Source organism: Zonotrichia leucophrys, chromosome Z, assembly GCF_028769735.1.
Source record: "Zonotrichia leucophrys gambelii isolate GWCS_2022_RI chromosome Z, RI_Zleu_2.0, whole genome shotgun sequence".
NCBI lineage: Eukaryota > Metazoa > Chordata > Aves > Passeriformes > Passerellidae > Zonotrichia > Zonotrichia leucophrys.
Window position 1 is genome coordinate 13,721,073 of NC_088200.1, and position 122,391 is coordinate 13,843,463.

At 45.0% G+C, this 122,391-nt stretch overlaps 3 protein-coding genes and 2 pseudogenes across 4 annotated transcripts; 2 read left to right on the top strand and 3 right to left on the bottom strand.

Moving 5' to 3' along the window:
• Positions 1-35,715: 35,715 nt before the first annotated feature.
• RIOK2 (RIO kinase 2) lies at positions 35,716-46,017 on the bottom strand. The gene is made up of 10 exons (XM_064736571.1): positions 45,813-46,017; positions 45,184-45,322; positions 44,501-44,617; positions 43,498-43,673; positions 41,874-41,962; positions 40,551-40,742; positions 40,081-40,173; positions 38,589-39,125; positions 37,593-37,689; positions 35,716-36,014 (listed from the first exon to the last, which is right to left on the bottom strand). Exons 1-10 carry the CDS (start codon positions 45,876-45,878, stop codon positions 35,853-35,855), a joined length of 1,668 nt encoding a protein of 555 aa, XP_064592641.1. The 5' UTR covers positions 45,879-46,017; the 3' UTR covers positions 35,716-35,852.
• Positions 46,018-49,126: 3,109 nt separating this feature from the next.
• Positions 49,127-50,539, bottom strand: LOC135459700 (large ribosomal subunit protein mL50-like). 2 transcript variants are annotated; one of them, XM_064735979.1, is made up of 2 exons: positions 50,395-50,539; positions 49,127-49,636 (listed from the first exon to the last, which is right to left on the bottom strand). In XM_064735979.1, exons 1-2 carry the CDS (start codon positions 50,481-50,483, stop codon positions 49,237-49,239), a joined length of 489 nt encoding a protein of 162 aa, XP_064592049.1. In that variant the 5' UTR covers positions 50,484-50,539; the 3' UTR covers positions 49,127-49,236. The 2 variants fall into 2 exon arrangements, with proteins under 2 accessions (XP_064592049.1, XP_064592050.1); XM_064735980.1 differs by having other exon boundaries at positions 49,127-49,633; positions 50,395-50,532.
• A 7,357-nt stretch (positions 50,540-57,896) lies between these two features.
• Positions 57,897-59,064, bottom strand: LOC135460172 (post-GPI attachment to proteins factor 4-like; annotated as a pseudogene).
• Positions 59,065-74,098: 15,034 nt separating this feature from the next.
• On the top strand, positions 74,099-116,283 carry LOC135459738 (E3 ubiquitin-protein ligase BRE1A-like; annotated as a pseudogene).
• Positions 95,772-108,469, top strand: LOC135459644 (TOG array regulator of axonemal microtubules protein 2-like). The gene is made up of 7 exons (XM_064735876.1): positions 95,772-95,926; positions 97,547-97,652; positions 98,393-98,628; positions 100,175-100,190; positions 102,543-102,668; positions 104,680-104,896; positions 108,237-108,469. The coding sequence occupies exons 1-7, from the start codon at positions 95,772-95,774 to the stop codon at positions 108,467-108,469; spliced, it is 1,089 nt and encodes a 362-aa protein (XP_064591946.1).
• Positions 116,284-122,391: the final 6,108 nt, after the last annotated feature.

Consider the following 122,391-nt stretch of genomic DNA (forward strand, 5'->3'; position numbering starts at 1 on the left):
AGACGGCCAATGCCTCCAGGCCGGGCGGTGCCCAGCATGGCTGCGCTTCCCCTCGGGAGCAGCCAGCTGCCACCTGGGCTCTGAGAGCGGAGGATTCGCCCGCTCCCAGGAACAGGCACCCAGGGCCCGCCTGCTGCCTCTTGCAGCTCCAAGGGCCTCCTTCCAGCCTGCCTCTGCCGGGGCTCTGCTGGGGCTCTACCCGCTCTCACCTCACAGGCACTGACAGCTCTGCACCACATGGCCCTGCTGCCGGGGGTCATCCCAGCACCGTGAGCAGGTGCGGCCAAAGCCAGGAGTGAATAATTTTTTTGTGGGTTCTCTGACCTGTGGCCAGCATTAACCCCCAATGTCAGTGCATGAGCCCACAAAGTGCAGTGGAGGGAGCAGCTGGCCAAACTCAGGCTGTGGAATCTGGGAGACTGCACATTGGCCTAATGCAAATCCTCTATGGTGTCAGACTGAAAGGCAGAACTGTTCACAAGAAATGCTTGACTAGATGCCTGAAACGATAAATTTCTTTGAAATTACAGGCTTTATTTTCCGGCTTATTAATATCATCAGCTCCAAAATTTAACTTTTCAGAGGGTGGCCATGTTTTTTTCTAGATCATGGATCAGGAATCAGTTTCAAACACAAAAACCACTCCCCAAAGCCCTGCTAAACACATTTCATCCTCCATTCAGAAAATGAAGATATTTCTTCAAAAGAACAGAACTGAAAACTCTAGCATCCAGTTCCCAGCAAAGAGTTTCCAAGCCATTTTTATTCTCTGCTTTCTATGTCCTACTTCACAGCAAAAGTGGGTGCTCCAAGCACAGTGACATGGAGAGAGAACAGTCAGTCAAGAGGAACAACACAGTTTGGCGCTCAAACTGAACTTGGAGCCCACAAAACCCTGCTTTGACGTGCAACTGACAGCAACCAGGGAATGCAGCCAGGAGTGACTGCTGGTTTCAGAAAAGGACCCAACGCATTACACAGAACCAGGAGAGAAGCCACTGTTGGCATCACAGCTGAAATAATTCCTAAAAATCCTCCCACATTTTTGCATATTTATTGGACATGCCCAGGGCTCCAGTGCATGTACATCTCTGCCTTTCTTCCCCTTTGGAAGCAGTCCAACTGGCAGCATCTGCCCGCCAGCAGCAGCTGCTCCAAGCTGGGAAGGCCACTGGCGGTGCTGATTTCCAGAGGCTTCTGTGTGCCAGGGGAAGCCAAGGCAGGAGTGGGTTGAACGGTGCTGGTGCTGCTGCTGCCCTGTGCCAGAGAGCCCCGGCTGGGCAGGGCACGGTGCCCACTGCGCTGTGGGCTCCTTCTCCTGCCAGAGCTGGGCACACCTGGGAACAAGGCACGACAACTTGTGGGCAGCCCAAGGGGTTTCTGGGGCTGCTCTGCTCGGCACACACCCAGGACACCAGCAGCACAGAGGTTTGTTGCCTAAAAAGATAAAGCAGAGGAAAACAGCTGGAAAATGTTTCATTTTGACCTGTCTTACCTGGTCAACAGAAGTGGCCAAAATGAAAGTTACCAAGCAGGGCCCAATCCCTTCTCCTGCAGGAGGGGCCCTGCACTGGCTTCTGCCCAGGGCTGATACTCTTGTCCTGACATTCAGCTGATTGGGAGTACTTTGTAGTGTAGAAAGTTATAGTAATAGTTTGAGTGATTATGTTTGCTTAGGCAAAATTGGCTTGGGTCTGTAAAGGAATGAGAATTTTGCAAGAAGAGAACATTTTCCTTATGTTTTTTAAAATATTTGAGAAACACTTCTTGTTTGAAGTAATATGTTGCAAACAACTTCTTATTTAAAAGCCTGAGGAAGGTTCTTACTTTTGAGAGCAGTACAATTTTACATTTTAAGAACAGAAAAATGTAGGCAGCTGATGAACTTCAGAATTATTGCACACCAAATTTAGTCTTTCAGAAAGTATTAGTGATATATATCTGATGCAATGCATCTTTTAGCCAGGTTTATTTCTTACATATATTTTCTTTTTATTGGCTATTGAATTTATCCAGTATGCATCAGGTAAATTGGGCAGATGCTAAATCCAAAGTTGCAGCTTCGAGCAGATTTTAACAGTACTAAGACACATGGTTTCCTGTGTAATGTGAAAAGTAGCTGAAGCCTTTGACTGTGATTAACTTTGATATAACTTAATTGAAGGTGATTTTTTTTCTGAGAGCTGTTAAGTAGGTAAGTGGTTAACTGGTTATTGAGATGGTTAGATATGGAAATAATTTATTTGGTGGCATTAAAGAAGTATTTTTTTTAAGACACTGGAAATCGGAGACTGGATGGTGTAATCAAAGCCTCATTAATAGAAACCAATGTGACCATTTTCACAGGGCTCCAAGGATGAGGGAAGAGACAAGGATCTGACTCCATGTTTCAGAAGGCTTGATTTATTATTTTATGATATATTAAAACTATACTAAAATAATAGAAGAAAGGATTTCATCAGAAGGCTGATGTCACCCTGGTTTTTAAGATTTTCTAAGCCTTCTGTTCACATTCTTGTAGTGAACTTTCTCACACACTTTCTGTAAATAACTCATTATTTTGCTTTCCTTTATGGAGGAGGAGTGTCCTGGGTTGACTATATGATGCTTTTATCTCCAGTCGTCTCATTCTGTTTATGTTGAATAATAAGTTTTGCACCTTTAAGAGTGTTCCAGAGAGTGAAATGGGGGGAGAGAAGAAGCAGCAGTTTTTTTCAGACACTGCACTCACCCCTCCACATTCCTGCTCCTGGACTATTGTTGTCTGTGGATGAACACACAGTGGGACAGAGCTCTCTTTTGCTTTTAGTTAGTTTTAGCTAGCTGAGGCAAAGAAGTTCCCTGGACTTTTGGGTTTTTTTCCCTTTTCTTTGGACCTCTTGAAACTGCTCTGGACTGAACACCCAGGAGAGCACCGGCAGCTGCACCTGTGGCCCACCGGGCTGGGCCTGGCCAGCGACATTCCCAGGACGGGAGGGACTGATCAGAGACTGAGTGCAACTGCAACCCAGGGATGGGGTTTTCTCAGTTTGTTATCTCTTTTGGAGCGGCAAGGGATTTTAGTGTTTGATATTGTTTAGGTTTTGTTGTTTAATAAACAGTTTTTCCCACCTTTCTCCAAGGAGATATTTTCTCCCGGACCAGTTGAGGGGAGGGGCCGATTGGATCCGCTCTCCTACCAGAGCTCCTTTGGGGGATTCTCTCCCAAATTTGGTCTAAACCTGGACAAGGAGAGAAAGCTGATGGACTGTTGGGTTGACCACTCTCATTGGAGAGGTGGCACTGTCACCCTCCAATCCGCTGTCACTTTTGGAAAACTATAAATGTTGGAGTCAGAAAATAAACTTCCCTTTTTTCTTCACCTTGAGAACAGTGGTGTGAACTTGTGTTCTTTCATGTCTTATAGTGACAGGCTAGCTAAGAATAGAAAAAGAAAGAATGGTAACAAAGACTTGTGACTCGGACTCTCTGTCCAAGCAAGCTGACTGTGATTGGCCATTAATTAGAAACAACCACATGAGACCAATCACAGATCCACCTGCTGCATTCCACAGCAGCAGATAATTTGTTTACATTTTGTTCCTGAGGCCTCTCAGCTTCTCAGGAGGAAAAATCCTAAGGAAATGATTCTTCATAAAAGATGTCTGTCCATATCACCCTTTTTATTTTAATTACATTTAAAAAAATGTGTTTGTAATTTTGTCTGCTGTGTCCATGCAGAGGAAAGAACAAACACTTGACAGGTTATCTGTTGCCAGTCAAAACCCCAGTCAAGTGCTGATGTGGAATGAGCAGGGAAATAATTCACTTGTAGAACATCAAATTCTATCCTATCACTGAAACAATCTTGCAATAGAGGAAAATGCAAAAAACAATACGAAGAAAGTTCATTGCTTCAAGTCCAAACAGCTGAGTTTCAGGGAAAAGTCCATGGACTGAAGATGTTCCTCTTTGCCATCTCTGAAATTCCCATTTGGTCCTGAAACAGGATTGCAGAATCCTGAAACAAAGAACTGATAAAGAAAATCATCAATGATTAACAAAAATCCATTGACAGTTATCAAACAATTTTGAGAAAATTTCTAGAATGTCTCGGCCACAGCCCTTTACTGAACCACTTCAGCTGAGGCTAATTTTTAGCTCTTCAATGCTTATGAGCTGCTACTAGCTTTTCCAACTCTTTTTATTTAACATCCTTTTTTGTTTGTTTGGTGGGGTTTTTTTTAATTTTATTTTTTGTTTTTTGTTTTTTTTTTAAAGAGCAGCAGCAGAGAGGAGCCTCTAAGGCCTTGCAGGAGTCCAGGCCCTCGTGGAAGGATCAAGAATCCCAGACCCAGCCCACAGAATGGTGGCCCAGGTCCTGCCGGGGGAAGCAAAGCCCAAACGGCCCAAACGCAGACCATGAGGCGGGCTCTGTGTTCTCACAACCTGGCACCCTGCTGCCAATGCCTGGGCAGCACACGTGACTGAACGCTTCCTCCTCCCTGGACTACCGGTACAGACTGACACTTGGGGAAGAGAAGCTTTCCCAGGGACCCCACCCCTGTTCGAGGGGCGTTTCGTCCCCACAGCAAACGAGCGATGGTCGCTGTCCACTGTTTCTCTCGCCTCCGCAATGCAAATGCCAGTGTTCCCGCTTCCTGCCCCTTGGCACCACTCCCACACCCTCTGGGCTGGGGACCAGAGGCAGAACTCCAGGGAGCCACCCTCCCCCTTACCGCCGGGGCACGCTGGGGGAGTCAGGCATTCCAACTCCCAACGGAGAACCGCCAACCAAACGCGAACCGGCCCACGAAAAACGCTGAGTTTGAAAGCAGGCAGCCGGGCTGCACCCGCAATCAGCTGGCAAGCCACGCCTCCCCCAGAGGGCAGGCTGGCGTCCCCTCCCCTGTCCCAGCTTCCCCCGCAGGGCCAGCCTCGGGACAGCCCGAAAAACTCGGAGGGGAAGCGGGGCTGATTGCCAGTGCCATTGCAGCCACTGGGGGCGGCGGGACCACGGGCAGCTCCAAAGACGGTCCTGCGGGCTCGGCGCCATTTTTAGGATCATCTTGAATTGGGACCGGGCCGGCGGAAGGGGGCAGAACCGCCAGGCGGGCTGGTGGGGTCGGTGCCGCTTGCTGATCGTGGTTCTCAGCTTCAGCCTCCTCCACCTGCATGGCTGGCCAAGGCAGGGCCACCGCGGCCGGAGCCGTCACTGGGTCTGCTAGAGGGGCGACCGTGGGAGGGGTTGTGGGCACCTAAGGAAAGGATTTTTCATAAAAGATGTCTGTGACAAACCAACTTGTTTTATACCTTACTTTCCTTTTATTTTATTTTTTTTTTTATCAGTTCCCTGTGGTAAACAGGCAAGAGAATCTAGGTTATCTTGAAACTGGAGAAAATCCTCTGTTCCTGGGGCTGGTCCTGCTCTGCAGCGACAGGCACAGAAGGGGGTTTGCTGGGAGCCCTGGTGGGGGTGGCTTCCAGTGTGCTGGCTTCTTCCTGCATCTCTGCCACTGTACTGTGAGAATGCTATTCTCCATGGCCCCTGCCAGCCACTACCAGCCACAGTGTATTCCATCCTGCCTTTGTCTCAGCCAGGGCCACACAGAGTCTGGAAGACGCCGTTTTCAATGGACTGGTCCTGCCCAGTCCCTGGGCATGAGGCCACCCACGAGCACTGAGCAATGAGGACTGTTTTCAGGGCACTGACCCAACTTGGCTGCTGGCCTCCCATGTCTCTCTCCATGGCAATGTCTGCCAGTAGTCCCAGACCTGTGTGCCGAGGTGTGAGGGAATGAAGGTGTGCCATGAGGTCCCATTGTGATGTCAGTGGATGGTGGAGATTAACCTAGCTGGGTGGTAGATCGTGATGTCACATGGGAGTGGATTGTGCCCTTGCACTCCTTTCTGTTTATATTTAGGTGCCAGATGTCCCCCTGTGGCATCCACCATTGAGTGGTGGATTGTGACATCACTGGGCATGGATATGAGGTCTCATCCTTCACTACTTGAATTTTGGTGCCAGCCGAGCTTGGATTCAGACTGGCTTGATCCTTGGCTCCTGCCAAGCATGCCTGATCCTCGTCTCTCCCCTCCTGCTGCCACAGGCAGACATGGCCAAAGAGACAGAGCGGAGTTGCCCCATCTGCCAGGACAGTCAGAATGATGTGGCTTCTGCTCTGCCCTGTCACCACCAGTTCTGCCTGGGCTGTATCCTGCGGTGGGCAAAACGAAATCCAGCGTGCCCTCTCTGCAGCAGTCCTCTAGAGACTGTCAGGTTTTCTGAGCGGGGTGAACAGGACTACATACAATTTGCCATCAGCTATCCTGAAGAGTCACCAGAGACCAGCAGACAGGCAGGGAGAGCTCTCCTCCACCTTGCTGAAAATAGCCTCTATGGCCCTTTCCCATCTTCCCCACAGGGAACTCTGTCCCAAGCTGAGCAAGGGGCTGCAGAGCCAGAGCCTGTAGGTAGCCTTCTGCCCCAGGTGTGGGCAGGACTGTTCCAACAACAGAAGCACCTCCTGGATCCTGTGCAGCCCTGGCTGTGCCAGAGGCTGGCAGAAATCTATGGGGACCAGTGGTGGAGGGCAGAGGCTGCAGAGGCCTCCATCCTGCACAGCCTTTGTGCCCATGGTCCAAATGCAGAGGCCTTGGTGGAGGTGCTGCAGCCTCTCCTCAGTGGGCACACAGCACCACTGGTCCATGGCATCATCAGCACCATCGTGGGCCAGTGCAGCGAGGAGGCCCAGAGACTGCTGCGTTTCCATCACACCAGAGAGGACAACAGGCCTGTGGCCAGCACCAGCTCCAGCAGCTCCAACTGCACTAGCTTGCAGGAGAGGACTCCTGCCACTGGCTCTGCAAGGTTCCACACGGAGGAGGAGGCTGGAACGTCACAGACCAGCCTCCAAGGGAGTCATAGCTGTCCCCAACCTATGCCTGACCCTGCAGAGTTGGAGCAGCCCCAGGAGGACCCAGAGCAACCAGCAGTGGCAGGTCCATCTGCCTAGGGCAGCATCTGCAGCCCCTCTGCTCCTGGCCAGGGCAGGAACCACACTCTCAGGGATCCCCTGCATGTCCAAAGGAGGAGAGCCCCCAGATCCCAGGATTCTCTTTAGCCCAGCAAGAGGCTGCTCTGATGGTGGCACTAATGAGATTCCAGGAACCCTTTAGCCAAGAAAAAGTAAATAAATTCTATTTCTCTGACAAAGTTCCTGCTTTCCCCTCCTTCTAATATCTTTGCCTGACTCCTGCACCCCACCGTCAGCTGAGAGCCACTGGAGCCCCAGGACCATTTTGGCAACACCTCTTCACACAGGAAATCTTGCTGCAGCTGTGATGGTGGAAGAGCTTCTGAGAAAAGGAGTGCTGTGCACCACTTGGTTATCCTGGAAGATGTGTCAGAGCTGTCGGCTGATTTACCTGGATTTCTGTAAGGCTTTTGGCACAGTTCCCCCCCAAGATGCCTCCCCTCAATGAGAGAGAAATTGATTAGGACAAAGCAGAAATCAAACTGAGTAAGTAGATCTATAAGCAGATGCTGTGGTGTGTTCTTAAGTTTGTTAGTTTGCTTCCCCCATTTTCTGTATGGTTTCTTCCTTTCCCAGGACCCTGTCAGTTAGGTTGCTATGGAAATGAAACTGCTCCTCCCCTGGTTTCTCTTATAAAGTGAAAGTGCCTCCTCCTTGGGCTCAGTCAATCACCCCTTTTCTCCTCCCAGGTTTCGAGAATTTTCTTTTCTCTGGGAGTTATGGTTGGCTGTAGCCCCGGAGCCCCTCCTATGATTTATAACAGTTGGTTACTTTAGTATATCAGTTATGTTTCGTACCTCCAAATATGTATTTCTATTGGATAGCCGGGTTTCCCTGCCTTCTTCCCCCCTTTTCCCTTAAAACCCTCTCCTGCCCCTTGTTCGGGGCCATTTGCTGGGTGTTCCCCCTCCTTGTTGGTTCTTCTGTAATAAACCGACAGTTTACCCCCAGCAAGTGGTCGCCTCCTAATTCGTCTCTCACCGCGCTGCTCCGAGCTATCCCCCAGCTCAGCCCGAGGCCAAGACGCCGAGGGGGGCTGCTTTCTGATGCGCAGGGGCCCTGGCCTTTGCCCCTCACCAGATAGCCGGATTCCAGGGCCGTGGACGCCCCCGCGCAAGCAGAAATCCTGCTTAAAATAAGGAATCAAAATTCATTCTGAAAAGCAGGACCAGCCCAAGGGACAGCCGTAGCCATGGAGACAGGCCTGGAAAAGTCACCAGAAGTCACCAGCTAGTCAGGGACAGCTGGCAATGCCCTGAAAATAGCTTCAGATAGCTCAGTGTCTTGATTTTGTCTGTGGATTCTTTGATTGGTTGGCTGGTTATTTGGTCATTTAGTTATGTCTGGACTGGCTTATTCCAGATGATTTTTGTTTTCATTAGGATTTGTTAATTACTGGCATTCTGCTTTGGATGTATAAAATAAACATTTTAATGAATATTTTCTTCAAAACAGTCATTTTTATCTTCTTTCTAATTAAATGTCTAAATGTTCATTTAAAAAAATCTAATCTCTCAACTACTGCTGAAGAGAGCAGGTTTTTTTTTTTCCATTGGAAAACAGTTGATGACACAGTCCCTGATATATAGTTTCCAAATGTTACATATACTCACAAAAAGAAATCTATTATTATATTGCAACCAGTTCTAATATCTCTGATTTTGCCATTTTTAAATCCTAAGGGTTTAATTCCAGTATATCTTAAATTGGCAAGTGAATGTGATTGGAGAGTACTTTTTGCCCTTTGTCCTGTCACTGTAAGATTAGCAACCTTTCTCTTTTAAAGTTTTTTTTCTTCTTTCTCTGTGGTTTTCTTTGTCTTTGCTTGGAGGACTTTCCAAATGAGACTCCACACTGCTTTTCCACTGGAATCTCATTGGAGCTCTACACTCACCATTTCAGCAGCACTATGTCATACTTTGAACTTGATTAATAATGACCACTCTCATTACTTCTCACACATTTTTATTTTGGTCCATAAAGACTGTTTTTCCTGTTGTATTTTTCTACTCCCCTAACCCAAATCAATTAACATCAAATTCACTTTGTAAAGTGATCACAGATTTGAAACCTGTGTTCATATTCACTACAATGAAGGTCCACCATTCTTCCCGCTTTCTGTTTAATAGTTTATTTGTTAATCTAGCAAAACTCTAGATACCTGCAGAACATTTTTATCATTACTACAGGTATTCAGAAACTGAAAGGAAAAACTCTAATTCTCAGTGCAGTACTTGTGTACAACTGTTAACTCTAACCCACAAGATTCAGTTAAATAAATAAATGTGAGCTACGTGTTGATGGACCAGAAGATAACTCTGTTACTGTAAAATGCTAAAAAGCTCATGTCATTTAATTCGGGTAAGCAAAACCAGTGAAACACACTACGCCAAAAATACAATTTATTAGGAAAAGGGGAAAAAAATACATGCAATAATACAAAAGAAAAACTACTGACAGAGTCAAAATACAACCTGACACCCTGCTAGTTATGGTGGTGGTAGCAGTCCAGATTAAATGGTGTTGTTTAAGTGGTGATCCCGTAGAAAAGATCTGGTAGCTCTTGTGGTTCTGGAAACCAGTGGGTAAGGGCAACTTGTTGTGTCCCAAACCCCAGATAATATTCAGGTGGGGATGCTTAGCTCCTCTTCCCTGAGCAGAACATCTCACAATGGCTGATATCATTCTGAGTCATGCGGTGGGTCCCTGATTGCCAAGGAGCATCCTCCTGCAAGCCTGACTCCCTTCATCGAGCTCCTTTACTCTCGTGTGTAGTTAAGGACTCCAAAGGACAGTCTAGGGGAATGGAACTGGCTGCTGCTAGACCAGACTTAGCAGAGTCTGCCACTGTGGTAGGAACACTCAAACTGAAGTTGTGCACTGGAATCTCATAATGAGGTGGGAAAGGACCTCAGGAAGTCTTTATCCCAGCCTCATCCTCAACACTGCATCAGCCATGGCAGATTGCGCAGGGCTCTGTCCAGTTTCTCTTGAAAACTCAAAGCAAGGAGAGTGCACAGCCTCTCTAGGTCTGCACAGGAACTCCCAGAATCTGGTTAGTTGCTGAAAATGTCTGGCCTGCAGAACACTACTCTCCCATCTTAAAATTAAAAAAAAAAAACCAAACCAAAACCAACAAAACCCCAGCCAACCTCCAAACCAAACCAGTGCTCTGATTGAATTGTGGCGTTGCAAAAAATTAGACTGGTATTTTCCATCAAGAGTTATCACAACATGATCAACTTTCTATCAGATGAATAGCTGTTTGCACAGCTGGTGGGCTGATACAATGCTTATTCTTCAAAAGTCACCAGCCTATGGAACTGCACAATGCTCATTCTAGGACCATGTTGAACATTAACCGAGAACAGGAGATTAAACAGCCCAGTTATGCCAACTTTTCTGCTAATTTGGAAAGAAGTACCCAATTTTTGGGTGGTCAGTTATGACTTGGGGGTCTCTGACCACCGGGGACCAACAAAGAGACCCTTGGGACAGAAGATCACACAGACAAAGTGAACAATCCCATTTATGATTTGGGGAAAATTATTATGAGATGTATGTTTATTACAGGAAAATCAATTATTATGTAAATAAAATATATTAACAGAAGTTTTTCTGTATTAGCATGTGGGGTGTTTCAGAGGGGATATCCCCTTGTGTGTCTGGCTAAATAAAGAGTGCCTGCTTCTTATTGCTTAATTGGTGTTAAGGACTTTTATATAACCGATTTGTGGCAATAACTTGACTCAGAGCAGATGAACTAAACCACCTAATCATCTTGTGACAATTTTGCCTGTACTGTATTTGTGTAAGCTTGTGCCTTTATAAAAGTTTATTTGTATGGAAAATGTACAGAAGTTTTCCTTGTACCGCTCTCAGTCCCTCCTCAGCACACACATGTGCACATACACACACACACACACACACACACACACACACACACACACGTAACTCATAACACCCTTTAATTTTTATAAGAAGCATTTGTTTGTGATAAACCTCTTGTTGGAAGCAGTAGCTGTTTCTCACTACCTGAAGAACAACAGCAGAAGAATTTTCTTCATATACCCAGTAGATAATTGTCTTGTTGGTATCAGACTTGGCAGAAATTACTCTGCTTCCCCACATTCAGCCTTAGAGAGGTCTGAGCTTTGTTCACTGAGAATGGGGAGGATGAGGGCAATGCAAGGAGTCAAAAAGAACATTAACAGAGTTGCATTTTGCCCATAACTGTTACATCTTCAGCTCCAAGGAAGTTGTGAAGCTCAGGCAGCTCAGAGAGAGGGACAGGAGTGCCTTGCCTGGGTGGCAGAGATGTAGAATCTGAGTGCAGCAAGTCAAGGCAATGGCTGGAGATTTAAATGCAGCACAGCACTGCCAGCAATTACTGCTCTCATCATGATGAGGTGACTGGTACTCGCAGTTTTCCTTTCCTTTTTTCTGCAAACCAAGGCTTTCAGTGTTTCTGTGTTTGTACTAATGAGAAACATAGCATTTAGGTTTGTGGTTTAATGGAGAGCAAAGCAGTGCCCAAATTCAACTGATTTCATTTTTGTTTTGATTACATTTTTTTCTGTCTTGAAAGTCTGAAAATCATGGACATCTTTTTGGAAGTGCTCAGAATCCAAAGTCTCTGACTTTGCTTTGGTAGTGGCTGAATGATCCCTTAGAGCCTGTTTGCCTTGAACTGAGTACACAAAGATGTGAGCTTTTTCAGCCTCTTTTTTTTAGAGAGGAAGAAAAAAACCCAGACTCAAACCTAATTCAACCTGTGTTGAACTCTTTAAAAAAAAATCTGACTTATTGAAGGAAGTAACATTTTGTGACACCTGTTTTTCAGGGTCTGTCCTGGTGGACAGATGACCTGATGATTTGTAGGAATGATCTCAGAGTGCAAAAACCAACACGGTACAAGGGGGTTTGCAATGATAATCAAATCAAATGCAGTTTTATTGAAATAACCACAGCAAAAATGCAATAGAGGGATTAAGAGAGAGAAAAAGATGGAGAAAGAGAGAGAGAGAGAAAAAGGGGATATAGCTACCAACGCAGAGACGAAGTCCTTTGGTCCAGTCCAGTCGAGGGTCCGCCTGCTACTCTGGGGAGATCTCAAAGGCTCTAGCTAACTCAGAGGTTTTTATTACTGAAAATTGCAAGGGGGGGGAAACAGATACAGTAGGGAACAGATGTAACAGGTAGTCCATGTTCTCAGCAGTAAGCGAGAGCCATTGTTTCCTTGCTCCAGTGGTCACAACCTGCAGGCAAACATCTCGCTTCGGTCAGCTTGCCTCCCCGCACACCTCCCCCAGGCTGGGGGTTTCAGTCCCAGTCCTTGGAAGGAGCAGAGGGGCCTTTCAGGAGTTTCATGTCTCAGTCCTTGGTGGAGAAGCATCTCACATCTCCATCTGTCTGTCACAGTGGTTGTAAAACAGATGAGGGTCTTCGGTGGGAGATCACCTGAAACTGAGGAGAAGTCCAGCCACGCCGAGAGGTGGGACAGCTTCCAAAGCTGCTATTGTTGCAAACAGGGCATGGTGCCCTCTTCTTAGCATACAGCAAACACACTTGTAAAAACAATAGCTTAACACTGAGCTGTCAGGTCTCAGGGCCTGTGGCATATGACTTTTTTCCTTCAGAGCCATATTCTAGACAGGAGGAGTCTTCTCTTCAGTGGTCTCCCAAGGACGATTGTGAGGCAGATGAGAGAAAATTTGGACAGACTCTCACACTGTTGTATCAGAATGTGCAAAATTTACAATTCTTTGAGACCCTTGTTAATCCAGACCAATAATGCTCTTATTAATGTTTCAGCACTGTTGATAGAAATAAAGTTACTTGAATTTTTTTCTTCAGTCTTCAATGATATTTTGAATATGAGAATATTCATTTGCTAGAGGAACAGAATGCATTTACACAGTTCTAGTATGTTTTTTTCAACATGCAGATCCTCTCATTTCTCTTCTCTAATGTAAGCAATAAAGCAAACCACCTGCTTTTAAAATGCAGCTCAAATGTAACTGTTTCTGCTATTTTGCTTTTTTTTCATTATCTGAAGTGTTCAGTTGTAATTTGCTTTGTAGCATGCTTTGTAATTGTGGGACTGAAAAAATGACCAGAAGAATTTTTCCCAGTCATAGAATGTATATAGAACAGTAGTAGACTCTTTGTCAACTACCATTTTGTCAAAATTTATATTTTACTTTATATATACCATTATTAAAACTATGCTTTGTAATAAATTTTACCAAGCAGTTCAATTACAGCTATTGCTTTTCAGCAAGCTAGACGAAGAGAGCATTCATTTAGGAAAGCAAGTTTTCCACATACTCCTTGTGCATTATTCCCCTTGAGTGAACTCCTTACAGTTTAATAATTACAGTGTAATATAACAAAACTATCAGCTACTGTATGAGTATAAAGGGTTAATTTATTCAAGTTAACTTCTTCATTCCAGCACCACTGCTGTACCTGGGACTACATTTTCAAATGTGCTCGCATTTCAGTGTCATGTTCCGTCACTTACTGAGGGATCTTGGACCCCCCAGCACCAGAGAACTGCCCCAGCAGGGACTTCACCAGGCACTGCATGGAAGCAAGACCTGGGAAGATGCAGTTGTTTCCCAAAGTTGCTGTAGGCTTGCTTGGTCCAGGTTTCATCTCTTCCTCTGATGAGAGCCCGTCAGGACTGCAGGGTTGCACAGATGCCTGCCTTGGCCTCTTGCTGGGTGGGGGAGAATCCTGGGGGCTGGGGGCTCTCCTCTTTCGGGCACACCGAGGCTCCCTGTGAGACCGGTCCCAGCCCTGCCCCTGGCTGCAGATGCTGCCCTGGGCAGATGGACCTGCCACCACTGCCTGCTTTGGTTCCTCCTGGGACTTGTCCCTCTCTGTGGGAATGGGCACAGGTGGGTGGTGCCTGGGACCCCCTTGGAGGGCGGCCTCTGCTACTCCTGCTTCCTCCTCCACGTTTAATCCTGCTGGGACACTGGCAGAAATCCTCTCCCAGGAGCTGCTGGAACTGGAGCTGCTAGACATGAAGCTGGAGCTGGAGCTGACAACTGGAGGGCTGTCAGTCTCCTCCCTGCCAATGCTGAAAAGCAGCAGCCTCTGGGCCTCGTCATTGCACTTGGCTACAATGACAGTGATGAGGTCATGGACCAGCGGTGCTGTGTGTTCCCCAAGGCAATTCTGCAGTGTCTGGACCAAGTTCTCTACATTTAGACCATGGAGGCAGAGATCATGCAGGATGTTGCTCTGTGCAACTTGTACCAGCCACCACTGGTCCTGGAATATTCCCTCTAGCCTCTCACACAGCCAGGGCCGCACAGGATCCAGGAGGCTCTGTCGCTGTTGGAACAGTCTTGCCCACACCTCAGGCAGGAGGCCACCCACAGGCTCTGGTCCAGCAGCCCCCTGTTCAGCTGGGAACAGTGTTCCCTGTGGAGAAGGTGCAGGAGACACCAGAGGCCCATGGGGGCAGTTTTCATCCAGAAGAATGGGAGCTTCCCCTGTGTGGCTGCTGGTCTCTGGTGACTCTGGTATCTCTCCTTCAGGGGAGATGACAGCAAACAGCAAATAGTCCTGTTCACCCCGCTCAGAAAACCTGACAGTCTCTATCAGTGTCCTGCAGAGTGGGCATGATGGATTTGCTTGTGTCCACCGTATGATGCAGCCCAGGCAGAACTGGTGGTGACAGGGCAGAGCAGAAGCCACATCCTTTGGAGTGTCCTGGCAGATGAGGCAGTTACTGTAATTTTTTCTGGCCATTTTTGTGCTTGGCAACATTTTGGGGAGAGCTGAGGATCAGGAGCTGCTCCCCTTCATTGGCGTCATACACTGCAGGAGAAGCTGTAGTCACTGACTGTCCCAGGGAGGGGAGGAAGGAATGGCCAGGCCCCTGAAGAAGAGCCCTCTCCCGCCTCCCTTAGTCCCATCACTCACCCCATGGCCACCCCAGTGGGACATTTTTGTGCACGGCTCACGCTCAGCACTGCACCTGCAGTACCCAGCTGCCCCAACCAGGCAGGGCAGGGAAATAAGAGTGATGGCTTTAGGATGGGCACTCTAGGAAAGATGTTGATGGCAGCCCCCAACACACCCCCAGTGCTGGGAAAAGCCTGGTTTGACCCTGCAGACCCCACAGTCTTCCTCAGCACAAGTCAAGGCCTGGGCCAGATTGGCCTAGTTACTGCTGGTACCCAAATAAAATTAGCAGTAGATATGTTGTCACAATCTGCTACTTGGGATGTCACCTTCCAGAGCCTGGTGATGTCACAATGGGACGTTCCCCACTACAGGTGCATAGAGCCAGGAAAGAAAAAAACATAGTTTCTTGTTTTGAACTTCTACATTTTCATGTTGCTGTCCCTTGGTCATCTGTGTCATGCATCCATGGCTCTGTCTCTTGTCCCTTGCTCCTTACACATTGCCAAGGTGTCCCAATGAGCAGGAATTGGTGGGAGCAATCAGCATGGACTGCCTGTGGCTGGATGATGCCTCCTTCCCTCACTGCCTTTCCCTGTGCAATGCCAGAATTTAGACTATTTGGGTGGGCATGGCCAGCCATGGGTGAGAGGAAGGATCCCCTTCAGCTGTAGGCATGTAGGCCACTGTGCTCAGCTGTGAGAGGAAGCCCCTGCCAGGCCCCTCAGGCACATCTGGTGTGGGGGAACATCTCCTTGTGACCCCCATGCTGACACCTTAGGGTGGTGCCCAGGTTTCCAGGGATACTCCTTTTGGGTGGGAAGAGCTCAGCATGATCTCCAGGCACTGGGACCAAGTGGGGCATCAGGGAGCTGCCAGCAGAAGCCAGGGGTGATGCCAGTTGGATCCTCAATGTACCTGTGACAAGATAATTTGCCCTTCCTGCAGACTCCACCTTTGTTATCTGCTGCACTGTGAGTGCGGGGCTGCATCAGGGTTTTCTGTGGGAGGAGGCACCACTGATATGGTCCTGAGGCTCCAGAGCCCATGGCTGTACTCCTCAGCATGCAGGTGCCACCAACAGTTGGGCACAAAGGAAAGGGTAAAGACATTAGTAGAGAGAGAATCCCAGAGACTGTGTGAGTGAAACAACAATTTATTTGCTTTTAATACTTCCTGACTAAAGGATTGCAGGAGTCCTGCTAGCGTTGCTGTCAAGGCGGGCTCCTGCTGGGAGGAGGAGAATCCTGGGAGCTAGGGACCCTCTTCTTTGGGGGGTCCTGGGACCCCTTGCGCAAGAGCTTCCTGCCGTGGCTGAGAGCAGAGGAGCTGTGGCTGCAGCCCTGGGCAGAGGGACCTGCCACCACCGGCTGCTGCAGTCTCTCCTGGCTCTGGTCCCACTCTGAGGGGTTGGGAGCAGGTGAGGAGAAGCTGGGGCTCCCAGAGGAGGTGGGTGCTGATATATCAGGCTTTTTCTCCACCTTGGAGGCTGCAGGGCTGCTGGTAGGGGTCTCCTCCCAGGAGCTACTGGGCTGAGAGTTGCTGGATCTGGATCTGGATCTTCTACAGTTGCTGGAGCTCCTGGAGCTGGAGCTGGCCATACGGCTGCTGTCTTCATCCCTGACGTGACCAGAGCACAGCAGCCTCTGGGCCTCCTGGCTGCACTGGCCCACGATGACACTGCTGATGCTGTGAATCAGTGGCACTGTGTGCTCGCTGAGGAGAGGCTGCAGCACCTGGACCAGCATCCCCACATCTGGACCATAGATACAAAGGCTGTACAGGATGCAGCTTTCTATGTCCTCAACCAGCCACCACCGGTCCCAGTATATTCCCTCCAGCCTCTGACGCAGGCACGGCTGCACGGGGTCCAGGAGGTGCTGCTGTTGTCGGAACAGTCCTGCCCACACCTCGGGTAGGAGGCCACCCACAGGCTCTGGCCCTGCAGCCCCCTGCTCAGCTGGGGACAGTGTTTCCTGTGAAGAAGACAGAGGTGGCACAGCTGCATGACTGGGGCTGTTTTCATCCAGGAGGAAGGGAGCTGCCCCTGCCTGGCTGTCGGTCTGTGGTGACGCTTCGGAGGCTCTGATGACCATGTCTATATAGTCATCTTCTTCATGACCAGGAAACCTGACAGTCTCTACTGGCCTGCTGCAGAGTGGGCACACTGGACTTCTCCTTGTCCACCACAGGATGCAGTCCAAACAGAATTGGTGGTCACAGGGCAAAGCAGAAGCCACATCATTTTGAGTGTCCTGGCAGATGGGGCAGCTCCACTCTGTCCCTGTGGCCATTTCTGTGCTCTGCAGAGGGCTGGGGAGAGGTGAGGACCATGAGCTGCTCCCACTTGTAGAAATGCTTGGCAGGAGTCAAGGTTTAAACCAGACTGGCCCAGGCTCTGCTGGTGCCCAAATATCAGCAGTGAGATACAGGATGTCAGAATCCATCCTCTGGTGAGGTCACAATCTGTCACTTGTGATGTCATCAGGATGTGAGACAAGATGCTCTCCCCTCCAGGTGCACAGTGCCAGGAGGAAAAAGGAAGTAGGAGTTTCTTGTTTTGAACTTCTACATTTCCATGTTGCTTTCCCTTCATCATTTGTGTCACACATCCATGGCTGCGTGTCTTGACCCTGCTTCTGACGCGTGGAGTGTCTGCAGCTGTCCCTAACTGGCTTTCCCTGTTCAGTGATGGGATTAGGAGGGTTTGGGTGGTCAGTGGCCAGCCCTGGGTGAGTCTTTCACCCCTGTGGGTTGATTTCCTGCGTCAGGGAGAAGCAGAAAGGAATGTTTTACTCCAGCCCTACCCACCCCCACTGGCACTTGCCCACAGTGCCAGGTCCCTCTCCACTTCCCAAGCCTCCGTGTTTCTAGAAGCCAGTGTGTTGGTCCTCCTCAAACTCACCAGCAGTGGAACTTGGTCTCACAGCCGCAGGAAGGAGCTGGAGTTGCTGCCTTCCTGAATGGGGTAGAAGGGCCTTTGTTCCAGAGTGCCCAGGAACCATCACCATTGTTGGTCCCACTGTCCCATCATCTCTTCTTACCTCGAGCTATTGTCAGCACATTTGAGTCATTAGCACTCTACCACTCCTTTTCACATTTAGAAGAGCATACTTTGTGAGCCTGAGGGCTGGGTGGTGCAAGCTGGGACTGCTGGGGGGGCGACGCAGGCACTGTCTCTGCTCAAGCGACAGCCTCAAGTAGCACCTGCTCGAATGACAGCCCCTTGTCTCTATTCACGGGGCTTTTCCTCTCTCCCCCCACCCCCGGACAGACCATCACATCCAGGCTTTTCAGGCCCACACCAGATTTTGCAGGGATTTTTTGAAGTCACAGTCTGTCATCTCTAGAACCCTGCTGGATCAATGGTGATGGCACATGGACACTTTTTGCTGCTTTCTGAGACTGTGTGACTGTTCTGCTTTGCTTACCCATTAAAAAGGTTTGAGAGTTGAGTTTGGGAAAATCCCCAGATGCTCAAACATAGATTTTCTCTCTTTTCTCTTCAAGTAATTGTAAACTCCTTCCCAGTTTTTTCCCAGACACCTAAAAGCCACAATTAGCTCAGGCTTTTTTAAAAGGTAATGAGAATCAGTCAGTTTCATTAGACAAGTTTGAAGATTTCTTATTGACTTGAGGCAATTCAGAGAAGGTGTCCAATATCAAACATCACAATCTGTTGTGAAATATAATAAAGAAAAGTCCCATGACGAGTTTTGTAAGTGTTGCTAGTGGTTCCATCTCAGAAACTCTTGCTTCTGTTCTTCACTGTTTTACAGTGGTTTTCCTTGTGCTTTTTAGCATGATTTATTTATAAATAATTTCCACTGTTTCTCCAGAGGGAAAAAAATGAAACCATCTACTGATCCTAAAAAAAACAAAAAAAAGGCATAAAGTTTTCCTATTCACCAATACTTATAGAGCATCCAGTTGATCAATACTGGGGACAAACATTATTCAATGTCCTGGTGAATGACCTGGAAGCTGGGACAGAGAGCACCCTCAGCAAGCTGGGCTTGTCCTTAATTTTTGTGGTGACAGAACTGCATTGTCCAGGGACTCCAGTGGCACCAAGGCTAGCTAAGCACTTGCAGGTTTAGCGATCAGAACCTTCTTTATTATCCCCTCTCAAAATGGTCAGTCATGGTCTGGTCTTTCTTCAGCAGAACTAGAAATAAAAGGTACTTCTTGCCTGTCTCTGGTGATGTGATTCCTCTTCATGCCAAAATGCACGGACGGCATTTGGTCACCTCATAAACAATGATGAACAAATATCAAAATGTGATTATTGGTGTCCTAAACACAAGTTTGAAACACAATGCAGACTATGAAAAAAAATGAAAAAAAAATGTTTCTGGATATTAATAATCTTCCAAAATGGAATTTTAAAAAAGTTTAAATAGAACACTTTTGCCTTCTTTTAGGCTAGTCTGTAAAAACCTCAATAATATAATTAGTGCTATAAATGATCAAATCTGTAGCCAAATTAATGAAAAATGTAACAAAGATTTATTAGATTGATAACAAAAAAAACAGAAATTTTGAAAAACGAGCCACAGCCAAGACAGCATCTGCCCCGGACACAGGCACTGGGTAAACTAGGGTCCACTGACAAAGTGACAGCGTGTCCCCAGGGGTTCACACCGATTGCTCTCAGCAGCCAACTTATATACAGTTTATTCTGCCTGAGGCAGAGATGACCACATATTCCTCTGTGTCCCTTTGCATGCAAATTTGGATCCATACATGTGTAGAAACAAACAAAGGTGAAGTCCAAACCCTGAGGAATGTCTGAGTGCCCCGGCAGAAGGTGTATTCACATGGAATAGGTGATGCCAGCTCCTGAGTGCCGTAGATTTTATCATTTCCAGATGCGGGTCTTGTGAGCTTCCTCAGGACACTCCATTCCAGGAAGATCCAGATGATATCTTCTAAGTGCATGGTGCCACAGGAAACCTCTGATGGCCCAAGCCAGTCTCATTCATATGGTAACTGATCTGGTATTGTCCCGGCTCTGTCCAGGAATTGGTTACAAGGTGCATAACCTGTCCTCAGTCAGAGTGACTGCAGGCTTATCTCATGGCCCAGGCCTCCCCTATTCATATGGTAACAAGTTTGAGGAGCTGGTTTTAATGTGAATAGAATGCTGTTCCCGGCCAGAGTAGTTACAAGCATAGGTTTGGTTTCTCCTAATATTTTATACATACATATATCTATTTCTACAGCATGAATTATCTCTACCATATATAACATTAGCCATACCTTTTGGTTCAAAGCAAGGACATAACTAACAACTGGCACATAGCGATGTCAGCTCCTTAGGGAGCACCCTGTAGGTAAATGTGCTACACATGTAACACCAGCAGCAGACAACAGAAGAGATGCAGAGGCTGGAGCCTTTGATCACCTGAGGATCCACAGGATTCTGGGGGCTCTATTTTTAACATAGCCATTAGTTTTAAGACCAGTAACTTGAAAGCAAAAAGAAAATTCTGCAAAGAGCTCTGCTGCTCTTACAGTCTCTGAGCACCCTGAAGTGGTGGGTGTTCCTGAGTACCAGTTCCACCTGGAATATGCCATCACACCATTCTTCTGAAGTTTAGAACTAGATCTCCATACAATACTCTTTTTTTTGCCTTATTTGCATTGCCAGCCCTGTGCCACAGCTACACTCTTAGGTCTGCAGCTGTGCAAGGCAGAGTCCCAGGCTTGGCTCCAGCAGACAAAGGGAAACCTTGTGGAATTGGCATGCAGACGCTGCATGGGCTGCCTCAGATTTTTGCAAAACCCAGCCAAAAAAGTTGTTCAGCCCTCAGATTCCACCTGATTGAGCTGTCTGTGGATATGCAGCAGCATAAGATACATCCCAAAGAAAGTCTTCAAGCATGAGCTGTTTTGAATGCCTATTGACAGGTTTAACTGCAGATCTTGGGTGACACAGGGGGTTGAGATTTGTTTTTGCAAAGCAGGAGAATGGTGGCTCACAGAGAATAAAATACCTTGTGTCAAATTTAGTGTATTTTTAGTGTTTTACATAAGTGTTCTACATTTTCTGGTAGGGTGGAAATGTTCTTTGTATTGACTTCATAGGGATTTTTTGTCCTGAAGATACTTCTTAGAAAAGTCTTAGAGTATCAGAAGACAAAACAGTCTCTGGGAGGGAGTAAACTCTGAGTCTCGCTCAAGGTTAATTTAAAGCAAAGAACATGAAATTCTAAACTCAGCAGAAATGTTTGCATGCCCTAATTTTGTCTCTCCTTTATAGTTTGGCCACAGCTACTCTGAGGTGAAGAATAGATGCCAGTATCTCCACAACAAGCTGCTAACATGAAGAGATTAATACAGGAACTGGACAATCAGGAAGTGGAGTCCTGGTGCCAGTCGTCTGCTTCAGCCAGCCTGACTATCAAGGGTAGCTTATTTACTTAAAATTTAGGATTAATACCTGTAAGATTATGTATGCCATTATTGAATTGTAACTTCATTATTTAAGATTATGGTAATTAGTGTCCAAATTTGGGATTAAAGAAGTTTCAGTAACTACTTTTGTTGTTATTGCTTATGCCATATTTCAAGCTGCTTTTTTTCTTGTCTTTTTCAAGGCTTAGATTTTGTGCATTGAAATAAATTTATCAGCAGACACTGGAGGTACAATAATTCTCCTGTGAAGTTGTGCACATTTTAAAAAAAATATCGTAGGAAATTGAAATACTTTAGGATAAGTCTAAGTCTGTCTTCTCTTCTCTTCTCTTCTCTTCTCTTCTCTTCTCTTCTCTTCTCTTCTCTTCTCTTCTCTTCTCTTCTCTTCTCTTCTCTTCTCTTCTCTTCTCTTCTCTTCTCTTCTCTTCTCTTCTCTTCTCTTCTCTTCCTCTTGTTATAACTATTTGCCTGGAGTGATAGAGGGACTAGAAATTTGCAGAAAAGAACAAGAAATTACCTTGTTTTGGAGGGTTAAAGAGGCAGAAACTCACCCCTGCAACTTCAGCCCCCATTGTAGTGATGCTAAATGTATTTGCTTGTAGCTGTAGGTTTTTCCTATAAAATTGCTACTTCCATTGTGGAAGATAAGAGCATTCAGCAATCTAGTAGTTTCTTAGCTTTAATAATATTGGGAAAATTAATGTTTTACAAAAATGAAACATACCTAGTGTTATGAACAAAAATTCAGTTGATTTTTTTCTGTGAGAAAAAAGCTATGACTATTACTGGACTGCTGCTTGTATTATGGTAATTATGGGTCGTTGTTGTTAATAGTTGTTCTTGTATTAGTAAAAGCCCTGGCTGGGGCAAGGTAATGGCCCTTCCCCGAGACAGTAACGGGTGGGGACCTTCCCGAACAGTGAGGAGAAGAGACCTGGGGCGGGGGGTTATGCAAAGTGACTCCAAAGACCAGAATGCTTTGTGGGACCCCGACTCCAAACCCACAGAGAAAACCCCAAAAACAACGAGCCAAATAAGAATTGAGAGACTAAAGTGATGTCTGGACATGAGGAGCCAATTGCTGAGCCTGCAGAGACGTGGAGGCCCTCTCGCCCTGAGCAGAGAGTTGTCCCGACGCCAGGACCAAGATGGACAGAATCAGGGAAAGTAACATCTGACAGGGACATCACGCCCTAAAGGCTCCCACGAGGACCGGATACCCCGGCTCTGCCCCTAGAGGACAGAGATGTGCACATCCTCCTCCTCTGAGTTGCCCTGGGAGACACAACAGGGACTGCAGCCCTGCCGAGCCACCCAATCCTGAGCTGATCACTTTTAATAAAGGCATTAAAAAGGAGAAGAAGTCTCCTGGCCCTGTTTATTTCATCTAGGTTTTGGGCAAGATTATAACTTAAAAATGTTAGTATCTATTTATATGCTATTATCAAGTATTTTTTGAAAAGAGAGAGGAAAATAAGGTATTGTTTACATGAAATATTTATAGAAAGATTTTTGTCCTGGGTGCCATAAATATAACAAAAATGACATGTCTATAGCAATTAACTACTGTGATTACCAAATAGCAGAAACTTTTATTTCTTGCAACTTTTTGGTTTATTTTAATGTAAATTGCTGCTTACTTTATCCTGTGAAAGCACAGATTGTTTGGTCAAAACTTAGCCAAACCTTTGAGTGTCTCACTGCATGTCATTTGAAAATGCTGCCAAGTGAAAAGGGAAGCATTATGTTTTCAAATCTTTTTTTTGGTTCTTTTGACACAGATTTTGGTAGTATGCCTAGCTGACTTCATCTCCAGCACCAAATTACCCTGTTGTGTGTCATTGTGAGCCAGAAAATGTTTCTTTTCCAGAAAACAGGCAGTTCTCCATACTGGGATCCTGCTCTGTATCCAAGCCACATGCCTGGGTCTGACGTGAGCTGCCACTTGGGACACAGCGCCTCTGTGTGTGTGCCCATTCATAGCCCTGTCGCTCTGTCACTGAGACCCAGCACAGCTGATGGATTATTTTCTTCACCCTTCTTTCATAGCACTTGAAATAAATAGAGCTGGAGATCTTTCTCCTTTTTTAAAGCTTTTATTAAAAATCAGTTTGGGCGGGAAGAACCAAATGGTCGCTCTCACGCCGCCACTGCTCCCAGGAGTGACATGGAGGAGGAGGAAAAGTGCAGCTATGTCCACTGGTATGCAGGCCGAGCTGGAGCTTCCATCCTCATGAGTGCACCAAGAGATTCCCAGTTTTTCAGTATGACAATTGAGGTCCTCTTTCTAGCTGATGTCTTTTTAGGTTAGGGTGAGGGGTAAAAAGGTCTTAGTGGACACTGGATTCTGTTCCTCATGTCTAGACATCACTTCCATCTCTCAATTCCATGTTGGCTCGTTGTTTTTAGGGGTTTTTGTTAGGTTTGGTGAGAGGCTTCTTCATTTGCATGCCAACCCAGATGTCCTCTCCTCTTCACCGTCAGGGTACCATCTTCCAGGAAGCAGTCCCCTTTTTCGACAAAAAAAGGGGAATTCCCAAACATCAACAACAGGTAGTTAACAAAAACTATTAACAACCAGTGTAATTACCTGTTAACACCTATGTTGTTAATAGGTGTAATCATTAGATATTTTTTCTTGGGACACAGCGCCTCTGTGTGTGTGCCCATTCATAGCCCTGTCGCTCTGTCACTGAGACCCAGCACAGCTGATGGATTATTTTCTTCACCCTTCTTTCATAGCACTTGAAATAAATAGAGCTGGAGATCTTTCTCCTTTTTTAAAGCTTTTATTAAAAATCAGTTTGGGCGGGAAGAACCAAATGGTCGCTCTCACGCCGCCACTGCTCCCAGGAGTGACATGGAGGAGGAGGAAAAGTGCAGCTATGTCCACTGGTATGCAGGCCGAGCTGGAGCTTCCATCCTCATGAGTGCACCAAGAGATTCCCAGTTTTTCAGTATGAACCAGGCAATAGAAATAACAACAGGTGATTACAACAACAAACAGTTAGAACTCCACCCTGGCAGCATCTGGCCCAACCTGTGAACTCTGCAAGCTTTTAAAAAAATGTGCAACTTTTCTACTTATAACAGCACTGACCTGTACTTGCCTGCACCTCTGGGTTACAGGCTGTGCCTACACTGCAGCTGGAAGTCAGTGCTGCTGCAGAGGTCCAGCACTGCAGTTCATCATTTAACCTGACAAGGCTTTAATGGGACGTTTTGCTCCACTTGCACTGAGCATTTCTGAAGTCTTGTGAGTGTCCACAACAGCCTGTGTTCTGCAAAACAGTGAATCTGCATCTCTCTTGTGTACCTGGCGTGGATATTGCTGTTCAGCAAATGCTGGGAGCCCACTGGAGCAGGGCTTGTGATGGTGTTACTGCCTGCCCTGTAGACCTGACCTGCTCACACAGACACACAAACACTGCCTGTGGTGACATGCTGGCTGGGGTGGCTGATAAAGTGTGCAAGAGTGCTCTTGTCATGTGCATGCAGAGAAATGGGAAAGATGTGCTGGTGAAGAAGAGGGGATTTGTTCTGGCACATTTGGGTAAGTGTGCTGCTTCAGAAGGTGCTGGAAATCCAGTGCTATTCCTTCAGGATTCCACTCCATCACCACTCCAATGCTGCACAGGTGTTGTAGACAGGTGAACTCCGCATGGGATCTCACTAATCCTTGATCCTGGCTGCTGTAAATCCTCGTGCTGGTATCTAGCAGTGATCAAACAGAATATCTCTTCTCTTTTTTCTCCACCATCAAGCCAGTGCAGAGAACTGACTCCACCTCAAGAGATTCCACATGATCAACAGGAAACCTGCCTTTGGTTTTTCTGGGAGTTCTGTTCAATGAGGGGATACATCTTAACTGCATCACTTGTCTGAAAAATCAAAATAGGTTTTGAACATCTTGTGTTTTGAAAACATAAACTTTGAGAATCTAAAACTTCTGCAAGTTTCAGCAATACTGTGGAAAATATAATGGGAGGTAAATGAGTATAAACAGAAGGTTATACCTCATTTGCAGAAGGTTTATATCTCATTTGCATAAAGCATTAATCTTTTAAAAAACTTTAAAAAAACTTTTATTGAGAGTTTCTTTTATCAAGTACGTATCATTATTGCCAATTACTGCTCCCATCACTTTTTCCCACTCTTGCTCCTCCATCCTCACTAACACCATGGAAGGATAGAGTGGGAAATGTCCTCAAAACAAAAAATGAAAAGACTTGCAATACCTGAAAGCTTTCAAAGGGGACACAGGAAATGGCAGTGCCAGGCAGAGGTCTCTGTGGATCTTTGCTTTCATTGAATCCATGAATAGTTTGGGTTGAAAGGGGATTAAACATCACTCCATCCCCTTGCCATGGCAGGGACAGCTTCCACTACCCCAGATTGCTTCAAGCCCTGTCCAGTTTGCACTTGGACACTTCTAAAGGTGAAGCAGCCACAGCTTCTCTGGGCACCCTATTCCAGGGCCTCACCACCCTCACAGGGAAGAATTTCTTCCCAATATCCAATTTAACCCTGCCCTCTTCCAGCCTGAAGACATAACCCTTTGTCCAATCACTCCAGACTTTGTCTGAAGTCTCTCTCCAGCTCTCTTGGAGTCCCTGTAGGCTCTGAAAGGGGCTCAAAGGTCTCCCTGAAGCCTTCCCTTCTCCTGGTTGAGTCCCCTAGCTCTCACCATCTGTCTCCATAGCAAAGGAGCTCCATCCTTGGGATCAGACTAACTAAACTAAATCTCATGGCAGAAATCAAGTACTTGATTGTGATGCACCATCAGGCTTCCAGATAGATAAATTATGTTTAAAATATGTTATAAACAAAAAAATCTGCAATTTTTTTGTTTTGTGAAGAAAAAGGTTGCAAAAACTAGTCAGGCCACTGTTGCTGCTAAAGTGTTACCTGTTTGTTATGATAATTAAAAGTCATTGTTGTTAATGGTTCTTTTTTTGTATCAGTAAAGGCCCCATTTGGGGCTACCTTGATGGCTTTTCTCCTCAGACAGTGAAGAGAAGGGACAGATGTAGGGGCGGGGGGGAAGTGGGTGGGAGAAAGCAAAACAACCTCAGGACCAGCATGCCATGAGAGGCTACTACTCCAAATGTACTGAAAAGACTCCCAAAACAACGAGCCAATATAGAGCTGGGAAATTGGAGTGATGTCTGAACGTGAGGAACAGAGTGCTGAGCCTGCAGAGATGCTGGAGACCTTTGTGGCCCCTCACCCTGAGCACGAAAGTCATCCCGAAACTGGGACCCGGAGAGGGGAGGCTGCAGGGTTCAACAGGGGTCACCACGCCCTAAAGGCTCCCACAAGGACCGGACCCCCAGCTCCTCCGCTAGTGGACAAAGATGCGCATATCCTCCTCCTCCTCCTCTGAGTCGCCCTGGGGGACACGACAGAGACTGCAGACCCATCCAGCTGCCCAATCTTGAGCTGATCTCTTTTAATAAAGTAGGTACTTTTTAGGATTGTTGGGAATAGCTTTATCATGTAAATACCTGCAGAAGGAGCTTCTTCATTTGCATAGTGAATAAACTAATCTCAGGATCCAGCAAGTACTTGAGATTATGCAAAGTAATACAAATAAATACTGAGGAAATGCCTAAAAAAGTTGCTCTTTGTGTTTTGCTGTGTCTTCCCCCCTCTTTCTCATGCAGTTGTGAGCATGAGAGCAATGTTAACAACATGGTTTGAAAGCGAACAGGAACTATGAGAAGGGATTTGGACTTGCTGTTTATTATCACAGAATCACAGAATGGGTGGGGTTGGAAGGGACCGGTGGATGTCATCAAGTCCATCCTCTCTGCTTTAAGCAGAGAGTCCTGTAGAGCACATTACTCAAGGTTGTGTCCAGAGGCTTTTAAAAACCTCCAGTGTGTTGCTAATATGATTCTTGTGGATGGGGACTATTGTCTTATAAAGTGGAGTGAAATTTTGGTGGCTCCTAGTGTGCTTGTAGCCTGTTCTGTTCTTTCTGGTCAGAAGAGAACTAGTTATTTTCTTTTTTTGGATTATGTTTATGTTGAATAGTATGCATTCTTAGAGAACTCTCCAGGTAAGACACTTTGCATATACACATCTTGTGGAGGTGTATTCTCTCACCACTGCAAACAGAAGATGCTTTTTTACTGTTGTCACTGCTCACTCAACAATGACATCTGGTCGTGATGGAGTCTTCACATACATTTTCTGTAGCTTTACAGGGGCTATGAGCTAACATTTTACTTCAGTCCTTGTGGAGAAATATTAAAAGACAACTCTGAGCAAAGAGAAGTCCATGGTGGCAGTAGCTGAACAGAAACAAGAAGTCTGCAGCCCCAGGAGCAGGGACACTGAGGCAGCTTGGTGTGCTGCCCTGAGAGAAACAGGAAACAAAGGATGGAGTGGCATGAAGGTGTTGTGGCCATGCTCTGTTTAAAGCAATGCAGTCAAAGGGAGCTAAGCCAAGGAAGGGCCCAACCAGTCACCCAAAGCTGAATTTTGTTTTATTGGCTTGAAAATACAAAAAACTTTTCATACCTGCATATGCTAATAAAGTAAAGACTCTACATGCTTTACATGTGTGAACTAAAATCACTCAGTCTCCATGTAATCATAAAATTACATCAGCTGGAACTTTTTCTTTTCCCCACCCCCAAAGAAAACTATGAATACAGCATAGGAGGGGAGGGCATCAGAGGAGACTTGCCCTGTGTATACTGGAATGGCTGATGGGCTGTACCCAGCTGCTTCTCCATAGGGGTGCTGTGGCATTCACATTTTCTGAAAAATTCCTTCACCCAGGATTTTTCTCCTGGGAAGCTGAGAAGCCTCAGAGAAAAAGGAAAACAAATTCTTATCACATTTGCTTCTCCTCTGTTTTGCCCATGTGGAATGTGTTTGGAGATTGATTATCACAGGTGATTGTTTCATTGGTTTCTGCTGTGAGTGTTTTGACTCAGTGGCCAATGAGTGCCAAGCTGTGTTGGGACTCTGGAAAGACTCACGAGTTTTCATCATTATCTTTTTAGCCTTTTGTAAGTATCCTTTCTGTATTCTTTAGTACAGTATAGCATTCTTTAATATAATATAGTACCATAAAATAATAAATTAGCCTTCTGAGAACATGGAGTCAGATTCATCATTTCTTCCTGCCACGAGGGTCTCCGCAAACATGATAGGGTGCCTGTCAGGTAACTTGTATTCCAAGGGATTCTACTGCTTGTGCTTTCTCATTTCAGTGTATTTATCAAGGATAGTTTATGACCCTTATTCTGTCACAATGATCAGTAAGCAACACTGTTTATGCCTCTGAAACCGGGAATGTGCCCACTCTTGATTGTGCACCTTCTGTGCATCTGTGTTCGTGAGAGTCCTAAGGCAGACATAGAGTGCTGCACTGTTCACTGTAAAATATTATCTGTGAAGGTCTACCAGGGACTCAGACACACTAAGGAGGGGAAGATGTTGACACCTCTGGGCCCAGAACATCTTTGGATAACCTGGAAAGCAAAGAGGTCATCCTTTCCTACATTTTTACGTTACAGTCCCCACTGAGTGCATGTGCTGTAGCTCTTGTGGTAAGTGTTGCCTTCTGATACAAGGCAGATGGCCTGGTTCTGAGGAGATGGCATGGTGACCCACTCTTTCCAGGGTCGCTCGGGCCAAAGAGCACGCAGACACCAATGTGGCGGACGGTCAAAGGCCTTTATTATCTCTTCTCGTGGGGTTTTATAGTCTAAGGGGCTTCTACGTCAGGTGGGGGTCTGTCTTTACCATCTATGGTTAGTAAGGGATGGAAACTTACTGGGTAAATGGAAAATTACTGGCATCTGGTTTAGGGGGCTGCATTCCTATGTTAATTTTCTTATCTAAGGGGGCAGGGGCCCTGTCTTCCCGTAACATCGCGAGATCTTCCGAACGCCTGGCCCTATCTGCCACAGGTAAGAGACATGAAACCAAAGAAGATAAATAAGTAATTCAGATAACAACACCTCACCAGTGTCAGAAGCCCATGATGACTGTTCCACAGACCATGGCTCCAACGTATTAATAACTCCAAGGTAATAACACGTTCAAGGTGTTAATAGTGAAATTGTTCTCTTCCTGATGTAGGCTAGTAGCAGTGCTTCTGTGCAAGCATACCAGGTAGGTGAGAGAGACGCATGATATCTAACATGCACTTTGAGCATTGGGGAATTACTTTTATTAACAAAAATGGCTTTGCAGTGGACATTGACATATTACTGAGGGTTGTTTTGGGTGCTGATTTTGCAGTTATTTACGCAAAGTAGAAGTAAGTTTGGAGAAGGCTGTCACTTCCTACAGTTTTTGCTCATTGATTCTGCTATTTGTCTCACTGGCTGTTTGACTCTTCCTGCACAAAGTCTGGTGTTAAAATAGGTTTTAATTTTGTTGCTTAAATAAAAATTTTCCAATTGATTATGGTTGTCTCTGTTTCTTAAATTAAAGCCTTACATCTTGTGTTTATTCTTGGGGAGCTGCTTGCTCCAACCTGCTAAAAATCCCTACTATGTGAGAGGGTTATGATCATCAGAAGTGTTTATGGGAATATGCATGGTCATGGATTGGTCTGGAGCAGTGTGTCGCTGAAGAAAAGGTATGTGCTGTTCATTACAGTGCAATTTCAGGACCTACTCTGCCTTCAATTTTTTATGTATTTTACCAGTGTGTGGATGTTGATGATAAAATGTTCTGTCTGTGCCTTTTTCCTTGATCCATTCACCCAAATTTAGTCCAGTTTGTTGAGAAAATGGTGTAGAACTTTAGCCAGTAGTCACCCTGGCTAGATCCCTTAACTGATCCATTTTCCTCCATAATAAACTTAGAAGTTCCTTAACAAGGTCATTCTCTTTACAAATCTTCCACAACAATGTTGATTTTTCTAAAATACCAAATACTTTTTATTATTAGCAGGGCAAAATAAATATGAAAGTGGATTTTTCCTAAAGTCTTAGATGTGAAATAAACTTGCTGATACAAACAGTAAGTCTTCAGAGGTGACATTTTCCTAATAGAACTGAATCAAAGTATTTTTGTCATTGAAGAAAAATTTTTATTTCTGAGCTACACAAATGTAAACAATTGTATTTCCAGTGTTAATGTAAGGGATGCTGTGTTCATTTTTTCTAAGCTGTTTTATGCTGTCATTAAAATTTGAAGGGGTATAAAGAAGCAGACAAATGGGATGTAACAGCAAATTCTCTTTTTCTGTGGATCCCTTGTCTTTGAGCACTTCTAGGCAACAGCTGAATCTGGGACTGGAGAAGGGAATGAAATCTCTCCTGAAGGCAGAGTGCTGGTGGTTCCTCAAAATATAGTACAATTCTACAAGTTAATTGTTTTTTTTTTTTTAATACATTTTCTGCATTTTCTGTAGTTCTGCAACGCTCTTAGAATTCTTTCTCCTGAGATTGTTCTGTTACCTTAAGTGTTCTAGGCATGCCTTTATTAGTATTCACCTTTTTCTCTCACATTTTGAAGATTGTGTCCTGCTTTTCACCTATTCCTCTGGTTTGGCTCCCTCTGCAATTTCTTAGTCTGATGAGCACATTTCCTTATGTCCATGCTCTCATTCTGTATGTCCTGGTTCTCTGTCCTAATTTTGCTTTCTATTTTTTTTTGGACAAGGAAAAAGGGTAAAAAACCCAAACAAAAAAACCACTGGGTTTTTCTGGAATATACAGTGTATTTGTAGTTTATGTTGTAGGCAGTTATAATGTCCTCTAAATAATAGTTCCAAGATGTTATCTTGATGTATCACAGCACATGTATAATTTAAACTAAATTTTGAAATTAATTCCTGAGGGAATTATATGGTGGATTGGGATATGATTATGTATAATTTGAGTAACATTGATTTCTGCCTTGGAGAGAAGTCGGGGGAAGGGAAACGTGGAAATCGGAACTCAGTGGGAAGAATCTTAGAAAAATTTGGGTTGGGATAGACTTCAGAAGGTCACTTATTAGAATCTTCTCCTTAGAGCAGGATGAGAGACAAGGGCAGGCCAGGTCACTCCGGTCTTTGCCTGGTCTTGTAACCCTCCAAGAATGGAGTCTCCACAACCACTCTGGGCTTTACTGTCATTTTTGTGCAGACACCTCTCTGCAAGAACCTGCCTTCCTGTTGAATTGTTTATGGTTCCTGCATGCCCAGCATTTCATACAACCATCTGTCCACAGATCAACCATCCTTTTCCCCTCCTGTTGGAATTAAACTCTCCACCCCACTTCTGTCAACCGGGATCAGTTTGACACAGAAATATTAGATTTATATTCATATAAGATTTTATATTTCTTTGCAGATTAGTAGTGAGTACCTCAGTCCCAATTTGTCTGTTCAGCATAACTCCTTCCTTAAATTTTTAACTGATTGTTACCCCATGTGACTCTGCTGTATTGCTTTTTTTCTAAAATCTTGCACCAAGATTTCACCAAGCTATAGCAAAACCCTGCATTTATTACTAAAAAAAAACCATTGAAGCAAAAAGCAGGTCCCATACATTCAGGAGCTTTTCCTTTTCTCCATGGAAGACCTTCGTTAATCCAGCTGAAATAAATAGAAATTGTTCCATGAGATATCAATAAAACTGGATTTGTTACAAGTGTCCATGTTAGGTTTTTTCTTTTGCTTCTTTTAGAAGCAACTCCCACCCCTTTTTCTCCCAATACATTCTATACATCTTCCTATATTTTTCTTTTTTTTAAATTCTGGAAGTGTAAAGTGTGAGAAGAGACAGAATGAAAGACATCACAGAGTTGCATTTTTAAAATACCAACAAAATCTTAACAGAAAGTACTGAAAAAATATTGCTTGTCATTATTGTGTTGTATTTTAGAAATGGGCTTGTATCAGAAGTCACTATGGCTTTGGGTCAGTTATAGGTTTGATTTAGACAAAGAGCAGAGTAACTTCAGGTAGACGAGTGGCAAAGAAGGGTATTGCAAAAGCATAACACTATTGAGGAATAAAATTATCCCTTTGGGGTGAAATGCAATTAATAAGAAAAAAAATACAGACAATTACAGCAGAGGAAAACTACTCCTTTAAAAGTTACTGTTTCAGAAAATGAAACAGAGTTTCATTTTCTGTTTAACTAGTAGGTAAGGTATTTCTGTTTAACTAGTGCGAAAATCTGTAGTTTAAAAAACACTTGTAATGCTTTATGTTGTAAGACAATAACATTACGAAAGTTTTCACTAGCTAAGATATGTTAATATAGGTAAGTGAAATTATTCTCAGGCAGACAGAACAACAGAAAGAACAATGAAATCCACTTAATCTTAGTGCCACAATCACACTGTGTTTTTAAAAGGAGATAAAAAAGATAGCTTTACTCTGCTTATGATGTATTATACTCAACTCTAACATGGAAAGGGAACATCTTTTCATACTCATGCCTAAGTATGCCTGTCATATGTGCTCACAGCAGTCAAATAATGAAAGGAATTCTCCACTTTGTGAAGACAAGATTAAATTCTAAATTGCACCATCTGAGAACTAATTTTATGATCATGATCTCCAGCTTTTAATCAGCCAGGATTAAAAAAAAAAAAGTTTTTCAAGAAAGAAAACATGCTACAGCTTCTGATACAATGATACAATTTCAATACTAGAAAGTATCTGTCTCTTCTATTGTTAGCTTTTGTTGTTTTCATGTCTCCTTGGTTTAGCTGGGAGGCCTCCCTTAAACTTTTAATTTACTGTGGATATCGTATTCTACACATATTCAGAAGCCAGGAAACTTTATGGGCTTCAGATTGCGACGTTAAGTACACAATACCTCTGTTAGTATGATATCTGAAAAGTCACATTAAAATATGATCCATCAGTTTAACTAAAATGACATCAAAAAATAGCCAGGATTATTCTTTTATATTCTTTCTGTCATTTATGTTACAAGGCATGAAGGGTGAAACAATCTCAAAATATATGAGTTGTTATATTTCAGATGCAAAGAGGAGGGACAACTCAAAAGTCTTGAAGCAGATGAAAGGCAAATTTCTAGGTCATTCAAAAAGGTCACTTACTGTCAATCCTATGAAGAAAACTTCAGATTCAGAGTAACACAGAGCTTGGGGGATGATGCACTCTGGAAATACACACCTGTACAGAAGGAAGAGTGAGGATAACAGGAGCAGGTTCCTCTGTATCTCACCCCAACGTGACAGGATTGCTTGGGAGGGAGTGCAGCACAGAGAGGAAAATGCAGGATACAGGGCTCCATGTTGTGACAGCAGAGAGATGGATGTTTTTTGAAAGGAATTGCTTCTCTGAAGCCAGAGATTTATGGCCATAGAAGAAGACACCTGAAAGATTCCTCCGTAAGATAGTGGATAATTTAAGGTAGTGGTTAAATAACAAAAAAAATCTTCCCTATAAAGAGACATCTAATAAAAGGTCAGCAATTGGCTTTTGAAACCAGTGTTGTGAAGGAGGTATTTCCTTAAATACAACATGGTTTTCTTTTTATCTTCAATTGAACATGAAAAGTCATAACTGTACTAGGATACCAGGAATATATTTAATATTGATCTAATAATGTAAATATCTATTACAATTAAATCATATAGTAAGAAATAAAGCTATTTTAGAGTTCTGCTAGCACTTCGCTTTCCAATGTATGGAAAGACAAATATGTCATCTATGCCTATCCATCATTTACAACTTCTCACCCTCCCTTCTTTGCATTTAGAACCTCCAGAAACTAGAGATCCCTAGAACACTGCCTCTTTGAGAGGAATTACGGAGCAAACAAGCCTGAGGATGCAAACTTCTGAGCAAGGAAGAAAACAGGGGATTCACTTGTCAAACATCCCTCCTTAGCCATACAAAGGAGCGAGGGAAGGGAAGATGTATCGGGGGCATGCCCGAAGCCCCCCGGTGCGGGCGGCAGCGGGGAAGGGGCTCTGGATGGGAAGATGCCTGGGGGACCCAAAGGGAGGCAGGGGGAGTTTCAGGCTGCCAGCGCGGCTCGTCCGTACCCCTGGAGCGCGTCCCGCTGTCCTCGCCAGCAGAGCCGGTCGGTGCCGCCCGCTCCTCCCCGAGCGCCAGCGGGTGAGGAAGGCGGCTGTGGGCCCGCCAGGCAGCCCAGAGCCACCGCCGCCTCCCCATCCCGCGGCCATCCCGGCGGGAAGGGGCGGCGGGCGGGCAGCCGGCTCGGGGCACGGCTCGGCTCCCGGCGGGAAAAAGCTTCAGCCGCTGCCGCACCTTGGCCGTGGGCAGAGTGAAGGGAACTGGGAGCCGCAGGTGAGAACATCCAGTGACAGTGAGTGTCAGCAAAAATGAGAATTTGGAATTTTCACATTTAACACCCCAAACTGCCAGTTACATCACTTCCTGTTACTTTTTATAAAACAGCAGCAGTGTCTGCTTATGGTTCCTAGGAAGATAAATGTTCTGGTGTTTGTGAAGGGCTCCTGCCATCAAGAATAAGCACTGTGTCTGTAGGGATTGTATCCTAGGGTTTTTTAATGTTTTGGGGTTTCTTGCCTACTGAGTACTGTCCAGGTCATGAATATTAAAAAAATGAATATTAAATATTACATGAATAATAATATTAACATGCATAAAAAAAACACAAAACAACAAACCACCAACCAAACAACTCCAAAACTAATCAGAATGGATACGCAAATGAGACTAAATTCCTGTTGGTCAGCTCTGCCAGTACTGATGATTAAAACAGAAATATTAATGGAATCGTGTTGAGATAGCACCCTGTGCAAATGACAGTGACGTACGAGTGATGAACACTCTGCCAAGCAAAATACTGAAAAAATTCTATACTGCTTTTAGAGATCTCTGTCAGCAGTATTTCATTATTATTTTAAGATTAACTTTTTATATCTACTGTAGCTACTTTTACCTTTAGAATAAAGTAGTTGGATGGCAGTAGGATTTTTTGTCCTTCAGTATTGTTTTGTAGAACAGCACTTCAAAATGTGCTTGTGCCAATAAATATTTTAATGATTTCTACTATTTATGTTTCTAAGCTCCAGCAGACAAGGCGCATTGTGCACTAAATGATTATTTCAGCCAATGGAATCAGCCAATGGAACTGTTACATCTGACTAAGTCCACAAGTTTTGGAAAAAAAGCTAAAAGAAGGTAATGTCACCTGTCACTAACTTAGCAAAAACTATTTCCATTTTACATTTATGGAAATAATTTTGCATCTACAGTTGAAGAAAAAGGCTTTTTGAGCCTCTGCACAACAAAGACGCCACAACTCAGTTAAGACAAAACACTACTGGAAATTCCTGTCATAATCTTAATCAATACTACTGATATAATGTAAATTAGAATCAACAGTTTTGACCAGAAACACAAAACACAACCTCCCAGTCAAAGTCACAGGAATGAGATTTATTAACTCCCAGAAAAACATCTGATTTCCATAGCAGAGATTGCTCCTTTACATAAAAGAATTATTGGTGAATTAGCTGTATACATTCCTCATGTTCCACAGGAGCTTTAATAAATTATCCCCAGAAACTGGCTGCATCCAAGCTTGACTTAATGTTGTGCATATTTTCTCGACGTTGCTTGGTGTAAATATTTGCCTCCCCTTTTTGCAGCCGTTGTTTCAGAGCAGATTTCTGCTGCTTGGTCAGCAGACGCTTTATCTTCTGTTTCACCAGCTCCTACAAAGAAACAGGCAATTTGTCATCAAAACTTCTTTGAATCATTTAGCAGTATGACATGACATGATGTCACAATTTTTTCAGGAGCAGCTCATGATTCATGATTTTCATCTTGACTGTAGAAATGAACAGAGTTCTTTCCTTGTAAGAAAATCATAAAACAGTTCAACTGACTGAAAAAGTAGATCCTCTGCTATGGACAAGGTCTGCACGGAGTGCTGTGTGTGTGCTCTGACAGTCTTTATTATAAAAAATAGAATTTTAAATATATTTATAATTTTGAAGTTAATCTTCAAGTGTGCTCCCACTGAGATGCTAAAGGACTCACACCTCTCAGTGCAGAACACAGGCCTTACAGAAAAATGTAAAAACTGATTATACTGCAGATCATTCCATGCCCAGCAGTAATTGTTTGGTTTGTGCTTGTTTCTTTAGCACCCTGGTTATTCTGGAGTTTAAATTACAAAAATATGACTGATTCTAAGGGAAAACAACAACTCTGTAACACAAGTGTGGCTAAGGGAGAAGGAGAATTAGTGATTTATAGCTCCTTCTCCAGGTTTTCCCATTCCAACAAGGTGGAGTAGTTCCATGAAATCTCATCTGTTACTTGCACTGTGGCTCATTCTGAGTTCTGCTCTCCATTGTGATGGCAATATCTGCCCACAACAAAAACAAAGCCATGATTTTGCAGACTGTGGCATGGTCCCAGCTCAAGTTGCCACATTGATGCCAAGTGCATACTTGCGTATTTTTTCTTGGACGAAAAAGAGACATCAAATTATTTTCATCTATTCAATCATGGTGGAGTCAACTCTTGCTGGAAACCTGCTAGAATAAATTCTGCAAGGCAGATACCATTATGACATGTAATCTAATGTAATTTCACCAAATTATATTGCTGAACTGCAGCACTTGGTGTAAAGACTCATCATCAGTCTTTCCACCATCACATCCTACATGTGTTCCAAAATTCCTAATACCAAGTAGACGTATCACCTACTGCCTGCTCTGGAGTTGAAGAAAAGCACATTAAATTCTGCTGAAAATGCCCCGATTTATGTAATTTAGAAGGTCAAATTCAAATTGCCAAAGAGATCTCTGTTGATGGCAAGTTCACAGAAATCTTTCAGAAAAGAATCTGAAGAAACCTCTAAAAAGAGAGGTGAGAAAGCCAAAATTAAATCTAGACTCAAGGATCCACATTCAAAAGAAATAATATTAATTGTCGCTAGCAACAAAAATCGATGAACTGATGCTGTTAGTACATTAACATTTATTAATATAAATTAGTTATTGGGTAAATGAGAGTTGTTAGTGTTGATATGGAGCTTCAGTGAGAGACCAAAAATCAAAATATGAAGAAGAGTGCTGGAAAGCACTCCCTGTAAGCAGTTACAGTGGTATCAGTCCTATTTTTCTGTGGGAATGGAGATAGACACTGGAGAGGTAGATGGTAACTGTTTTTAAAGATGATTCATGCCAGAGAAGAATTTCAGAAACAGGGGCTAACAGTTATGCGCAATTTAAGGTGGTCTGAGGGTAAACTAGATGACAACGTAACAAAATAATATTTACCGGGGGAATAGTTGAACAGCTCCCAACACTTCTGATTGATGTGATGCTCCTAGTCCTTGTCCTGCGCCCAGCAATGGGAACAATACACTCCTCATTACTGAAACACAAAAATCAATGTATTATCCCATGAACAAGATAAGCACACCTTTGCTTTTATGAGCACCCTGTTTGAGTCTTCACTTTCTGGGCTACAACTTGAAAACTTGCTGCAAAACATGCAAGTTTTAAACATTACATGTTTAAACAACCAGTTTAAACATTAACACTGGTTGTTCAAGACAGGCACTTTGTGAAAGAAGAATTTGTTGCGTAACAGCCATGTAAGTATCAAGCACCAGAAGAGAAACCCCAGGGCACTAAAACACTTCAGATCCTGCAGAATGTTTTGACGGTATTTAACTGAAAAGCAAAAACAAATGAGGAGGAGTATGATCTCTGCATCCATATACATGGTGGGCTGGCAAACTCAAGAAATATAATTTCACACACAAGGGGTTAGTGTGAAGGCAAGCAGGAATTTCTATGTCAGGAAGGGAATTAAAAGCTGAGACAACATACAGTACAATATATTTGAATCAAACACTCCAAACAGCTTGTTCTTGATAACTTCAGCTGAGTGAGTAGCAGAACATTTGGCTTTGACACAAAGTATTTGAATAATGAACTTCGTCAGGGAAGTTATTTAGAAGCAGTATTTTAACATCACAAACTCCTTCATTATCAATATTAGCTGAAATGAAGAAAAAGGGGAAAAAATCCACCACAGAAAATAGGTTGGTCTTTGAAATTCAAAACCTGTTTTCTCATTAGGTAAATACAACAGAGGTGGACAGCCACACCACCAATAGGAAGGGTATTTACTGGTATATTTTCAAAATAAATTTAATTTTTAGTCTTCAGTTTAAACAAGGGCAGCTGAAGAGCAGTCCTTCTTGAGCTACTTTGGGGGGCCCAAGGAAAGGGTGAGACTTCTAGACAGTAAATGTGAATCTTTACCTGTACTGACTGAATTCCTCATTTAAAGCTGATGAGCTGACCAGCTCAGGGCATTCCTCTTCATTCTCCTTAGCCTCATGGCACCCTCCTTGACCTGCCTGATCTTCCAGTTCAGCAGCATTTTCAGTTAGTCTTTTGCCCTTAAAAGAAGTAATTGCAGAACTCTCTGCATCCTCACTGGATTTCCAAGGCACAGCTGGCCCTTCGTCTTCTTCCAAGGCTGAACTCAACTCTGCCATATTTAGTCGTTGCGTATTTTCCCTGCTTTTAGCTGTATCAGCCTCCTCCTCACTGCTGCTTGCAGCGCTGTCAGAGGCTCTGCTTTCAGAGAAATCACCCACTTCACATGTGAAGTCTTCACTGCTCTGTTCATTTCTGCCGAAGAAGTTGAGCTCTTTCTCAGCATCCTCTGGAAGTTCTAACATCTCTGTATTGTCATCCTCATCAGAACCTGTGGGGTAAAGCAGTTCACCATCTTCCTGCATCTCCTTTGCATAGCCACTGGCAGCAATCTCTTTATCAAGAGAACATTCTCTCCTGTGGAAAAAGAACGTTTTCTTTTAAGCTAAATTTAATAAGCTAAATTTAATAATACCAATATACTACATTTTGGGCTTAAAATGCTAACTAAGCTAGACTAAAATTACCCACTATTAAGAAAAAAGATACACTGTTGAATCACACAAAATACATGATGGTGTTGAGCTTTAGGTGAAATATTAACTTAGAATGTAATCCAAGAGAAGAAAACTCCTCCAGAAGATGATTGCATCTCCATAACCTGCATTTATAGGTTTTTTTTTTCAGGAAATTGTTCTACTTTAGCAGCAATAACATTTTGGTTTAAGTTCAAATCATGCTTAAGCAAACAGAATACTAAAGGGTCTGACATACAAAGGCTGATTAAAGTGTAGAAATCCTTAGGAAAAGTGCTCAGAATTAAATAAAACAGTTTTCATTGTAACAGTTTTGGTCTCTTTATACAGTTTCAGTGTAAGTTTCAGTCTTAAAATAAGTGAAAAGTAATTTTACTTTTCAGAAGGAGCAAAAGACTCTAGGAAATCTGAACGTAATAATCCCTAAGGAGGTAGCCACTCTATTTACAAGCATTTAAAATAATTTTGAAACAGAAACCCAAATTAATCTTCAATATATTAGATTATTTAACTGTTAATTAAAATCAAAGAGTCTGATTCTGCATCACTGTTAAAATTTCCTGGACATTCATCATTTGGATCAAGCTTTCAGGTTGACCTCTCTTCCTCGGTTGCAGGAAGACAAGGCAGCAGAGGATTTTAAAGCACACTTGAAAACCACTTACAGTAACTTTGAGGAAAACACAATAGAAATGAGAAAAATAGAAATTAGTAAAATTATATAGTCGGGCCTATTTTTTTAGTTTGTCCCACAGGCATCTCTCACAGGAATTCACTTTTCTCAGAATACCAACGCTAGTGCCATAAGTAAAACAAATTCATCTGGTCATTTCCACCTGATGTCTTTGAAGGTTGGGAAGAGCTCACTCTCATAGTTGAAACGTTTCTTGAAGAACTCCTTAATACAGTTAACATCTCTGTCAAAATACCTGTAAAAAGTACAGAATTGTACAAACAAAAATTCAGTGAAGTCTACTGCAACAAGAAGCATTTATCCAATGTGGTTTTATTTGAAAATTATTTCCATGAGTGATCTCAAGCCAAAAGGCTAGAAAGGGAAACTGGATACAATTCATTTCTGAGTGTCACTAAACCAAACAATATTATCTCTGAGAAGCAATTAATCACATATTTATTCTGCAGAGACATTCCTACTCATTCTTTGTTTGGAACATTACTTGTGCTGCATCACAACACTTGCAGAAAAAGTCTTCTCTTCAGGAGAAGACTTATGGAAACAAGTCATGGTTTGCTTTCATCAGCATTTGTCAATTCACCTGGAAAACACCTTTGGATCTAAACCTACCATTCAGCATTTGCATGCGATGTTGACATCATCTGAGGGAAATCAATCAAAGTGGCATGATCGTTATTATCCAAGATGAGATTAAACTCATTGAAATCCCCATGGATCAGACCATGATTGGCAAGTTTTACAATCAGGTCCATTAATTCACTGTAGACCGCAGCTGGATCTTCAATGTGGCGCACCTGGCACCTGAAAAGTTAAGTAAAATTAATAATCTCAACCTTGAAAGACTTCATTTAAAAATACAGATAAAGTATATGAAATACATTTGACAGAATGCCAAAGTAATTCAAATTAAAAGGGCCCTCAGGTCTCTGGTCCAGCATTCTCCTGAAAGAGAGAGACCAGACTGCTCAGGTCTCTGTCTAGTTGGGATAGAAAACCTCTGGGAATGGAGAGAGACAGTGAAACCTTCCCAAGCAACTTGTGCCACTGCCTCTCTGTCCTCAAGAGGAGAAAAAACCTCCTTAAATCCAGGCTAAACCTCACCTGAACTCACTCACTGTCTCCCACTGAGCACTGCTGTCATAATGCATTATGTAAATAATGGACCAGCAAACTTATATGTTTCCCCTGTTTTAGGTAATGTAATCGTGTCAGTAGGAGCTAAATCTTTTTATGCTGAAATTAAAATGGCGCATAAGAATCTGATTCTTACACAAAATCAGATTTTCTAGATTATGTTAGGAAAAGAAGAAAAATTAAACTTCCACTGCAGACTGCCACAAGGAACTTGAAGTGTTCTGTTTACACAATGGATGTGGAATTATTTAACAAATGAGGGTGGGAAGTCTTTTCCACATTATTCTTCTACTATTTTACTTTGGAATTAATTCCCTTTTGATTAAACTTAAGATCTTGAATCCTATACAAGACAATGGACCTGTTTATTCTGTAACTAGAAACTTTAAATCTCTGGATTACACCTGGGTTATTGTATGAAAAAGACAGGTTTTGGTTTTGAATGCTTTTGCATTCAAATACAAAGCAACCCTTCATCTACAAACCTCAATAATATTCAATGTTTCTAGAGGTTGAAAAGCTCAAGCAAAATAATCTTTCTCAAAGGTGCAAAACCAGATTAGACATGGTAGTCTGTTATAAACAGTGCAGAACTGAGTTACAAACTCACCTGTATTAACAGAGAAAGGATCACAAATTGGAGCTCAGAACCTAAGGGATATTAATACTCTATATACAAAGTAATGTATAGAATGTGCAATTTCTCAGTAGAAAACAAGAAAAAACCCTAACCCTGTTACTTTTCCTAAGGTTGCCAGGGTCTCTGTAACACAGAGGATTCAAGCTTTCACTACTTACAAAGGATATCCATCAACAAGTTCCATAACAACTGCATGCCTGTTGTAGTCTATGGGCTTCGGAACAGGAAATTCTCTGTCATGCAAAGCCTGGAAAGAGACAACACAATGAAAAATTAAAATTAAATTGTTAAGGAAACATTACACATATTGACAAACCAACACCTAGGGTAAACTGTACATATCACTGTGATAGCAGCATATATTGCCCAAATCACATGCCTAGGAAGGAAAACAGCCTCACAGCCACTGGACCTCCCACTGCAAAGACAATAAAATTTAGAAGTTTAAGACACTGAATGCACTGCCTACAGTTTAATTATCATGCATCTAGAAGAAAATCACAACAAACTGGAGAAATGACACAACCTCACCTGGTACATTAGCCTGTGGAATTAGTAATAGAAATAGGAAACGGGGTGCTTGGAGTTAGAAAAGAATTACACACTAAGCTGCTGCCAATACACTCCTGCCTGATTAGCCAATCTATACTCAGTTGCTGTAAACACAAGTATGTGTTTGTTTGTGCATGTGAACACAAGTAGTAATAATCGGCTTTATACCACACTAAAATTAACCAATGATAAGTCATAATATTTTGAAGCTCTCCTGTTTGCATTTTCTAGCACAAATTTAGTCATTCATTAGATCTACTCAACTTTTTTATGAGTTTATTCTATTTTTACTCATTTTGTTGTTACCAGTGAACTTTTCTAGAGAGTCCTAAGTTAAAGCAACATAAACACAGTATTTGTTACTTAAGTATTTCTTCTTTACAGCACTCAATTAAACCTCCCCCAGTCCTCTGCTCAGGGAACCTGACCACCACAATAACATTCCTACAAGTTCTGACCACATAAGGTTTTACCAGCTGGACCACCTGGACAGAAGATCTAAATGATGGTGTTAGTTCTTTCTCTCTCTGTGAGGCCACAGAGACAATTAATCATGGTTCTTTATTTACAGGAACAAGCAAATAATTTCATGTAAATATTACTCTTGAATAACACAAAAGGGAGAAACAAAAACGAGGTTTTTATTAGTAATTAGTTTTCAGCTATCATCTTTCATCACTATAAAATATCTGTGGATTTTTGAAGCAGGTAAAAAAACCACAGAATTCAGGATTAGCAATATAATGAAATCTTTTCTCACAGCACAGAACTAAGTGTGCCTTTTTAGATCAAAACACTAGTTTTGATCTGGAAGGTCTCCCTCAACAGCACAGCAACAAGTGAAAGCTTGGTAAAATAAAAAACAGGTTAATTTTAAGAAACGACAACTGCTTCCCAGTTTATGCAATAAATTTTTGAAGGAAAAACTGCAGAACTGGTGATATATAGATTATCTATCCATAAATAACATAATTAATTTGAAATTCTCCCATGATACCTGAATCTGTTCCATGTGATTTCAATGGCAAAGCTTAATTTTGGCATTGGGAAGTGTACAAAGCATGGTGCATTGACACTTTCTGAAATGTATACTTTAAGTCCATGAGGGAAGAGATAAAAATGAAGCATAAATCCTGCCAGTACTGTGAACACAAAGTGATCAAAAGACAGCCTGAGAAGCATCTTCCAGCCTGTCCCACCATTGCTGGCTCTGAGTGAATGACCATCTACCTTCATGTAGGCAAACTCCTTCATTGCTGCTATCCGGGACAGGTACAGCCAGGACATTTTGTGCCTGTGCTTGTGGTAGTCACGTTTGTTTTTCAGGTTGCGAAAGGAGGTTCTCCCCAGCCGGTGCAGTTTCAGTGCAAACTGTTGCTCCTCTTCGTTGGCAACAATGTAAATATCTAGAAAATATGTCACAGCACAGATCTAAGAAATTAATCATATCTAACGAGCCAGATGAAAAAGGGCAGTGAAAGATTGTTACCTCACTCCTCACCCTTTCTGACCCACAAGTTTTAGCAAAGGCAGCTAATTATATACAGTGTGTATCAAAAGTTTGAACATGAAGAAATTACTGTTAAAGAGTTCATGGTACTCCAGTAGAAGAAATGCTGATGGGATCTGAAGTATCTTTCAGTGGCCTGGTGCTTTTAACTACATCCTGGAAGAGCTTTTCTTTCCGGAGCAACAGATAGACAAGCCAAGGGACCAGATGTTTAATTTTGTGTTAACAAATACCCTAAACTTAATTTCTAGTATTTGTCCCAAATAATCCCCTTCTCCAACTACAAAAGTCACATTCTATGTCAAACTACATGAACATAGCAGGAACCAAGATAGCATTCCAATAGTTTTGAGCCTATTTTACTTTACTACCTTATCTTTAAGTGGGATGAAAAAGCTGAAATTATCTTTTTGTTAAATGGTTTGAAACTCTTCACAAAGCACAACACAAGCAGCACCCGCCTGCAAAGTACCTTTTTAAATAATGAACCAAGAAACAAACAAATTGGGCAAAATGCAATTACACTGTTGTAAAAAAATACTCAAATGCAGCCAGAAGCCTCACAGAGTATTTGAACATGCTCTGTTCAAATACATCTCAGTGTTTGACAGATTAACTGATCTGTCTACCCAGAGGAAAACTCCCCTAGCTTCTGGCAAAATATTTGCAGTATTACAGAAGTGTTTGCTTTAAAAAAAATTTAAAACTGTTATTTTACTTTACCTGATTCTTTGCCAACACCCATCTGGTTCCCCACAGAACTGATGACTTGTCGGGAAGAGAGAGTTTTCAGAGCCAGGTAATCATATCCTGCATTAGTTAACCGATAACCCTGGACAGCTGGGTAAAAAGAAAACACATTTCACTCCTTGTTATGCACACATACCATTTAAAATAAATGTCAGTTTAGTCTTGTTTCTTGCAGTAAGCAGCACCCAAGTAATATTTCACCCCTTGGCTCTTACCAGCCCCATTTGACTGAATGGTGAAAACATTTAAATTGGATTGGAGCAATCCCTCAATCCTCAGAAGAACTGGGACAAAAGGGAGAACACAGACATCCCCACTGTGTTTGTAGAGCCAGATCCAACTAAAAAGTTGAAGGGAATAGGGAAAGACCTGCACCACCTGGTCAGATAACAAATACTGCTTCAAGTGATGATTCTTTTTACCTTATTCTGAGCAAAAAAGAAAGTTAACTGTTCATATTTTTTCTGTCTCTTACTTCTCAAGATACAAGCAGACACAGCATCTGGTGCTACACAAACGCACATTTCCAGGCTGAGTCCAAGAGAAGGCAAAGCAAACATGCTGGGCACTCCTACATACCAACCTGTTGGGCAGGTGCCACTGTGAGGGACTGGGGACAAGATAAGAAAGGGAGTCCAACAAAAATTCAAACTTACTTTTAGTTCGTTCGTAAGCCAGAAGTTTGTGCTTCGCCAGCTCTCTCAAAATTTTATTACAGCCACCGTGTTTAAGGCTGGCAATGGAAGCAATTAAGCTAGCAGGAACTATTTCATGGTTCTTCATGCCCATTTCCACCTACAAGAGTAATTAAAAACATATTTTTCAGCACTGTGTTGAAGTACAATGAAGTACAGATCGAGCTCAAGAGTAAAATCTCTCTTCAAATAGGCAATTTTTAAAGACTACAGAGTTTAAGACTTAACTTTCTACGTTTTAAGCCTTAACAAACCTTTCCACTTGCTTCACTGCTCCTTGGCAGCCTAGGTACAACCCACCCGGGGAAGTTCTTCAGTGCCAGCCACGACACGAGCGGCTAATTAGATTTCAGTCCCAGTCACGGGGAGCAGCGAGAAAGAGACGCTGGGACGCTGTCTCACCGTGATGGGTCTGCGATCAGCCGGGCATCCCCGGGGGACTTCCCAAGCATCCCCAAGAACTCCCTGTGTCTCCCGATTCCCCCCAGCCGGGGGGCCGAAGGAGACACCGGCCCGAACCGGGCCCTCCCCACAAGAGGCCAGCACGGAGCCCCAGCGGAGGCACCACAGGCCCGCCCCGGCCCGCTCACCGCGGTCAGCACCCTGAAGTGCTCCCGGGACAGGTACCGCAGCATCACCACGTTCAGCTTCCCCATGGCCGCACCGGCAGAGGTGCAGGGACGGGGAAAAGAGGAAAATAAGGAAAAAGATCACGAAAAGGATGAGGAGAAAGATGCGGCGGACGAGGAGCACGATCACGGGCCGCGCATGCGCAGCAGGGCCTGGCCAGGTCCTGGCAGATGCGCGCGCTGCCGCGCTCCACCGGGTCCTGCCGCACTCCGCCCGCCACCAAGCCGGGAACCCGACCCGAAACGCAGAGAAACTCAGCTCCGAGCTCGGCGAGACCCCCTTCCGTGCCTCCCTGCCCAGGGGGAGTGTTTTGGGACGCCCGTGCAGCTGCCAGGACCTGTTCCCGTGGAACGCTTCCCGCTTGTCACGTGGTGCGGCGGGACTATGTGGAATGCCCGGGAGCGGCGCGGTCGGTGTGGCTGGGAAAGAGCTGTCTTTTCCCGTGTTGCCAACCTATTTAAACACAAATCCAGACATTTTGGCAAGCTAACGTAGCGAAAAGCTCTTTGGTCTTCATTTACACTTCATAGCGAGTATTTCACCAGAAGAAAGTGAAGAAGGTTCGCGTTCCGTCACATAGACCCCTGTGAAAGCAAGTTCTGAATGCCAAAATGTCAACACTTGTTGCAGTTTCCTTCACGTTAACATACTAGAACCTCATCTGGCACATTTCTTGCTCTCCCATGTTTTTTCCTCTTTTCCCCCCACTGTTGTCGATATGAAAATAAGAAGGCAAGATCATTTTCATTTCTCTCAGCCAGCCATCTGTGTTCAGCTGTGTTATCTTGAAAAAAGAAAAGAAAAAAAACCAAACAAAAGCCTTCCAAAGAGCAGAAGACAGCCCCATCAGGTGCACATACTGTGAACAAAGACCCATATTTACTATCTGTGATCTCTGACTCTTACATCCCTTGTAGGCTATATTTTTGCTCAATAAATTTCCACCCTTTATTGTGGTCTGTAAATTTTAGAGACTCTAATTGCTACAGATTAAAGGCAAAGTTAATTTTTCTGTCTGTCTGTTTTTATCTAGTGCTAATTCCACGGTCAGTACTCTCAGATGTAATCCATTTCATGGATGCACAACAGGAAACAGGCTGAACTGCATCCTCCAAAGCACTTAGATTTTGGCCCAATTCCTCACCCAGCTGACACAAAACAAGCATTACCCTTTTCCAGGCACACCTATCAGCAAATGAAGTCCATTTTTTTCTACTCTTTACTGGTTGTTTTTTTTTTGTTTGTTTGTTTTTTGTTTTTTTTTTTTTTTTTTTTTTTAAGAATCCTTGGCTTTTCTGCCTTGCTCTGATTCGAGACCATGAGCTGAAAAGATCCTGTCACTGATTCTGGAGCAGATTTTGCCACCTGGTTAGTAGGGGAAGAAAGAAACTTCCAGCTTCAGGAGACAGGGAAATAAAGACTTGGGGCTTGGTGTCCTTGTCCAGCTTTCCATTATGAATTTATGACCTTTGTCTATACGTTCCTTAATAATCTGCATGCCTAAAGAACCAGTTTGTAAATTCTGTGTTCCTCATATTTCACTGTTCCATTTGCCAACAGAAGCAAAAAGAGCCCCAAAGAATCCACAATTGTGTAGATATAAATTATTCTCCAGGGATCTGTCTTTCTCTAAGGGTGTGAAATCTCCAAGAAGAGGAGACCCAATCATTAGAGTCAGAGTTACTGACAGCATTCTAGAAATAGAAAATGCTATGTGAAATACTTACCTTTTCTGCTTCAGAATTTCATGAAGATTTGTTATGCTTTCTGTGATTGTACTTTTGGAAAGATTAAAATATGAACTGCTCTTTCATGTACAGGAATTTCTGTATGAATTTGTGAAAAAAACCCCCGAACACCAAAAAAGCAAACAGCTAAAAGCAGACACCTGATCTCCAGAGACAAGAATTAAATGGTTACTTTTTCCTTTATGTAGAAATTGTCTGGGTGCTTAAGGAAAATGTATCCCTGATCCACAACTCAGGGATGTAAAGTTGTAAAGTCTTGGCAGCATGCTTACTTAGGCAACACCGTACTGCAATTATGCAGTGTTCTGATGCTTTCAATGAAAGTAAATATAAGGAAAAGCAGAAGTAAAACTCAACTGAATTGTGTGTTATAAAACCGACCAAACTTCATATTCTGGAAAGAAATAATAAATTTTGACTTTGTTGAGTGTTTCAGTCCATGAGAGCTCTTGCTGACATATGGTAAGATATGAAACAGGTCAATTGAACAAATTTTCATATTTTGTTTGTTTTTTCCTTTTGAGAAAGGGAAATGGAAAGATCACAGCATCCTGAAGGCTAGCACAGACTAATCCTCATCAGTCCTGCTGGCAACTCCTTCAACTGCTTTGACACCCAGATCTGGGCCAACCAGGAACAGTATAAAGAAATCCAGGCAGGCAGACAGCTACAGTGCCATTCATTAGTCCTGGAAAAAACATTCCACAGCTTGGTATCTGTGCTCCAGTGCTTGCCAAGTGCATCCCCAGAGTGGCCATACAGGCGTTTGGCTTTCACAGCAGCGAAACAGAAGGAAAGCAGAAGATATCTGTGAGCCACAGTGTGAGCAGTGGGAAGCACACTGCCATGGTCCTGAGAATCAGAAAGGTAAAAGCTTTGAAAGTCGTGCGTTGGGGTAAGGACAGTTTAATACGGGAAGCAAAGGCTGCACACACAAGCAAAGCAAAATAAGGAATTAATACCCTGCTTCCCATGGCCAGGCTGGTGTTCAGCACCTCCAGCAGAGCAGGGTCCCACTGCACATCTCAGTGACTTGAAAGGACAAATGCCATCACTCCACATGTCCTCTGCTTCCTTCTTCCCCCATTTTTTTATACACTGAGCCTGATGCCATATGATCTGGAATATCCCTTGGGTCAGTTTGGGTCACCTGTCCTGGCTGTGTCCCCTTCCATGTACCCCCAATCCCCTCAACTGTGTGGCAGGAAGAATAACAGGAAAGGCCTTGGCTTTGCACAAGCCCTGTTCAGCAATAGCAAAAACATCTCTGTATTATCAGCCCTGAGTTCAGCACAGGTCAAAAATACAGCCCCATAACAGCCCCTGGGAACAAAATTAACTCCACCTCAGCCAAAACCAATACAGAGTTGCAGAGTAGAAACTGTGGAAATGGCCCCCTTGTTGATCCTCACTGGTTCCTGTCAGTGCCCAGCAGTAGGGCAAGGGCAGGGGCAGTGCCCATGCTGCCCCTCACAAGAACTGGTCTGCAGGGAAAAAAGAGCAGAGCAGGAACAGCCAAACCTGAGCACAGCTCAGTGAACCTTTATTACTGAAATTCACAGATCTCACCCCAGCCAGAAGGCTCTGCTGCTGCCCTGCAGCACCAGCCAGGCACAGGGATGCTGCATGGGGGGACTCACTGCTGCCAGATGATTTTCAGGTTCGGGGGCAGCTCTGCAGCCGTGAGTTCATCGATCTTGGTGCTGTCCTTCACGGGGGTGCGGTAGAAGCCCAGCACGTCCCCAGCGCAGCGCATGCGGTGCAGCTGCGAGTTGGGGACGGCATGTCCCAGCTCTGTGGCCAGCCGAGCCAGCAGGCGGTGCTTCAGCCTCTTCTCCTGCAGGGCAGCCTGCTGCCAGTCCTCGGGAACAGAGGGCCCGAAGACCTCCCTGACATGGGACTCGAGGCAGCTCTGCAGGTTCTCAGGCGGAACGTAGCTCCGGTGGCGGGGCGGGGGGTGCATCAGGCTGGGCTTGCTCCTCTCCTCCTTCTCAGGAACTGCTCCGTCTGCTTCCACTTCTCTTTCCTCCTTCCTGCTGGCACCAAAACACATTCTCAGCCTCTGGCTACTCAAGACAGAATCAGAGCCTTTTTGTATTTGTGGTGTTTTAAACCACTCAATCCAGACATTCTACACATCCCATGGACTCATCAGGTCTATTGGCCAGAAGTGCACAGGCCTTCCCAAAGTGCTGCTCTGCACACAGGCCGCCTCCGCAGAGCAATCACCCACCCATCTTCTATCATGGCTCTGAGTGAAAACAGAATTTTAACAAGACTAGTTACTTATTTTCTGTTACTGCTCCGTTTTCTAATTTGTTGTGAATAAAAAGCATATCAGAAAATAACTACAACTACAGAAGAAAATCACTGTCCATATGTAAAAAAAAAAAATCAGCACTAGTTTCTAAGTAAAATATTTTGCTTTCTCATATGCCCCAATATAGTCAACAACCCATGCGCGGTTTCACGCAAAATGTTACAAAGGAACTGTTTTTCATTCCCGCGAAATCCCTCACTTCCCACTCCTAATAAAAGCAGTAACAACTCTAATGGATCCAGCCCTGCAGCACTGCACCCCTACTAGCAGTGCACCTCGGTGGGCTCTGCTTGCCCAGAGAACCTGTGGAGTCTCCTTCCCTAAGGACATTCCAAAGCCATAGACAAACCCTGAGGGCTTTGCTCAGGCGGTGCCGGGCTAAATGACCTCCAGAGACCCACGGCCTGGTGCAGGCCCAGCATGCGGACAAGGCCCGAAGCCACCCCCGGAAGCCACCCTGTGCCCTGCGGGTACCTGGGGCCGCCCCACAGCGCCCTGAGCCCCACGGGGCCGAGCGCCGGCCTCTGCCGCGCCGCCACCTGCAACGCCCGCACCGCCGCCATGCTGGGGGCGCGCCGGGCGCTTTCCGCTGCCACCGCGAGTGACGCATTTCTGCCGCGCCCCGCACAGCCTCATGGGAAATGTAGTCCGTCCCCTCAAGCCAGCCCCCTCGCTGGGAAACGGAATGTGTGGAAATTTCTTTAGGAAAAAGCGTTCTTTTCTGTTTGGTCTTTGTGCGCTTTCAGGCCTAATCAACAAGCAGGGAGATTCAATCAAGCTGACAACAAGCTGTAAGTGATGCCCGGGTGTTGAAAATTTGCAGTACCACAGAATATGCTGAATTGTAAGGGACCCATCAGGACCATTGAGTCCCACTCCTAGCCGGCACAGCACCATTCCCAAAAGTCACACCATGTGCCTGAGGGTATCGTCCAAATGCTTCTTGAGCTCTATCAAGAGCTGGTGCCATTTCGGTGACTTCCTACTTGTTACACTGCTTTTTCTCACCGGAAAATCTAGCATGGAAACATACTTTCCAGATGGTATATGGAAAAGCAATATGATGCTACAGTATCAGGCTAAATGAAGGAGCAAGTTCTGATGTCCTGTAACAAAATGTGCTTGTGAAAATCATAGTTGTCAGATCAAAGGTCCACATTGAGGTGCACAGCTGCAAGACAATTTCCCCAAAATTCCACATACCCACCCATATTGCAATGACATGCAAACTTCTCTGTTGTGATGCCTGAAAGAGAGGCTGGAAATAAAGCACATGTGTCTATAGAGCAGGTATTTGTTTATTGCAATGCTGGAGGTGAGGGGGATTTCTCCTCCTAACTCACCCACCTGTGTCAAGTACTGTGGTATATTTATACAGTAACTGTTGCTTAGTGTTACTGTGTCACTAAAACATCATCGTATACATGCCAGAACTAATTGACACAGCGTGATCTGAGGGTTCTAAATAGTTGTTTAGCACTGCGCTTGCACCTCCCCACTTCCGGGGTCATTTCAGCTTTGTCTTTGGAACATGCACAGTTATGCTGTTCTATGGTCTGTCTGGTCTTAACTGGCCTAAATTCTTTGTTTTGTGGCTAATTGACTTTGCACTTGCCAATTTTTCATTAGTACTATACTTATCTGTCTCTGAAACTATCCATGGGGTGAGCTTTTTTCCTTTTTTTTTTTTTTGTCCATTCAGTATTAAGCAACTAGATAACCATATACTAGCCATTACATGGTATAAAACATTATTTATATCCGGTTATATAGATATAAAAGTTATAACTCAGGTTATATAGGTATGAAAAGCTGTGATTCATGTTATATTGGTTTCAGGTGATATAGATATATAGAAAGTTATGATTTAGGTTATATTGATAGCAGGTTATATAGATACATCAGGTTATATGAGTATCTTATAACTCAAGATAAATAAGCACCTTGTAACTTTCATCTAAGTTATATAGGCATCAGTTGCTTAGCTGAATTTTTTAGTGAAAAATACTGATGCTGTATAAATGGTGTATCAGCATTGCAGTTTATATGAATCCACACTACAATCATTCACCAACTCTAGGCCTATAGGTTTGATTATTTGCTTTAATTTCTTCCTCCCCATCCTGCAGGCCAGTACTCCTGGGGGGAAGTATAGCACAAGGACTGCTGGGCAAGCGTCATACCCTCAGCAACATCACCCTCTGCAACCTTGGACATTGGCACATTTTTACCAGAGAGACCCAGTGTTTGCCTGCAGAATGACGTCATTTCTCCATTTGTTTGGCTGCTGCAGTGACCCTTTGGCCTTGACAAGGACAGGTGAGACCCTGATTTCTCTCTCCACAACATTGTCTTTCTCCTTGAGCCTCTCTTGTGCAGCTGCATGCCAAGGTCAGTGCTTGTAGGAAACCTGAGGAGCCTGCCAGGCTGCCAGTCAGCAGAGAAACCTCTGAACGAGCTGACAGTGCAGTCCAGTCAAAGGCCTTGTGCTTCTGCTCCTCTGTTTTCTTCCATGCTGCCCCTCCTGATCCATGGTTTTTTTTGCTGAAGGAAGCTGTGGCACATGACATGGGCATAAAGCCTTCCCTGCTTTAAAGTGTTTGCTTTACATTCCATTTCTCCCATCCTAGCAGAGAGACAAACCCCATGGTGTATTAAAGTTTCTCCACCAGAACAGAAGCACATAATATAGATTAAAAATATTTAAAATTAAATTTCTTATCTAAGACCCTCTTGAGACCAAGAAGGTGCCATAATGGTGGTCTTCTTCCTCAAAGTCAGTCAGTTTGAGTCCTTTTATTCCTGCTTTGTTTAGAAGCTGATGTAGGAAGGAAGTTCTTGGAAGTGTTTTATTCTTGATGTCATCTGCAATATGGCCTCATGGGCCATTAGAGAAAATCTGTGGGAGTCTTCTTGAAAAAAAACAGTGTCAGACATTTAGACACTTTAAATAATCCCCTGCAGCCCACCTTGCATTCTCAACCCTTCAGAAGTACATAAATGTATATCCAGATGGATAATAGCTGGTGTGTGCCTTTCCAGGCCTTCCAAGCCTTCAATCCAGCACTCCAAGCACAGGATTACAGGTCCTCACAGAATATTTGAGGACATAGAGGTAAAAAGGTGAATGGATATGATCTTTTTCACTTAATTTAGTAATGGGAGTATTTTCAAGTCAGAAAATGGATTGAAGGATCATAGTAGATGATGTCACTGTTAGTATGCAGACCCATCACACTGACCATGCTGTGCAGAAATAACAGTGATATTAAAATTACACTGGAAAAGAGTACATACTTCCATCACACATAATCATACTTTGGGGGTACTTGTGCCTCTAAAAAATATCTTACAGTGGTTTTGTGTGTCCTTAAACAATTAAAGGAATAAACTTGCATCATGAGGGGAATGCAGTGCACTTATTACATTCAACCAAACCACTAACCCAACATTTTGTTTTAAAAAAAGCAAAAAGGTAAACACTTGGCTTCTATAAAGGGAAACATTTAATTACTTATTATCTCTTTATCTGAGCAGTACATGATCCCTCCAAAAAAGCACAATTAGGTAGGTGCTGCATGTTAATATTTGCATTAAGTTTGCAAAATACAAACTACAGCAGATGTCTGAACTGGACAAACTTGCTGAAAGGACCATTTGTAGATGTGGCTTCTGTCCATATCACTGGACACCAAGGCAGAAATTCAAAGAGAAGACAGGCACAGCTGCCCAGAGGCTTAGAAACAGAACAATTAAATGTAACTCTTCATCAACATTTAAAAATCACTATTGTTCCTAGCTTCCATGTTGGTTCTGCCAACATGGCATTTCTAGCTTGCCATGAAGAACAAAGTCATGGGAGGGGACACTGATGTTGTTGACCCTTAGCCTGTAGGTACATGGATAAACTGGCTGATGGGGTGGATTCTCTCAAAGCTGTCAGGACAGATCATCAGTGGAAATGAAGTTACTCCAGAATGGAGGCATGCAGTGAAGAAGCACAGACCATGGAGTACCTAATACTCCATGCATTTTTGGCAGGTTTGTGTTTTACTGAAGCTTATTCAGAGCCACATGTTAGGCCCTGCCATCTGCTGAATTCAGATACAATGTCTGTAAAGCTGTCGTGAAAATACACAAAATGAAACTCTGACTTTGGGAGAGAAACTGCCAATGCCTTTGTAACTACAATTGTCTCTCACAGAAAATTACCTTATTTTGTAAAATATGTACCCTCTGTGTACAAAAGTAAGCCAAGGTCAAATCCAGCACTGAGAGCTTTGATTTTACCTCAGGTCCCTGTTAAAATGCCTCAATTTTGATTGGAGAAGGGCCTGAGAAATCTGGTCTAGTAAGACCTGCTTCGAGTGGGGTTGGATCAAAATTATAAAATCTGTGCCATTGCATGAACACGGGAGTATCCTTCTTTGTCAAATATGGTAAGGAAAGATGGATCTGCCAATCAGGAAAACAAACAGTGGGACATAGAAAGAAGAGACTATTAATAGAGTTTTTATAGAAAGGTTGTTTATTTTGTAGGAAGTTTTCTTGTAAATAACTTCATTTTAAAAAAATTTGGCCTGCATCCAGACAAATTGCTGCTGAAATACCCAATCTGGTGATTCACAGCTCCTCACCACAGGAAGGAAGGCTTTTCTCTCTTCAAATTCAGTGCCTTCTGACTACGACATTGATGCCTACTGGAGTTAGAAAATCTTCTTGGGCTTCTGATCTAGTACAGACCTGTCAGTTTATGCCCTGTGCTCTGCCTGCGTCATGCTTACGTTGGACATGCTTTGGAAACAAATGTAGTTTTTGTTTAAGTTAATAACTCCCCCTGAACTATCTTGGACAGTAAAGCCTTGGGTCCTGCTGATGGCGCATCAAGAAAGACTCCTCTTGTGCAAGCAGCAGCTGTTGCATTGAAGAAGTCTCCAAACTATTGGGAACGAACCAATACCCAAGCAAATCCATACTGTTTGTTTCAAAAATAGTCACTAAGCTTGTTTTAAAGTGAAAGAAATGAAGCTCTTAAGGCCACATTTCAGGGAGTTAATACCATGCTTTGAGCTTCTGTAGTCTGAGATGGTGCAGCTCAGCTCTGCTCCCCTCACAGAAAAGAGAGGGAAAAGGCTTTTGGGTGCTTGGATACTGCATTTTTAGCCAGAACTGCAGAACAAAATCCAACAGGAATTAAGAATTCACTGTAGCCTCCCATTCTTTGTTCTGAGGGTGACATGCACTTCTCTGACTTTTAATTTCTAGTAAAACATGCAGCACAGAAAAGAGAAAGAAGACTCAATCTGCTTCTGGGAGATTGGAAGGCAGCCACAGGAGCCCTTTCCTGGGATGCTCCATTGGCAGGGTGGGCACTGTGCAAGTACCTGAGTAACTCAGAACAGCTTCCTGAGGCTCAGCAAAGCAGCACCTCTGTTGTGAAGGTGAGTTGTGTACTTTAGGAAATTGTCCCAGAAGGGCATAAAGAATTTCTTAACCTGCTTCTTGCACAAAGGGGTTTGTTCTCACCTGGTTTATCTAAAAAACGGAGTCCTGACAAGCCTGGACTTGCGCCTGTACCCCGCTGCACTCTCCAGCAGCCAAGGTATCTCTGGGGTAAAACACCACAGTGCTGCCTTTGGCCCAGCAGCGAGGGTCAGAACTGGCCCAGGCACCATCTAACTGGTTATATTGAGATCTTATTCCAATATATTGGCATCCCTGAGCGGGCAAAACGACTTCGCAGCCCGAGAACGGACTCGCAGTACCTCAGAAGAGAGAGCTTCTGGCGGTGGTGAAGAGAAAATAGGAGTGGATTCTGCTGGAGGGTTGCCAGATGTTTATTCCATGGTTACAGAAATGTCTGCACCGGGGCAACTGCTGCTAACAGAATAGTCTCATTAACCTTTTAAGCTCCGGGACAGGGGGAGGGGAGGGGACAGGTGAGCTACCAACCAGGTGAAAGGGGCAGGGTCTCAAGGGACTAGGGACACCTATCCAATGTCCCCCAGGCCTGAGGGACCAATCACACGACGCCTTGCTGGTATGTTAGCCTGATTGACAGGGCACACTCAGCAAGGGGTGAGGGGGAAGGGAGAAGGTATAGGCACACATGGGAAGGGACCCGGAAGTTTAAAACAGGACATTGCAACACACCGCAACATGAAGCCAGAGGAGAGATTTGCCCACCTGCCACTGTGTGACTGCCCTGGCATCTCCAGGGCTTCCAGTGGCTGGGAACAAAATGTGGTTTTGCCTGTGCCATTTTCCTGGTGTCTTTTGCCAGGAGGCCTAAAGGCCAGGCCTTTGGAATGGCATGGAACCCATAAGCAGTTTTTACTCCCTCTAATTTCCAAAGATATTCTGAAGGTATCCAGCTGATTAGTGGAGAGCAAAGCACTGCTGTGATGCTGTTTCTCAGCTAACCTGCACTGTGCCTTTGTGCTGTGTAACTGGTGCCCACCGTGCTGATAGAGGGAGGGTTGCCATTTTCTTGGGTTTCGTCTCTCAAGAGCTTTAGGTATTTCTCACCTACAATCAGACTTGTTAAGAGCTTAAGGCATAAGTCACCTGGGAGAGAGCTGGGACAAGAAAATTCAAAGCAGACCCCATCCATTACCAAAAAGAAAAAAAAAAAACAAATAACCCCCACTGATTAAATTCAAGAAAAAATATTTTCTTGGTTCATTCCAAAGCAAGGAATATGGTTTTTAAAATAGTTCCACCAGATGCCACCTCAAAATGAATTTTATTCCAAGCTAACTAAAGTCAAAGTTGGCTATTCATCAGATATACCAAATTTTTGCCTGCTTTTATTCAGTATGAGGTCTCCTGTCTGTTGCAAGGTTTTCTATTTAACTGTGCCCATAGCCCTGGTGGAAAGTACCTCTCCCAGATGCCTAACAACCAGGAGACTGGTCACTGTCAGAGTGGCCCCTTGATGTGCTGTGCTATTGTTGCTTGCTCTTGTGAACAGCTGTCTTTGTTTCCCACCATCATTTTGCTTTCTGCCAGGAGTAGTGAATGAACCACTCCAGCTGAGCTGTGAATTACAGCCCCAGAATGAACAAGGATCCTGCACAACAGCACCTGATTGAATCTTTCCTTTGCCTCTGTGCTGATGGAAAGTCAAGGTGAATTCATGTTGAATGTATAAGTTCGCTCAATGGCTGACAAGACCTCTTTTAATGGATACAGAACAATGAGTGATGATCCCGACCAACACAGCAAACATTGTGTACAATGTGTGTTGTGTATCAATAAAAATGTGCCTTTGGAGCCCATCTGTGTGGCATCAGTGGCTGTGATTCTGTTTTCCTATCCCTACTCTCAGAGGTGACCTTTAATGAAGCAGCAGAGGTTTTGTTTTTAACAGCCTCTGGTTGAAGGAAAAGAAGTGGGAATGGTGGAGGCACAGATAGGGAGACAGTAACTAAAGAGACTTCAAAACTTTGAAGTATCTAGGCAGAACTTGTGGGAAAGTTCCAGCAATGACTTCTGCTTTTGATGGGTCTGCTCAAAACCACAGCTTTGGAACGGAGACAGGTCACAGATAAGACCTTAGTAAGGATGGGGAAATAAGGCCTTCCCCTCATCATTAGCTTAAATTTGAAACATTCACTTTGTCCAACATTGCTGCTGCCCTAAGGTGAGGATTTTTGTAACCACTGTCCAGGAAGAGTAGGCAGGAAAGCTGTGCATGTTGGTGTGAGAGCTTTTTTTTTTTTGGAATGGCTAAGGAGAGTAAGCTGGAATCCTTCACTTCCCTCCCAGGTGCTGCATGGTGATGCATTAATTCCAAGATCATATTAAATAGGGTCTCCATGAACAAAAGCTGATTTTTTAAGAAAACTTGTACTTTTAGAGAGAGTTAGTTTTGTCCATGTGAAGACAAGCAGCATAGACTCCGAGTTTGCACACTATCCCTCTGCCCCATGGCGAGTGTGCTGGGTGTTGTTATGCAGAAAGGCAGGAGCAGCTCACAGCAGTTTCGGGTCGCTGTTCAGTCGGAGGCTGGAGTACATCCTCACGTGCTGCACCAGGTTGGGCTCCACCATGAAAGCGCTCTCACCCTGCCCTGCAGCAGCGAGTAGAGGGCAATGTCCTTGGCAAAGCCCTGCGGCAGCGCAGCCCCCACAAGGTATCCCAAGGCCCGGCAGGCAGAGGCAGTGGGGAAGAGCATGGCGGGCGTGCAGCACTTGCTGGCTGGTGCCACGCTGTAGACCATGGGGTGCAGGCGGCGCAGCTCCAGCCCGTAGTGCTGCCCCACCAGCTCCGACAGGGCCATGCTGTACAGGGTGAAGAATGCCACCAGGCACCAGCTGGGGCCCGCCCGCCCCACAGCCCGGCAGTACACGCAGCTCAGCACCAGCCCCAGGAACATGCCCAGGCCCAGCCCCTCCAGGATCCTCATGGTCTCGGGGTTGATGTAGTGCTGGAGCCTCTCGGGACAGTACAGCTTGAAGTAGAGAGCGTCTCTGAGGTAGGGCTTGGAGAACTGGGCCGAGAAGAGGTGCTGCAAGACAGAAAATATCTCCTCCTCTGGCACAGCATCATCTTCCATGAGGAGGATGTACTCTGGGCTGTACATCAACAGTGACTGCTCCAGGCAGAAAATGTAGTCCTGCTTCTCCTTCTCAAACTGGTTCAGGCCGGAGTCAGGATTCTCTCCCATTCTGTCATGACTGACCGTAGGAAAGAGGCTGCTCAGCAGCTGGGGTCTGCCTCCATGTTACTGAGGAGCGTGCGGTGGCTCTGGCAACGCGCCCCACATTTCTGGAGGAGGCAGTGGAAATGGGAGGCCACTTGCAAGATGTAGTGGAAATCATTCTGCCTCTGCACAGTGATAATGGTGGTCAGCAGCAAGGGCTGGAAGGTGTCGCTGCCGGAGGCCTTGGAGGCATTTGGCATCTGCATCTTCTCAAAGTAATGGAGAGCATCCTGGCCCTCCAGCTGGTTCTGTTCCAGGAACTCCTGGCTCATGGGGTTCAGGTGCCAGCACTGCAGGTACAAGTAAGACTGCAGGAGCCAGTGGCAGATCAAAGGTGCCAGCACACCAAAAGTCACCACAGTCAGGGTGAGGAGATAAATGAAAGGGCTGGACCAATGGCACCACTTCCCACATAGCCGCCAGGCCCAGTGGAACATAACTACTGCAGAAAGAGAGCACTCCTGCACTGCTCATGCCCTCAATCCTTTACCTCCAATGCATCCTTCTCCCTGGACTGCAGGATACCACTGGGGCCATTGCTGCCAAACCTGCACAGGTTGTCCAAGGCTAGAAAGGAAGAAAAAAGCATGGTTAGTGAAATAGGAACTGATAGAGAAAATAGAAAGCAGGGGACTAGTCTCTGGGTAAGCTAAAATACAAGGCCCCTGTGGAATCCTGTATGGTGGAGGCATCACAGAATAGTACTGGGACATTGAGGACAGATGAGCCAAAATTAATTTCCAGCAAAGGACCCCTAAGGCTTTTTTAGCACATCGGAACTCTGATCTAACCAAGTTCGAAAGGACTTAGTGTGTTTGTTACTGTGCTTCAAACATGTAACAACAGGCAAGGTGGATGCAGGGTGTGTGGATATCCCTTTCTGTTAAAGGTTAGGTACCCCTCTCTGGTGACAGTGACATAATAATGTTTAGATCACAGCCACAAAGCAAAGCCAGAATTCTTGTATCTTAGTCTAGCACATATGGGAGAGACAAACTTTTACCTCTTTGGAGACATACATGCTTCCCTGTTGCTGTTCACACACTTCGAAAGGTGTTTTTTTGTCACTCTCCTCCCCAAAGTCTGAAGCATGGGTCTATGTATGCTAAGGGTAATGTGTGTGCCTGTTTCTCTCAGATGTCTCCTCCTTATTAGACTCTGTGAAATACTTGGGTACAGCAACATGAACATGTAATTAAGCCACTGACTCCTACTTCTTATTTAAAAGAATGCAATTTAAAAGTATATGCCTTGAATTTTAAACTGAAACATTTCTATAAATATATAATATTTTTGTACGCACATACACGCACACTCACTTTAAGCAAACCTTCACCTTCACACAAGCTAGAGTTTGCCATATTTAGCTTTTCTGTTCTGTTTCTTTGGCTGCCCTGAACACCTCACAGCCTGGCTTTCAGAAGATTACACAAAAATTTGGGCAATTAGACTGTTCACATGAATTCCATTATGTCACTAATCTTGCTTTTAACCTGCTGGATTGTTCCTGGAAAAAAAAATTTCCTTTATGTTTCAAAGCTGCAAAATTTTAGATTCCTCCAGAATATAAGAGAGACCATCTGCCTTCTCCTTCTTGCACCATGAGACAGAGACACAACTATTCCTGTACAATTATATTATTAAATGGCTCTTTTTGGCCTATCTACACTTCTTCTCAGTGTCAGTGGGAAAAGCCATTTCTTTCCTAACATTAAAACAGCTGGATGAAGTAATTTGGTCAGAGCCATTGAGTCATCTCTCTACAAAGGGATGAAAGAGGGAAACAAAGGCAGGCTCTTGGAAAATTTCTCGGAAATGTCATGGGCTGTCACAGTCCCAGCTTGGCCATAGCAGTAGTGGGAGTAATGGTGCTCACACAAATGGTACTTTACACTTTTGAACCTACAGCAGCACCCAAGCTCAAACCTTTGTGTGAAAAGCTTTTCTACACCCCAGCCTAACACCATGCAGAAGAGCTGCCAGCTCAGGACCAGCTCCCCTGCTGATGAACCCTCTCTGGCAGAGACAAGGCCTTTGTGGTGCTGTGACAAATGTCCTGCTCGAATCTGAGGAAGTCAGTGGAAGCTTTCCAAGGAGCCATAGAGAGATCTCCTGTAACATATGGGCATGCTGACAGGGACTGTACAGATATCCTCAAATTCCAAAACCTGAGGTCCCTGCCAAGAACTGATCCTTATTACTGGGCCAGATGGCCAGCTTTTCTCATCTGCAATTCCTCTTATTTTCTGACAGCTTTTAGTAGGTCAGTTGCCAGATAATATTCCTGCAATGTGTCAGGCCTCCCTTGACAACACCAGTGTCCAGCAGAAGCCAAGCATCCACAGATCTGATTGCTGCACTTCCATGCCAAACTGGGAGCTGGGCTCCCCAGAAAATACAACCATCCCAGCAATAGCTGTGCTACTAAAAATGTTCAGAGGAACCTTAATGGTAAGACACCAGTAGTTATTTGATTCCATTTTACTGGCAGGTACCAAATATATCTCTCACCTCCTCAAGCACTGCTGAAAGCAATTGTTCTTTGCTTGTTTGTAGATGATGAGTGTCATCTATCATCTTATCATCAGATAAGCCAGGAAGAGATCAGGGCTGCTGCACTTAAGCTCTCAGCTCCCTTAGAACTTTTGTTTCTTATGGTCTGTGTACTGTAGATGTAACACTGTCACAGTTAACAGATTAATGACAGCTTGAAATGTAAGAGAAGTGGCTAGAGAGGTGCAGAGGACCTGGCCATTTGCAAAAATTATGTGGTGCATGAGATAGAAATTGAAGGCACTGCTGTCTGTTTTGATCTGCCATTCCTCAAGGCCTGTCAGTGAATGTACAGACCTCTTCTGTCCAAGGAGATGGAATTTAAGCACTATTGGAAGAGTAAAAATGCACAAATATTCAGGGTGTAACCGTGACCAATTAGGTAACACAGGAAACTGCAGAGTTAAAACTTGAATGTAAATTTCGTCATAGGCTGGCTTGTTTTTCTCATCAGACTGTAGTTAACTTTTACAGGTTGTTCATAAATCCCTGGAGATCCATGAAGCACAGTTTGAAAGCTACTGAACTAAGAAACAAGGGACATAGCTGTGGCAGGTGAATGACACTTTGCCCATTTTGTTTGAACTAAAAGGACAAGACTATGCCACCAGTGAAAAAGGTTGTGAACTCAATATATATTCACTACAGATATTTCCCCAACTTCTGTCTTGTTTCTCATGTTTATTGATTTTCCTCTGTCACATAAACATGCACAGCTGTTTCACCTGGCTGCCTCCCTGCAGGGCAATCCCATGAGAAAGCAGTGCTCCCTCTGCTGCTACCCAGCAGTCAGATCAGATGGAACTGGGAGTGGAAAGCAGCCTGAGAAGAGGTCTGCAAGGTAATAGCTAAACACAGAGACTTAAGGCAATGACTTTGGAGAGCCGTCTGTGATTTTTTTAGGTGTGACAGGGGGTTGAGGTGCCCCAACAGAACCAGGGCTTGTGATCACAAGAGTCTGTCTGTCTATAGAGGGACTCATCCACTTAGTCTCCTGGTGCAGTGGCCTGTAGCAAACCCCCATAATAAAGTCACCTGTCCCTGTCCTCCCTTAATCCTGATTCATCATCTGTTGGACAGCTCCTCATCCAACGCTGGGCAGAGCTCCATTCACTGCAGCTGGTCACTGGCATAGAGAGTGACCCCTCCTTATCTCCCCCACCTGCCCTTGCTAAAGATTCTGTATCCTTCCATTCCACCACTGCAGTTTCAGGATCCACCCCAGTACATTGCCATGATGCCAAGGAGCTGCCAGCCCTGCAGGTGTGCCTGTGACTCCAGCTTCCCATATTCATTCCTCATGCCATGGCACAGAGGCAGGTAAGTTGGACTCTGATGAAGGCAAAGTAGTGGCTGGAGTGGCTGGAATTCCTTTGTGCTGCCATTCAGGTGCCCTCCTGCTGATCTGTGATCCCTCCCCATATTCTGGGCCTCTCTTGCTAGCCCTGGCTTTAAACTGAAATGCCTGAAGTTCCCATCCCACAGCAGGTTTAAATTAAGACCCTTAACAACTTGGTGAGTCTGTCACTGAAATTCCCTCTCTGTGTCAAAGGACCCCAGCAGTCCCAACAGGTTTCTGCAAGTACCTCCTATGGTCCAAGCTGCACCCCTGGCTGTGGCACCAATCCTGTGACCATTTGTTGTTTTGCCAGATTTCAAATCCCCTTCCCTTTGACTGGAAAGGCTGGAGGAAAAGCTACCTGTGTTCCAGAAGATGATAAAGGGATTTGAACATCTCTCATGTAAGGAAAGGCTGAGGGAGATGGGGCTGCTCAGCCTCAAGAAGAGACAGCTGAGAGGAAACCTGATCCATGTCTGTCAGTTTCTCCAGGGAGAGGTTGGGGGAGGGGCCTGGGGGATGGATGGGGATGGACATGGGGTCCAGCAGTGGGACAAGAGGAACAGGCAGGAGCTGATCTCTGGCAAGCTCCACCTGAATGTAAGGAAGAATGTCTTCCCTGTGCAATGTCTGGGCACTGAACAGATTGCCCAGAGAGGTTGTGGAGTTTCCCTCATTGAAGACATTTCAGAACCTGGGCACAATCCTGCAATGTGTCCTGGAATGACCCTGCTGGAGGAGGGACTTGGAACTCACTGTGGTTCCTTCCAAGCTGTCTCATTCTGTGACTGTGCCAGGCCTGTCTTCCCAGGAATTCAGGTGTCTAGGCCATGTTTTACAGGAGCTAAAGGTACCCACCTGAGCTGGGATTAGACAAAACTGGAGCTGCAATAGCCTCACCCCTGCACCTCTACAAAAGAGGTGTTGGCTCCCTCAGTCCCTGTGGGCTGTGGATTTGTGTGACCCCTGCAAGCCCACCAAGCTCTCCTGTGTGGCTGGGTGGAAATCTCCCCGTGAGCTGGGACATTGCTCAAGGATACTCCTGGAGGCTAAGACCACCTTACCCAACACCTGATGTCTATAATGAGGTAACACATTTTACATTTAGTGTAAATGTATATTGTAGGCTCATGACATTTATATATCCAGCTACAGCTTTAGATGTAGAAGTGTAGTAAGTAGCAGAGTCTAATCACGGTTTAAATCATTGTTGAAATCAGAAACTTAAAACATGGTTCAATTAATTACCATTTAGTTACAGCTTAATTATTAATTATTGTTAAATCACCATTAAATTATAATTGAATTATTCTTTAATCACAATCTGCATTTTTTTATCATTAAGTATAATTTGATTATTATCTAATCATTAATAACACCTTTTTGTTATTCCCACAATTATGAATTATCTTAAAAATTCACCTGTGCCAGTAGAGTTGCGGGTGTAAGAATGCAGGGAGAGAAAAGGAAACAGATGTGGTGATGGCTGCTAACACTGCAGATGTTGTAGTTTTACTGTTATTTATGACATAAATAAAGCACAGGAATAAGGAAACAGAATATTTGTGAACAAAGGTCTTTGATGACAAACCTGTAAATTTCCAGTTGGGACCGGCCTATTTAACAATCAAAATGCAAAACTGTACAAGACAACAGCCAGAGTATTCTGATTCAAACTCTGTTTGAAAGAAAAATGTGTCATCATATTGATAAAAAGCATTCCTCTTTGAAGAGACTCTCTACTATTGCTAAACTATTGATTTCCCTGTATTCACCACTTTTGCCTGAGAAATATACACGCTCTTCCTCCCCTCCTCCCACAGCGCAAGAACCAGAGTGTTTATGCTGCATAGGAAGGTGTGGTTAATGGAATGCCCTGGTTCTGGGAGATCCTGGTGATCTGCTTGAGCCCCAAGGGGAGAAAATGAGGTAAATGCAGAAGCTGAAAAATAATCTGTGGTACAATTAGTAATGCCCTTGTTGGACAGACAAGAAATCAGCAGATTTCACATGTGCAGGAGGGTGTTCCTTCTGACTTTTGTGCTTGCAAATGCTTGCTGAACTTGATGTGCCCTAATGGTTGTAATAAATTATTTTCTCAGTGACTGCAGGGGAGAAGCCAGACCAGGAACCTGTAGTGTACATAAGCATCGTTTCATGTTTTGCTGCATCACAGCAAATCCACATCTGTGGTCACTTGTGAGGTGACCATCAATGCCACACACTCGGGGTTTACCCAGTATAGCAGCTCATCTGGGGTCTCACCAAGTGATGAATTTCCTCACTCAGAGTCACCAACTGTGAGGTGTTCACAGGGGTTTTCAGATGAGGCAAGGATTTGCCTCCATGTTTCAGAAGTCTTGATTTATTATTTTATGATATATATTACATTAAAACTATACTAAAAGAATAGAAGAAAATATTTCAGCTCAGAAGGCTAGCTAAGCTAAGAATAGAATCAGCAAGAATCATAATAAAAACAGCAGTCTCAGACTCTCTCTGAGACAGCTGTACTGTGATTTGCCATCAATTATAAACATCCAAGATGGGCCAACCAAAGATCCACCTGTTTCATTCCACAGCAGCAGATAACCATTATTTACATTTTGTCCCTGAGGCCTCTCAGCTTCTCAGGAGGAAAAAAAATCCTAAGGAAAGGATTTTACATTAAAAATGTCTGCAACACAGTTGGTCTGCTATTTTGTTTTTCCTAGTCACTGGTTGCCTGAAAATGTCACTTTTTCTCTTTATTATCTTAGGCTGGCTGCTTCTTGTGTTCTTGGGCCCATTTGTCCAACCTCTTTTCTTGAGCCTACAACCTGCAATCCCTTTCTTCATCTGCCATTGACAGCACCTGGAGTTGATTGGCAAAAGCTCTTCTGTTCCCACCTTTGGATGAATCTGTGCTCTGCTATTTCCTCAGGAGATTCCAGGCACACAAAATCTTTCACAAAAGAGAGGATTTCCCTCTGCCCTCCAGGGCAGAGCCTTCTGCTCAAGACAACCTCAGGTTCAGCAACAGGTGAGAGAGAGATCAGTTTGCAGACCATCTCCCATAGGGCCTTTCCTCTTGGAAGCAGCACAGTTCTGCTAAATCAAAGATCACTTTAGGTACAGTCCCGGGTATGCAAAAGCTCCAAATTTACCTGCACATCTGCAGACACATCTGGGTAATATGGGAATAGTTCATAATGCTGTGTTCTACCTCCCTACCTTACCAAAGAGGATGCATTTCACACCCATGGGTTGGGCTTTCATAGCAAATTTGGTGGCTACTACTACTCCTACAACTTGAAGGAAAGACAGTATTTGAGGTATTGTAGGTCCTTTTAATTTGGAACAGAGGTTTGGAACAGGTAATGGGTGATGCTTAGCACACCCTGGTTACAAGGCTGTGCATTTCTTGTTTACCGGAGATTCAGTCCATCCAAGTCTCCTTTTGTGGCCACAGCCTGAGCACACCAACACTGCAAGCTAAAAATTGTCTCCTCTGTAGGCTGTTCCTTACACAACATCAGTTCATCTCTGGGTCTTTGGTGGTTTCTCAATACCAGGCTCCCCTCTGCTTATGCTAAAAACCTGTGTACATCCTTTCCAAGAAACACTCTGCTTCAGTCACTACAATTCTTAACCAACTGTAATTTTGTAAAGTGCTCCACTCTTTCTTGTAGCAATTGCAAGTGAAGGACTACGAGGTTCAGGAAAAAGCAGCTGCATTTGTCACACTCCTGACTCCAAGTAATTGCAAATTGATGCAAGACTTTCTCTGCCGTTCCTCTCCACTGGCATTGGATTGCTTGGGTTCTCCCATCTTCTTCACAAAAGTATCTCAAGTATTAATACAAGTATTATTAATCCCTCTCTTTGTCTCTTTACCACTCCAAAGAGAGTGTTGTTTTTTCTTGTATTTTTTTCCCTCATCCGCTGTGTTATCTCTGCACAACAATTTGCAAGGAGGTGACAGTTAATCTAGCAACAACACTGAGGAAAGCAGAACATTCTTGCTACTGGAGGGAAACAAGAGGCTCAGTCTTGAGTTTGCAGGCTGTGTGGAAAATCCACATGTATCCTGCAGCATAGCCATTTGTTTTTTAGCATGGCAATCCAGTTGGCAGCTAGAACTTTCCCTTTTAAGTCCCATTTTAGGGCCTCCCCAAACACTTTGGTCTGTGGTATGTGCTGTATAAAAAAGTGGCTTCAAAGTCTGTTTGAATGCTTATCTAAAGTGTGGTGATTAAGACAGATATGGAACTGAATGTACAAGGGTAGGAGTGCTATGCAGGAAATAGAGGAAATGCCAAGGTGCACAGAGATAAAAGACACTGGCATGAAATTAAATAAAAGGTCATGGCTGTCCCCATTTCACTTAGAGCTTTGCAGAAAGGACATAAATCTATTCTTCATGGATCCTACACCTGAGACAAAAATATGCAGGACAGAAAAACAAATATAAAGAAAGGGCAAGAAAAAAGCAAGAACTGAAAGGTGTGCTGAATGAAAACCCTCATTTGGAGTCCATTTTATGAAGCATAAAAGCACCTTTTGATTTCAAACGTTTTGGTGAACAACTGAACTCACTAAGAATCGATCACTTATCAACCACTTATCAAACACTTCTGACTTAGGTAAGTGCTCTCCAGCTGTAAAGAAATGCTGTAGGTGGAAAACATGTTTGCTAATGTTTTGTAATTCGTTGTGGCTTTTATTTTGTAACTAGTGAAGGTCTGAATACAACCTTTTAAGAAATCCCCAAGGTATTCAGCTTTTCAGCCCTGCTATACGAATTTTATTTTATTTTATTTTATTTTATTTTATTTTATTTTATTTTATTTTATTTTATTTTATTTTATTTTATTTATTATTTTTAGACAGTATTGTGTAAAACCAGATTTCAGCCAAGCTAGTCATCTTCTATGTTCCAGCTGCTCTCACACTTACTCACAAAGTTGCAACAGCTGTGTTGCAACTCAGATGTTTATCCAGCCTGAAGTCTTGTTGTGTATTATTCAGTTAGTCTGTGGCTCTTGGGCATAGCAGCAAGTTATATTGTGATTTGCAGCACAGGGACTGTACTTATTTTTGGCATTATCAATGCTGACAGTTACAGTGGAGCTGGGTGAAAGTAAACTTTGTACATGCTCAAAAACCTTGTGCTGCTTAGGAGGTGCAATCCTATTTCAAACTTTAAACGTCAAATCACAAAATGGTCTGGGTTGAAAGTGAACGTAAAGCTCATCTTGTTCCAAATCCCTGCTATGGGCAGGGACACCTCCCACTATACCAGGTTGCTCAAAGCTCTATCCAGTGTGGCCCTGGACAATTCCAGGGATGGAACATCTCCAGCATCTCTGGGCAATGCAAATAAATCAGGAACCTTGTCAACCTGATGCTATTGACAGGTGTTTTCATGTTTTTCTGCAAAGATTAGGATAATAAACCTAACCACTAAAATTTCACTTCAGACTTGCATTATCTGTTAGCTCAGTCTTAGCTAACCTGTCTAGTGTGTGCACATGTATCTGTTTCACACTTTCCACAGAATCACAGAATCATTTAGATTGGAAAAGACCCTTGAGATCATGGAGTCCAACCTAAGACCCAACGCCACCTTGTCAACCACACCACGGCATTGAGTGCCATGTCTAGTCTTTTCCTGAACACCTCCAAGAACAATGACTCCACCACCTCCCTGAGCAGCTTCTTCCTATGTCTCATCACCCCTTCTGTGAAGAATTTCTTCCTAATGTCCAACCTGAACCTCTCCTGGCACAATTTGAGGCTGTTTCCTCTTTTCTGGTCCTTTGCTCCCTAGGAGCAGAGCCTCACCTCTCCCTTGTTGCACCCTCCAGTTAGGGAGTTCTTGAGAACATGGTCTATCCTGAGCCTCATTTTCTCTAGGCTGCGGCCCCCCAGCTCCCTCAGCCACTCATCATTGGACTTATGCTCCAGACCTTTCTCCAGCTCTATTCCCTCCTCTGGACACACTCCAGCCCCTCAGTGTCCTTCTTGGATTATGGGGCCCAGAACTGGACACAGCACTCGAGGTGTGGCCTCTCCATTGCTGAATGCAGGGGGACAATCACTGCCCTGGCCCTGCTGCCACACCATGGCTGGCACAGAACATGCTGCCCACACTCACCATGTGGGACCCCCTTCCCACCCACTCCGGCCGGGACGTGGCTCCATCCAGGGGTGAGAAGGGAGGCAGCCGCTCTGCCGGGGCCACGTGTGGGCGGGGGCGGCTCTGCCCGCGCCTCCGTCTGAGGATGAGTTCCGCTCTCCTGGCTGCTCTCTCTGCAGTCCTGGTTGGATGTTATGAACTGCAAAGTCCAAAGGCAGTGTCTGTGCTAACTCAGCTTTGTGTCAAAAGAGATTTCACCAAACACGGCCACACATTGGTTTAAATATACATCTTCTCCTCCCTGCTAGGTTGAAAATGAGCAAGGTAAGAATCCCAAACAATTAAAAGGGGAATAATTGCATGTTCCCTCAGCTTTGGCTCTTATTCTTGCCAAAGCTAATGGCAAAAGCCATGCCCAAGGCATCTTAGTTCTGTCACCAGTTTCAAAGGGTGTTTATTCCTCCATTCATCCTTTCTGCTTGTGAAAAATGTCAATCACTTGTTTTAAAATTTTAAGAGTTTAATAGTACTAAAATGGTTATAAAAACAGTAATACAAATTAGAGCAATAAGATTTTGGACAATCAGAGGACAATAAAGGATGATAAAAGCAAAGAATTATGTATGTTCAGATGCTTTCCTCTTGAAAGCATAGCTCACTATCAAAGGATTAACTCTTAAAAACAAGAGCCTGTTGTATATTCATACATCTCATACATGATTCAAAAATTCTTTTCAAACAAAGGGTGTTTTCTGGTTGTCCTGGTTTAGGACAAATTAGGGGAAATCTCCAAAAGGGAGCCCCCCAAAACAAAACAAACCTCCAACCACCCCTCCCCCAACACCGGGTTCGGGAAGGAATTTCTCGGAGGAGCAAAGTGGAAAACAAAACCTATTTATTTACAAGTAACAAAAGAACACTCCCCAACACAAGAAAAGAAAAGAGACCAGACTGTGTTGTGAAGGGTGCTGAGCTTCTCTCGCAGGCTCTGGGTGTCCTGGAGCTCTCAGGTCACGTCCGGAGCCGGTCCAGTATCTTCAGGGGAGGGTAAGAAAGAGAGAACAAAAGAAAAGGAAAAGAAAAAGACAGCGCAAAAAGCAGAAAGGAAGCAAGCAAGCGGCTAGCCAAGCCAAGTAGCAAAAGCCCAAAAGCGAAAGTGCCTGCTCACACACTCCCTCCTCTCTTCCCCGCCCCGCCGCAGCAAGATGGCCGGGGCGGGGGGAGAGAGAAAAGGCACAGCTGCCAGACACAACACACGATATTGGGATAAAGGCTGTCACCCCACAACACTGGTTATTGACAACTTCCTCTCCTTCATCTTGTAAATCATGGTCAGACTCTATTGAGTCTGCAAGAAGACTAGTTCTTCACAATAAAGAGGCAATAATTTTTCTCTTTTAGTGTCTTGTTGCTGCTATCTCTGTGCAAAGAATTTCTTGATTATCTCATCCTTTTCTTGAGCTAGTTGAAAAGTATCTTACATAGCATAGTTCCTATTTTAACATTATGTTATAACCTAAAACTATATTTAACACACTAGTTAAGAGAATTAATACAGCATAACTTTCTAACATAACACATATAATATTCATTTTAATATTTGTGAAAAGCCAATCATAAAATATGCATTTTTTCATACTTGACCTGAATTCTCAGGGTGCCAGGGAATATGGAGGTCCCACTGAAATCTCAAAGCAGCCATAATCCCTTGAAGGATCCCCCTGTAAAACGAGCTTCCCCCGTCCAAGTGCGCTGCCTTCACAATCCCATATTCAGAAACCATTTGTTAACTGATTGTTAGGAATAATTTATGTAGTTATTGGCTTTCACTATTATTGGCTTCAGTAAACTATTTTGATATAGTACAGTTTGTAATCTCTATTTAACTGCTTTTGATATAGTATAATTTGTCAGGCTTTTATGGTTAATATCCTAATCCCTGTGTAGATAGTATATTTTGGTGTGATATATATTATAGTTTAGGCCTTGACAAAATATTGGCTATATAATGTGTATTTTGCAGAAGTAATTGCAGCTGGGAAATAATAACTAATGCTTTTATTTTTGTAACTTACTGACAAGTAATGAAAAAGCTAATGTTGGTTGGAAGTACTTGTAAAAATGGCTAGAACATCTGTGTGATAGGATAACTTTGAAAAGAATCAGGCACATAACACCAAAAGAGCAAGGAGCAATCTACCAGTGACCCTTCGGTTATCAATAACTATAACCACACACAAGGGGGCCTCTTGAGGAAACAAAATACAAGACTCTCAAAATCACATCTGCATTGTTGCATGTACTCTAAGAAGTTGAAGTCAGGGGTTGAACTAAGAGAAAGAATTCCTGGAACATGTAAACTCGAAGGAATGTTTGAATATGTGTAATTCTCATAAATATGCATTTGACTAATGCAAAAGTATATAAGAGTTGTTGAAAAAGTATATAAGAGTTGTTAACCATGTGCATCTGGCTATGCACCCAGTGCTGTTACTTTTGCTTATCCCTTATTTTCCCTTATTAAACCTTTAAAAATTGTAAAGAGTGTTATACATAAAGAATGAGATTATTTTCTCTTGCAATTAAGGGATGAATATTGTGTGTGTTTTAAGAGAAGCTTTATTGATGTATAATTATGTTATTGTGGTTTGTTGTTTAGATGTCCCCATCTAAACATGTTCTCCCATAGTTCCTTCCCCCCCCCCCCCCCCCCCAATTCTCTACTGTGGCAGTCTGGGGTATCTAGGACAGGTAGAGAGAAGGCGTGCACAAATATCCCTTGCATATGTGAGAGACATCTGCTCACTTTGAAAATTTTAAAAGGTTTATTAAACATTAACAAAAATACAACAAAAGGACTACATGAGGAAAAAGCTACATCGATGGATCCTCAGTCTTTTGTACCCTTGGGGGTTACATCAAGCCCTGGCCAGTCCCAAAGTATGTCAGTCAGCTCTTCTTTGCCATTTATCGGTGGAAACTTCTTTCTTGGAACTTGATTGGAGATCAGATGTTGCCATGTCACACCCCCAAGCTTTTCCATTCCCAACTTCCCCATACAAGGGGCACATGTGCACATGTTCTTTCTGCCTGTCCTAGACAACCTGGGCTGTCTGATGGTCACAATACAGGGGGAGAAAAGGGAACTATGGGGAGAACAGAGGATATCTAAACTACAATAACATAACTGTACATCACTAAAGCTTTTCTTAATATTTACACAATAGTTATCTTTTAATTGTGAGAGCCAATCATCTCATTATCCATCTATAACATGTCAGACAGTTGAGAATGGAAAAGCTTGTTGATAGAAGGGGCAAAGCATGACAATACCCAACCCTCCAATCAAGTTGCAAGAAAGTAGCCTCCACCAATAAATGGCAAAGAAGAGTTTACTGACAGGCTTTGGGAGGGGCTGGGGTTGGCTGATGCAACCCCCAGGGGTATAAAAGGCAACGTACCATCTTGAAGAGCAGAGAGCCGTGTGGTAGGTAGCCATGGTGCAGGGGCAGGGTGGGCTCCCAGGTCTGTTTTTCCATGTTTAGTCCTTTTGGTGTACTTTTTGTTAAGGTTTAATAAACCTTTTAAATTTTTTAAAGTAGGCAGTTGCTTCTCTCAAAGAGTGAGCCTCGTTTCTCACACTGATTAAATAGTTGCTGAAGCTGCTATAAACTCTTCTGGCCACTCTGCCAGCTGGCATACCTTTATCAGAGGATATCTAAGCCCTCTTGCCCAGAGCATCTCAGTAAAATACATCCAGCATCCCTGGAAAGGACATAGAGCCCAAGGTAATTTTCCCTGCCTTGCTATTTCCTTTGTAGTCTGGTTATTAACTCTAGCCAGGCACCCCTCAATAGCTTGTTTTGCTAAAACAAAAAGACCCAAGGCAGTACATCTTGATGAATGTCTCTGCCAATCCCTGAAAGTCCCAGTGACTCACCCCATGAGGCTGTTATAAATTATCAAATTGTTCGCCAAAATTATAAAAAAATTTAGCAAATATTTATTAATTTGACTGCTATACTGAAGTTTGGTCTTTGAAACCATCACAGCCAAAGAGACAGCGTCGAGCCCGGGATTGGCACTGGGTGAACACGGATCTGACCTCCTGAGTGTCAGAGTCCCCCCTGCTCACACTCAGTGCTTTGCCCGGCAAGGTTCTGTACAGTTTATTCTGACCAAGGCAAAGATGACCAAATTTCCTTTGTGTCTCTTCACGTGCATCGCTGTTTCTTACCATGTGCAGAGCTGGACAAAGGCCGAGTCCAGGTGTACCATCAGGTGTATTCAGATGTATCTGGGTGGCGTCACTGACTGTCTTGATAGATGCAATCGGCAAGGTGATAATCGCTCTTGGGTGGCTCCCAATAACTCAGGAAACTGGTGGTAATCATTCTAGAAGCTTCTATTCTTACGTTAAGGCATCAATTGTTATCTTAACTTGTGTCCAGGAACTAGTTGAATCTAAATAAGACAGCTGCTCCCAGCTGGGATGGTCAAAAGACATGGTTTGGATTTTACAATATTTTATACCATACATTAATAGCATGAATTATCCCTACCACATATTACAAGGCTGTCCCAACACCTGCAGGGTTAAAGCTCCAGGCATCCACTGTTTACTGCCCTTTATTAATAAGTTCTCCCCTCTTTCTTGTGCCCCACTACCTTTAATTATCTCCAACTCCTCTGATGGAAAAGACAGCACCAGCACCACCAGTTCCCCCCTGCCCCTCAGGAGGTAGCTCAGTCACAAGGGGCAAAGGGGGGATCCCAGAGACCTTTGGCAGAAGCATGGCTTTCTGAACATCTCCATTGAGCTGTTGACTACCTGTTGTCCCTTCTGAATACCCTGCCTGATGTCCCTTAACTGCTCTTATTTCTACCTCTTTAGGCAAATTCACTACCTCCAACAAGTGAGTAATTGAGCTCTCTGGAGGAAATGTTTTTCCCTGCAAGTTAGCAAACTTCACTCCTCCCAACTTTCCAAATGTAGTAGAACCGATGAGCATGCTTGGAATATGGAAACATTCTACTACCAAGCTAACTTGAGTTTGGAATTCCAGCAGCTAAATGCTGCTGCTGAAAGAAGGAAAATGGTACCTGTTGTTATGAACAAAAATTTGGTTAATATTTTTTTTGTGAGAAAAAGTTACAAAAAGGCAGCCAGATCTCTGTCCCTGCCAAGGTTCTGCGTGTTTTGTTATTGTAATCACGGGTCGTTGCAGCTTATCCCTCCTTTTGTATTAGTAAAAGCCCTGGCTAGGGGGAGGTAATGGCCCTTCCCCGAGACAGTAACGGGTGGAGACCTTCCCGAACAGTGAAGAGAAGAGACCTGGAGGGGGGGGGTTATGCAAAGTGACTCCAAAGACCAGAATGCTTTGTGGGACCCCGACTCCAACCCCATGGAGAAAACCCCAAAAACAACGAGCCAAATAAGAGTTGAGAGACTGAAGTGATGTCTGGACGTGAGGAGCCAAGTGCTGAGCCTGCAGAGATGCGGAACACCTTCGGAGTCCCTCTCGCCCTGACCACGGGAGTCGTCCCTGACGGTGAGACGGGGCCGACTGGGCTGAGAGGACCAACATCTGTCGGGGACATCACACCCTAAAGGCTCCCACAAGGATCGGATCCCCGACCTTTGCCCCTAGTGAACAGAGCTGCGCATATCCTCCTCCTCTGAGTCGCCCTGGGAGACGCGACGGGGACTGCAGCCCTGCCAAACTGCCCAATCCTGAGCTGATCACTTTTAATAAAGGAGAAGAAGTCTCCTGGCCCTGTTTATTTCACCTGTCATTCTGAATTCCTTGGTTTTGTCTGTGTCATTTGACAGTGATACCAGTTTCAAGATGTTCCCAGTTGTTAAAGGATTCACATTAGTAGCAGCATATGTTTGAGATATTTCAGTTCATTTAAAAATTGTGTTTATGATGGTCTTGCTTAGCCTTAGACCTCTGAGCACTTAGGTGCTCTGTTGAGGAGGTGGACATAGGGATTAAAAAGATTAAAATCAAAAAACAAAAAAAACCCCCTTTGAATTAGCTGAGATGGCGGCATCTGTATTCTGCCAGATATTACCAGCTTCCTGCTCTTTCTCCATTTTCAGTTTTGTCTTATTTTTGTTGCCGTCTTGGGATTTGGCCAGTGTAAAATTTGGGACAGTTCATGGAATAGTCTGTCACCCCACAGAAGATGAAAAGCACATGATGGATAAGAGAAAAATTACTTCTGAGCAGCATCAGGAAAAGTTGGCTCTATGCAAAGTGCTGGCTGAAGCACTCCTTTGATTGCAGTTCTCCAAGCTGCAGGAGAGGGTGGAGACAGCAGAATCCTGGGTGTCTGTCCTGGAGACTGTGATTGATGACCTTCAGTGGGACATTGACAAGATCCGCAAGAGATCTTGTCAATGAGAGATCAGAGAGAGCAGAGGCTCAGCCACCACCTGGCGATGTCCTGGAACGAGTAAGGAGCTGGCCAGGAGACCTGGGAAGGGTGTTGGATGGGTGTGTGACATCCTCTCTGAGACATTGCTGGGAGAGCTGAGAACCTGCAGCATTCCTTCTTCAGTCTTGGACCTGCTGCATTATTCTTGTAGGTGTTTCATTGGGTCTTGAAGAAATCTTTTGCATTTTTTGCAGGTAAATTCCAGAGGCTACCAGGTGTATGGAGCTGGGAGCACCCTTTGTGGGGGAACAATCACCATTAATGCCCACAAGATGAGGCCAGGAGCTTAGTTGTGGTCAAGGGGAAGAATACATTCAAGGAGAACAAGGCCCACAAATTGAACAGAATTTAGATACTTATTTTAGATAATTGTTAGGTCCTGTGCCACAAATGATCTTGAGGAAGTAACAACACAGAATGAAAAGCTCAAGGTGAGACATCTGTAACTTTGTGGGATGGGCTGCCCTCAGCTTTGCGGTGCTGTGTGTGCAGAACACCTCATTACAGTGTCTGTTCTGAGCCTGCTCTTTACTCCAGGTACAATTGAGCTGGTCTGTGGCTCCACTTGCAGCTCAGTGCGTTGGTGACACCGCGTGGCCAGAGCTGGAAATTGTAATGGTTTCCTGTCCGTGTCCCGTTCTGATTTTGAGTCCATTTTAACCATGTCTGGTTAAAACTGTATTCATCTCTTTACAAGTAGTGAACCCTCCTCCACCTTCCCCATGCCCTGTGCAAGTGGAACTAAAGAACAGAAACAATCAGGGAACTTGTGTGGGGAGAGACGCTCTTGAAAGAGTCAAAGAATTTCTGTCTTTCCCACTGTGGGGAATGGATAGATAGGAAACAGCCTGTGGGTTTGTGATGTTTTAAAGATGGTAACACTATAAGCTGTGATGCTGTGGTATATAAATATATGGTGGGGAGAATAATCCAGATTTCCTCTTAGTAGTCAATGCCAGTTATAAGAAATATCCCCATCCAGATATTTCCTAAATATCTGGATAAATAACCTAAATCCAGATAAATAACCTAAATAACTTAAATCCAGAGATCTGATGCTGGAAAGTGTCTTGAGGCACCTCTGAATTCTGTTTATCTGCATGAGTTTGTTTAAAGATAAGTGGCCTTCAGCTTTTTTTTTCCCTCCTAATTACTTTTAAGGTGAATGCATGTATATATGTGTCTGTTTCACTGCTGCTAGTCCACAATAGTTTGCTCACTGTCTTTATAAGGAGGATTTAGATTCTGTACTTCTTTTTCGTTCATTTCCTTTTAGTTGTTATGTCTTACTGGTAGAAGGCTACTATAATGCCTACTTGCACGTGCACTTTCTCTATTCTCTCGCTTTTCTATGTGTCCATCTTTATTGATGAGGTGATTATTGTTTATGGCAGGTCCAAGGCTGTCAGTGAGCAAGAAGGTATGGAGTTGTGCTGTGCTTAAGAATGACCACTACCTCACCCACACTGCCCTTTAGGGGCTACAGTGCACTAGAACATCTGGGTTGATTCTTTGTTACTGTTAAATACTTGTTCTGACAGGTCTCTTCATCTCAAAAACCAAAGCTCTTCACCTGTTTTATTGGGAGGCCATGGTTGGGTGTAAAACTGGCATGACTTCTTTTCAGACAAAAGTGTTGCTCTGTTATGTGGCAGAATGATAACAGTCTTATTTTGTTCTTTGTCATTGTCACTTAGCTTGTTCCCCATCGCCATGACAATCCTCAAAAAGGTTGCCAGAAGTGTGGTTTGTTGCAGAGGTGTTTCTGTTTTTGCAGGGCCCATTAATTGGGAGATGTATCACCTCATCAGCAGCCTCCAGAATCACAACCACCACTGAAGGGAGAGGTGCTGAGATACAAGCGCAAACTGAGAGAGGCCCAGTCTGACCTGAGCAAGGTAACACAGCAGAAAATGCCAGAAAAGAGGGGAAAGGCTTAGGAGAAGGGGGAATGCTGTCACCCTTGCCAGGACTACCAACCTTTCTGATACGCTGTGCAGGATGCAGTGAAATTTTCTGTGGAGCTCTGCACTCTGCTGCTTCCTTTGACCAAGTGAATGCTTTTGCTTTGTAGCTGTGTAGCGCTCCATGAAAAGGGGGCATGGAAGCATGGATCTGGGAAGACAAGGGAGAAGGGGGTGAGGAAGACTCCTGGCTAAGAACTTTAACATTTGTTTTCTTGGTCATCTCTCTTGCTGTTCCATGCTAGATCTGCTCTTGCAGTGGCAGTGCTCCCCTCCAGTTCCAGTCCAGCGCTGAAGACACAAAGGAGAAACTTGCAGAGATCAAGCAGGAGCCTGATGATCCTACTGCCCAAGTGACTGTTCCCAGGGCTGCTTCTGAAAATGTTAATGAAATGAAGGCCAGGTGAGATGAAGAGCAATGGGAGCAGGAGAGACGGGAAAGGGAGAGGGAACAAGAGAAGGAAAAGGAGAAGGAGAAAGAGAACGAGAAAAAAAAGAAAGAGAAGGAACAGGAGTGCGAACGGGAAAAGCAGAAGCTGAAGGAATCAAAGAAGGAGAGTCCAAAAAGAAAGAGAAAGGGAAGTATAAAGATGGAAGAAAGAAGGAGGCTGAAGTGATCAAGCAGCTGAAGGCTGAGCTCAAGTAAGAGTTGCTGTTTCTCCCTTTCCTGTGTGAACAGTGCCCAAGCCTGGGGTGTTTACATGTTCTTGCTTTTATGGGATCAGCATCACTGGAATTTGGAACCAAGAGAGTTTCTTGACACCCTGTGTATCTGATTGTGATGTGGCCAGTGCAGTAGCCTAAAGCATGAATTACCAAAGAAGATACTTGATGGTGAAGGTCAAGTAATGTTGATTTATTGGTGTCATAACAATAGGATAGAAGTTCACAGCAGCAGGTTATTAACAGAGGACACAGATGTGTTCCCAGTCCTACATGGTTCCCAAAGAAGAGGTGGATAGTTTGTATCTTATTGTTAGGGTACCTATCTCCAGCCTACTTCTTGCATTTCATCCCATGTGCCTAAACATGTTTGTTTTCCAGCCTGTATTCAGCTGCTGTTTTATGTTACCAGGATAAGATGACCCAAGGATGACTCCATATTGAGAGGAGTAGTGGATTTGTCTTTACAAACAAGCTGTGGGTCTGCTGGTGGATAAAACTAGCACTGGGAGATAAAAAAAACAATGGGAAGGATTCCACTGGTTGATAATGGAAAAAGGTATTTGCCTTTACAAATAAACTTCATGTTTGCTGATAAAAGAAATTAGACATTGAAAGATGAAAGAAACAATGGGGAAGAAAAACTCCTAAATTCTGTAAGAATTAAAAGTGAAAAGGGAGGGTTATCCATTAGAGAGGAATTTTTGGTATCAGGCGTATCAGGGAGTCTGTCCCTCTCAAGTACCTCAGCCAATGGGGAAAGAGAGAAAGGAACCCCTGTATGGGCCAGAGATGGGAGTTTGGTGCTTGTTTACCAAAAAGGAAGAAAACTGAGCAAGCAAAAGAACCACCAGCAAAATAACCCCCTCTACCCTCAGGGCTGGAATATTACAGGCAGTCCATGGTGGGAAACGTTTAATAACAATTAAATATTAAGTAAACAGTTAAACATGTGGCCTTGGTGAAGCACATAGAGGAGAATTGGCTTTATCAGCCATTAAGGGAAGAGATTACAATTTCTTTTTAAGATTTATTACTTCCTCAGTTCATTTAGTGAATATGTTTGCATGGAGGTGGTACATACCTTCTGCTAAAAAAGGCTCAGTCCAATGAGAGAGCAGAACCGCCTCAGCAGGATAGAGGCAAGCCAATGATTTGACATGTACTTTCTTAGAATTTGGATTCTTGTTATTGTAGAACAGAACTGCTCTATCTTGTCAATGCTGAAGTGACCAAAGTGAGTTTAAGGAGCTTGGCAGCCTGTTAGTTGGAAGCTGTAAAGCTGTGCACATGTAGAATTTTTGCCCTGGTGTATCTGACAGCTGTTCAGCTGCTGGGAATTGGGTGTTAGTTTCTGCCCAGCTCTGGCAACGACTGTGTCAAACCTGATTCTGCCAGACAAGTGACTGCTGACCATCTTTTCTCTGCACCTTCAAATTCAGACTATCTTTGCTGTGGTGCAGACTTGTAGGGAATACATTTTTCTGGTCTTTGGGATTCTTGGTGTTCCCTGACACCGAGAATCTTCCTCCATCTTCGCTAGGTTTGGTGTCTCTGAATAAAATGTTTAGGCTCACTATAGGGGGACCAGAGCACAGTTTGGCCAGAGCCTGTGATTCTTTTGCAGGAGGAAGTGGCCCTGCTGTCAGAAATGGATGTCACAGGCCAAGCCTTTGAAGACATGTAAGAGCAGAACATCCGCCTGATGTAGCAGCTGAGGAAGAAGGATGATGCCAACTTCAAGCTGATGTCAGAATGTATCAAGTTCAACCAGATCCATAAGCTGCTGAAAGAGGAAAGGGAGGAGCTGGCAGAGGAAGTTTTGACATTGAAAACACAGGTCATGGGGAAAAAGGAGAGAGGACAAGAGAGATGGTGGGGAGATGAAAGTGTGGGTTATCTGCACACAACTGTTTGCTCTCTCCCCCACTGAGGGAACGAGGAGAGAATCAGAAGGGACAAAGTGAGAAAACAGGTGAGCTGAATAAAGGCAGTTTAACAGTTAAAGCAGAGATGTCTATACAAGCGAAACAAGAAATTAATTAATTGATTACTTCCTGTGTTGTGGTGTGTTGCAATATCCTGTTTTACCTCCTCCCTTCCCCCTCGCCCCTCGCTGAGTGTGCCCTGTCAATCAGGCTAACATACCAGCAAGGCGTCGTGTGATAGGTGTCCCTAGTACCTTGAGACCCTGCCCCTTCACCTGGTTGGTGACTCACCTGTCCCCTCCCCTTCCCCTGTCCTGAGCTTAAAATGTGAATGAGACCATGCGGCTTTATTCTGTTACCAGCAGTGGCCCAGTGCAGACGTATCTGTACTCATGGAATAAACATCTGGCTACCTTCTAGCAGAATCCATTCCCTTTCTCTCCACCATCGCCAGAAGCTCTCTCCTGAGGAGAACGGAGTCCTGTCTTGTGCCCCGCTGCACCCTGCCGCCAGCCAAGGTATCTCTGCGGTTAAACACCACAGTGCTGCCTGTGGCCCAGCAGCGAAGGTCAGAACTGGCCTAGGCACCATCTAACTGGTTATATTGGGATACATATTCCAATATATTGGCGTCCCTGTGGGTGGCTCGACTCTGCAGCCCGAAAAAGGACTCGCAGTTCCTCAGAGAAGCTTCTGCCAGCCGTGCATCCAGCTGAAAGGAGCCTGGCTTCAAGACTCCCAGCTAGAGACTTTGGGAATACTCCCAGAAAAAGTTTCGTGGACTGTTCGGCGCCTTTGGAAAGCCCTGCTTCATTGTGGTGAACAGATTTTCCAGAGGGAGAAAAGGGCAGCCTCTCTTGCACCCAGAGAGAGGTCCTTTTCCGGTGGAGACCTGCCTGCCTGTACCCAGCCTACAGCTTCCATTTCACGTGAGTATCTCTGCTTTCGGTAGAGCAGAAGCTCAAAAACAGACTCTGCCGCGAGTTCTGTTCCTTTTTGCCTTTGCATTTTGGCTGCGCAGCCCCACAGACGAGAATTCATAGCGTTCTAGTGTTAGCTTTCCTGCTGCGTGTTTCACTGTTTTTTAGAATTCGCGCCGGAGCGGGATCGCTCTCTGCCCTTCCCCCCCCGGCTCAGCAGCGTGTTCAGACACGTGTTAGGAGACTCTCTCTCTCTTCTTTCTCTTTCTCTTTCTCTTTCTCTTTCTCTTTCTCTTTCTCTTTCTCTTTCTCTTTCTCTTTCTCTTTCTCTTTCTCTTTCTCTTTCTTCTTCCTCTTCTCTCTTTGCGGGGGGGGGGGGGGGCTCTCTTCCCACGGGGCCGGGGGACCTGCGGGGTCGGGCGTGCTCTGCACACGCGGCGGGGGGGGGGGGGGGCGTCCCGGTTTCGGCTGCCACGTGGAGTGGCTGCTGTCTCTGCTCCGCGGGGGTGCTGCATTCCACCGCGGGGGAGGCTTTGTTTCTGCCTCTGTTCGGCAGGGCGTGCCCTGCTGCTGTTGCCCGGGAATTTTAAAAGCAGTATATACAGCTGCATTGTGAAGCTTTTGTCTGCTCGTTATCGCTTTCTATCTGTGGTTTTTTTAGAAATTGGTAGCTGATTTTAGCTTTGTTTTTGGTCAGGCGGGATTAAGTACTCTGCTTTTTTACATCTATCATGGGTTCCAAACTTAGCATTGTACAAAGGGGAGTGTATTATGATATTGTTAGCATTCTAATCAAGAGTAATGTGAAATTCTCTAAAGGAAAATTGAAACAGTTTATAAGATGGCTTTTTCTGCAGTTCCCAAACATTTCCCTGAAGAAATCCACAATATTCAATTCTGGGATAAAGTTGGGAATGAATTGATAACCTTAGGACAATCTGGCAAATTATCCTCAGCTAAATTTGTGTTCTGGAGTTTACAAATTCGAACAGCATTACTCAAACAAAAGGAAATGGAGAAAAAGCCAAATGTAAAGCCATGTGCCTCTGCTCTCCCTGTTCCTCCCTCTCCCTCTAAAACCCCTAAACCTCTTTCCCCAAAAAAATCCCGAGCACGTGTTAGCTTTTCGGAGAGCAGTGATGTCCAAAATGGCCCCCAGTCCCTAGGGGGTGCACAAGATGGTGGGTGCCACGTGGCATCTTCCCAAACCTGGTCTTCTTCTTCCCAAAATCCTCTTAAGCATCCCAAAATTCCTGCCCCATCCCCCTCTCCTCCTGTTCCTCGTGACACCTTCCCCCCCCCCCGCCCTTCCTGCAGTACCCTCAGCTCCGCCCCTCTACTCCTGCCAGGGGGCGGCTGCTGACGTGATGTCACCAGGTGACCCCGCCCTCTGTTCCCACGGTATCCCCGCCCCCTGCCAGCCCCTTGACCCCGCCCCTTGTTCCCACGGTTTCCCCGCCCCTTGCCGGCTCCCTGTCCCCGCCCCCTCCCCGGGTTCCCACGGTGGGGACACACCCACTGCCTGTTCCCAAACCTGTAGCTGTGATTCCAATGCTTCTGATTCAAGGGATACAGAGCAGGGGACAGCAGACCCAATGCATGGTGCCATGTTGTCACTGGCCCCTGTTACGTTTCAGCCTGCAGCTCAAGCTGGAGCAGCCCCAACTGCTAATTGGAGTTCTTTTGGACGACAATTGATTAAAGAGATCTGTAAATCTCATAAAGAATATGGTCCACACAGTCCATATTTCCGTGGCCTTTTAAATTCTGAATTAAGTAGGACTATTGTAGTTCCACATGATTTAAAACAACTGTTTTCATGTCTCATGACATCCACGGAATTCAAATTATGGGAATCAGCATTGAAACAACTGCTAAAAGATGCTCTCCCAAGCTTACAGGCTGATCCAAACACAGCAAAAGACAACAATGGTAACCCTATTACTATTGACCACCTCTGTGGTGAGGGTCAATGGTCTTCTCCCTCAGTCCAAGCTGCTGCAATTCCTGCAGAAACACTTGAGAAAGTAAAGGAAGCAGCTGAAAAGGCATTCTTTTCCCTTCAACCTGAGGGGCCTTTTGAGCCCTATAGTAAAATCAAACAACTACCATCAGAGCCTTTTGTGAAATTTGTAGAAAGGCTAACTAGAGCCATTGAAATACAAGTTAAAAAGGAAAATGCAAGGGAAGCAATTTTAGAAGAAATAGCGTTCACAAATGCAAATGAACAGTGTCGAGCAGCAATCCTGAGCCTTCCTATGGAACCTTCCCCTACATTAAAAGATATGCTTCTAGTCTGTAACAGGAAAGTGCCTCTGATGAGTGTTGCTGAAGACTCCAGACCAAGGCTGCTGCCAAGACCACCTCAGCGTGTTGCTGTTGCCAGCCCTGCACCTTCTCTTTCAGCACAGCAGTACCCTGGGCAGCAGCGGAGACCGGCAATGGTTGAGCCCACTAAACCATGCCTGCTTTGTAATAAGCTAGGGCACTGGAGTAACCAGTGCCCCCTGAAAAGGGAATTTGATGAATTTAAAAATGGCAGGGGAGGAGAACTGCAAGCCCTCCCTGGGGGTCAACAACAAAAAAACGAAGAATAAAGCGCCAGCCTGCCAGGCGTGCAGACATAAAAGGAGCAGGCCAAGAGCATAAGGGTAGCAAAATAAATCAAGCGCGCGATAATATTAACATTTGTGTAAGTGAAGCAGGTGCTTCAAAGACCAAGTCCGCTAGTCCACTGTTAAATGTGAAACAAAATAACCTTTGTTATGATTTAAGTGATTCTGTATTAACCGCATCTTCTGTCAATGAGCCTTACAGGTTGCAGCTGACAGAGTCACTCCACCTGAAGGACACTGACTGGCATATTGTCTCTGTAAATCCTGAACAGAAAGGTACTTGGAACCAAATTCGTTGTAAGTACATCATCACTGGGGACAAAAACACACCACAAGAGATCGAAATTGCTCCGGGACTGACAACATCAGATCCTAAGCAATTTGTTCTCAGCCTGCACTGTTTCCACCCACCCCTGTTTCTTCCCAAGGGACAAATTGTTGCTCAAGCTATCCCTGTGCCATCTTTACCTGAAAATGTCGATAAACAAGGGCCCACAGTCGCCCGGGTCCAAGTTATTGGGACAGATAAACCCAAATTGTGGTGCAATGTCAGTGGGAGTGGGGAGTCTAAACGCATTGAGATGCTTGTAGACACAGGTGCAGACTGCACAGTGATTCCAGTACAAGACTGGCCAGCTCACTGGCCTTTACAAAATGTTGCTGGTCACCTTCGAGGTGTAGGAGGTCTGCAATTGGCAAGGCAATCCAAAAGCATTATTCAATTCGAGGGTCCAAACGGACAATTGGCAAATATCCGTCCATTTGTGTTAGATTATTCAGAACCTTTGTTAGGGAGAGATTTAATGGCCCAGTGGGGTGTCACAATTAATATTCCAGACTCTCCACAGCATTTTTGTGCAGCAGTCATTAAACAACAGCGCCCCACCCAAAAACTTAAGTGGAAAACAGACGAACCAGTTGATGTGAAACAGTGGCCACTCAGTAAACAAAAAATAAAGGTGCTTGAGGAACTAGTACAAGAGCAACTAAGAAAGGGCCACATTGTGGAGACCATGTCCCCATGGAACTCTCCAGTGTTTGTCATCCAAAAAGCTGATAAAAAGAGGTGGCGACTTCTCTGTGACCTCCGACAAATTAATAATGTAATTGAAGATATGGGTTCTCCTCAACCTGGTATGCCATCCCCAACAATGCTTCCCCAAGATTGGAAATTAGCTGTTATTGATATTAAAGATTGTTTTTTCCAAATCCCATTGCACCCTGATGATGCACCGCGTTTGGCATTCTCAGTCCCTTCTATCAATTCAGAAGCTCCTATGAAAAGGTACCATTGGACTGTTCTTCCTCAGGGCCTGAAAGTATCTCCAGCTATCTGCCAGTGGTATGTCTCTTCCCTGCTTTCCCCAGTGCGTGCAGCCGCAGAGAAGGCCATCATCTACCATTATATGGATGATATCCTTGTGTGTGCCCCCAATGATGATTTACTAACACATGCGCTTGACCTAACGATCGATGCATTGATTGTTGCAGGGTTCGAGCTCCAGGAACAGAAAATTCAAAAGATGCCACCTTGGAAGTATTTGGGCTTAGAAATTGGAAATAGGACCATTGTTCCTCAAAAACTAGAAATCAATCCAAGGATCAAGACCCTTGCGGATGTCCACAAGTTGTGTGGGTCTTTGAATTGGGTAAGACCATGGCTTGGTCTGACTAATGAAGACCTAGCCCCTCTTTTCAATTTACTGAAAGGGGGAGAGGACCCAGGTGCTCCTAGGTCTATTACCCAGAGGCACGGAAAGCTCTAGAAAAGGTTCAGATTGCAATGTCCACAAGACAGGCCCACCGATGCCGGCCTGATCTGCCATTCAAATTTATCATCCTAGGTAAGTTGCCACACCTCCATGGAATTATTTTCCAGTGGGAGGAAAAACAAACACCTAAGGCAAAGGACACACCAAAAAAGGACCGGGACCAGAGGGACTCTCTCTTGATCATAGAATGGGTTTTCCTCAGTCACAAAAGGTCCAAGAGGCTGACAAAGCCTCAAGAGCTGATAGCAGAACTGATCCGGAAAGCAAGGACCCGGATCAGGGAGTTAGCAGGATGTGATTTTAAGTGCATTCACATTCCAGTTGAGTTAAAATCAGGTCAAAATACTATGAAAATACTCGAACAATTGTTTCAAGAAAATGAAGTGTTGCAGTTTGCTCTGGATTCCTACTCAGGACAATTTTCGGTAGCACGGCCCGCTTGCAAATTGTTTGAACAAGATGTTCAATTTACTTTAAAATTAAGAACTGCTCTAAGTAGGAGACCTTTAAAAAGGGCTCTGACTGTCTTTACAGATGCGTCCGGGAGGTCCCACATCTGGGACTGTTATGACTTGGAAAGATCCTCAAACCCAGCAGTGGGAGACGGACATTGCTGAGGTGGAAGGTTCACCTCAGGTTGCTGAATTGGCTGCAGTTGTTAGGGCTTTTGAAAGGTTCTCAGAACCATTTAATCTGATTACAGACTCTGCATACGTGGCAGGAGTAGTATCCAGAGCAGATCAAGCATTACTGCAAGATGTATCTAACATTGCACTTTTTGAATTGCTTTCCAAACTGGTAAAGTTAGTCACTCACCGAGAGCAACCCTTTTATGTGATGCATGTCAGGTCACACACTGACTTGCCAGGGTTTATTGCTGAAGGCAACAGAAGGGCAGATGCTCTTGCTGCACCTGCAGTGATGGCCACTCTCCCAAATGTTTTTGAACAGGCAAAAATCAGCCACCAGCTTTTCCACCAAAATGCACCTGGCCTGGTTCGCCAGTTTAACATCACTCGAGAACAGGCCAAAGCGATTGTGGCCACGTGCCCAAATTGCCAACAACATGCACTCCCTACAGTGAGTACGGGAGCAAACCCAAGGGGACTGAACAGTTGTGAACTGTGGCAAACAGATGTAACACACATACAGGCTTTTGGACGGCAGAAATATGTTCATGTTAGTGTAGATACCTTTTCTGGAGCGGTCTATGCTTCTGCCCACACAGGAGAATCATCTATTGATGCTATTAAGCACCTCTTACAGGCTTTTTCTTTCATGGGCATCCCCAAGGAGCTGAAAACTGATAATGGGCCTGCTTATAGATCCAAGGAATTCGGGAGCTTCCTGCAGCAATGGGGAGTAGAGCACAAAACTGGCATCCCTACTCCCCTACAGGTCAAGCCATTGTAGAAAGAACTCACCGTGATATTAAAAGGGTCCTGGACCAGCAACAACAGGTTCTGAAGGTAGAACCTCCCCACATCCGGTTATCCAGGGCGCTATTCACAATAAATTTTCTGAATTGTTCTTTTGACAGCCTGAACCCTCCCATCCTACGCCACTTTGGGGGGAACAGTCACAGGTTGATGAAAGAAAAACCTCCAGTTTTAGTAAAGGACTCTGAGACTTGGAAAATGGTGGGACCTTACAAATTGGTTACTTGGGGACGTGGATACGCCTGTGTGTCCACCCCCTCTGGTTTAAGGTGGGTTCCTTCCAAATGGGTAAAGCCCTATGTTCCCAAAGTCTCAGAGAAATCTGCAGAAGCACCCCAGGTTGCTCACGCTGCCTGGAGAAGAAAACGCCGCGCACGTTCTCTGGAGGAAATTCCATTTAAGCCTCCTATCTGGAATAGTTTGTAATATATGTTTGTCTCAAGTTTTTGTACCAGTTTAGATCCCACTGTTCGTGTGTAGCCTCGAGACGTCATGAGACCGAGCCTGCTTCTCGTCCTACTCGTGATCATCCCACCTGCAATCTCCTACATAGTACCGCAGCCCAAACCACGTATGGACTACCTTGACAAAGGCTCTCAGACATCAACAGAGAAACTGACAACGAGCTGAATGGACTTTTCAATGGCTGGGGACTCTCGGGCTGGTTGGGATCTATTCTGAAAACTGTAATTTTAGTGCTGTTTATTTTAGTTGTAGTTATTGTAGTTTTTAGCATTGTTTTTGGAGTAATCAGACGCGTGGTTCTCAAGTTAATCTCAAACTCATCTCCCCCTCCTGAAGTCTACCATTTGGAAGCCCTCAGTGCTCCAGTGGATGACCTGGAAGCCTCAGTGGAATCATTCTGCACCATAAACACAGCCCTCTTCTTTTTAAACAAAACTAGGGGGAGATGTTGTGGTGTGTTGCAATATCCTGTTTTACCTCCTCCCTTCCCCCTCGCCCCTCGCTGAGTGTGCCCTGTCAATCAGGCTAACATACCAGCAAGGCGTCGTGTGATAGGTGTCCCTAGTACCTTGAGACCCTGCCCCTTCACCTGGTTGGTGACTCACCTGTCCCCTCCCCTTCCCCTGTCCTGAGCTTAAAATGTGAATGAGACCATGCGGCATTATTCTGTTACCAGCAGTGGCCCAGTGCAGACGTATCTGTACTCATGGAATAAACATCTGGCTACCTTCTAGCAGAATCCATTCCCTTTCTCTCCACCATCGCCAGAAGCTCTCTCCTGAGGAGAACGGAGTCCTGTCTTGTGCCCCGCTGCACTCTGCCGCCAGCCAAGGTATCTCTGCGGTTAAACACCGCAGCGCTGCCTCTGGCCCAGCAGCGAAGGTCAGAACTGGCCTAGGCACCATCTAACTGGTTATATTGGGATACCTATTCCAATATTCCTGGGGCAGGCAGGAGTTGAGTCATCTCCAGGAAGGCAGGGCTTCATCAGGCCTTACGGTTATTAAATGCTGCAGCTCTGAACATCCCCCCAGTGTTTCCTTTCCACCAGCTGTTATTGCTGAGCAGAGCATTGTAGGGTGTGGAACACCCCTTGGGCCAGCTGGATCAGCTGTCCTCGCTGTGTGGCATCCCAGCTTCTTGGGCACCCTCAGCCTACCTGCTGGTGGGCAGCATGAGACGCAGAAGGTTTTGGATGCTGTGTAAATACTGCTCAGCAGCAGCTAAAACAGTGCTGTGTTACTCACAGTGTTTTGCTCCAAAATGCAAAACATAGCAGCATGTGAGCTACTCTGAAGGGAATTAACTGTCCTCACCAGAATCAGTCCAGGATGGTGTGTTCCTCTTACCAGCCTGGGAATGCATCAGGATTCAAAGAGGCCTGTCATTGTAGGAAACAGAAGCTGCTGTATGGGCATTACAATGTACTATGGGTTCACTGCTACGGAGAGCAGATGGGTGAGGAAAAGTGGAAAGTTCTTTTCCTGTTGGAATAGTACTTCTGCCTGTATAGTCTACCTATAGCTGTATGTACTGGTAACAAGCAGGAGGAGTTGGAAACTGTTGGGAGGGATGACAGTTTGACAAGAAAGTTTCACAGATGTGTATGCTTAGCGGAATGATTTTTAAATGTAGAGTTGGATGAAGGAATAGATAAGGAAGCAAGTTTTGATATAGAAGAAAGTTTACACCCTTACAGATACAATGATCATATTGGCCCACTAAACACTGGGGAGATCTGATGCAGAGTGCAAAGCCTCTTTGAACAGATAGGAGAGATGAGACTTGAAGAAATAATTTTGTGGATGCAGAAAAAGGGATCAGACCTCAGGTCCCATGGTTCAGGCTTAGTTCTCCCAAATAAAGCAGTATTAGTTTTATCCGCTCATTTTAGAATGACTTGCCTGTGCTATTTCCATTAAGGAAATTTAGAATTGTCAGGAACTGCCAGAATCAGAAATGTTTTGAGGCAGATCATGTTTATGTAAGGTTTGGCTGTCTCTGGAATAAAGAAAGCAGGAAAAAATGCCTGGAACAATCAAGCAGAGCAAAAGAGGAACATTTGTATGGTGAATTTGTTCCCTACAGCTCTCGGCCAGCTGAATTCTGGGGTCATCTACTGGGGAGTGCAAAGCTGCTTTTACTTCCACTGCCCGGTGCCATTGTTTGTGTCCCAGCGCTTTGTTTGATGTGAAGAGAAAGAAACCAAATCCCATGCCAACAAGCTGCAACCCAGAATTTAGTGTGAATTACAGAAATAAAGGCCTTGGAAAATAGCTTTGGAAAGGGTCTATATCCTAGACAGTGTGAAAGCCTCAGGCCTAGCTTGGCTGGGCTTAGGGCTGGCTACCCTTGGGAAGGGAATGGAAGGGGATGGAGTTGGGGTGGGTGTCCCAGGGCAGCCCAGAGGCCAGGCTGTTCTTCTGGTAGTTCTGGGGAAGTGGGTCAGGATTTTCCCCCTGGCCTGCCTCAAGGAGGGGTACCTTGGTGCTGGAAATGCTGTGCAGGAGAAGGTAATATTCCTCTCCATCCTGCACATGCCTTTTATCTCCCTGCAGCCTTTCTAGAGTCAAAATGAGTAGAGAAAAGGAAGGCATTTAGCAGGAAATGAGAAAGTTCCCACTCCTTCCACCTGCTTTTGATGCAGAAAACCTTTCCTTTGGGCTGTTTTTGAGCTGAACCCTCTGAGATGTGATGGAGATTCATGCATATTGCCTGGTTTTGCATTGGGAGGAATAGGGAAACCTCCTACGATAGAAAGTAGTTTTTAATTTTCCAATTAAGGGGAAGCAGGCTTTGAAATGGATGCGGCCTAGGCAAGGTGTGAGTTTGTCATCCTCTGACAGCACAAGCCTAAAGCCACCTGTGGCTGGTTCACAGTGACAAATCTCTTCCCCAGCTGTCTCTGCCTGTGCCAGTGTTGCAGGCTGGGGCAGGAGATGCCTTCTGCCTTGTCCCTGTCCCTGCCTTGTCTGATCGCTGCCAAGTGGAATTGTGCCTGACAAAATGCTGTGTCTGGTGCCTCTGGGTCAGGCAATGCTTTCAAGTTGGAAGCCTCATTGACACTGTTGTTGTTCCTTTGGCATCTGTGGGCTGGTAATGATAGGAGAGATGAGACTTGAAAAAATAATTCTGCTGACGGAGAAAAAGGGATCAGGTCCTCCGGTTCCTTAGGGTTAGTTCTGCCAATTCCTGGGTATGGCCCCCTTGGATTGACTTCTTCATTGCTGATCTGCAGCTGGAATGCTTAATGAAGCTAGGGAGAAGTATTACTCAGTATGTAAGGTGACAATTTTTCTGGAATAATTCTGGAGTAGAAATGACTTATGTCATCAATCCTTTCCTGTCTTACTTTTGTTACTGAGTATTCTTCAGGGTGAATTAATCCAGTTTTTAGACAGGTCATCCTCTCATAGTGCTTGGATGCCGCATGATTTTATCCTCTGTGAAGCCATGTAAAAATTAGTTCTCCTAGTTCTAACAGCTCTGGTGAGGAATATTTCAGAATGACCGGCCATCAGCTATTTCCATTAAAGACATTTTGAATTGTCAGTATTAGCCAAGATCAGAACTGTTTTGAGATAGATTGTGTTTATGTTGGGTTTGGGTTTCTCTGCTGGAAAGAAAGCAGAGAATAAACCCCTGGAACAAGTAAGTAGAGTAAAAGTGAAACTTTGGGATGAGCACTTTGTTCCCCACAAATACAGGCTTGCAAAATACTGGGCACATCTAATGCAGAAAGCAAAGCTACTTTTGCATCTAACACATGGTGCCATTGTTTCAGTCCTAGAACTTGTAAAGAGTAATATAAAAAATCCCCAAAACTGCAAAACCCGACCTAGAATTGATTGGGAAATACAGAAACAAAGGCCTTGAAAACTACTTTTGAAAACAGTTACTTCCTTAACAATGTCAGATTCTAGAGAGCACTGTGAATTCCCAACTCTTTGGAAGGAAAGCAATCCTGTACTAGTGGGGAGGCAACCACATGAAGTAGTAGAGCTCTTTTCTCTTGGCTTGCCAGGTCCATATTGTTCCGAGAAATTAAACTGATGCTAAATGCATGAAAAATAAAAATCCAAGCAATCGTTTCAGTAACTAAAATTACACTTGCATTCCTCACCCATTAGAAGGGCTGGTTATAAAGGCATGAGTTCAATTAACTCACTTCTCTTGTATGTGGTTGACATACATACATACATTCTGAATCTACAACAAAAACCCAGAAGAAGAAGGAAAAGAGCTCTCAGTGGAGAGGACCTGGGATGCCTCTGTTCCCAAGGGAACTCACAGACCCCTTGGGCTTGGAAGCTCATATGCCAGACGCCGGCCTTGGGAATGGAGGTCTGCCTCCCAGCCAGCTCAGGGGGCCTTGGCCCAGGAGCCCCAGGAGCAGGGATCAGCCTCACACAGAGGTGAGGAGGGAGCTGGGCTGCTCTCTGGCAGGAGGAAGGATCTTGTGGCAGCCCAGAGAGGCTGTGCACATTGCCAAGGAACAGCTGTGCCCTGCATGTAGCCCCTGCAAGGAGCTGTGCTGCTGCCAGTGCCCCTGGAGCTGTAGGGCTGCTGAGCCTCGGGGCAGGGAGAGGAGCAGGAGGGTGCATGTGCATCTGAGGCATTCCTGGAGAGCACAGGGCTCTGGGCTCCCTGCTGTCCCAGGGCAGCCCAGAGGCCATGCTGTTCCTCTGGTAGTTCTGGGGAAGTGGGGCAGGGTTTTCCCTCTGGCCCGCTTCATGTATCTGCCAGCAGGAGCATGTTTCCCTATGCAGCAGTTTAGAAGTTTCCAAGGAATCTGTCCCATGCAATACAGAGCTTCAGATGCTTTAGGTTTACATCACACAGTTTCTGTTACATTTTGTGTCTCCATTTTGGAAACCTGACGACTGCCATGGTCCCAAGGAGGTTACCCTGGTATCTGGAGTTTCCCTGCCATCTTCCCAGATGCTCTTATCTTCCAAGGTCTTGCCTTCCAACCAGAATTACTCTCTTTCCTCAAAGCCCATATCTTGCTCTCCTTTATTATTAAGCTGGCCATTCTGCAGGGGCAAAAAATCTGGGTTTACAACATTGTTATTATTCTACTTTGCTGCCTGATTTTATCCTCTGCGAAGCTGTTGTATAGAATGATTAGTTCTCAGATTTTTAGCAGCTCTGTTGGAGAGTATTCCAGAATGATCTCCATTGTTCTCTGTCATTAGAGAACCTCTAGTCAGGTTCTAGTCAGTCACTAGAACCTCTAGTCAGGCTGGCCCAAAAGTGGTCCAATCTAAAACAGTTTAGAAGGAAAATCCTTGGGGAAAATGAAATATCTAGTGTCAAGAACACAATTTACATTTGAGTAATACTCCTGCAACCCTAGTCTTTTCTTTGAATGTCCTCTAAAATATTCCAAAAAAGAGAAGAAAATGTTGATCTAAATGCATCCAGGTATTAGCACCCGGGACTTCTTTGAAGAATGGGAAAGAAGATGTTTACTAAAATCACCATGAATAAGGGCAGATAAGAATCTCTGTCAAGAGCAATCTCCATCTCTGCCCTTCTCTATCAGACACAGAGGCTCTCCAACATGCAGGGCTTGAGTCTTTGTCATGCAGCAGGTTTCAGTCATTCCAGAGTAATGTTGTGTCTGCTGCCAGTAGCCCATCCCTTGGGAGAGGGTCCAGGCATTGTACCTTGCTGCTCTCAATCCCAATCTCTGTGTTTTAGGAGAGCTCTACAATCTGGAATATGTTTTTCCTCTTGGCCAGCATGGCATTTTTGGGGGCTTGAAATCTGCCAGAGATTTACAGGAACCTTTGCTTCCATTCGCAGGCATCCCATTGAGCCAGGCCAAGGAGATGGATCATTCCAGCAGCGCTGGTCTTATGAGGTCTAAAGAGCTGAGGGATAGATCTGGAAAGGTAAGGGATAAGGACAGGGACGAGCAGACTTCCTTTCCAGTGGCTGTTTAGTGCTTGGCCCAAAATGTCTCTGAAAATCATAATCTTCCAATCCTTGGGGGATGGGGATTCTCTTGGGAATCTATTTGACAACTCCAGGGCAATTGATTGGCTGTTTCCAGTGGTGGCAAGGTGACTGGCTTGGAGATGGTGCTAAGGTCATGCTAGAAGCATTCTTTGTGTGCAAAGGCTGTTTTAGGGTAGTTCTGAATGGCAGAGCAAGCTACACATCAGTGGACGTGGGCAAAGTGCATCCTTGGAAGCAGAGAAGCAAAGATTCTAATGTTGAGTGTAAGCAAGGCTGCAAAATCAAATGGGAGAGTTTGATTTTCCTGGTTACCTTTGTGGCTGTATCTCATAGCCCTCTTAATTTTTCTGCTCATGAACATCAATGCTTCTGCAATTTGTTTTCACAAGACTCCTCCTTTTGGTCTGCTGGTCTCAGAGACCAAGGCCGTGAGAGCTGAGTCCTTCAGAAGCCAGGAAGTGAGAAACAGCTGCAATTGCTGACCAAGAGTGTTAAGCAACAGCTCATTAGCCCTCCTTGCTGGGTATTGCACATGGTTTTTATTCTCCTGCCATGGCCTGTAGGAACTGAACTGCCTGTTCACTGTCATGTGAGCTCTTCATCTGTCTTGGAGCGTTCCTATGACTTTCATGCTTCAAGCAGGGCTTCCTGACAAATGTTGCAGTGGAAGGCTGTGGTGCTACAGTGTTCCACCTCACTGTGTGCAATTGCCAAGGTAAGGACTGGAGACATTCCTCTGAAACTATTGGAATGTATGTGGAGCTGCATTGAAGTCTATGGCACTCTGTGGACTCTGTGCTCCTGATGAGATTTTGTGTGTGGTTTATGTGTCTCTGCTTGCAGTGTGTGCTGTATTTCCATTGCACCTAGGTTCGTGCTACATTGTGCAAGCTGGCTCCAAAGAATTTAGAGTGGAAGAAAATGAAACTTGGAAAAAGTGATGAAGAGGAGACAAAATAAAACATCCCTGCAGCTTCCTCCTAAGGCAGTTGAGCCTGGGGATGCAGCTGAAGCAAGTAAGTGACGGCTACACTTGTGGTGGTCCTTTTTGACCACTTACTTGCCCTTTGCACAATGTTGCAATCAGACTGGGGGGCTGTTCTGCTTGCATCTGAGTGGAAGCTTGCATTAGGCTTTAATTCTGTTTCCCAAAGAAAAATACAGAGGCATGAAGTGTCTTGCCCATGGCCTCACTGAGTTAGTAACAGAATAGCAGCTTCCCACTTTCACTTCTAAATTATTTCAAAGTAGAAAACTCTATCTTGCAAAGTATACTGGGGCTTCAGACACTCTCCTGGAGAGCAGCCTCCAGGGAAGGTAAGTCCAAAAGAATGCTTTTCAACCAGGCTGCAGCCCGGAAGAAACAAAACTCAATTCCTTCTAATGTAAACATCAGAGATCCTTCTGCTGCCACTCCCTGCTGAGGAGCTGGCGCTGTAGAGCTGTGCTGGAGCCCCAGGCTGGGCTTCTGTTGTAGCCCCAGGAGCAAGCAGCGTTCCCGAGTGAATCCCGGTGGAGGGGCTCTGCCTGCAGGGCTGTGAGCGCTGCCCGAGGGCGGCAGCAGGGCCCGCAGGAGGCAGCACTCAGCCCGAGGGCATCACACAGGGTTATCTGCACTTTCTTTGGGAACTTCCTCTGCCTGCCTGTGGAACAGAACAAAAGCAAAGCAATGCTGACTTTTTCTTGTTTCTTAGGGGAAGCATCACTGTAGTTTGCTTTTAAGCTAGAAGAGAGTAGACTTAGATTAGATATTAGGGAGAATTTTTTTTTTTAATGAAGGGAATGAAAAGCTGGCAGGATTTGCTCAGAGAGCTGTAGTTGGTCTATCCTTGAAGGTGTTCAAGGCCAGTTTACATGGGGCTCTGAGGAACTTGATCTAGATGAAGATGTCCCTGCTCACATGGTTTGGACTAGATGGTGCTTAAAGGTGCTTTCCAACCCAAACTCTCTAGGTTTCTGTGATTCTGTGATCCCTGTCCCATGTTAGTGTGCCATTGTTATACTTGAAGTTCTTTGGGATAACAAAGAGATTTTACCCAACTCCAGCAACTTTTCTGGCCCTTTCCATTGTCACCCTGTCCAGCACTCTCCACTTACAAGCTACTCTTTGGTCCCTACAAACTTTAGCCTACCACCTGTCAATAGCATCTGTCCTAGTGTGCAGAGGAATCTGCCTGGTAGTGCCATGAAGAAATCGGTTGTGAGAAAGCAGGACGCCGTACCCTTACTGCCCAGTACACCCACCCTCCATGGGGATGGCAGCTTCCCATGCAGCTCCTCAGGTAAGCCTGCTCCGTGGCAGCTTTTTCCAGCATGGGTTTGTCCTTGCACAAGAGCACAAACTGCCTCTTGCCTCAGCCAGCATAGCTGGGATCTTGAGTCCATAGCCTGTCCTGAGAATGAACAGCAAATCTACTTTTGAGTTACTTCAAAAGTTGATAGTCCAGAATATTTGAAGTCAATGGAAACAGAGGTGCTGTCAGGTGTAAAGGCTCAGGTATGGCTGTTCCCTGGTTGTTGCTCCCTGGGGATTGAGCCGGGCCCAGCAGGGCTGGGTTGTTCAGGCTTGGCTTGGTGCTGTCACAAGGCAGCTGCAGGTCTTTAATCAGGGAACTGCAGAGTGCCCCTGTCCTCAGGGCTGGGGGATATGAGGGCGCTGAGACAAGAGAGGCCCTGAGGGGTTCCCTCCTGGGCTGGCCAGTCCTGCTGTGGGCACTGTCTGGCAGGGAGTGGGAGCTCTGTGGCCTCAGGAACCTGCCACTGGCTGTGGCACCTGTGGCACTTGGGAGCTGGCGCTGTGGGGGCAATTGTCAGGTTCAGCCTGGAGCTGTGCTCAGCTGGGGGATGCTGGGAGCAAGAAAGGAGCCCCAGGATCCAGCCAGCAGGGAAGTCTCTGAGGCAGTGGCAGTGGGTGCCACACAGAGCCCTGGCTGGGAGACGTGGCTGCAGTGCCCATGGCCGACACTCTCCTTACAGTGACCCCGCAGATGGCCACTGGTGCCAAGCGCCGAGAGGAGCCGCTCCATGGGCATGGGCAGAAGGACAGAGCATTTTCAGACCCACAGCAGTCCTTGCAGGAGGCGCTCTCCATGCTGGGCAGCGATGACTGGTAAGAAAGGCCCCATTCCCTCTGTGTCCCTCTGAGCGTAAAGGTTGGTCAGAAGCATGTCTTGCTCATGCCTTGGAGCTCTGAAAGCCCAGAGGGCCAAAGGGCACTGGTGAAACTCCCACAGAGCAGGGAGAGCATAAAAATTGGAAAGCAGCCTTTTCTTTGCCTTGCTCTGCAGCAGTGCTGCAGCTGCAGCAGGCCCATGCTGTTTCCTGGCTTTACCTGCTGCTCCATGGAGCTGCAAAGGAAATGTTGCGGGAAGAGAGAAAGCTGTGGGATGAGATGATTTGCTGGCTGAAGGCAGAAGCAGGATGGCAGCAGTTTTGGGTGTAGAGATTTGGGTGCCTTGGGCCACTGGCCCAGTGGGGCTGAGTAAGATTCCTCTGTGCTCCCACTGCTGACAACAATGGCAGGGACTCCTGCATGTGAGTCCCAGAAGCAGCTCCAGGGAGCTCCTCTTTTTGAAAAATTGACTGAGTTGTGCTTTCAAGTCCATCAGCCTGCCATTACTCCTGAAGGGCTCATGGCAGAAGAGAAGAAAAAAGAAATAAAATCCTCTAGGGATCTTGCATTTTGGAGTTCCACTCTTCCTTCTCCCTGCTTCATATGGGCCTGAGATGTTTTGTCAATAATCACAATGTGTCCCAAAATTCTACACAGACAGAAGGAGGCCCAGAGGTGATAACCCTACAAGTGTGAGGTGATATTTGTTATCTTTTTTGATGTCTGGGTTAGCATCCACTCACTAGTGGATGCTTTATTCTCACAGAGGTAAGCATGAAAATTCAGCCACGATGCATCTCCTTTGCTTTGCCCTTTCTCTTCTGCTTTCTCTTCCCCATTTGTCTTTGGTGCTCTGTGAGGTGCAGACAGTTGCTGCAGGTGTGGGGGTCCTGATGACAGTCAAGGGTGCCTGTGGGATCAGTTGCCAGCCCTGTGCTGCAGCCCTGATGCCTCATATACCTTCCTGTGGCTGAGGGCTTGCACAAAGCAAGTGCTGAGAGATGGAGTTGTTTGCACCTTTAAATAGCATGTTGCTGTTGTGGGGATGGTTTAAGGTAGGAGTGTTGTGGGAAAAGCCAGAGTTTCAACAGTTCTTCGCAGGGGTGGAATCTTAGTCTTCTGGGACATCCTGCTGCTTTTTGGGGAATATGTGAGGTGGAGTGGAGTGGGTGACACTCAGGCCTAGATTGTAGAGTGGGAACTCAGCTCCAGAGTGACAGTGCAGACTCTCAGTGCTGAACTGCATGCTGGGGCTGACAAAGAAGGAAAATATCCCAGTAACAGCCCCATGGGACTGTGTCTCAGGGACAGGTACAGGTAGGTGACAAGAAACAGCAGCATGGCCCAGCCTCACAGCTTCTAGGAAGCAGTGGCAGAGGGACTTAGTAGCAGAGATTTTCAGAAAGGCCACAGATGAGAACTCTGAAAGCCTCTTGGATTTGTGTGTGCTTTTGACAGCCACAGCATCCTGTGGCAATGTGTTCCATGATTTCATTAAGTCCTCCTTGAAAAACACCTCCCATGGTTTGACTGAGCTGCCAGCCTGGTCATTTCAGAGGGTGCTGCCTAGTTCTTGGGTGGAGAGGAATATCAATCTTTTTGGTACTTGCCTTTCAGGGAACTGAAGAAGAAGGGACTCTTCAACATCACACGCCTGGCTGAGTCCCATGCAGAAGTCCTGCTTTGTCGACTTCGTGAGATTTGCTTGGCAGTTACCAGCGAGGTGAGAACTTTGTTCTGAATTGTTCCCCATACTTCATACACGACTTGTAGAGTAAATATGTGCTTGTTCATTTCCATGTGTGCTCAGGGACTGAATTAATTTGTGGTTTTAGACCTTCTACTTCTAATGTCTGTCAGCTATCTGTAGGACCTGTGTGTACATGCAGCTGTATTTACTGGCAGGTCGGGTATCTGGCACTTATCTTTGAGTGTGGTGCCATTATAATGCAAGGCAGAAACTGAGACACTAATGACATTATATGCCAGAGTCCCAGTCCCTGCCCAAGCTGTAATTCAACACTGCAAATGAGTCTGTAGACCTGAGCCTGTGTTTTATGTTTCCTGTCTGAGTGCTTCAGCTACTGGTGTTGCTTTTTTGAACAGGAGCACCTGACTTTATTTTTATGACTTGTGCCTTTAGGGTTTGAAAGCATCCCTTGCTTTTATTTGCTTCTTTGTTTTTCAAATCAAAGGGCCTAAAATCAAAGCAGTTGACGTTATAGAACGGTTAAGTAGAATACTTTAGAGAAACATATTTTTTTTGCCTGCAGTAAGCAGGTGTGAGGCCAGAAATTGGTGCCAGAGCAAGTGCCTTTCTGTGCTTGGGCTCTTATGCTCTTCCTGTGCTTTTATGTTCCTCTATACACAGCAGGACATGCTGTGATTTCCTGGGAGTTTTGCCTAAGGAAACTGGTTTTCTATTCAAGGTGATTCTTATGTTTCCCCTCATGGCTTCCCCAGGTGACCAACCTCCAGTCCAAGGCGTCCTGCTCTGCAATCGTCACTCTGGGAGAGCTCTTTGGAATCTTGAAGAAGGACATGGACTCCGAGGCTGATGAGGTTGCTGGGGTCCTTCTCCCCATGTTGTGGAACTCCCCAGAGTTTATTCAGAAGGCAGCCTGTCAGAGCCTGGGGATGATAGTAGAGAACGTGACTCCTGCACAAGCAATGACTGCTCTCATGGATAGGGGAGTCAAGTAGGTTCTTCTTCTTTTAGTGCTATCCTTCGCCTTCCAGTGTGCACGTGGGGGAAGGGATCTGAGAGAGAGAATGGAAATGCTTGGAAGGAAGGGTCCTGTATCCTGCATCTTCTGTGAACTCAGGGACTCGATTCTCCAATCAATCTCATTTCTTTCCACTTGCCACCTATTTCTGCCCTTCCGCAGCCTATTAGGTCACAAAATCACAGAACTATAGAATATGGGGAGTTGGAAGGGGCCCATCTGGAACATCCAGTCCAACTCCTGGTCTTGCACAGAACAGCCCAAGGGTCCCACTGTGTGCCTGAGATTGTTGTCCAAATGCTTCTTCAACCCTGTCAGGCTTGGTGCTCCCTGGGGAGCCTGTTCCAGTGCCCAAGCACCCTCTGGTGAAAAACCTTTTCCTGATATCCAAACTAAAGCTCCTCTGAGTCAACTTCCTGCTGCTTCTTGGAGTTCTCCCAGTCTGTCAGAGTCAACTTCCTGCTGCTTCTTGGAGTTCTCCCAGTCTGTCAGTTTCCTAGACGTGAATGGTGGGGAAGTGCAATTGCCTGCAAAGGCTAAGGATAGAGCCTTGTGCTTTTGTGGGAAGAGGGACAATTGCAATTGCAGCTGTGAGCACTGTTGCATATTTCACAGCACTAACCACAGAGGCCCTGGGGAAAACCAGGTATCCTCATGATGCCATTAATCTGAGAAATAAGGAGAGTCCTTGCTGGGGCGCGGAGCACATGGGGGAGAATATGCTGGGTGTGGCACAGCCTGCACTGCAGGCGCAGCTCCTGCCAAAAGGAGCCTTGTGTGACTCTGCTGGCCTTAGAGCTCGACTTTTTGTTCAAAATGAAGCTTCATGTTGGCCTTGAGATGATGAATCACTTCACAGGCACCTTCACAGGTCAAGTGCCATGGGACAGCTGAAGAAAATGCTGCCCTAAGTGTTGGTGCTGGGCCTGATAGTTCTCAAGCGATACTCTCTAGACCAGGACAATCAGGCTAAACTGACTGCCACCCTTTCCTCAGCTTTGGAATAGGGTAAAACACTCAGATGTACCCCTTGCCAAGCTTTACAAAAGAAACAAGCTGCGTTGCTGGATATTCCGCAACTTCACGCCCCAGAGTGTGGTTTCCCTGCATTTGTTTTATCCCAGAGGTCTGCAGATGTGGGGAGAAATGGGTGGAGCCTCATCCTGCTGCAGCTCTGTGTAGTGGGTGCCCTGTGATGGGTCCGTATGAATTTTCCTTAATTTCTAAATAATTCATATGGGATCTATTACTTCAATCTTTCTCCGAGTAAATTTTGAGAAAGAAATGGAGTATCAGCTAGTGCAGGGAGACTGAATTCTTCCCTCTTCCGTGCAGGCAGTCCTTCTGTACAATGTTAACTTAGTATTTATCTGAGGACTGAACCTTCTGCAGGTGTCTGAAGCTGCAGGGAGAGCCCAGGCTCCTTCTCCCAGAAAGGGCAGGGAGCAGGCTGTGGCCAAGGCTGGCGCTGCTGCTGCTCTTTGTCCCTGTGCCCCAGGGTTTGCTCTCTTCTTCCCAGGGGCCGCTATGTCCAGGTGCGGAAGCGTGCGGCCAAACTCCTCCTGTCCCTGATGGGAGAAAATGGGAGTCACCCAGCTCACAGGCAACACCAGGGCTGAGAGGCCGGCACACGTGGCAGGGAAGCTTCCTCAGGACTGTCACGAGGACATAAGGTAATGATCCCCCTTTCACCTCCAAAACCAGGAAAACCATTTTGTGTTTGGCTTTAAAGGTAAAACCACAAAAGAGTGGAAACTCAGGCAAATAATAAGTGACCTCATGGTGTGGCTAAGGGTCATAGAATCATGGAATATGCTGTGCTGGCAGGGACCCATCAGGGTCATCCAGTCCATCTCTTGGCCATGTGCAGAGCACCCCAAGAGTCACTCCATGTGCATGAGAGCATTGTCCAAATGTTTCTCGAGCTCTGTCAGGCTTGATGCTGTGACCGCTGCTCTGGGTTTCCTGGGGAAATGGCTGTACTGGGTAACCTGAGGTTGGCCAGCAAGAAGGACCATTGCCAGCTTCTTGTGACTTGAAGGATCCTTTACTGAGATCAAAAGAGATCAGATTAGCTTGTCTAACATTTTGATTGCACAAGACAAAGCCAAAGTGTTGGCTAATGTTCATCACTGGAAGATCCCAAACATCTATTTCACATTAAGACTTCCCTAGAAATATTTCAGAGGTCTTTAGGCAACATATTCAGTCTTTCCAAACCTCTTCTGCAGATTTCTAGAATGCTGTTATGTGTGGCTCAGTGACCTCCAAATTTCTTCTTGAAGAAATCTTTGGTGACCTAGTGGGAAAAATCACCCCAAACCACCAAAATCCCCTTACTTGGAGGATTAAATTCCCATTAATGGCTGCCAAGAACAGCAGAACAACTAGCTGTCCCTGTGCATACGTATAGTATAGAATAATCAAAAGCAAGGAGGGGGTGTCTTGTCCTGGCTTCCCTGACAGGTAAAGAAAGGTAAATTTCTGTGCAATGGCAGCAGGACACTGCTAATAGTCTGTGACAGCAAAGCAGATTTGTTTGCTTATTCTCTGGGATCCTTTGATCCCACAGAAGCACACTCCCAGTTTCAGAGAGAAATGGTATTTTTCTTTTGCCCCACATTCTCCTTCTCCCTCTTGTTTTGGCTGACAACACTGCGCAGTGTCAAGTGAGGTAAATCTCCCTCTTTGCTGAGTAGGTAGAACCTTCTCATGCAAGCATTGCACCTGATGAGTTTAAGGCATCAGCCTCTTCTGTTAACACTCTTCCTTTGTTCACTTTTCTTTTGTTTCCTTCCTTCCATCCTCCCTCAGGCATTATGGACAGGAGATGGTGAAGATGTTGCTGAGTAATCAAAAATTTAAAATGCTTCTGGAACAATCTCTTTCCATGCATTACCTGGTAGATATCCTGACAAGAATTAAGAAGAAAGTAAGTGCTTGGCAGGAGGAATGTCTCCTTTGTGCAAGTATTGCCACTGCTAATATGAGATCAAACATACCCAATGTGTTTTATCTCATTCCTCTTCTGCTGAATCATTTTGCTCCTGGGAATGAGCTGTTAATCCTCAGCCTGTTCATCTGCAGACCACAGAGGAACTGCCATTATTAGGGGAAATGTGGGGTTTTCAATACTTTGAATATTGGTCACAAAGAGGAAAGGAAAAGAGGAGAAAATCTGGTTTACACTCAGTGTACGGCCCCACCACTCTCTCCCTACTCTGCCCCCAGTAAAGCAATTAAGTGAGAATAGTGCTTCTGAACGTAACTGTCTTTGCAAAAGAGACTGGAAGTAGTAGTGCCAAGAAAATTTCCAAATATACAAAAGATGTCCAAGTCAATCCTAATTGCTACAATTGCTGTCTGTCTTTTTGGAATACTGCCCTGCTGTCAAGCCCTCTGGAGCTGAAAGAAGCTTGGTGAATTCAGCAGCATCCAGTGGAAAATCATTTGTTTGTTTGGAGTGGCATTTTGTTCTTTTTATCTACATTACAGAAGGGAGTGTGCCTTCGTGCAGGAGCAGGGAGAGTGAGCGTTGAACCAAATCAACTTCCAACACAATGGGCCAACCCCCAGAGTCCAATTTTTCCTGCTGCTTTCTTTAAGACCACTTGCCTGTTAGTTTGCATTATTCCCATTTATGCTCAAGACTAATGAATTTGGGATTTTAGACTGATGCTCAGTGTGCTAGCACCCATAACCTGCCTTGGGCTATTGAAAACCAAGAGTTGGCACCAATGAATCTCTGGTCTGTTTATTTCTGTAAATTAAGAAGGGTTTCCCTAAGCCTTGGTACTACATTGATCCTGGTTCTAACTTGTGTTTTAAAGAGGGAATTTCCTATTTTATATTCTAAAGATTCATGGGGTTTCTCTGTGTCTTTGTAGGGGATGGAAAACCAGAAGGCTGAATGCCCATCTGTCAAGGAGCCAGTGAAGGAGAGGAACGATGGCTCAAAGGAGTCCCAGTCCCCATTGCCTTCTAGCAAACGATACAGAGCACTTTTGTCAGATGTAACAAAGCACATGACAAGCTCTACATGCCTCTTCTTCAGGCAAATCTTTCTGCTGTAGATGACAAGTGCCAGAGATTGTTTCCTTTCTCTACAAATGTTCTAGGATAAAAAATGTCTCCTGCATTGTGTTGAACACAACTTCTCTAGAGGGCTTTCCACAAAAATTGGGCAACAAAAAGACACCCATTGGTTGCAGCTCAGATGATCCAGTGCAGTGGCAAGGGCAGTGCTCTGCAGGTTAGGAGAGGGCAGAGTTTCTGCTGCCTGACTTGAGACAAGTAAATTCAAGCAGGGTTTTTTTTTTTATCCAAGTGGAATGATAAATAAAACACCCTTTTTAGAATGGGTGTTTTGATGAGAAGTCCCAGTCTAAAAGCAAGATGGCATTCCCCAAACAAGCGGTTCCCATCCATGTGGTTTTTCTTGGTTTTCCTGAGTGAGCATTGGTGAGAATGTCACTTGCAGATTGTCTCCCATAATAATTGTCATGAGGTCCACGTTGTTCTTCAGAGCTTCATGATTTTCTAGCTCGAAGTCATTAGGAGAGTTTGTCAGGATGTTTGGCTCACAATTAACTGAAGGTATTATGAGCAACAGCTCCTAATTTGGTTTTGTTTTTCAGGGTGAAGTCTGCCCCTGGTGGACACCTCCTCCACTGTGCAAAAGCCCAGATCACATTACCTGCAGCTGTGGAAGGAAGGGAGTCACTCCAGAAGCTTTACCACCTCCTGGAAGTCAAGGGGTTTCAGACACGGATGGAAGGAGTGGCACTCCTCCTAGACCTGTCCAAAACCAGCCCCCAGCTGATCTCCACTAACATTGTCCAAGTATGTAGGATATCTTCATTTTTCCTTTCCTTTTGCTCCTTTCCCAAGCCTGCAGAAGTAAAGTTAATTCAGTGTGTCTTGGCACTACATCCTGGCTGTTTGGGATTGGCTGGTCCCTCTTACCCAGAAAAAAATTTAATTCAGGTCCAGGATTCAGGACAAGTTATTTCAGTCCAGCTGTATTTGTCTGGCAGGTGCCTATTGCTGCCATTCATCAGATGATGGCAGAATTTTCTGCTGATGTAACTGCTGCTGTCTCCTACTGCTAGTTGGGTGAAATGAAGGGAATCCAGCCATTGAAAGCCTATTAATTATTCTCTACACAGAAAATAGGTTTGCATGGGGAAGAGAAGTTTCAGGCTGGGTTGGTTTAAACAAAATGTTTTTAAAGGGGTACTTCTGTAGACTCCATCTTGTGTTGCGCAGGCAAAATTCTGGCTACTCATTTCCACCCTTATCCCTATTCCTCTTGGTAAAGATGGTGCTCACCCTTCTTGGTGGGGGGGGGTATTTTTCTTTGGAAAAGGAGGAAAACAGCTAAGGACAGATCTATCCTTTCTCCTCCCAGTAGCTGCATTTTATCCCTTTCCAGAAAATGGTGCCTGATAATGTGGCAGTCAAGGGACTGAACCTGCTCTAATGAGAGCTGTACAGCACATTACATTTCAGAAGTCCACCTGTTAGAGAAATGGTCTGGATCCTGGAAGAGTTGATCAGAGGCCTGTCCTTCTCTAGACACAGGTTCTGAGACAAACAAAATAAAGCTTAAGTTTCCTGCAGCCACAGTTTTGATAAAATCATAACTGCCCTCAGTACTTGAGGCAATTATATAGAAGAATGGGCATGGTAAATATCTGCTTCCATACTTGTAAAGCAAAGGTAGACTTTTACAGTAATAAATGAAATTGATTTAATGATTTATAGATGGAGAGAAATACAATAGGAACATTTCTGTCCCCAACCAAACCTCTTAAAAATGGGAGAAAATCTTTCCAGCAGCATCAGATTGAGGAACCATTCCAGTGAGTGGCCCACAGGAAAACAGTGAAATTGTGCAAGCAAGGGCTGACCTGACAGAAAGGATCACTTTCATCTTTTATATTGCTGAGTGCTCATTTCTACATGCCCTCTTCAAACAAGGTCATTTTAATCCAACTTTCATGTTGTTTCTTCTCTTCACAGATTTTTGATTATTTTGTCCTGAGAATAAATGACACCCACAAGAGAGTGAAGGAGAAGGCGCTGGACGTGCTGGCAGAAATCACAGGACTCCTGGAAGATGCCCTGAACCCAGTGATGAACTGTTTGGTGGAAGGGATAACAAGGAACCTGAATGCAAAGGATCCCAGGGTTCATGCCACAGCTGTGAAGGCACTGAACAAATCTGTTGCTCATTTAGGTAAGGCTGAGCCCTGACATGGACTCTCCTCAACTGTGTCTCTGTCTGTCCCACACAAGAGAGCGCTGAGTGCCTTGGGAGCTGTTGTTGCCTGTGGAACGCTCCGGCTGACACCCACCAGAAGCTGTGCAGGTGCAGTCCTTATGTACCAGTACCCAACAGGCTGGAATGTGCAGCAGCATTTCCCAACAGTCCCAGGCTCCCTTGGCTCTGTGCTACTTGTCTGAAGAGCAAGTCCTGGACTAGAGCTTTGCTACAGTTCAGAGGCAAAGGGGTTTTGGAGTTTGCTTGGGCCAATCTGACTTCCCAAATGAACAGCTTTGCTGCTGGCATGAAGGGACACAGGCCCATCAGAGCTTCTGCAGAGAAGCCACCTGGAAGGCTCTACATTAGAGCCATTAGCTGCCTATTTCCCACTTTTCTTCTTTGTCTTCTTTTTCCAAAGAGGAACTGATGATTCACCAAGTTAATTTCTTTAGAACCAACAGGTCTCAATCCAGCTGTCAATGACGCCTTGTTCCAGATGTTATTTTGCATCGGGCAAGATGGCAACAGCAAATACCTGCATAGGCAAGGGCTGCTGTAAATTCCTTTGCCACACAGATTTATGTCAGCTCTGAAAATGCCACACTGGGGGAATACGCCTGAAAAATGGAGTGTTGAAGAGGCAGGTCTTCAAGGGGAGTTTCCACTTTCTCCACCTCAGCTGCTCTGTGAACTCACAAACTGCCTGACTCAGTGCCTTTCTGTGTCCCAATATGGGTTTCTTCCTTTTTGCTCTGGGATGCAAAACCTTTTCCATGTTTCCATGTGACTGAACTGTTGAGGTCCCTGATGTGAAATATTTTAACATAGCTCCTGGTACAGCAGACAACTTTGGATTTACAAATGTGAAAGGAGAGCTTTTCTTTTGGAATTTAAAACTCTGCCAAGTAGGCTGGAAGGAAAGACAAAAAGGATTCAAAAAGAAGCAGAAGTTGATTTTATTGTATAAAATGAGGTTGCTCCTGCTCTTTCCCTCCTCCTCACTCTTCTTTCTGCTATGACCTCACACAAGTGAGCAGAAACGTGTGTTTCACTTGTAGATGAAGTGTCACTGATGAAAGAGCTCAGCCACCACTGGAGCAAACTGAGTGGCCAAGCCCTGCTGGATGTCACAGAGTATATCACAGGTATGGCCTCCCCTTCTAAGCCAAGAGGTCTCTGAGGGAGTATTGACAGGGAATGCCTGTGAACAGGCAGCAGACGAGCTCCTCCTAATCAGGAGGTGCTGAGTTTGTCCCTGCTGCCCAATAGCCAAGGCAGGTGGATTTGGCAGGTTTTCCCTGGCTGCTGCAGAGCTGGGCAGCATCTGAGATGGGGGCAGCGCTTGGCCTCAGGGCTGAGCTCTCACTGGGGCATCTCAGAACCCACCTGCAGGAAAGGGAGGGGCTAAAAATAACCCAGCTGGCTCCTCTCTTGGAAGCCTGAGGATGTCTGTGATTCTTAAGGGAAAATGGTGGCAAAAGCTGTTTCAGGGAATCAGTTTGTTTTGTTCTCACAGAATCCTTGTTTTTCTCCTGGAAAGTTTTGAGGCTGAACAGCTGGCAGAGCCTGGGGGTCACAGCTTAGGTCAAAATTCAACACAGGTCATAGAGGCACAGATTTAGCGCAAGGCAGGCTTTGGGGGCACAGGGGCAGAAGCAGAGTGCTGGGGCTCCCTGCCTGTGCTGTCCAAGTGGCACTGGACTGAGCTGTTCAGGGTGTGCAAACAGTGTCTTCCTGTGTCTGCACTGTCCAAAATGCTACAAATGCAGCTGATAATTGATTCTTCAGAGGAGCTTGTCAGCAGTAGCCAAGGAATGGAAAAATTATAATCTCAATAGATAGTAGAGAAGACAACTGATAGCCTTGCATGAACTGGGGCTAAATCCACTGCTAATTATGCCAACATCTTTAAATGCAAGGCATAATACACTTGGTGTCTTCATTGGGAATCTCAAAAGGGCATGTTCAGTGATTAGGATGTCAAAGGCCCTTTAAAGAACATTTGAATGAAGTAGGTCTCCAGCAACAGGGAATTTAGTTTTGCAGTTATTTTGATCTCTTTTTCAAAGAAAGGAATTAAGCATAAATTAGGACTACTTTAGAAAGAAAAGATGTTCTCTCTGAGATTTAGTAGGAACAGACAGCTGTTCCTTCCTCATGTTCAGTAGTCACCAATTTCTTTAATGACATTTAAATTCCAATGAACTCCCAATATAAAATGGGTACCATAACCCTTTTTCTGCTTAGCAGAATTGGTTTGGGGTACTTTCAGGAGATGTTTCAGTGTTGAATTGTTGCATTAAGGTGCTGGTGGATTAACATCATAGAGAAAATGAAGTCTCTTCCACCACATAATAATAAATGGCTACTGCATAACATTTTGCCTGATCAGAAAATAAGAACGGTCTCCAGAGCATATTTCAGCTTTTGGTCTCTCAGCCAAATCTACCATGCAAGAAATCTGTTGCTAGTCAATTTTTGTCTGTGTTTGATATAGTTCAGAAAATGAGCAGAGAGCAGATTTCAAAGACAATGATGTTAGGGAACACTTGTGTTTTGGTTAAATTTCAGTCCCCTGTGTATTATTTTTCTCTCTCTATTGCCCCTATTTCAGTGGACATTATAAGGGAAAATGCTATTAACATTGAGAGGGGAAATGCCATAAAAATGCGGCGATGCTCAAATGCCAGGGCAATGGGGTCTGAGTAATTCTTTATGACACCTTGATGTTTGCCACAGCTCTTTGCTGGAAGTCACAAAAGCATTCTGCTAAAGAGACCAGCTAGTCACTGATGTTTCTCATCCAGCTGTCAAGCAGCAGCCATCTCTGGTGGGCTGGAGTTTTGAAGTGTATTCTAATACTGCCCTTTGCTGTGTGCCGCAGAGCAAATGCCAGATAAGACTTTTGCCTCTTGTCATCAAAGTTACAAAAATGGAATCATCCCTTTTATTAGAAATCTCTCAATTGCCTCTCTAGGGCGCATTTCCAAATCTTCTGTGTGGGTTTAGACAACTTCTTAATGGAAAAAAAAGGAAGTTTGACATTTCAGTCATTGTTCATGCAGAAACAGATTGTGAAATGATTTAGTAAAGGTACACAATCTGCCACAGGCTCTGGTTGGAGAAATTAGTCCTGAGGGGTTGGTGGTTCTGTTTCAGGCATGATCAGCTGCATTGCCCGTTTATGGGTCATGCGGCTCTGAGTGCTGTTTCACTGATCTTGGCCAGAGAGGTTCCCAAGAAGCAAACCCAGAGGTAGATCCTTGTTTGCGTCGAGGCTGGTGGGTAGGGAGCTGTGTGTCTGTCCCGGCAGTGCTTGTGGAATGGGTTTATGCCAGGAGCCCTGAAGTGGTGCAGCGCTACGCCCTGCCCGTGCTCTGGTCCTGCCTGGAGAACAAGGTGCTGCTGGTGCGAAGTGCCAACGTCTGCGCTGTGGTCAAGCTGGCCTGTGCCCTCTGCGAGGTGATGGGCACCCAGCTGATCAAGTGTGCTGACAGCAAGCCTCCACATGTGCAGGAAAACCTCTCCAGCCTTTTGGGCTGGTGAAGGTTTGATGTTCTCCAGAAAGCTGACCAAGTGCTGAGTTGGACACCCCCGGATGTGACATTTTAGCTGTGCTGAAAATGATAAAACACTAAGGAAGGGCGTGCATCTGCCCCCGCTCTACCCATCGCCCTTCCTAGTCATGGCATGGGGGGCCTGAAGCAACTCCAGACTGAGGAAAAGTTGAAGACCAAGCAGGGATCAGCCTCACACAGAGGTGAGGAGGGAGCTGGGCTGCTCTCTGTTGGGAGGAAGGGTCTTGTGGCAGCCCAGAGAGGCTGTGCACATTGCCAAGGAACAGCTGTGCCCTGCATGTGCCCCCTGCAAGGAGCTGCGCTGCTGCCAGTGCCCCTGGAGCTGTAGGGCTGCTGAGCTGCAGGGCGGGGAGAGGAGCAGGAGGGTGCATGTGCATCTGAGGCATTCCTGGAGAGCACAGGGCTCTGGGCTCCCTGCTGTACCAGGGCAGCCCAGAGGCCATGCTGTTCCTCTGGTAGTTCTGGGGAAGCGGGGCAGGATTTTGCCCTGGCCTGCTTCAAGTTTCTGCCATCAGGGGCATGTTTCCCTGAGCAACTATTTATAAGTTTCCGGGATATGTATCCCATGAAACATGTACCTTTAGCTGCTTTAAGTTTACGTTGCAGCGTCTGTTACACTTTGTGTTTCCACTTTGCAGGCCTGACTGGCTACACTCTTACCAAGAAGTTTTCTCTGCACGCTTCCCGTTGTCTCTTCACCAGGAAGTCCTTGCATCCTGTCGGAAGAGCTGTCATTCCTCCAAGCACAGGAAGAAGCTGCCTCCTGTGTGAAGACTGTTTGAAGATTAGAATTTATATGTTAGGCTTTATAATTGCAGATGTACCTATGTTCAGATTTTTAGAATTGTAGTTTTAAATAACTGTGTTTTCATTATATCTTGAAATTTTGATTACTTATTTTTAATTGTAATATTTTTTGATGATTTAAAAAAGTTAAATAAATGTGGCATTCACATTCTCTGAACAGAGAGAGAGAGAGAGATAATTCTCTCTCAGAGGATTTTTCCTGGAGAAGCACAGAGAGAAGAAGAGGAAACATTTTTTATCTCTGCTTGCTGCTCCTGTTGTTTTGCACATGTGGAATGTGTTAGAAAGATTGTTTACTTGAATTGAGTTTCTAATTGGATTCCGGTGATGGTGGTTCACATTAATTGGCCTATTGGGTCAATGCTGTATCCGGGCTGTCTCCAGACAGTCACAGGTTTTTCTTTAGTATTCTTTGTAGTATGGTGTTCTTTAATATATTACAGTATAATGGAATATCATGTACTTTTAATAAAGCAAATGTTCAGCCTTCTGAATCAATGGAGTCAGATGCCAATCATTCTCTGGTTGGGGGTGCCCTGCTTTTCGATAAATAAATAAAATTGAAATGAACCAAAAGGAGAATGTGAGTTCTCCTAGCCTAGAGGTTATGGGAGTGCAGCTCACTCGATGTGCCAGTGTCTCACCACATGCTTTCCTCATTGGGCCGCTCCGCTTCCTCTTCCACCATGGCTTCTTTGTGTCATTTGTGCTGCTCTTTGTTACTTGGCATTACAATGGGACCACCTGTTCACATGTTCGGGGGACAATGGACCCAAAAGATCCTGTCCAGTCAAAAGTTTTCCACGTAAATTTATTCTGTGCTCACCAAAGGCCTGAGCAAAGAAACCAAGGAGAGTGTGCCCAAATGGCAAAGCTTTGCTCCTTTGCCATCTCACACAGATCTGGCTCACAAGTGTCTTCAATCACAATTTCATAGGTAAGATGAAGTTGTGTATTTCACTGGAAAATGATGCACAGCTTTGGAAAAGTCACCTGTATGTATATTTACCCAGGACAGCAGTCTAACTGTGTTGTTTGCAACTTGCTTGCTGAGGGATGAGTGGACTGTGAGGCCAATAATGAGTGACAAGGGTTCCTCCAATCTATTTACACTCCAGCCTGGGTGCCATTCAGCCCAGAGCTAGGGGATCATTTGTTCCAATGGACCAGTGCTTGCCAGGGTAATGAATTCCTGCATAGCTGGAACAAGCAATTCTGTATTCCACTCCAGCTATTGGTGGGCTGCATGATCATTGACAATGCTGCCTTTCCAGAAATTATTCTACAGTTTCCTTTCATAGTAATTTTAAGCTTTTATAGTTCTTATTTCAATTTGCTTTGCCTTAGGAAAAACACTTCTGGGCCCAGTGCATTCTGTAACCTTTTAACAGCAAAATCCTCATGGCTGCCAGCTTCAGATGTTACAGAAGGAACTGCATGTGAATGGGTTAATTGGGTTTTCTGCAGGAAAAACTCTGTGTCACATGCCTGCATGTGTTTGCTTAGCTATGGGTCTAGTCCTGGCCTAGTAAAGCCCAGGCAGGATGGCATGTTGCAGAGAAAACTGCTCCATGAGCTTATGGGGTTGCCATCAGCAGCAGAGTGAATGTGTCCTTTGGGGATTTCTTTGGAGACAAGATTAGGGGCCTGCTCCATGCCACAATAGTCTCTTAGATCTTTCTAAAATGTCCTAAAAATGGCTGTGAAACTTCACATCTCCTTGCACAGCCACTGGTTGAAGAGGGACGTTCTTGTCCCTCCTCAAAGCTACTGCTCTTGCACACCAAGAAATATGAACATCCACAAACAGCAATGATGCATGATCCTCCTGCTGCTGCTTCAGAGCTCTGCGAAGGGCAGAGCTGGGGATTACCAATGTGAGCACTTAATTAGCATTTCATGCTCCTTCATGATATCCAGATCTCAGAGCTTTTAGTTTCAAAGCAGCCACTGTACTGGCTCTAGGGAAGAAGAGTAAATGGGAAACAGACACTGCCAGCCTTGCAGGGGTATGGGGGAAAACCTGGAGTGTCTGCATCAAAAGATGAATGGGAAGAGTGTAATTGCCCAAGCCAAAGCTTCATTAGGAGAGCAGGATCATTTCTTTGCTGCATGCTTGCATGAAAATCATTTGGGACCTCCATTCTGTATCTCATGCAGAAAAGGAGGTCATGCTACTTAAAAACACAGTGGGATGTAGCTCTGTAGTGGTTCACAATGAGGCAGACTGCCTGCTTTGTCACTGCCAGCCCTGGTGACCCTGCGAGGGACTGTAGTGTATCCCATGCTTGTTTTACCTCCAAGAAAAGCTTGGTTTTGCTTATTAATGTGGAATAAATACAAGAGTAATAAAATGGACAGTTAATCAGGTCATTTTGGAGGACAGGCTCTTGGTTTCACACGTCAGTCCTGTACCTTGTGCTCCCAAGGCTTGTCACTCATCATGAAATATTTCAATATAAAAACTCAGCTCTCATGTTACATCTGAATAAAATTGCATCAGATCATCAAGAATTCTGCAGGCAGGATCAAGACAAAAGCCTTCTGCCTCCCACTTTAAGCTGTCCTGGAATTCTGCAGCCCTTTCTGAAAGCTGCTGTAGGCAGAGAGTTTGTAGTTGTTTTTGTGGCCTTTATGAAAGATATGTGTATCAGTCTGCAGGGCTCTTCCGGCAGAAATCTGTTTGTCCAAGCCCAGGGACACGGTGCTGGCAGAAGCGGAGCAGCCGTGCTCCCAGCCTGAGAGTGTGTGAGCTGAGCCACACCGGGGAGAAAAGACACTGAGGGGCTCCAGCCAAGCTGCTTCACCTGCCGTGCCCACTCCACGGAGCTCTGCACTGGGAGAAAGTCAATGCCGGAGAAGCCACTGAACTTTCATCTGCTGCTGGAACTACTCCATGATAGCTCCTGCTCTTCCTGAGGGAGAACCCAGTGCCATCTTGTAACGCATGTCCTGGGGGGATTTTTCTCTGGAATTTTGGGTCTTTGTTCAAGTGGGGGGACGGTGAGGTCTGAGTTTGATATCTAGAAGCTACAGGCCTTTTTTCTTGCTTTTCAGGCATTCTGCTTGTTAATAAACGATTGGGGTTTTTTCCCAAATTTCATCTATTAGTATTCATTTCTTATTGCTGTCAAAGCAGCCCAAGTTGGCACTGGTGCCAGCTTGGGCCTGGGAGGCATCCTGCACAATGTGGAATTTCTGCAGGCAGCAGCCACTCCAGGCCACAGGCCCCTGAAAACCAACGCCAGCCCTTTTCCCACAGAAGAAAAGAATTGCTAAGCCAGTCTTACTGGATAACCAAGGAGGCAAAGGGTATGTTAATTAGAAGAGGTTTTTATGACTTAGAGCAAAGGATAAACCCACCTCAAACAAGAAGATGTTTTTACCAAGCAGAAAGATAGCACAGGCAAACAAGTCAGCAAAGTTACAAGTAGAAAAATGGTCTCAGAATTTCCACTGCAAGAAAACTGAAAAACAACTTCTAGCTTAAACTGTGACATACTAACTTTTAGTGATTGGAGTCTAATAACATGAATATGGTATATATAGTAGTTATGATAGGCTATAGATAATAATTAAGGTATAAATTTGTTCTATTGTATTAAGATGCTCAGCCAAGAAAAGTATATAATGCATTGTAACCAAAACTAAAGGGTCTCCAGGCCTGCCTGCAGCTGGAGCTGACAGCTGTAGGCACAGGCTCTGTCACCCATGACCCTGGACTGCTGTAACGTCTTGGATGGAACAAACTGCATTTTGGAGAGCTGCTTGGAGTCTTGCATCTGTCATTTTGGCTCTTACAGGAAACCATGGTTCAGTCTGAACTACCTCAGACATGGGCACAGGCTGGGAGAGGAAATCACTGAGAGCACCAGAGCAGAGAAGGACTCTTGGGTTCTGCTGGATGAGAGGCTGGACCTGACCCAGCGGCGCATGCTGGGAGCCCAGAAAGCCAACTGCATCCAAAGCAGCGTGGGCAGCAGGGCTGAGGGAGGGGATTCTGCCCCTCTGCTCTGCCCTTGTGAGAGGCCAGCTGCAGTGCTGCATCCAGCTCTGGGGTCCTCAGCACAGGAAAGACACATGGACCTCTGCAGGGCTCCTCCTCCTCCAGAGGAGGCTGTAAAGATGGTGAGAAGAAATGAGCCCCTCTGCTACAAGAACAGGTGGGGAGAGCTGGGCCTGTTCAGCTTGGAGAAGACTCAGGGGAGACTTCATTCCAGCTTTCCAGTACCTGAAGGGGGCTTAGGAAAATTTTTATGAGGAGGAACTTTTTATGTGAGCATACAATTACAGGACAAGAGGCAGGGGTTTTAAACTGAAAGAGGGCAGGCTTATATTAGATGTTAAAAAGAAATTCTTCACTCAGAGGGTGGCGAGGCACTGCTAGAGGTTGCCAAAAGAAGTGGAACTGTTTGCTGCCTTACAGCAAGTCTTTAAGCCACTGCCCAAAAATTAAGACTTTGTTGCAAATATTTGACTGCTAACTTTTAAAGTGTTGACCAGAGAGAGCTGGGTACAGCTCTCTGGATACAGGCACAGCTGTTCAGGGAGAAAAAGGCAAGATGAAGATGTGTTCCCTGGTGATGGGGAAGCAGGGATAGTTTTAGCTGCAGCTTGAATGACAGCTCTGAAGACCCACAGAGCATGCATTCATTCATTCCTTCTGTTCCCTCTGTGTCCCTTTCTAAGATGGATGCCCAGCTGCAGGTGGATCAGAAGCTGGAGGAGAGGGAACACTTACTGCAGAGCAGCATTGGAACAGGAGAGAGGGAGCTGGGGCTGCAAACACAGGCCCTGGAAATGAACAAACACAAGGTGAGCGAGGCCTTCCTTTCCTCTTGGGCTGTGAGGGGGAGCTTGGGGAGGTAGGGAAGGCTCTGAGCTCTTACTGGCATTACAGAACCTGGTATTCCCTGGTTTTGGATGAGTGTATCAGAAGGCTGAGGAGTCCTGGAGAAAATTATGATTAAAGCACTGGAGACTGATGTTTTGTTTTGGTAAGAAGAAGCAGGTTATTTGTTTTTCTGGTAAAGAAAAAGACAGCAGCCAGATGAACTGGGGTGAAAGCTTTTATAGCAAAGATAAGCAAAAGGAGATATAGGTGGGGAGTGTGAACACTTTTAACAAATTCCTAAGATAGTAAAGTAGGTGTGTTACCAGTAAAATAAGACTAAGTCTTGTGCTGCCTTTGTTGTTAAAGTTTAGTAGAAATGCAGAAATTACATTAAAACAGGCAAAAAGGAAAGCTAGAATACCACAGTGAGGCGGAGCTAGGGAGAATTCAGCAGAGTCACCTGTGCTTAATATGACAATTAGTGGTATTAGGGCATTTGGTTATAAAGTCAGAAGAGAGCTGGTGAAGAGAGAAGATTGTTAGAAATAGGTATCTTGCAGTTCTGTCTAGTTCAGCTATAGAACTGCCTCTGGACAATTTAATAGAGAAGATGTTGAAGTTGGAAGGCTGAAAATACTTTGAGAAGAGATTTGGATGATCACTAGTGTTTTTCTAAGTGATGTGCTTTGCAGCATGCCAAGGTTTGGCTCTGCCCAAAGGAATCTTGAAGCTAAATGATTAAAACTTGTAGATAATAAGGTAATAACAAGGGAATAGGAGCCACTAGAGCTGTTCTTCTATGTTTGGTCCTTATATACTGGTTTTCTTTCTCAGATCATGGATGCAGCCCAGCTTGCAGATGATCTGAAGGCCCAGCTAGAACAGGCTCAGAAGTAGTTACATGATTTTCAGGAAGAGATTGTGAAAAACAGAGTAACTAGAGAGAAAGAGATGTTCAACTTCAAAAGGGCTGAGGTACATATCCTATACACACTCCTTAAAGATCGGTCTGCCTTGGTGTCTTTCTTGTACATTGAGCTTGCCGAGGGTTTCAGCTGAACTGCTCTTGGTGTCCAGTTTCACTTTGATTTTGGCTTCATGAGGTCTTGGCTCTTTCAGATTTTGTCCCCTGATAACTGACAATACTTGTAGCATCAGAGGAACATGTTGCCTCTTGGATTATAGAGGATGAAACTATGGATGGTATGACTTAGCAAGATGCATATCCTCTTTGGTCCCTGAAGAAGCTGATAGAGAATTTACTGCTCCTTCTCTTGGTCTCCTGCTTTTGTGCAGGAAGATATTTCTGGGTTGCGCAGAAGGCTGGAGACCACAAAGAAGCCTGACATGGTTCCCAACTGTGATGAGATCCTGATGGAGGAAAACAAGGATTGCAAGGTGAGTATCTGTGTCCCTCAGCTTCCCTTTTTACCTTAGTCAGAAGGTGTGCAGGCACACTTTCAGTATCTGACATCTCTCGTCTGTACTCTGGCACTGGAGAAACCACATTGTCTTTCTGAGGAATGGAAGGACCTTCATGTTGAGACATCTCTAAGCACAGCAGCTGGGCTGCAGCGCCCCTCACAGCTCTGTGTCTGTGTGTCTGTGTGTCTGTGTGTCTGTGTGTCTGTCCATGTGTGTCTGTGTCTGTGTGTGTCTGTATGTGTGTGTCTGTGTGTGTGTGCCTGTGTGTCTGTGTGTGTGTGTGTCTGTGCGCCTGTGTCTGTGTGTGTCTGTCTGCATGTGTGTGTGTGTTGTGTCTGTGTGTGTGTCTGTGTGTGTGTGTGTGTGTGTGTTTGTGTGTGTGCGCCTGTGTGCCTGTGTGTGTGTCTGTGTGCGTGTGTGCGTGTGTGTGTGTTGTGTCTGTGTGTGTCTGTCTGCGTGTGTGTGTGTGTGTCTGTGTGTGTGTGTGTCTGTGTCTGTGTGTGTGTCTGTGTGTGTGTGTGTCTGTGTGTGTGTTGCAGGCCCGCCTGACATGCCCGTGCTGCAGCACGCACAAGAAGGACGCGCTGCTCATCAAGCGCTTCCACGTTTTCTGCTTGGAGTGCGTGTGGCCGCGCTACGGCCTCTGGCAGCGCAAGCGCCCCAAGCGCAGCGCGGCCTTCGGGGCCAGCGGCTCCCACAGGATCGACATTGGCTGAGGCCTCTGAGCCCCCGCTGCTGCAAAGCCTCCCTCCCTCCCTCTCAGCTTCTGCTGCCTGGGCTGCAGCATCTCCTGGCAGTGGCCTTCAGGGTCTCGAAAGAAACACACTCTTGATCTTGCTTCCTTTCTTGGCCCTGTCCCTTTGGTCGTGCCCTCGTTTTTTGTGTGTTCTTTGTGCCTGAGAGGAAATTTCCCATTTCTCCCTATCACACTGCCAAGGTGGGAACGTGCCACTGCCTTGGTGGGATGGAAGCTGAGCTGCAGCAGGGATCTGTGATAGCTTCATTTGAGGGCTCTGCTAATTAAATCCCATCAAGGAATGGCACTGCTCCTGGAAGGGAAGAGTTTCCCAATTACCAGGCCCAACAGAGGCCAAGGAAATGAATCTGTAGACTCAGTGGAGCAACTCCTTAGGTACCTGAGATCTTCCTGGGCCTGGGCAAGAACCCTGAAGGGCTGGTGCACTAGGAAACCCTAGCCCCAAACAAACACATCTAAATGTCCAGAAGAGGAGAAAGGAGAGATCTTGGAGACCCTTAGAAATAGCATTCCACTCAGGAGCCCTGGTTGATGTGCTCACCTTCCCCTAGGCTGAGGCATTGCTGTCATTGTCCTTCTCAGAAAAGGGCTTTCAGCATCCCTTTGTGGTAAAGCTGCAGCTTTACCACAAAGATTAACCTTGTTATGCACAAATTCTTACTAAAGCTGTTTTTTGGTTTATTTTTCTGGTTCTCCTGCCTCTGGTACTGTCTGTCTGTTCTCCCATTCTTTATCCAGTTCTTCAAAACATTTCTCACAAGCTTTACACTTCAATAGCAGAGAAACTTAATTTCTTCCTTCCTCTCCTTTCAAAATATGCTCAGCTAGAGCAACTTTTGTCCCTCTGGCTGTATCCCCAGTGCCTTATTCCTGACACAACAGGAATAAGGCCCCCAGGAGGGCCAGGATGCTGCATTATTTCTGCAGCCATTTTGTCGTGGCTGCTGGGAATTCTGGCAGAGATGTCATGTGGCTTAAAGTCTCAGTGCTCCCTGTGCTTGGAGGCTGCATTTGAAGTCTGTTCCTAAACTCAAAATGGGAAGTTTTTGATTTCTTCCTAGGGTGTAGTGTTTTCCTTGTTAACATAATTTGCATGGAAGGTGCACCTGTCAGAGGTTTGCCTCCCTTCCCTGAAGGAGGGAATCTCCTGCCTTCCTCCATCCCCTCCCTGCAGGAAATACCAGATACAAAGTGAAAGGAGTTCATCACAGGCTCATACACTATTCATTATCTTGCTGAAAACATTCAGAATGTATGAGTGAAGCTTGTAAATGATGAGGAATCCTGAAAAGTGAGAATGAACACAGCATCCTGCCTTTCCAAGGGGAACCTGGGCTGCTGGGTGTTCTTGCCATGGTATAAGAGCTGTTAGAAGGAATGAGAGTAGAACCCACTCTCCTTTCCCTGAAGTTGCTCCTGGGATTACAGGTTCTGGCAGCAAGTTGGCTAAAGAATGGTGTGGTAATGCTGCTGGTAGATTTTGGGGTACAAATGCTTCTTCAACCAGAATCTGGTTCATGAACAAACTGCATCTTCAAACAGCTTTGCTACAGCAGCAAGAGTTCCTTTTACAGCTGAGAACAGCAACCTGAACTGAACAGCCCCAGCAGAGCTGCAAAGCCCTTCTGTCCATCCCCAGTGTCTCTTGTATCACCTTCCTACTGAAATGAGCTTTATGTGCACTCTGCCCAGGTTGCCGTCACTCTGCTCCTCATAGCAAATGGATACTTCAAACAATCTGCATTAGTTTCACAGAGGAGTTTTGGAAACTCCTTTTCTCACTTAGCAAGAAAAAAGTCTTGGTTTTGTTTTAAAATATTAGCTTATTTCAAGTGCATTTTGGAAGTGACTGGGTTTCTTTTGGTGGATAGAATTTAAACACTGATAAGCAGTGAAAATTTTAGATGATCTGTTTGCCAGAAATTATGGGAAGAATTCAAATTTATCAGGACTAGAAGTATTGGGCTAAAAGAAGTATTGGGCTATACCTTTATCAAAAGGTTCTCTAATTTCAGTGTCTGATGTGCTAAGGCTTGAGCAGCAAGCCTAAGCCAGAGGTGACTTACAAGACGAATCCTGGGGTCATCAAGCCCATCAGTATTTAGCTAAAAATAGACTACAAAGACACTTATGCTAGTTCTGCATAACCTTGTGAAGTTATCTGCAAGAAATGTATCACTTTAGGAAACTTTCCCAACTGACATGAATACGGGCTTCTGTAGGGTATTTTAGGGGAAACTCCTCCCAGCCCAGGCCTGAGCTCTGGCCGAGACCTGGCCCTGGCTGGTCGGGAAGTGTGACATCAGGAACTGCGCTAATGATGCAATCAGGTCACTTTGTCCTGCTCGCAGGTGTTGCAGCATGGGCACGTCAGGCAGGCCTGCAACGCACACACAGAGCCGAGAGGGGCCCTGCAGCTGCTGTGCTTTGGCAGCACAATCATTCATCCCCTCAACACAAGGGCAGTGGACTTCAACTTGTGAAATACAAAGCTGTGTTTCCTGTCAGGTACATACAGGCAACATGTGTATTTGTGATTGTGGTATGTGTGGAAACCGACTACAGGAGAGTTATAAAGACAAATTCTAATAATAACTAAGGAAAGTAAAGCAGGGAAGAAGGCCTTTGAACCTATCTTTTGTTCGCAATTAACCTTTATAAGTCTTAAGTTGATTTAGGAGCATTTGAATTAAAGCATTAAGGATGTTGCTTTTTGACAGGAACTTTCTGCTTCGAGCTAAGTCTTAAAGAGTTTTGCAATAATAACATTTTGAAGTATAATTTTAGAATATTGCTTGTAGTAAGGATCTTTGAAACTATGGCTTTAGAATATATATAAAGGAAACATGCTTATCTCACGCCTTAACAAAACAGTGAAAAGCAGCTTGAGATAGGAAGATGAACATCAACTCAAGAATTAATAGTTTTGACCAAGGGAAGCTGGGATTTATAATCCTTGCAATTAAAAGGTGGACCCACATCTGGAGAGCTGGACCTCACCAAATGGGATATTTCTTCCTTCTTTTGGAAACCGGACCGCCACCATCCAGGGATACTCCTTTCTGGGATACATCCTGAGAAAAACTAAATCACAATTTTGTATAGAATTTTGACGTAAAAATTTGGAATAGAAAGTGCTGAGAAAGCTGATGAGTACCCCTATAAATACCTGTAACCCTCAACTATCAGTGTGCAGCTGGAGGGAAAACTTCCCCCACTGTACCCAGTGCTGTATTGCTCATACTTTACCATATCAATTAATAAATCGATTGCTGCTTGAATATTGAATATAAATGAGAAGTCAAGCTTCTCATTTATAACAAACTGCAAAGCCTCTCTTTGCAAGGGGACTGCTTTTGCCCTGCAGCCTCCATGGGCAAGGCCTTTGTGGGAGCAGGGGCCACCCCAGCCTGTGTCCTGAAAACAGAGTCTGGAAAATGAGCAGATCCTTCTGCCTTCTGCTCCTGCTGATCCTAGCAGTAAGTCCCTGTCAGTTCCTCCAGGGAACTTCACACAAAGTTCCATCATTTCAGCACTTGTGAGATCTTCCTCATTCCCAGTTCTCCAGCCTCCTTCTGGATTTTGTGGCATCTCAGCACTTGTGTCCATGGCCCTTCCTTCATCCCCAGCCTGCAGCAGTCACAGTCACTGCTACCTCTCCCTTGCTGCAGCTCATTTGCCAAAGTGCTGCCAAAGGCAGCGGAGCTGTCTCAGGATCCCTGCTGGCTTCTGGTCTCTGGGATGAGCTTCAGAGGGACACTTGGAGCACTTCCTAAAGAGCTGCCATTGGGAGGGGGTGTGACAGTGTTCACAGGGGTCTGAGGATGAGGGAGGAGATGAGGATCTGACTCCATGTTTCAGAAGGCTTGATTTATTATTTTATGATATATATTATATTAAAACTATACTAAAAGAATAGAAGAAAGGATTTCATCAGAAGGCTAGCTAAGAATAGGAAAAAAAAGAATGATAACAAAGGCTTCTGTCTCGGACAGAGAGTCCAAGGCAGCTGACTGTGATTGGCCATTAATTATAAACAACTCTATGAGATCACTCACAGATCTACCTGTTGTATTCCACAGCAGTAGATAATGATTGTTTACATTTTGTTCCTGAGGCCTCTCAGCTTCTCAGGAGAAAAAATCCTAAGGAAAGGATTTTTCATGAAAGATGTCTGTGACAAGGGGAGGGCAGATTTGTCTTCCCTGGGTGGATCCTGCTCGGATTCTGTGCTCAGTGGAGTCCCGGAGTTTTCTCAGCAGGCCTCTGCAGCGAGTTCTGAGCCAACGTGCAGCTCTGCTGCCAGCCCAAATCTGCGCTTCCCTTGCCCAGCCTGAGTGCAAGTGGGGCATGTGCTGGGCATGGCTGGAGATTTGCCTGGCCAAAATCTTCCAGCATGTACATCTGCCCATGGCTTTGGGTAGCACAAATCACAGAACACCCATCGCAGCCACCAAATGGCTGTCCTTGTTATGAATAAGAAGCTTGACTAGACCAATATTCAAGCAGCAATCAATTTATTATTTAATATGGTAAACTATGAGCAATACAGCGCTGGGTACAGTGGGGGAACTTTTCCCTCCAACTGCACACCAATAGTTGAGGGTTACAGGTATTTATAGGGGTACTTATCAGCTTTTTCAGCAGTTTCTATTTCCAATTTTTACTCATCAGCAATTTTCATGTCAAATTATTACATCACAATTCTATACACTATTGTGATTTAGTTTTTCTCAGGATGTATTCTCAAAAGGAGTATCCCCAGATGGTGACGGCCCAGTTTCTGAAAGAAGAAAGACGAATCCCATCTGGTGGAGTCCAGCTCCCCAGATATGGGTCCACCTTTTAACTGCAGAGACTATAAATCTAATAACAGTGATGTCCAGCTTCCCTTTGGTCGAAACCATAAATCCTTGAGGTGATGTTCATCTTCCTTTCTCAATCTGTTTTTCTCTGCTTCAATAAGGTGTGAGATAAGCATGTTTCCTTTATATGTATTCTAAAGCTATAGTTTCAAGGATACAAGTAATATTCCAAAATTATACTTCAAAAGGTTATTATTGCAGAGCTCTTTATGGATTAACTACAAGCAAAAAGCAACATCCTTAACTATTTTAATTCCAATGCTCCTAAATCAACCAGGGTTAATTGCAAGCAAAAGGTAGGTTCAAAGGCCTTTTCCCATGCTTTATTTTCCTCAGTTATTATTAGAATTCACAGCTCTCCCATTGTTGGTGTCCACACATTTTGCACTCACAAATACACACACGTTGCCTCTTTGTACCTTACACGAAATACATCTTTGTATTTCACATCCTCAAGGTCTTCATGGCAGCTGTGGCAAAAGTGGAGGCTCTGGAATTGCTTCCAAGGCCTGGCAAAGCTGCAGTCCTGGAGCCCTGCAGTCCTGGAGCCAGCTCCCTGCTGGCCCCCTCCATCCCCTCAGCCCCGCCATGCTCTCGGTGAAGCCCCAGCCCCCTTCAGTTTCTTCAGCCCCTCACAGTCCTCTCACCCCCTCAGTCCCTTCTGAGCCATCCCGTCCCCTGAGACCCGCCAGCCCGTCAGCCTGTGCCACTTCCCTGTCACCTCAGCGCCACCATGGCCCTCGGCTGCCCCACAGCCCTCAGCCCCAGCAGCAGCTCAGGGTCACCGTCCCTTCGGCGCCACCGCCCCCTCAGCCCCCTCTGTCTCACCGTCCTTCAGCAGCTCCTCGGGGGACAGTGCCTGGGGCCAGCGGCAGCTCCCACCGCTCCAGGGACAGCCGGGGCTGGAAGCGCTGCTCCGCCCGGCCCGGCCGCCAGCTCGGAGCCAGCACAGGGACAGGGGACGCAGGGGGCACCGGGGGAAAAGCAAGAGGTGAAAAAGGCAGCCGAGGGGGGAAAGAGGTAAAAATGCAGCCTAGGCATACACAGCTCAATCTATGCATCTAAACTTCCACATACCTCTAACTAAATAACTATGCACATTAATGCCGAGCACCAGGGGACTAAGATCCAATGGTTTCAGGAACCCACTTCTTTAAAAGAGGAACCCATTGCCGCGGGGAAAAAGTCCAAATAAAAAGGAC

Coding starts and splice junctions, on each gene's coding strand:
- LOC135459700 (XM_064735979.1), bottom strand. CDS start 50,483: ATGGCGGCGGTGCGGGCGTTGCAGGTGGCGGCGCGGCAGAGGCCGGCG. Junction 49,637..50,394: donor GCGCTGTGGGGCGGCCCCAG/GTACCCGCAGGG, acceptor TTTTGGTGCCAG/CAGGAAGGAGGAAAGAGAAG.
- RIOK2 (XM_064736571.1), bottom strand. CDS start 45,878: ATGGGGAAGCTGAACGTGGTGATGCTGCGGTACCTGTCCCGGGAGCAC. Junction 45,323..45,812: donor ACTTCAGGGTGCTGACCGCG/GTGAGCGGGCCG, acceptor TTACTCTTGTAG/GTGGAAATGGGCATGAAGAA. Junction 39,126..40,080: donor CCAACCTTCAAAGACATCAG/GTGGAAATGACC, acceptor CTTTTTCCACAG/GAGAGAATGTTCTCTTGATA.
- LOC135459644 (XM_064735876.1), top strand. CDS start 95,772: ATGGCCGACACTCTCCTTACAGTGACCCCGCAGATGGCCACTGGTGCC. Junction 97,653..98,392: donor GCTTGGCAGTTACCAGCGAG/GTGAGAACTTTG, acceptor TGGCTTCCCCAG/GTGACCAACCTCCAGTCCAA. Junction 104,897..108,236: donor CAAATCTGTTGCTCATTTAG/GTAAGGCTGAGC, acceptor CTGTCCCGGCAG/TGCTTGTGGAATGGGTTTAT.